Below are 144,179 nucleotides of genomic sequence, written 5' to 3'. Positions count from 1 at the left end.
TCCGATGTCAATGAAATCTATTTAAATCCGGTCACACCACACACGCACAGATACATACACACCTATCGTATTATAAGACCCCCCCCCCCCGCCAACCTTCACCCCTACCCCCAAAGTTCGCTTTAAAAAGAAGGGAAAGTGCGTCTCATAATCCGAAGCACTCGTTATATTGCAGGGGGATAAATATCTCTGAAGTACGTGGGTGACATTTGCCCGTATTAGGACCAATTCAAGGGTGACAGCCCCCAGTGAAAATTCACCGGCGGCGAGGGCCAATAGAGAAACATCTGTGCAGGGATGAGTCACCATTGTCTGTCCCCCACTGCAGGTCAAAGGGTTGAGAACCGCTTCCATAATAATTATTATAGCTAAAGAAACAAAACAGACTGACGGAAATGTCATCAGTCTCCCGAGGCCACCGGGTATTTTAATCCTTTTGTGAGGTCGCGTGTGCGTGCGTGGGTCCGGGTGCCTGTGGTTGTGTGTGTGTGTGTGCTCGCTAACGTCACCTCGCTGTTAACTACCTCGCCTGATATACAGGAGGCCGTCGGTTCGATCCCGACTCTGCCGCATGTATATTTGGAGTGTGCCTGTTCTCCCCATGGTCGCGTGGATCTTTCTCCGAATCATCCGGGTTTTTCCTCCACATTTAAAAACATACGTTTAATTTTTTGGCTGCTACAACTTTCCACATACGCCAATTAGCTGAGCTATTCTTTGTGCCCAGGTCGCTTCTGAAAAAGAGCTACGTAGCTCAGTGGACCTTACCTGGTAAAATAAAACATCGTTTAGTTTAGTTTAGCCCTTGTCCCAACAGTCTGTTAAGGCTATGTGGAGGATCTGTGTCTTTGCGTTTCTTGTGTGCAGTCTTGGGCCTCTCCTAGGTCGACTCATCCTCGAAATGAGTACCTGGTACGATGTGTAATCATCACCATGGGGGAGACAAAGGCAGCCGGGCATGGTGCTGGCCACCCACCCCCTCGTGTGCCATGCCCGCTTAAATAGGTGCTCGCTAACAGCACTTGCCCCAACAGCCTGTTAAGGCTATACGGGGATCTTTCTCTTTGTTGTGTGTGTGTGCGCGCGCGCGTGTGTCGACACCGGTGTGATCGGCTCTGCGGCTGGAAATGAATGAGCTACAAAAATAGCAACACTTGAAACGAGTGAAAAAAAGCGCTGAGCGGGTTTTGTCTGTGTGTACGTGCGGAGATATCTTTTTTGTAAATGCTAATAGCACCTGAGTCCATCCTCGGAGGAAATGTAATTAGGTTGGGGTGGCGCTGAAATGCAGATCGCGTTCCCATTGATACTGCAGTGCTCCCGTTCAGTCGTTTTGTCGTGTGGGACGAGAGTAGTCAATCATTGGCTAATGATGCGGCGAGGTGTGTGTATGTGTGTTTTTTACGAGAAGATGTGCATCCTGGAATAAATAAATAAAGAACTGCGCTCACGACACAGGCGAGAATAAATGGAGACAAAAATGACACGGGACAATAATACAAACAATAATGAGCACGAAGCCATCACGATGGTTGCGACAGTTCCTGTTTGATAAGCCTTTCGAGCCATTATCTCTCACTCATAATTAAGAAAAGGAAATGAAACTGGGTTTCCAGTCAATCCAATCGGCGCTACCATGGAGGCTGCCTGTTTTACACAATCTTGCTGCTTTTGCTACCTTTTGTAACCAACGGCAATGCTTATGTTTTATCCCCACAGTGTTTAAAAGTACCTTTCATTCGGCGCTGCCACTTTCCAAGGCCAGAATTGCCAATTTGTAATATTTGTCAATCCACTGCTAGATGAAAGCCTCCCAACGTGCCAGCTTTAAATCAAAGCAGGATCGTAGCTCAATGTGCTAACCAATGCGCCACTGCTCCCCCACAATCATCTAATTGCTATTCGCAACATCTAAATTATTTCTTTTTCAAGCTATATCAAATAAGCCACACGTTACGTCACCGTGTCTTCCTAAATACGAAGGTGCTACAACAAGTTCTGACCCATACTATATTTACACAAAGTACATACACCAGTGCTAACCAGGTTATTTTTCAACATAGCCACCCTCAACATGGTCGCAATCGATTTGTCAAATCGCTCGCAAAGCTTTCAGATTTCCTCCAGAGACGACTTCTCTCTACCCCAATCAGGTTCCCTTCCTTCAGCTCCTCGGTATTCTCAAAACATTCTCCGCACAGATCCTCAGTCTTTTAGGAAAACACGGCAGAGCTGCTGGGTGACCGGTCCGGAGGAGAGGCAAGATATGCCAGAGCTTCTCAAAGTGGCATTCACCATTGGAACCTCATTTGCCAGTAAAAATATGATAATTGGTTTTTTACCCTTCTATCTGGCAACAAAACTGACACCTTTTTACAAGGAGTCATTTTTGCATAGACCACAATACCTGCAGTCATAATGCAAACAAAAAACATAACTCTGATAATGTGCACTGTCCTTGAAGTTGATTGGTCCACACCCGAGACAGCTTTCCTTAGAGCCTAGTCTCACATGGGTTGGACCAGATGACGCCAAAAGTTATGTTTTTGTTTGCATTATGACTGCAGGTATTGTGGTCTATGCAAACATGACTCCTTGTAAAAAGGTGTCAGTTTTGTTGCCAGATAGAAGGGTAAAAAAACAATTATCAAAGTGGTATTCCTCGCCTATATGGGCCTCTCATCATGACGGTGGTGGCTATGCACGCCTGTAATCCAGCACTGTGGAGGCGAGATTTGTTGTAAATTTCCCTTCCCGTGGGCGTCAAGGTACCTTGCCCTGGTTTGCCAGGAGCAGGCAGTGCAGCAAGTGGACTAATTGCCATCCGTTTTCATCTGTACAGAGGTTTAGTGTTGCCCCCGCACGTGGGCTTTCTTCTCCGGGGGCTCTGGTTTCCTCCCACACTTATAAACACTCATCATTAATTGGCTGAAAATAACTTAAAAATAAAACCAAATGCAAGACCCTCCTGAAAATATCCTACGAGTCGGTGTGATTTTTCCTGGATAATTAAGTAACATCTTTTCAAGGGGCTTTCTTTGATTCACTCGAGCAGTCAGTGGAGCAAATCTGCATAATATTGACCTGTGGTTGTCTCCTTGTTAGGCATGAAATGTCAATCACCGCCAAACAATTGTGTACATGATCTTGCCTGCAGAGCACTCTGGCTTGAGTGTATTGGATGATTTGAGAAGTCGTATGCTTCTACCGCATGTACTGCTGTTTGAACTCGAGGGTCAGAATGGTAAAATCCGGGTATTCTCACTGGGAATTAATCACCTAATTAACGTTGTCTCCACTCTCCTTTATTACGTTAACATCATCATGAGAAGTCATCTGACGGCCCCCTCTTAATGTTGCATGTTGGCAATCTGGGGACCCAAATAATCACGCAGAATATATATACCGACCCCAACACGAATGCCTCGCGGTAACACCGCTGTCTTCCAAAACCACGTGTCGCAAAATCTGGATTTCAGTCTCAATCATCGGAGTTGAAAGCCTCCCTGACATGGGGTCATCTTCAATAGTCTTTCTGCCACAACAAAAGGTCGTAGCCCACCCAACTATCGCACGCAGTGGTGCATCGCCACTTTATGCTTTCAACGAGCATCTTCCATCCGTTTCTTGCGATTCACTGTTCTGTAGCGCACATTTCCCCTTGACAGTGCGATACTGGTACGTGCAGCAGATGACGCTTAATTGAGAAACAGAGCAATCTGGAACATCTTGTCCAGGCTCTTTGATTGAGAACACGCAGTGTGGACCATAAGTAGCTACGACATTCATGGGCTCCGATATCTCCTTCTATGTTAGGCTCAGAATGTTTAAGACCCCTCTCGTCGCATTTCACTCTAAAAACTGACAAAATCTGACCTCCCCAACCGCCACTGCTAATTATCATACATATAGTGCAGCTCTCATCATCTCCTTCATCAGCCATGAACTATCACCTGCTGGGTGAAGGCCTCTCAGAGTCATAAGCACCCCTCACGGTCATAAAGATGAAATTACCTGGCGCCTGCACACGAGCTCGTGTTATTGCTACATGTCCTCAGTCGACATCCTCTTGGCCGTATTCTCCTTATTCAAAACAATTACACCAGGTGTGGTCCACTGAGCCAGAAATATATTTTTCAGAAGCGACCTGGCCACAAATGATAGCTCAAAGAAGTGGCTTATCATGTGTAAATGTATAGCTGCCACTCCATTGTTTGTTTTGAAAATCAAGCCCCCATTCCTCCTGGTGAAGTGTCATGCCCAGGCCCATTTATTTAACAGTCAATATTGTGTCTCGACCTTGCTTGTATTCTTTGATCCACATGTTCCACGTTCCGTCGCTCTGTGTGCATCAGCCATGTTCCGTTTCTCTGTGTACAGCAAATCGCCTACACCTCTCCAAAGCTTCGTTGCTCGATTTTCAGCCTTTGTTACATTTTATTTTATTTAATAAATTTTCAAATTTTGATTCATATTACACAGCAGGTAACATACGCTGATTGTAAACATTATACCTGGCGTGGTTGTTGAAGGTGGACCGGAATCCAAATGATGGATGAAATAAATAGATGCGGCCGAAGAGTAGGTCAGAGTCTTTTTGGAAAACTGAACATAGGAACGAAAAGTAACGAACGTGACCGAAGAACACAAACACGAGCGTGCTGATTTAAATGTTAGAATGTGTGGTAAACAAGGCCCCTAGTTCTAAAAGAGGCAGCATAAAATACCATTGCGATGATCACACCGACCAAAATGCTTCCGTGATGAAACCCAACGGAACTCTGAGTAAGAAAACATGGTATCGGCACCACGCAATTCCACACAGTCGCCCTTTGTACTGAGTCAGATTTTCCACATTTTCTTTCCGTGACTTAACGTCGTGTTGGTCAACACTCGGGCCATTTTATTGGAAACTTAGAAGCCACCGATGAAGCGCTTTTGCTTTAAAAGGGAACTGCTTCTGTGGCTGCCCCGTCGAAGAAAAGATTTTAATTCGGCCGAACGGCCAAAATGGTTGAAACGGTTTTGTGTGTTTTTCTCCGCTCACAATTGCCAGGGGTCGGGCAACCACAATAACAAGAGCCATTTTTTTCGAATTCAGTAACAACAACAAAAACAACTCTAAATCGAGAGCCGCAATGCACGTGAATACGAGACGGTGGTGCTTAATAAATGAACGTCACGAAGCAGTCCTTAGAGAGCCGTGGGTTGCCAATCCCTGGCCACGTATACCGCTGGCGCGCCAACCGCATTTAATTTACCCAACAAGTGCAGTTGTTTGCCATCTGTGAGCCTGTTGTTGCATTCCGCAAGCAAATACCACCCGATTATAATTATCCGTTTCTTTGACCATAGAATGTGTATGCTCGACTCATCTTAATTCTCTCCGGGTCATCCGGTTTTTTCCCTCCACGTTTAGATTCAACATGCGTTTAGAGTATTTGGCTTCTTTAAATTTCCACACGATAAGCCACTTCGTTGAGCTATCATATGTGGCCAGGTCGCTTCTGAAAAAGATCAGTGGGTTTTACCTGGTATAATTAAATAGTAATTCTAAGCTAATTTGTGCCACGTTTTGTAACCGCAGCAACAACAACAGCATAATCATTATAACATGTGGCATATTCTTTGGTCTTTCGGTAAAGTCACGAAAGCTTTAAGTCAAACATTTCGACGTAGATTCAAAGAAAATAACAAAAAAATAACAACATGTAGCACTTAGATACTCGGGAAAGTAAAGCTTTGGACTAAAACAATTCAAGTAAATCTGTCCATCCTAAACAAATGTAGACTTTACATCCCTGCCTTCGGGGAGAGAAGGGTGTGATACTCGCAGAACAACGTTGGTAGTACGTGTTCCACCCAGGGAAATACTGCACCACTACCTCGTCAGAGGAAGGGCCACAATGGTGATACAGCTGTGCAGCCATTTGATGATTCCACATTCACCGATTTGCTACAAGCACTCTCAACGGTGATATGTTGTCTCCCTATCACTGTTATTCTGCTACTATCACACTCGTTGATCTCCCTCGGTAATGAAATTATTTCCAGCAATATAATACATGAATAGACAATACGCCTCCTGTCCATACCTGACTTTCCACATGAAAATAAATACTTTTTTTAACAACCCATCGGCCGCACAGCCTTCTGGGAGTGCCTCATTTCTGAAGCACACTCCAAACTGGTTTAAAAAAATGTGGTATCTCATTGGCAGAGTAAGGCTCGCTTGAAACAATGCTGCTGAAATGAAGTCTAGGATGCGGCCTGCTTCTGTGCTCGGTTGCTTTTAATACTCACTGTGCACAGCACCTTTGCTTCAACATCGTCCATAATCAATACAAATGAGCACGTGACCAAATCACCCCAGAATGTGCACAATCTCATTAGACCTCAGAAACCAAGCAGAGCTGAGACTGGAGAGTGTTTGGATGAAGCGACCAAAATGCATGCCATGTTATCGTCGGCTGCTGCGGAGCTACGTGATGGACAGAAGGCAGTTCAGAAAAAATGTAATGTTGTACCCAGATAATATTCTCCCACACCTCGACTCCCCACCTTCAAGAACCCACACTGACCAGCATGGGCAAGGCTAGTTAAATGACCCCCATGACCCACACGGCACGGAGAGGCCTCCATCAAGTAGTGGATTGGCAAAAGCGCTGTACATACATTATTAATTTGTGTATCCTTTCAAGGACCCAGTATTGATGACTGCAGGTCACTGAAAATAGGGGATCTATGAACCCCTGTTTGAGACCTCCCTCCCATCGCCCCCCTGTGATGTATCAGGCTACAAGTGTAGAAACTGACATTTGTGGTCATGTTAAAAGGAGCGGAGCCACGTTTTTCCAGTCGCTTATTTTCGACAGTGTGGGCGGAGACATATTGCGCTGCTGAAGGCTGTGTTTTATTTTTGTATGGTCGTTCCAATGTTTTTCATAATTAAAGTGTTTCACTGTTACGAGATCGTCATCCTCGGTGTGATCGTCTTAGTGAGGTGCTGAATAAGGAGCCAGACTGCACACGTTTCTCACAATGTTGCTGCTGCAGGGGGGGGGGGGGGTCACGTTAGCTTGCCTATTGTGTTCCGTACAGGTGCAATTGCGTGATTTTATAAACAACTCTTCCGTCGGCTGTGCCTCCAGCTCCATTCGTATCGATGCGATTAGGTCGGGTTTCAAAGGAATGATCGCCCAAACTGATCCGCTTGCCAGCAGCCGATGGCTCAGAGGTTGGGTGGCGTGTGTGATGGCGTGGTCGTCGTAAGTGACCGTGATCCTATTTTCAACGAACGTCCATGCTGATCTGAATCACCATTGCTGTTCTCGACAAAACGATCTTGCGATGTAATATTCCACCTAGCACCCCAATCGTATCCCGATTGCACTATTGGCGTCACGTCATTAGACAAAGTGGGGGGGGGTAGCACTTTCCCACCCGCCATTCCAACAAGAGTAATGTTTGTCGCATGACAGTAAAACTCAGATTTTTAATACGCAGAGCTGGAATTTTGACAAAACGTAGTGCGTAACCAAATTGAATGCGGTTTTTTTTGTGTGTGGGCAGTCGTTGGTGACTGGGTTGAGACCATCGAACCCAGGATTTCAGTTGTGCCAGCTCAATGCTCTGACCTGTGAGCCACCTGGCCAGCTGTCTGATGTGAATACTAAACTAAAAAAAATGTATTTTACCAGGTAAGGCCCACTGAGCTACATAGCTTTTTTTCAGAAGTGACCTGCCCACAAAACCATAGCCCAACGAAGTGGCTCATTACGTGGAAATTTATAGCAGCCAAATACTCTAAACGCATGTTTTTTTATGTGGACAAAATCCACACGACCACAGGGAGAGAGACACCGCAAACTCCAAATGTACAGGCGTTAGAGTCGGAAACGAACCCACGCTCCTCCTGTATACCCCGCGAGGTAGTGAACATCTCACCATTGTCTGGAGGATTCCCCAGACTTTCCAAGGTGTCCCCTGAGCACGGTACAATCTTACCTCTCTCCGTCAGTCGAAGAGACTCTCTTTCCTGAAACCCAATGCCCTGACGAGGTGTCCGCATGCTCTACTCCAAGACTTTAACATAACAGCCAGGAAGATTTCGATTTAAAGCTTTCGTGACTGCAGGGATTCATCTTCTTGGTTCTTCCGGTAAAGTCACGTAGAAGGGAAGTAATAAAATAATAAAAATAAAACATAATACAATAATTCTCACGACGTTTCGGCCACAACGCAAGCAGCCGTCTTCGGTGGAGAACAGGTCTGTCAAGTAGACAGAGACGGCTGCTTGCGTTTGTGGCCGAAACGTCGTGAGAATTATTTTATGTTTTATTTTTATTATTTTATTACTTCCCTTCTACGTGACTTTACCGAAAGAACCAAGAAAAAGCCAGGAAGATGATTCTGGTTAACTGGAAACAGTGGCATAATACCCTTCTAGCTGAGGCGGGCTTGGAGCACTTAAGGCAAAAGCTTACAGGGACGAAATGGGAGTTCGAGGCCAGGTAGTCTCCTGTCCTACAGAGTCTTAAGTGAGCAGGCTGGACGAGCAGGTCGGGAGATAGGGATGAGAAAATGAGGGGGCGAAGAGCCCCTCGGTGGTGAGCGAGAGCAGAATTAGGAGCGATGGAGGGCCGGCTCGTAAGCCCTTTAGCCCCACGTAGGTTAATTAGATTTTTGAGGGTTTTTTGTGTTCCCCCTTCTACCCCCCTTTCCCCCCACCCCACCCCAACCATCACCGGTTTTTCCTTAACATGATGGTTATCCTTCTCCTCCTCCCCCTCCCCGTTTCCCCTCCCCATTTCAATATTCATCTCCCCCCCCCCCCCTTACACGAAGTTCCCCGCGCGGTTGGGGGGCAGCGGGGAGCCTACTTTGCCTTCCGCGTGGTTCCTTTGCGCCCAAATTGGATGTTTTTTCGCATCCTGTTACTGAAACTGTTTCCGCGTGGTACGTCGGGCCCGCATTCTATTGGAATACATTAGTTTTTTTTATATGTCTCGCCACTGTCGATACCGTGTTACGTATTTGAGAAAGATGAGGCTAGTCTGTGTCTGTGCTCTGTTGGTGTAGTTACTGGCCTCCGATATGTCCCGTCAATCAAAAGGACAATTAAATGTAACATTGGGCCGAAACACAACGACTCCTCGACTGCACGCGCTGTGAGAGAGCAGAGACCAGCAGCTAAGACCAGCAACAGTCTCAAAACTCTAACAGCTTTGAGACGAGCGGGGTGTGCACTCCGGTATTTGTAAGACACACTGTGGTTCGTACCGGGCACTGTAATCCTCATCCGTATAAATGTTGCTGTTTAAAAAAAAAACGCAAATAGTAAATGAAGTACATTTACCAGCAATAATTCTACCAGCAATAATTCTACCAGCTACGTTCAAACACATTTTACCAGATGAACAAACATTATTGACCATCTAAAACCAAAAGTATCTAACCAGATAAGCCAGGACTAATTTTTTTTCGCCATTTGATTTATTTTTTCCGGGCCGCTACATTCATTCTCCCGGTCTTCCCTGCCCTCCCTCAAGAATACATCTCTTGACGCGCGCTCTCTCTCTCTCTCAGCTCTCTCTATCACAGCCGTCAGCTGCTCCCCTCCTCACTCGAGCCTCCTTCTCAGCTGCTCTCCACAACACCGAGTGGTGAGCCCACCAGAGGGCGTCACCGTGAGACCACGTCTGCTTGCCCTTGCTCGTGACCGGGCGAAGCGGCTGTGCACGTTTCACATGGGTGGGGGGGGGGGATTCTCCCTTAACGCATTGCGGATTATTATCGTTTATTTGCGATGGAGGGCACTTGCGATAGAGGTGTAAAATTATGTATTGTTTCATATTAAGGCGTTATCAATCCACTCCTGGATGATGGCCTGCCCAAGCCGTCGCTCTATCTCACGCTCCTTACGACGCAATAATCCACCGAGCGTCTGCGCGCGAGCTGATTTCATCACTCCATCTCCCACCGTGTTGGACGGCCTCCGGCGAATTCCCTAGGCCGGCTTTCCAGCAAAACGTGTGCTGCCCGATCCCACTTACTTTCGTAGCAGTTCGAATGATCTCTTAAACCTGTGTTGCGTTTTTTCTCTAATCCACATGTTTTACGGGGCGTATCAGTTTTTTGTTTCATGTTTTCTCTCGTCAACGTCCCAAGTGTCAGAACCGTACCCTCGTTAGTAGCGGTTCGTGCGCATTCATCAAAACGCACGTTTTGGCCAAGCGTTACAGACTCCATGCATGCGCGTGGTTTTTCTTCCTTGTTTTTTTTACAAAAATCCACTCCGAAACAATCGGGTAGCTGCGAGTATTTGTTGTCGCGCGCGTAGAGAAGCGAATGAACGCGACAGGCAACGCATTCCCTCCACTCACCCACCAACCCACCCTCCTCTGTCGCTAACGGGGGGGGGGGGCACTCGAGATTGTGGACGTAACGTGAGCACGAGAAGCGAGGTTTAGTCAGTCCCTCCAGAAAAACGCGATTATGCGATCGCAAGTTTCCACGCAAAATCAGCCAAAGTCCGCATATTTATGCGGGGGGCGCGTTTTTTCAAATACGCCGCACTTTCGCCGCATAAATTGCAGATTTCCGCGCGCAAAATATGCGGGCTTGCATGATTTCATAATCCCCGCATTTTCGTTGCAAAAAGTCACATATATCTTAGCAGAAAGTTGAAAAATGTTGCGTTTACTTCACACAAGCGCAGACATTTCCCCTGTTGCCATGGGAACGTTATGAAGTGACGTCACTCATTACAGTTGTAAGATTGCACTTTTTTGTTAGTAGTATGTACATTTACATTACTGTAAGACTGTACTGTTACTGTATTGCTTACGTTACTGTGCACTGAAAACACTTATTTTAACAGAAGATGTCTGTTTTGTATAGCTACCTCTGTAAAACAGGAAGCACACATTTTATTTTTTATATTTTATTTATTCGTTTTTACAGAAGTTGTAGCATATTCATTTTGTAAAGCTACAGAACTTGTTCGACTCAATGTTTTGTAAGTTTGAGCCATCTGTTTGTTAAGGTCTGAAATAAAACAAGATGAGAACTTAAATATTCCCAGCACTTTCTGTGATGTAGTATGCTTGCTTATCATAGGAAGTAATAAGAAATGACTCTTTACATTAAAGTAGTAGCCGAGTGAATAGGGTGTTGGGGGAATCACTTTTTTTTCTCTTTTTCATCAAACCGCAATTTTTGCAAGTTCCCGCAATTTTTGCAAGTTCCCGCAATTTAATCGCATAAAATTGCATAAATATCCCGCATATTCCATCGCATTTTTTAAGAAAACGTGCCGCATAATCAACGATTTTTGCCCGCAACAATCACCAAAAAACTCCGCGTTTTTCTGGAGGGACTGTTTAGTGGACGGAGCGGGTAGAGTGCCGCCCTTTCCAGAGGGGCCCCTCTCGTGTCGTGACTGCATCCCCTCCCCCTCCCGCCGTGGAAACCGGGGTAACGTCAGGCTATCGACCTTCTCACTCACTGTCTTGCCGGCGGTGAAAGTGAGCGCAAGCGGACGCGCGGAGTTGAGACTGTTTAGCGGCAGCCACAATATCTGGTGCTGGGGTTTTCTCTGTAATGGCCCTTAGCCGTGTATGTCACCAACACTGTATCGAAAGGGAAATATACAACGGGCGACGTTTCGGACAATGGCCCTTTATTGCAAATAAGAAGGGAACATTGCCTGAAATGCCACCGAATTTATGAAAGAGAAATTCTGATTGCCAAAAATCAGGCAATCGGAGCCGTTAGATATATATTCAAGTCTGCTTTGAATGCCCATCTCTTTAAACCGAGCCTTCCCTCTTTCGTTTGATCGGTTGCCCTGTCTCTGGTTTTGTTTCCTGCTTTTCATGCATTGCGAATTGAGATCCTAGGATGGAATGCGCATGAATACATTTGAATTATTATTTATTAATGCCCAGTGTGGTGACTTTTTGTCGTGGCGAATTGTGCTCGTGCGCCACTGCCAATGCAGCAGCTGCAGCAGAAGCATCACCAAATAATTTGTATTTGGATACGACTCACGCAGCATGGGCAAGCTAACATACAGCGGGTCTTTTCAAAGCAAAGGGCTGTAACTTACTATTGTGTTGTCATTGTATCTTCCGGAAAGAGAAATATGTAATGCATCTGCTTAACCTATATCCTAGTTAAATATGCGAATTAGTTACATTGTACGTGTATTATACATGTAATGCGGGCGTGAACGACCTCCCGGAGGTGACGTCATGATGGGAGGAGTTAGGTCACGTGGGGGAGAGGGGTCAGGTCTATAGGGAGAGAAACCGGAAGAGGAAGGGGAGTGACGGGAGACTAGGAACGAGGTAGGCCACGTAGGGCGAGAGCGGGAGAGTGGCGAGATCGCCACGTATGCGGGGAACGAGGTTCGGCACCGTCGGCCAACGGTGACCGACCCGGAGCAGCGAGGAGGCTGCAGGTGGCAGCGGGAGTCTGCACACGGAGTTGGCAGCGGGGGTCTGCACACGGAGTTGGCAGCGGGGGTCTGCATACGGAGTTGGCAGCGGGAGTCTGCACACGGAGTTAGCAGCGAGTCTGCAAGGAGAGGAAGGAGGCTACAATAGTGATAGCAGCCGGGGGCTGCAAGCAGAGTATCTCTAAGAGAGTGCCGTGAGGGTAAAGACAAGAACCCAAATAAAGGACACGGAGTCAGAGAGAAGCGTCCGAGTCTTTTATTACACTGGAGTCAGAAGTGAAACGGCATGGCGAAACAACTCAGAAAAAAGAATATTCCGTCTCCGGCATCGGCTTCATCTTCCGACGACGAAGATCTTCCTCCTGAAGTCGGCCTGACTCTGGCAGAAGAAGAGATCCGTGCTGGGACGAGTGCGGGTCCGGGGGTCCAAGAGGTCGTCGTGTCGGCGGACCCGTCTGCTCCAAAGGACGCGGATTCAAGATGGAGCCAGATGGCGGAGCAACTTGTAACTCTCAAGAATGTCATTACTCAGTTGTGTGAGCTTGTCACGCCGAGGGCGGCGTCGGATGGAGATGTTGGTGGTCCGCAGGAGTCCGGGTTGTCTTCGATGTCGCCGCCATCGGCTACGCGGCACGACGACGCCATCTTGGGCGTGGCGCACGACGAAAAGCGGGAAGCCGCCATTTTGGGACCTCCACGATTGCCAGCCGCCATCTTGTCGACACCGCATTGCGACGCCATGTTAAATTTGCCACCGGAGGAGCCAGCGGCCGGAGGGAGCAAGCCAAGGAGTCGCAGTCGTCACTTAACAACTGTCAAGGAATTCTCCATCGGGGGCGATTGGAGTGCGTTCGCCTGTAGATTTCTGGCAGCGGTACGCTCAGCGAGGTGGACGGACGCCGAGGCACTGGAGGTTCTTCCGACCCTTCTCGATGATGAGTCCGTCCGTTTTTTTCGCTCTATAAAAGCCGCGAAGAAGAAGACTCTGCGAGGGGTGTTCGACGAAATGGCGGACGCGTACGAGCCGCCGGATGATGCCCATCGCCGGTTTGTGCAACGACAACGCGCACCCGAGGAGTCACCGGTTGCGTATAGGGGCGCGGTGTTGGAGCTAGCTATGGCCGCTTACCCGGAGACGGAGCCTGACCTGCTGGAACCTCTCATCCTGGGGAAGATGTTGGAGTTGTCCCGGGATCTCGGCATTCCTATGCCGGTGTGCGGTCATGAAAAGCTCACGTCCCGGGCTGCGGCGAAGTGTCTGGACGCCCAGTTTAACCTTCGCCACTGGAAACAAGTTACGGCGTGGACAGGTGGTCCTGTCGTCGAGGGGGGTGCCTTAGGGTGGGACCCTAAAACGGCCGTGTACGTGCCGGATGGAATCAGCCAGCAGGAGCTGTCAGCTGCCTCCGCTCCGTGGCCGGCCCGGGGTGGGCCGGGGCCGCGGGCTGCGCCGCCGATATGGCCGCGTCGGGACGGGGTGCCCGCTGCGCGCCGCAGCGACATCGAGTGCTTCCGCTGCGGCCGTCGGGGCCATTATGCCAGGGACTGCTGGGCCCGCGTTCCGGGTCCGCCCCAGCAGGAGGCCTCGACAGCGGACGCTCCCAAGAAAGATTCTACAGCACAGACAAGCCGGCCGTGACGCCGCAGGAGGGAGGACGCTCCGCTCGCGGGGTGCCGACCGGGGCCGCGGAATCTCCGGGACCTGCAGCCCTTCCTGCCCCGCCACGGAGGAGATTACGGGACGCCTCTGAACGGGACCGGGACGGTGGCAGGCCTCCAATGGCGACGGACGAACTTGCTCCTGTCGCCCTTAAAACCCTGCCACGCTCCCGCTCGGCGGGAGGGCCGCCGACCGTCCGGGACGGTCCGGCTACCCGTACTCGCTCGAAATCCCTCACATTTCGTTAACTTGTGTTGTGTTCTTGTTATATTGTTGTTGTATGCTTCGTGTCCTTTAATGTATCGGTCTTTTACGCTCGCATTACTTGTTAAGTTGTTGTTCAGCCGAGGTCGGCTGGATTTTCTCTACGGGGGAGGGTGATGTAATGCGGGCGTGAACGACCTCCCGGAGGTGACGTCATGAGGGGAGGAGTTAGGTCACGTGGGGGAGAGGGGTCAGGTCTATAGGGAGAGAAACCGGAAGAGGAAGGGGAGTGACGGGAGACTAGGAACGAGGTAGGCCACGTAGGGCGAGAGCGGGAGAGTGGCGAGATCGCCACGTATGCGGGGAACGAGGTTCGGCACCGTCGGCCAACGGTGACCGACCCGGAGCAGCGAGGAGGCTGCAGGTGGCAGCGGGAGTCTGCACACGGAGTTGGCAGCGGGGGTCTGCACACGGAGTTGGCAGCGGGGGTCTGCACACGGAGTTGGCAGCGGGGGTCTGCACACGGAGTTGGCAGCGGGGGTCTGCACACGGAGTTGGCAGCGGGGGTCTGCATACGGAGTTGGCAGCGGGAGTCTGCACACGGAGTTAGCAGCGAGTCTGCAAGGAGAGGAAGGAGGCTACAATAGTGATAGCAGCCGGGGGCTGCAAGCAGAGTATCTCTAAGAGAGTGCCGTGAGGGTAAAGACAAGAACCCAAATAAAGGACACGGAGTCAGAGAGAAGCGTCCGAGTCTTTTATTACATACATAGTATATGACGGTTTTTTTGTAGACTATGCTTGTGGTGTTCGTGACACGATGTCTATAAACATTAGCGGGTTTTCAATTTCATCACCATTAGACAATGGTACCGATTAATCCGGTGACACGGCCCTATTAACATCTGATTCCAAAATAGTATTCTTGTTGCGTGTGGCTGTTGGATAAGGGACGACTATAGATCAGAATGTAAGTTATGCAGCCTCGACGCAGCTTCTGGTGACAATAATACCGAATGTTTATTTATTTATTTATTAGTGTCTACGTGTAATTCTAGATTTGAAGCTTTCGTGACTGCAAGGATTCATACTCTTGGGTTTTTTCGGTAAAGTCACGTAGGTAAAAAATAAAATTATAATTAATAAAGGTAATAATAGAAATAAAATAAAAAAATCACGACGTTTCGGAGGCAACACACGTGTCCGTCATCAGGTGGGACCGTCACAGCTAGATTTACTGTATCAAGTGAGGCAAAAAATTCCAAGATCCAAGAAACGTCGTGATTTATTATTTTATTTTATTTCTATTATTACTTTAATTAATTTGTATTTTATTTTTTATCTACGTGTAATGCCATTTTTGTCATGCAGCAAAAATGTTTAATTAAATAACAATGTTCATCTCTTTGTCAATTCACTGCTGGACGAAGGCCTCCCCATGCCGTGTTGTTTATAGGCAGTGCCGGATGATTTTTTATTATGTTTTATTTTTATTATTTTATTACTTCCCTTCTACGTGACTTTCCCGAAAGAACCAAGAAGATGAATCCCTGCAGTCACGAAAGCTTTAAATCGAAATACCACATATGATTGACATGTTTGTAAATATCGTCATGGCACAATTTTTTTTATGTGCAGATATTGTGGTGTGCTCGCTCAAAAAATAATAACGTATCATTTTTAGGACAGCGTCACTGAACCTCAAGACGAATGTTGTTGGAATGTCCTACTGCGGGATGTTTGCCCAATGCCCTTACTTGAGCGCCGTATTTTCTGCGCCCAGTATTACTTATTCATTCATTCAGTGTTATCCCCATGATCATCACCTGCGCGTGAGCAATCCACCCCTGGATAAAGATCTATCTGCAAGACACCGCAATCTCTCATGGCTTGCGATACAACGATCCAAATATTTGGTTTTAATCACTCAATTTCCCTCCTCGCCGCGGTGGGTGTCTGCTCGGGCACAGTATCGCTTGCAACTGATGTTAGCCATGGCTGGCAATCTGGCTCGGGTCCCTGGGTTCAAAGCACACTACTGCGCCATCGTTCCACTAATTTGTTGCTGTTATTATAATACACCCTCTCTTTATTGTTCCGTATGTGTCCGAATCACCAGGGGCGAGGAACCTTTACATGAAGGAGGGACGAATAAGACCGAATAACAACTTTACCGTCACCACATTATAAAGTCAAGAATGATGAGCACTTACGCGTACAAGTGAGTGACTATGCTAGGATTCGAACCACAGGTTTACCATGTCAAGAATCCGTCCCCTCCACTACCCCCCAATTTGTGCGGCTGAGATGCTTACAGAACGGACAAATAGTGGCTGTGCGCCATCTCGTGCTGCAAGGGCTCGTGTGAGCGTGGCCCGTGTGAAATAAATTCGTGGGCCCATGGGCCCCCTTGGTCTCGGTGCTGGAGGTGCCGTGGTCACGCGAAGGAGTGGAGACAGGATGAGAGGGAAGACGAGGAGAGTGAATGAGGGGCAATTGTGGGGGGGGGGAGGGAAGGATGGGGTGGATATGAGGGAATGAGAGGTGAGGGGACACGGGTCAGGGAGGGGATGAGAGGGAATGAGAGGAGAGGGGACCACGTGCCCGAGAGAGGATGAGAGGAGTATAGGAGCCAGAGAGGGGATGAAAGGAGAGTGGATGAGGGCATGGAAGCCAGTGAGGGGATGAGAGGAGAGGGGATGGGAGCCAGCGAGGGAAGGGGGAGTGGCAGAATGAATCCATCAATGATGAACGAGGGTGTCGTGTTGTACCTGAGGTCAGCGCTCCTCTGTAAAAGCTATCCCTGAGTGAACTCGCTGTGGTCGATGCCTCCCTCTCGCCATAATGGTGCCGGGGGATTTAAGCGAGGGGTTTGCACGTGTAATCCAATACGCCCGGTGCTCGCCCGAGAGAGTGGGAGGTGTGGACCCGAGGGGTCCGGCCTCCGCTCTCATAATGCGATATCGAGAACTGCAGCGAGCCCCACAGAGAGAGAGGCCGTGTAGCGTGTGCAGTAACAGCTATCACTCCACTGCTGGATGAGGACTGTGATTGGTGGTCGTTGGGGGTTACTTGACCGTGCTTTCACCACGCTGGGGTGGTGAAGGCGGGGAAAGCATGGAGCAGTGGCTCGCAAACCTTCATTTTTTTTTTGCGGCAACTGTACCCCAAGTTGAATTTTGTTTCAACCGAGTTACCCCCCTTGCGTGATCCAACAATCTTCTGAGAAACGATCGTATGCATAATGCGCGTCAATATTTTCACCAGTTTGTCCAATTTGTGAGGGTGTCCTAACTCGCGAGTAACTGCAAGCGAATTAAAACAAAATGAAAATCATCGGACGCGCTGCGTGCGTGAAGTAAATTGGTTCGCGCTCGCTGGTTACTTACCGGCATTGTTTATTATGATCAATGAGTTTGGAAAGGCCTTTCATATATTTATAGGTTACCGTATGGATTTAAACCTTATCGTAGTTATTTTATATTGGCAGATTCATCCATGAATATTCACCAGTGACTTCTCATGCATCACGGTATCATTTCACACACACATCACCTCACGTGCCCCCTGGGACATCGCCACGTCCCCCCCCCCCCCCCCCCCAGGGGTCTGCGTACCCCCGGTTGAGATCAACTGCCATGGCCATGTGGGAGCATAGAAGCACAGTACAACGATTCATGTCCCCCCCCCCCCACGCTAACCTCTGCTCACCCACCACGCATCGCATGCCAACGTGGGCCTGCCGCATGGTGGTGGCCCATCCAAGCACTATCCAGGCTGAAACCCGCTTAACTTACTCGATTGAAAGCGTTGGTCAAGGACTCTCTGTACTGTACAAGGTATGCAGAATTGTACAGTTTCAGTGGGGCATGGGTGAACGCCTCCTTACTCTCTTTCCTTACTCGACCTCGACAGCCCTTTGGGGCCGTCCATAAATGACGTCACGCACCTGGGGGGGGGGGGGGGTCAGACATTTGTGACGATCTGTGACGAGGGGGGGGGGGTGTGAGAAATGTGACGTGACATCAAAATGCGCAACTTTAAATAAATATAGAATTGTTATAACACTAATTGTTATAACAACACTCCTACAACATCAGAGTGCAGCGCCACATGAAATACGCACTACAATGAGAATAGTTTAAAGCGATTTGAATCATGTTTTATGGTTTTTTTTGGGGGGGGGGGACAGAGCTTTGTGACGTCATATTTTAGGGGAGGGGTCTGACTTTTTGTGACGCCGTGTGACGAGGGGGGGGGGGGTCAAAAATCGTCCAAAATCGCGTGACGTCATTTATGGACGGCCACTTTGCAAATCCGCTGCTGGATGAAGACCTCACCCATGCCGCGCCAAGTCATAGCGGGACGGGGGGGGGGGGTGTTTGACCATACTTCACCACTCTGGTGGGTCCGGCGTGGTGAATGAAGTGTGGTGTGCAGGACCGGTCCCAAACATCGCTCGCCACTGCTGTTAGTCGCCAAATCAAGCTCAAGGTCGTCGAGTTTAATCGCATAGCATATTGCGCTAACCACTGCGCCACCGCTCAATGCTTAGCGCATGCGACTTGTGTGGATAAGGTTTATAATAAGTCGGATTAAATTACAAAACGGGTATCATTGCGGTGATAATGCGGCGAGCCCAAGTGTCTGTGTGCGTTGGTGTGTGGCGCATGTATGTAAGTGGAGGAGTGAGTGTGTGGTGTGTCTAATGTCGTGCGTAAGGTGGTTAGTGCCCTGCTGCTCTACGAACCCGGCGGCATAATAATTTCGATTCCTGCTGAAGTTGGGGGGGGGGGGCATTTGAACCGGTCCTGTACCTCCCCTAGAGTTACTTAGCCTCAAGTGAGTGACTGGTGCGGCGTGTGAACATCAGCATTGGGGAGACAAAGGCGGCCGGACGTGGTACTGGCCACATCACCCCGTCATGCACCTTACCGGCTTTACGTAGGTCGCTACCAACATTTACCCCCAAACGGTTTGCAGCGCTACAGGGTGAAATCTTTGTATATGTGTGTGATCACGTGTGCGTCTACACGTTTGTGTTTTATTAGCTGATTTAATGTCCGTACTTAAAATGACACGTTGCAATCTCTGTAAAGCGCCTTGGTCAATGCGCTATATAATTTACGTTGAGATTAGGCGGTGTGCTCGCTTGAGTGTTATACGCATTGCCAAAGGTCAGCAGCTATTGACAAAACCTGCTCTGTATCGCTGTAGGGAGGAGATCAAACCGCAGCAATTACATCGGGGCGAGCGTACATTTGGACAGTTAATGCCGTGTTACCGGCATCTAAATTCTGTGAAGACAACCGCATCTGAAGACGGATCATGGGGCGGTGGCGGGGGGGGAGCATGTTTACGCCGATATTCTGTTTAAGAGTGGCAGGTCTTGAGTCTGGTCTTGAACAGGGGCAGGGAGTCAACAGCACGGATCGTGGCTGGGGTAGAGAGCTTAGACTGGGGGCTTTGACATATACAACTTAAACAGTGCATACAATTATAGTACAAGTACAGGATGGCGTTTTCATAGTCTACCTTAAGATGACTTTCGGATTTGTAATGATAGTTTTGGCTCTTTTTTTGGATCATTTACGCAATGTAGCACTTTAACGTGTTCGCGTTAATCAAAGTGACGCCCCGGGCCCCTTTGGTGGGGGGGGGGGGAGGGAGGGCGCGCTTCTACGCCACGGTGCCAGATGTAATACCTTCGGTTTGTCTTGAAGGCGTCGGGGGGCCCCACACGGTGCGATTCCCCCCTGGCCCCCCCGCACTCGTCAAAGGACGACCCTGATGCCACGTGTAGTGTTCTGTAAAGTTCCACTCTCTTACACAACGTCGTGTCTCTTTGCCTGCAATACATTTCAGACATGTTAAGCCATTTCGTCGAGCTCTCATTTGTGGCCAGGTCGCTTCTGAAAACGAGTCTAATAGCTCAGTAGGCTTTACCTGGTAAAATAAAAATAAACATCTTTATTTTTTGTATTTTCTCCTGTGATTTGCTTACCTTTACTATACTTTGCAGACCTATCTTGTGTTTGTATTGTTTGTTGTATCGTTCTGACCCGCCCCTACTGGACATCTGTGAAAAAAAGCTCATCGGCTTCCTCCAGTATAAATATAAATTCTGATTATCTTATTCTATCTTTTCTTCCTCTTGTCCCCATCTTTCCTTGGATCAATATGCATATACAGCATTACAAATATTATTTGGTTCTTTCGGTAAAGTCACGTAGGTAGAAAAAAAAACGTATTATATATATTTTTTTATTTTTTGGTTTTATTTTTTAAAAATACCTATGTGGCTTTACCGAAAGAACCAAAGAGTATGAATTCCTGCAGTCACGAAAGCTTCAAATCAAGCTTTACAAATGTAAATAACTGTATACGACTTGGGTTTTCTTCTTCTTCTCTCAAATAGAAAAAAAATGTGTTTCGGCTGCTTCTTCGGTGCGGGGAGCCCAGGCGGAGTGCTGTTGCATCATCACCACCACCACCCCACGCAGGCCTGTGACAGGAGCCTCATTGTGCCCCGTGTTTATCCTCCCGTGGCGCCCCACCCAGCGAGGAAGCCTGGCGGTGACCGGTCGCGCGAGTCACCCTGTGTGTGTGTCTTTGTGGCAGTGTGAGTGTCTTTGTATTTGTCAATGTGTGTGTGTCAGTGTGTGTGTAAGCGTGGTGTGTGCATCAACGTGTGTGTCGGTGTGCATCCGTGTGTGTCTGTGTGTGTGTGTCGGTGTGTCACTGTGTGTGTCCGTGCTTGTCAGCGTGTGTACCGGCCCTCTTGGTGTGCGTATGTTAAATGGTAACTATGCGCGTGTCAGTGTCTGTATGAATCGTAGAAATGTCATGGTGGTTCGCCACTGCATTGTGATCTCGGCAACCTGGGTTCAACTCTTGGCCAGTTCTCGTCGACAAAACATCGTGGTTCAACATGATGCTCCTCCTCCACGTTAAAGTCAGAAAGTGTCTCCATATCCAAAGTGCATCGGGGCAGTAGCCTGGAGGCAGCAGTGAAAAGATTCCACGTTGTAATGTTGAGGCCAGTTCATTTAGCTACTTACAAAGTTCTGCTCATTTTTTATAGAACCTCAAGGGATGATGAGCTGAGGCACCCTCCGGCCAGGATTTTAATTCTTGACATTCCTATTATGAATTTTGACTTAAAACTTTCGTGACTGCAGGAATCCATATTTTTTGGTTCTTTCGGTAAATTCACGTAGATAGAAAAAATAATAATGAAAGTAAATAAAATAAAAACTACGACGTTTCGATCATAACACAAGCGATCGTCTTCAGGACCAGTTTCTCGCTCTGCAAACAGAACCACTCCGTGGCACATTTAGTTATGACCTTGTTTTAAATGTTCACACCAATGTGTCTGAAAATGACATTTTTAATCGTGACAAATTTACAGCAATGACGTAAGGATTCAGAATCAAGGACACTGTCGATTTAAAATGGAGCAAAAGCTGAAAGAAGCACAGATGACGTATGCATACTTGGAATTATGCTGAGAGACTGGAGAATAACCCCATGGATCAGGGAACAAATTAAAATTAGAGATGTCATATTGACGGTGAATAATAGTGAGTGGGCTTGTATGTATGTATGTAGAACTTGGGCAGGATACATCTCAAGAAGGGATGGTGGCTGATGGACAAGGCTGGTAACAGAATATCAGCCAAAGGAGGGAAAGCATCCGCGGAGATGGAGTGACGAGATCAACTTCATGTTCAGGATCAAAATGGATTGTGACTTTCATGGGCTTGTTATGGATGGTAATGGCGTATGGAAGCCTTCATATGGCAGTGGTTTGACCATTGGTTAAAATGATGATGTGACTGTCTGTCTCGTACAAAACTATCACTCATTTTTCCTCCCTCGGCGAATGAAGTGCAAAATAATTTCGTCGGAAGAACGTTTTTTTAAAGCCCGCAGATGATGAAATAAAATCATATACAGCACCGTCACTTTCTCCATGGAGAAATTTGAGACGGACGCCATCCAGACTGCCACTCTACGCCCGACCTTATGGAAGAGGTACGTAGACGACACTTTTGTCATCTGGCCACATGGCCGGCCTGCTCTAGACCAATTTCTCGACCACATCAATTCCATACACCCAGCCATCAGATTCACCATGGAAGTCGAAAATGATGGCAAGCTACCCTTTTTGGATGTCCTAATCAAAAGGAGACTTGATGGTTCAATGAGCCACTCTGTCTACAGGAAAGCCACCCACACGGATGCTTATCTAAAACCGGATTCCCACCACCATCCATCTCAGAAGAATTCCCTCATCAAGACTCTATATCATAGAGCCCAATGCATCTCCGACCATGAACACATTTCCAGTGAACTCAAACACGTACGCCAAGCTCTTAAGGCAAATGGTTACTCCGACTATACAATCCGCAAAGCCATCACTCCAACCATCAAGAAGGATCCTGTTGAGGAGCCTTTCAAGACCATCACCTTACCCTACATTGCTGGGGTCACAAAAAAGATCTCCAAAATCCTGATTAAACACAAGATCCAGGTCCGATTCAACACAGTACATAAAATCCGTGATCTGGTACCGTCTGAAAAAGATGTGGTTCCAGACATACAGTACCCTGGCGTCTACAAACTAAGTTGCCTCTGTGGTAGCAGTTACATTGGGGAAACCAAACGACATGTCTCGGACCGCATCCGTGAACATAAAGCTGACCTGAAACACGGTAGGACTAACACCTCAGCCGTGGCAGATCACTGTTACAACTCAGTGGGCTCACATGATATTGACTTCTCCAAGACAGAGGTTCTCTGCAAGCCATCTGGCTATCATGAGAGATTCGTTCATGAGGCGATCCACATATACAAACACAGAGACAACTTTAACCGAGAAGATGGATTCTGGCTCAGCAATCATTGGAAGGACGTAATAAACCATTTCGATACACATTAGGGTGTGTAGAATAATACATAGTGTGATATTAAATGTATAAGATATAGGTTGGTTTACAGCAATACAGTATATAATTTAATGTTGGGTTTATTTATGGCAGTATATAGTACGGTATATGCTCGTGTGATGTAAGAGAATAAGGTTTAGATGGAAGCATATTATAGAATTTTTACGAGGTAAAATTGTAATGTATTACTTGCTGTTAGTAACTCAGCTTATTATAGAGTATAGTAAGTATACTGATGGTGCGATGCAGTTTATACTTTAGTTTTTTATGTAGTTTATACTTTAGTTTTCTACGTGGTTGTTGAGTAACTGCAGCTACATATCATTAACATTCCTTTCCTTTGTTACTGCTAATCCCTGCACCCCCCTTGGTTGCTGCTGATCCTGCATAATGCATGGGCATAATATGACTTTGACACCCCCCCGCCCAACGCCTACGCATTTTCCATGAATATGCTAAATCCCTCTTCACATGCACATTCTTTTTGTTAAGGCGCTCTTCAACCCCCAATGCAGCTTATATATAAGCTCCTAGTTTGGTAGTGTCTCATTCTTCACCTGAAGACGGCTGCTTGCGTTGTAGCCGAAACGTCGTGAGAATTGTTTTATTATGTTTTATTTTTATTATTTTATTACTTCCCTTCTACGTGACTTTACCGAAAGAAACAAGAAGAAAAAGTGGAGCAATTGTGGCGATATTGCCGTGAACTCCTCCACGGCTCCTACTGCACGCGTGAGGGCATGTGCCGGCAGGTTTGATTGCGCTGCTCAGGACTTTGACGTGAGCTGTCATCGCCCGGAGCATTTGTGCCATAAGATTGCTGCACTGAGCTGTCGCCAAAGTTGTGACCTCGTGTCAAGGGCGGTCACCGATGACACGGTGGCAGATCTGTCGGGGATGTTTGGACAGGAATTGGTCGAATGTCCCCCACGTTGGAATGTTTGGCCAATTCCTTATTAGCATACTCGCCGGAATGTAAGATAGACAAATACCCCACCCCCTCCTCCCCTCTACAGTATTTTAAAGCAACAGTTGTGGGTGCATTTTAGAACACGGTAGCTGTGTGTGTGACCAGATTGAACTAACTTTATTAACACCGTGCACAAGCTTCTTACTTTTCAGAGTGTCTTCTAATCCAAAGGATATGGTATTTTCGTCCAGCGGGACGGTGTTCATCATTTGTATTGTCAGAGCCGTCCCCATGGTACGGCGAATCAGGGCGACTGCCCCGGGGGGCCTCACTTTGGGGGGCCCCGCGCTTTGATGTCACGGCATAGATGGAACACCTCCGGTTTAGTTTGAAGGCGTGGGGGGGGGGGGCACAGCAGTGTGATTTTCCCCGGGCCCCAGACCCCCCTATGAACGGCCTTGGATATCGTCGTTATCAGAAGCCACAATCCAGAAGTCTTCGCTATCTCTCGCGGGTCTTGCGATTTGAAAATCTGGCAAACTTCTTTTTAAAAAAATAAAACCTTTGCATAGCAACATTGCCCCCCTACTGGCAGAGTATGCCCGTATCTAGGCCCGGGACTGTGTATCCCTTGTGTCACGTAGGGATGGTTGCCACTGGGAGTCCCCGAGGCGAGACTGTGCAAGGCACTGGAATGGTTGAGATGAGATGGGTAGGAAGATGCATTGAGATGCTGAGGCATTAGAGCGAGCACTCTACACATTCAAACCCTTATCATTATTTGGAAGAAATTATGTCACTTTCATGTGACGCCTCTTATCTGCAAATAACTGTGGTTAACAGGAAGAACTGATCTACAAATAGTAGGATATTTCACTATTCGAGTCGGTGCCACAGTTTATTAAGCGTGTTGTATAATAGGGGCAAGAGGCGGTCGGCTGTTGTTTAAAATGGCGGTAACATCCATTGCGATGTGTCATGGAGCGCCGTCTGGTGACGGGTAAAAGTGTTATTGAAGCGACTCAAAGGGGTCATCCATTGAGTAGGTACGCAACAATCAGTCAAAACTTGACCCCTCCCTGTACGCACGCAAACTTTTCACACCCCCCCCCCCCACCTGCGTACGTACGCCTGACGCCCCCCCCCCCCCGAATCCTATAGAACGGCCGATATTTAATCCACGCAGAAACGATCAAGGATTAATAATATTCACGTGTTTAAGCAAACAGATAGTCCACCGCCGGACTATCTAACTCATTTGAAGGCCAATGTAGACAAATTATTATCGAGGCATCACCACCGTTTCCTATGCGTACATACATTGTCAGCAGACGCAAGCGTATGTGTTTGGGTTAACCCCCCCCCCCCCCTCCTCCATGCACGCGTACCAAATGGTTGGCCCCGAATCACAGCTCTAACGTTGCATCTTCCCAGGGCCGTTCCTCTACACACTCTGCTCGTTCTAAGAATTCCGGTGAAGATAAATTCTTCATCTCATGACCTGATGCCAATGGTACGACTGGGCTACAATTGACGATAAAATAAAACTGTAGTAGCTGGCAGAAAACCCATCCCCAATGCAGCAATGCAATGCCGTACTAATATATCATGGCCCATATGGTATTCAGCCTGCAATCAGCTGTCTCTCGTACGACGATTTGTTTAGCTGCCCTCATCATGAATGCAGGACATCGCTCTTCAACCTCTCCATCGTGCCACTTCTCAAAGAACACATTGATGCACTTCTTGTTAGTCGAAACCCAACGCCCAGAGTGCTACATTTCAATCACTTGCATCCACCCCCACCCCCATTACAACAGACACACAATCGCAGCCCCGTATAGATCTTCAGCTTGAGTTATTATATGCAGGGCGGTGGAAACCCCGTGATCCCCACCCAGTCTCAAGGGGATAAGTAACAAATGCCGCAAAGGAATTGTACGTGTCTGAGAGGTGCGCCCGCCCTGGAGATGGAGCGACGAATTTGGCTCACATAACAGTTGCTTGGTAGACGTATATTTTCAGGATTGCGAGAGAAGGCGTTGGATTGGGGATACCTTTATCCAGCGGTGGATTGACCATGGCTGGTGATGACTGTGGCGGCGCGGACGTGCAGACGTAAAGACCACTCGTTGAAGTCTCCGTCCGCACGGCTCATGGGGACACGAGCTCTCGTTTTTATTGTGGGTTTTTTTAAGTGCCACGATCGCCTACGTTTCACACACCTAATTCAATCAGTTCGAGGTTATTGCCAGAGCACAGGCAATTTGTTCCTGCAGTCAAACGAGGTTAGGCTTCCATCAGTGGCGTCGCGTGTTCAGCAAAGGCCCTGGTGCAAGGAATGAAATAGGGGCTACCCCCTGTCACATTCCCCACACCCCTCTCTTCATAGCACGGTGCCTCGCCCCTCCGGCAGCCTATGGGCCCCTGTTGCAGTGGCACCGCCTGCGCACTTAATAGTTTCTTAACTGGTTGGCATAGCCCACTTTGCAGGCACAGCTGAATTAGCGCCAGACGGTCTATGCCGGCGATGATACTGACGTCCTTGTGGGTGGACACACGTTCAAAATAACTCAGTCCCCCACAGAGTTGTATGCATGTACTGTATGTTGAACTTATTTTGCACCGTACGAAGCCGACTGTGCTAATCGGAGGTGCGGGGGAAGGACAATAAACTAAACGCAAAAAGGAGTTCTGAAGAAATGTAGATGATTTAAAAGGGCATAGCTCCGGTAGCTTCCTAATATCGGAAGGAATTGTGTTCCAGACGGCCGGATAGGAGCATCTGAAAGGGCGTTTCTACAGAGTGGATGCACTGACGAGGGTCAGCTTTGGCCATCATCCCGGATTCCTCTGGGGCTGATCAAATAAATAATTTGTGGAAACCCAACAATGGGAGTCGTATTTTGATTTTCATGAAAGCAATTGTTATTATAATTGACCGTAATAATGTATCTTAATTGGAAACTCATACAATTGCAAAAAGGGCAGCGAATTTATTAAATTGCATTGTAGAAATGAGGAATTGATGGTATACATTATGTCAATTTATTTCGGCACGTCAGAGGATACTGGAAAATGTATCACATGCAATAGCAGTGACCAACAAAAGCTACAAAATATGGAAGAAATTATATTATTTGTAATATTTGCCTCCCTTCACACGTTTTTCATCCAAGTATTTTACTTTAATAATCCCTGTATATGGAATAGCCGGCAATTCTTGTTTTTCTGAGAACACCTTTGCAAAAAAAAAAAGGGCTTAGCTACTAAATAATTTAGCACACTCCCTGAATAATGTCGGCTTACAGTACGGGCATACAGCTGAGCAGTGTTATTCCAAGATACTGTGTTGGTGTGTAATAATGTTTTTTTTTCTTCATAATTTGTGTCAATCTACTGCTGAATGAAGGCCTCTCCATGCATTGTTTTCGCTGACATTACAATTCACAATTCTAATCATATTACTTCCAACCACTTTCATTTACTAGTAATGTACGACCCTCTCTACCCATGTCGGTCATGCAGGGTTATTTAACCATACTTCACCACACTGATCAGTGTGGGTTGCTGAAAGAGAAACCCAGGATTGAGTTCAGGTATGACACGCCACTGCCGTCAGCCTCGGCCCAGAACCGAACTCGGTTGGTGTGTTAATGTGCAGCCCTGCAATCGCTTCCTCGTGCCCCTGCCGGCGGAAGGACCACCATCAGAGGGATGAACACGGTTGGCTACGTGCGGTGCAAAAAAAGTTCAACATGCATACATATGGTGTGACTAACTCGGAGACGATCAGACTTGGAGGCACTTCTTTATTAACAAGCGCCATCGGGGCTAACACTTTTAATAATATAATTAGTCCGGCTATTGTCGGGGACGCTGTTCAGCCAGGAGAGTTGGTAGGCTGCCTTAATGGATGACGCCCTCGGATGGTAGAGACGCAGACGACGACGAGACGAATGGCGAAGACGACGAGACGAATGGCGACGATGAACTTGAGCAGCACGACGGGGGAACCCACTCCAACAACAGCCCCGAGGTCCCTCACAGGGGCCCCTCTTAGGGGCCGTCCATAAATGACGTCACGCACCTAGGGGGGGGGGGTCAGACATTTGTGACGATCTGTGACGAGGTGGGGGGGGGTTGAGAAATGTGACGTCACATCAAAATGCGCAACATTAAATAAATATAGACACCACGTTCTACGTAATTAAATCAACTTCTTGATAAATGATTTCTCCTACAACATCAGAGTGCAGCGGCCCATTAAATACGCACTACAGTGACAATAGTTTAAAGCGATTTGAAGCATGTGTTATTTATTTTTTGGGAGGGGGCAGAGCTTTGTGACTTAATATTTGAGGGGGGGTCTGACTTTTTGTGACGCCGTGTGACAATGGGGGGGGGGGGGGGGTCAAAAATCGTCCAAAATCGCGTGACGTCATTTATGGACGGCCCCTTATATACTGTCAGCGTGGCCTCGCTCCGCCACGTCCCCTTTCTGGAACCTACCAGCAAGTTTCTGGTGGGCCCCTTCTGTGACCTTTCCCCGAGATCCCCCGTCTCGTGTAAATCCTCGCCTGCTCACGTCAGGACTGCCGTACGCCGAAGATCCCCTTTTCTGCCAGCAGCCAGCGCTATGCCACTACACATGCATCACTTGAGGGAGGTTATGTTGGCATACCCTTCACACACTGGTCAAGGCGTCTTGGAATACGTTGGAGTGCCCACACCTTACCCCCCTACAGGCGACCTGCCGATCGACTGAGGCCGGCGTGGGTTGCCGTGTAAGATCGCAAACACGGAATAGAAAAATCTACATTTTTGTCCAACGAACCTTTATTAGAAAAAAATTGTAAAGTGACGCATTCCAATAATGCGAATTGCATTTTTGATTTTTCTCAAGAGTGTAATAATTGTTTTACAATGCACAGACTGATGTCACGCACTATAAACGTAGGTAATGTGTGTTTTATTACACGCACAGTGAGCAGCGCCGCAGTTTGTGCCTACACACAAGATGTATTATTTATACACCGTATTCTCCAGATTATAAGATGCTCCACAAAGTAAGACGCGACTCCTAGCTTGTGCCTGATGTCAATAATAAAGTTGTACAAATCTAGTCACACGTACACACACACAGACACACCTATCGCGTTACAAGACTCACTCCAAACCTTTGCTTAAAAATAGATTTTTAAAAACACGGCGCATCTTAAAATCATGAAAATATGGTGCATACATCGACACATATATAATGAAACAAGTGCTGTCGGCTGCGCTAATTAAAACGTGTAAGGGAACGTGATTAATTAGAACCGCACAACACGCGCTCAGTCTGCATAACCAGTTCAACGCGGCTGAAATTGAATTACACCAGACACCATCACGGTCTAATGACCTTTGCCCCTCACCCCCAACCGTAAGATTATATCCAGGGCTTAATTTCATCTGAATCAAAGACGTGGAACGTATTTCATCACTCGGCACTCCACATCCAGTATATCCTCTCGCTTAGGATGGTGGCTACTCATCGGCGTGCGTGCCAAATTGATCAAGCAGCGATCCCTGAAAATATTGAGTGAGAAAATCAGTCGCGATTATACTGCGTCTACATTCTGGTCCAGGTGGCTCAGCGGTAGCTGAGGGTTGACTCGTCCCATCATCGTTTTGTGACGAGTAAAAACATATTCCTCCTGCGGAGGGAGCTGGTAGGAACGTTGGGTTGCTCGGTCAATGGCCAGGGTCAACGGCGGCGTGGTGTATTCCGCAAATATGCCCGACTGTGAGGCCGAGCACAAGCCTGCGTGAGTAGGTTAAACGTTGAGTTTTTATTAGGGCACCACGGGGTGACCAGCCCCTCCCTACCCAGCCCCACCCCTCCCACCCCCACCCATCCCCACCCTCCCCACCCAGCCCCTCCCCACCCTCCCCACCCACCCCCTCCCCACCATCCCCACCCAGCCCCTCCCCACCCTCCCCACCCAGCCCCTCCCCACCCACCTCTCCCCACCCAGCCCCTCCCTCCCCACGCAGCCCCTCCCCACCCTCCCCACCCACCCCTCCCCACCCTCCCCTCCCCACCCATCCCCACCCTCCACCCAGCCCCTCCCCACCCTCCCCACCCAGCCCCTCCCCACCCTCCCCACCCAGCCCCTCCCCACCCTCCCCACCCAGCCCCTCCCTCCCCACGCAGCCCCTCCCTACAAGACGGACACAATAATCCCCTGTGGGTTGGTGTAACCAGTATGAGGTTTGTCAAGTTCCAATTTTTGTTGTCTATATGTCCATTTTCTCTCCTCATGCCGCTCTCATTGACATGCTAATTTCTCTGCCTCAACCCCCTCTCTGCCCCCCCCCTCTCTCTCTCCATATAAGGCCTCGACACAGAGTCATTGTCTCTCTGCTTGTGTGTCTCTCTGTGTGTCTCCGTGTCTGTGTTTGTCTCTCTCTCTCTCTCAAATGTAGCAATCTTTCGAAGAACGTAATCAACCAGGTGGGGTGTTGACTGTTATGTTAGCCGACTCTCTGTGTTGTATTGCATTGCATTTCTAAGTTTACTAGGTTTATTTTATCATTCATTCATACCTGATGACGGTTGCTTGTGTTGCAATCAAAAAATCGTATTCTATTATTTCATTTATTTTCTTTCTACGTTACTTTACCGAAAGAACCAAAGAGTAGTAAGAATGAGTCCCGTTTTATGGGAAAGTCAACAGTGGTTGTTCTATGGATAGACTCGCCCCCGCCATAGGAATGAAGAGGTTCCGCCAGTGGCTCGTGGCTGCAAACATAGGAGATGAACACAGCCCAGAATGCTCATTTGAGCTGGAAAATACCTTTGACTTATTAATGTTATGGGCACGTACCCAGCGATAGGGTGGCACTGCGGGTGGCAGAGCACTGGACTCGCGGTTGGGAGAGGGTAGATAAAATTAGGTACCAATTTGAGACTGCTTATTGACACGGCCAGGGGGAGTGGGGGCGCGGTGTGGCGGTGACAGTGCGGCAATCTCCGTTGTTGTACTGTACTTCTATGCAGTGGCGGAGCGAAGGTTGGCAAGGGTTATGGTGCAAGGGATGACGTCATATAGGACCCCCCCCCCCCCCTCCCCCGTGTCCTGGCGCACCTGGGGCTCCACTGGCCGTGTGGTCTCCGCTGCAATTTCACCGCCTGCGCACTCAACAGCTACGCCACTCACTCTCTCGCCTCTCACGCGGCGATCAGCAGCAGCAACAACAAGCAGCGAACAAGTGGCGCTGAAGCAGCCACACAGCTCCACGTGGTCTTACGCTGTGAGAGCCGTGCTCGGAGAATTAGTCCTTCATACGTGCGCACTATATTTAGCCAGTCGCCGACCTAGTTTGTGCGAAGCCATTCTGCGAGGAATGATGAACGTTATGAATTCAGGTGGAGTATTTGATACTGTGTATATTGCATCGAGGGCTACGCTACAATGAACCGCTTTCGTTTTTATTTTGTTTCTACCATTCGTGTGTTGCCAAGGTTTTTTTTTTATCTAATGCTGGGTGAAGGCCACGCCGTGTCTATAATAAAATGGGGGTTGTTTGTCCATATTTCACCTCGCTCGTTAGTGCGGATTGATTAAGTGGGGGGGTAGGGAGTCAAACTCGGGTTTCCATGTTCCGAGCCGCAGTACACTAACATCTGTGCCACCGCATCATAGAATTGCCTAATTCGACTAAATATGTTCGATCAATTACCGCCTCCTACCTCTGTATCTTGCTTTCTATGAGAGCCTCATGGGAAATAATTCCACTCTAAAATAAAATATTTCAGGAAGGTAATGCCTCCACATATGCGTCTCTGTACAGGAAAAAACAAATGTATTTCTCACCCAACCCATCAGCCACAATGCAGAATTTGGGATGCAGAATTTCGGCAGCATTGTTTCAAGACAGGTAAACTCCGGACTGGTTTTGACCCTCAGCGTCTGAGTCGGGCTTGCTTGACATAAATCAATGTTGGCGAACTGCCTGATGAATCGTCGAATAGGCGAGTTCTTTCCCTTTAAATTGATTAACTCGTTTCGGATGCAGTACTGAAAGGGGTGTAATTTCGATGTTGATATTATTTGTATGATCTTCTTGGTAATAAAAATTAAACATAATATGTTTAATTTTTTATTATTTTATTACTTCCCTTCTATGTGACTTTACCGAAAGAACCAATAAGATGAATCCCTGCAGTCACGAAAGCTTTAAATCGATATTTGTATGATGTATCGTGTAACTTAATTTTGCATGCTTATCAGCTTTTGAATATGGTTTTGTAACCCAGGTGTCCCTTGCCAAAAAAATATATTTGGAGTCGCAATGGGAATCTGAACTGGTTATACATAATTCCGATTTGTTTTCAAGACAAATAAATGGCAATTAAATGTATTGAAGATTCTCTCCAGCCATTTATACAGAGCTGCCTAAACAATATCTGAACAGTGGTTGTTTCTTCTAGCCCTCCGCCTCTGTCTTACCCAGCAGTATGAATGGATACACCACCGTCGATCGGTACAGGTTGACTGCGGTGGTGGGGTAAAGTGGAGGTACTCTTTCTTCCGCGATGATTGGTCGGCGTGAAAGATTAAGCCAAATACACCAGAGAGGGGTGCTCTCTCTAGAGCTCCCCCCGAATGAAACCCCTTTCGCCAGCAGTTGCGCGAGTAAGCGGTTGAAGGGTGGGGCTGCTCATTTACATTTGACCATTTTGTTACCTGCCCAATTCGATGCTATGCATCTATGGCAGTTACGCAAACAAATCACACGACGCTTTAAGTTTGGCAGATGGCGTGTGTGGGTGGGGGTGGTGGGCAACAGCGCGCTGCGCCACCAACTCAACGACCCGAGTTCAATTACCGCTCACGGCCAACGCCGGTGACGATTATCCGAACCGGTCCTGGTCTTCCCCGTAGGTCGACTCGGCCTCAAACGAGCATCTGGTGCCATTTGTAAACATTGCCACGCGGGAGAGACAAAGGCGGTCGGGCGTGGTGCTCACCACCCACCCGCTCGCCGTGCCGTGCCGGCCTTCATGGGTGCTACTCGCCAACAGCACTCGCCCCAACAATCTGTCAAGGGTACACGGGGGTCTTTGTGTGCCTGTGAAACATTGCGCGTGTGCGTCTTGTGGTTGCCCGCGTGTGCATGCGTGTGCGACTGTGCGCGCGTGCATGCAATGGTTTTTTTTCCTGCAAACATCTTCAGCTCTGCACTTTCCGAGCAGCTAATGGCTGTGGCCAACGAGGTGAAGGGATTGTGCATTGAGGCAACTGTGTGTGCTTTGCGCAACGTCGCCTGGTTTGTGGCTTGTATCTTCGCTGTCGTGTTCAGGCAGCCATCACCAGGGTTTCATTCCTCGCTCGACATTCTCCACAATATTGATGCTATCCTGGCTTGAAGTAGGGATTATCCACGTAAGGCACTACCACTACAGTTATAAGGTTGTGCCTATCCATAAGATATTATTGTACCCTATATAACCGTAATTCTATGAACAGGTCAAACTCGGGGGGGTTGACTCGTCTCATCATCCTTCCATGGTGGGTAAAATACATACAACTTTGTGGGAAAGTTGAGAGTGGATTTTCTGTGGATAAACTCACCCCGAGACATGGGGATGAGGAATTTCCACCACTGGCTTAGGGCAAAGAAGAAATGACCACCGCCTCAGTGGCTTCAGTTGTGGAATAATACATCGCTCGAGTTTGGGACAAAATGAGGCTAGATGGATGTGGCGTGCTAAAATGATTCGGGTTCAAATTAAGCGCTGGTCAGAGGGCTTTGCCATTGCGCTTGCAGGAAGGTGCCCAAAAAAAATCTGTTCTCATCACGCAGGGTCACGTACCGAGCGAGGTGGCACAGGCGGATGATAAGACCGCTCGACTGGCGGTCACGAAAGGGTTGATAACTTTGAGCCAGAAATCTTTCCTAGTACAAAGAATATACAAAACATCATGTATTAGAAATTATTTATTTTACGTTTAGGGCGATGTTCCAATAATGTTTATAGCATGAAGAAGAGCCATTGCCCAAAACGTCATTTGTTTAATATATACAGCAAGGCCGTAATTATAAAATATATTGGGGGGGGGGGAGGGACACATCTCTCCCCCCCCCCCCCCCCCAATATTCAAATATGCTCAAAATGTCCCCTCCCAATAAATATATTGCTATAAAATAGATTTCTGTTTATATGATTGTGGTTATGGTTGTACTTTATTAATCCCTAATCTCTGCCATTACATACAATGAAACAAGAAAAGGTAAAAAATAAACAACAGAGCAATGTAATACAATACACTATTAGACATTATTGTATAAAAGAAATAAAAAGTCCATCCTATGTGTTAGTGATTTTTTTTATATTTTAGGCAGGAAATGGCAGGAAATTACTTTCAAATTTAGAATTTTTTTCTGGGGGGGGGGGATCCCCAGACCCCCTGGAAGATAAGATTTAGTCCCTCCCAATGTTGACTCCATGGCTACGGCCTTGATTTCCAGTATTCACTTTTAGGGCCACAGTGTTATTACTGACGAATGCGCTGAACGATGTAGTAATCTGCACTTTTATGCCCAACTGCCAATGCAGTATCACGTAAACAATGTTCTATTGGAACATGTTGTAAAACATATCACCGTATTAAATTCCTTAAATATTTGTTTTTATCAGATGACTAAAAAATCACGTCGTTCAACAAATCTGTATCGTGTTCAGGGCACCGAGCTGCGACTGCAGATGTTCCTGCATTCAAATCCGGGTTTCATCAAACCCGTGGTTACCGATGATTGTGCACCAGAAAAAAATACCTTGTTATATAATCTGGGTTTTTTTAAACTTAATTTGTATACATTCCAGCTCGTGAGAATTTGCTGTTATGTAATGGACCTGTGTCTGTAAGACAGCATATGGGAAAGTGTGGATGGGAGGCCACTTGAAGTGGTCTCAGAGATTACTGTAGTCATGTTCATATCGTCTTCCACCGGCTGTTCTCTAGCAAGGGGTGATTAACTGTTCTGTGATAATGCAGAGTGAAGTCATTGTCACTTGCCACGGTACTAGTATCACAACATACTTTCCATGGAAACTTCATTTCGGACAAAAATAATTACCGCCACCATCATCAGCCATCCACTGCTGGACGAAGACCTCACAAAGCCATTGCCACCTCTTACAACGCAACAATCAGTCTCGCCTCTGCACACAAGCAGCTTTCATCGCTCCATCTCTCCCCGTTGAAGTCCCCTCGGACTACCATTCCAGCGTTAGTCTTGGCCAACGACCATCATCCTATCGAGCGATGTGTCCTGCCCAAGCCTACTTGTCTTACCTTCCTTAACAGACGATGTCAGTGTAATTCTAAGTGTGTACCTCTCCACGCTTCTTTGTGCGAACAATTACCAAAACGTTCATAACATTCGGAGAGGTATGAGTTAAATTACTTAAGTGTTCGACGTCTCTCAAACCATCACCCTCGTGCCGACCCCCACCGCCATCCGAAATTTTCTATAGACGTGAAACATTTCGATTTTAAGCTTCTTTCGTGACTGCAGGGATTCATCTCATTGTTTCTTTCGGTAAAGTCACGTAGAATGGAAGTAATAAAATAATAAAAATAAAACATAATAAAATAATTCTCACGACGTTTCGGCCACAACGCAAGCGGCCGTCCTCAGGTGAAGACCAGACGCTGTCTCCCCGACAGACCTGGTCTTCACCTGAGGACGGCTGCTTGCGTTGTGGCCGAAACGTCATGAGAATTATTTTATGTTTTATTTTTATTATTTTATTACTTCCCTTCTACGTGACTTTACCGAAAGAACCAAGAAGATGAGACGTGAAACATTTCACATCTCACGCGAACATACTGGTGCCGTGCTATTTATAGCGTTCAAAATTTCATATTTCCTTGGGGCTTGCCTACAGTGGTGCTTGCCACTAACGTTTGCTCTTTGCCTCCCTCCCTCCTGCTGCTCATCACAGGAGCCTTGGCTCAACACGCTTGCTATACAAGGCGCATTTGTACCTGAGTACAGTACATTTAAAGCCCCCTCTTGTCAGTCGTTTTGCTGGATGAGGGCCTCGTCCAGCACCTGAGCGGGACGTGGAGGTTATTGGACGCGGCTTGTGCCACCGCTGGACGAGTTGTGAGTTGTGCGAAGGCAGGAAGTATCGATGTGGGAGTATAGAATTTGATCTTAATTTTGGAGCTTTCGTGACTGCAGGAATTATTCTTTGGTTCTTTCGGTTAAGTCACGTCTAAAGATAAAATAATAAATTAAATAATAGCATATTACGACGTTTCGATTGCAACACACGCAATCATCATCAGGCATAAAAGAAATAGCAACAAAAATCTAACTAGAAAAACTATAGACAGACATACAAGCAGACAGACATCACAAGGATACAAAGAGTTAGATTTTTGTTGCTATTTCTTTTATGCCTGATGATGATTGCTTGGGTTGCAATCGAAACGTCGTAATATGCTATTATTTAATTTATTATTTTATCTTTAGACGTGACTTAACCGAAAGAACCAAAGAAAATAGAATTTGAGTACAACAGTGGGTTTCAGCCGGGTCTGTGCGGGTCACCGACCCAGAAAATGTATCCGCACATGGCACACCACATCCAGTATATGCCTCGCTGTGGCTATTAGTTGCACACCGTTTCAATTCTACTAGGGACACAGACAGCATTCACTGAGAAATTGACTCATGCTTGCATCGAATAGTGCACATGAGAATCTGTTTGTCAAAACGTGTACCTTGTGTGTAATGGGTTCACGTGACCCCTCCAGCCATTAGAGTTCATTATATATTCACCGCAGTGTTAAAATAAGAATACGTTCTTGAATGTATTTGTGATCATGGATTGCCATGATATGTTTAATCAATAGCACCAGCACTTTAATGCAAGTCCTGTAATAAAATAAACGACAGATTTTCAATTGGCGATCTATTTTTGACCTAGAAAGTGCAAACTTCTAATCGACATATGGGCTTCTTCTCGTCTCAAATCTGACAAAGTGGCATTTACAGCAAATAGGCAATATTCTTGTCTGGTAACAATTATTGCATGCCAGATTGATTAAGTAATCAAATCTTCGTAATAAATTTGTCCTGAGTAATTCAGATAACTTAAAAGAATGGTTGAATGTTTGTGTCTGAGCCAACAGTTTGTTTATTGTTTTACTGCCAGCCACGTACATACATCTCATTTTACATAATGGATCGCTTTTGGACGCCATGGTGTATCTTACGTAGTGCAAAGAGAATGCAAGCGTTTAAATCACATCACTTTCATGAAACATATTGCTGGATATTTTTTCCGGTTTCCATCCCCCAACATTTGTGAATCTGCCAAACTGTGGTGCTGAAGAGAACCTTGGTAATAATTGTAATATTAAGGCTTCTGTCAATAAGCCGCTTGCTAAAGGCCTCCCGGCACCATGTTGGTCGTGCGGGTTGGTGATGAGGGCGGCGGAACCCAGGACTGGTTCAGATATCATTCGCCAATTATGTTATCCTTGGCCAGCAATAAAAGTCTGGTCTCTGGGCTCATAGAGTAGTGCACTAACCACTATTTGGCATAAAATAAACGAGGAAAATACCAACTCGTTTTTAGCAGTTATGGACATTCTTCCACCGAAACTTAAATATAACATTAAATATCGAGAGAGAGAGGGGGGGAAAACCTAGCATCGGCCACCATGCTAGGGGCCCACGATGTCTTGATAGGCTCTAATTTACATGTACAGTCATTTTGTTAATCCACTGCTGGATGAGGGCCTCACTGTTCCCCTCGGGGGTTATTCATCCATTACTTTGTCACGACGGCGAAGCCGGGAAATAGACATTGAAGCACTGAATTACAAGTCTAATGGACCCTTGCCTGTTATAATCTTGGTTCTTTCGGTAAAGTCACGGAGAAGATAAATAATAAAATAATAAAAATAAAACATCAAAATTCTCACGACGTTTCGGACGCTATCTTTCCAAGCAGCTCTGTTCTTCACCTGAGGACGGCTGCTTGCATTGTGGCCGAAACGTCGTGACAATTTTTATTATGTTGTTATTATTATTTTATTATTTCCCTTCTACGTGACTTTACCGAAAGAACCAAGTATATGAATCCCTGCAGTCCGGAAAGCTTTAAATCGAAATTTAACGGACCCTTGCCTGTTACGAAACAAAATACTTCAATGATTTTCTCAATTTGTGCAGCTGTCGCATCAGCCCATGTTTTGCACGGAGCGTTTCACCGATATTCGCTCGTTAACGTGCCTCTCTTTGTAACGTGGCTGTAATGACGAGCGGATGGTTGAACTTTGTTTGTTATGTTTTAAAACACATTCCTGCGGAGGGAGCTTGTAGGAACGTTGGGTTGCTCGGTCAATGGCCAGGGTCAACGGCGGCGTGGTGTATTCCGCAAATATGCCCGACTGTGAGAGCGGGCACAAGCCGGCGTGAGTAGGTTAAACGTTGAGTTTTATAAGGGCACCACGGGGTGACCAGCCCCTCCCCACCCAGCCCCACCCCTCCCACCCACCCCCCACCCAGCCCCACCCTCCCCACCCAGCCCCTCCCCACCCTCCCCACCCAGCCCCTCCCCACCCTCCCCTCCCCACCCAGCCCCACCCTCCCCTCCCCACCCAGCCCCTCCCTCCCCCACCCAGCCCCTCCCTGCACGACAGACGGACGGACACAATAATCCCCTGTGGGATGGTGTAACCAGGAGGTTCCTACCAGTATGTATTTTTGCAGCAATCACAACGCGTTTTGCGTTGCCACTCCCGGAGAAAAAAAACACATCTGTGGGCCTCCTCTTTACTGTGCAACCTCAGCCTCACCCTCTTCCCTAAAAATAACAAAAATAACTTGGGGTCGAGAGGACAGAAGCGAAGGCGGTCGGAGGCATTGTGGTTGAACGCTTTGCAACGCAGGTTGCATGTTGTTCATGCATTAGCTCTGTCTGTCGGTCCATAACAGCGCAAGTTTGCGTCTCCCAAGTTCTGGGTAGCTTTTCAACAGGGAGCAACTCTACGAGCAAACACGAGTCCACACTACAAGTATGTGCACATTTGATCAACTTTTCAAGCGCTACCTGTTTTTGAAAAAAAAAACAGATAAAAAACAGATAGCGCTTGTAAAGTTGATCAAATGTGAACGTAAATGTAGTGTGGGCTCGTGTTTGCTCCTAGAGTTGCTACCTGTTGAAAATCTACCCAGAACTTGGGAGACACAAACTTGCATTAAAAGGACTCTTGCAAAAAGTACACAAATATGTTTAGGCTGAATGACCACGCATCGGCTACCATACAGCTAATTAAATACTTCCGATGACAAACGCTTGTTGGAAAGCATTACATAATCCATATGTTTGCATGATTGTTGCTAAGTATTTTACTTGTTTTTGTATTTGCTGTTGTGTGTCAGAAACCGAGTGTGGTCGTTTAGAGACAGCGGTGTTCTGTGGATTGTACAGATTTTACGTGAGTGTGTTTGAGGTTGTTTGGTGATGTCCGGGGAGAGGGGGGGGGGGCAAACAAGATACCGAATAGGGAACAGCACAGCAAGTAGGTTGCTATCAAATTTAATGTATGGACACATACAGATTGCTCTTACATACCGGCCAGCAGGGCGAAATTACTCACCGAATATGTTCTGGGTCACGAATATGAGTCAAATACTAATTGAATAAATGATAAGCATACACAGACGTAGCAAAAAGTGTACTGGATGCGGTGTTCTGGGCATGGAAATATTGTCCGGATCACCAAACCTGGATTAACATGGCTGAAATTAAGACTTGCAGATTGCCCAATGCAGGCAATGTTAGCGAGCACCTATTAACGCCGGCACGGGTGCAAACAGATGGACGTGGCCAGCAATATTTGGGCTCGTTCGCCTTTGTCCCCCGGGTGTTGATGTTCACACACAGCTCCGCCTGCTGTTTTGCAGGCTAAGTCAACCTAGTGGAGGCCCGGAATAAAATATGGATACCAATTTCCAACTGGTGACGCGGCATCATGGTGGAACTGCTTTGATTGTAACACAATCTGAACGCGAACCATTGTTAAGTACTATACACAAAAAATATTGTGCATAGTACTTAACTCGATCGGTTGTTTATTTTACTTAGTAAACGGGGTGCGTACGTACACAAATCAGACCCGTCTAGGTCTCTTGATTTATCACCTGGTGAAACAAAATAACGCGGAACACACGGAGACAAACAGAAACAAATGGAACACAAATGGACGCGTGCCAGTCCTTTTTGGTGAAACTGAATTGGAGCAGCGCCGTAGTTTAATCTATGCAGAGGCTGACCTCCGTGGGACGTGTTATGTAAGTGTGTTTTTTGCTGTTTGCGGTTTTTACCATAACAACTTGAAAGCAAATACTGAAACAAATTGTTTGCACTTCATACCAATACAGTAATTACCAAAGAATACAGGACTGCTCCTATCCGTTTTGATATGGGGACCAATATCCTGTTGTCCTTGGGGCTACCAGTGAGTTACTCAGTTATCATTGTCGGTCATTATCATTAATGAATCATAAACATCAGTTATCAATCTTCAGTCATCATTCGTCATCACAAAAACAAGTATAACCCGTAAAAACAAAGTTTTTCACTATAAATCCTTTATATGCGTGGCGGCTAGAGTCCTCTCGTCCTCTGGCTTGAGATGGCTGCCACCTATGGGTCAGATGATTGTCTGCCAGTATTAAGCAATTGGTAATTAAATATTTAATTTGTTTTCCCTAAACAGTGTAACATTTTGGAAAAAAAATTTTCACGAACATTAATTGTCTCGCACAACGAGTCTGTGTGCTAAATGTCAGCTCGATTGGATCACGGGAAGTGGGTTAAAAAACGACCGAAAGATTTGCACGGTCGTAAGCAAGCACGCAAGCACGCAAGCAAGCAATCGAACTTAATATAAAGGATTTAATAATTATACTCCTCTCCCTTCTCTGGGATATGTATGTATCTATCTTACATGTGTCCGTTTCTTTCTCTCCACGTTGCTCAAAATTTGTTCCATGTATCTCACCCATCGTGTCTGCATCTAGTACCTCCGAAATGTGGTCGTCCATCCACTCCCTCTCCAAGCTCAGCCCTGCTGAGCTTTCGAGATCAGACGAGACCAGGTGCATTCTGGGTTATTTGGTCATGGGAATTGTCTCAAGTATAATCAATACCATTGTCAATGACACAGGCGTCGATCTGTCAACTAAGTACACAATGGCGCAGGCGTAGTGCTGGGATATCCTGTTCTTAAAGTAATCAATGACTCTAACAGTTATCGGTTCGATTCCTCAACTAAGCGGATAACACCTCCGATTAGCGTGTTGGCTATGTACAGTGGAAAAAGAAGTTCAACATGCATACATTGTTGGGGGGTAAAAGTCTCGCCGTTGTTTCCCACTGATATGCTTGGCAATGTAGGGGGTGGCCTGCATTCAGGAGGTAAGATCTGGGGGCAGCCAGTGTTTATTGGTGCCCGAGTCAACGAACACAAAACACATATTTTTTGTTGATCCATCCAAAATGTTTAGTGAGTGCAATGACTGCTTGACCACCCACCCACCTGCCCAAGCTTTCAGCCTCGTGTTGTCTGAAAACCTAGATATCCGGGGTTAGATCGTCACCATTAGTTAATGGGCTCTCGTTTGTTATCCTTTGCGTGACTTGTGAACTACTGGACATCTGTGAACTATTTGATATCTGTGAAAAAGAGCAAAATATCTGTGACAGTTTCACCTGAAGACGGAAGCTTGTGTTGCCTCCGAAACGTCGTGATTTTATTGTTTTTATTTTTTATTAATTTTAATTTCATTTTTTACCTACGTGACTTTACCGAAAGAACTAAGAGTATGAATCCTTGCAGTCACGAAAGCTTCAAATCTAGAATGTTCCGTGTGGACTTCTGGCTGTCATTGTGCACGCAGTCCGTAGGCAAATTCTAATAAAATATTTCTGGCTCCCTTGATTGACTGGTATTGTCAGCGTGTTATATTTTCCCACAGCTTTAGTACTCATTTCCCAGAGCAATCGCGGCTTTATCACCTTTGCTCAGGACATGTCAATGAAGCATTTCGCACGATAGAGATCATTTTTTTCCTCCAAGGTGAGTGTGCTATTGTTGTGCACTGTAATTGGGTGTTAAAAAGAAAAAGAAAAAACACAAAAAGTAAAAAGGGTGAAGAACCATGAGAGGGCAGTGTGAACACTCGTAACGATTGCAGCTCTAAAAGTGTATCCAGGAAAGCCCCCTTAAGTCTCTATAACCCGGTGAGAGCTTATTGAGACACAAGTGTATTTTCCAAGGATGCTCTGAGAAAATACAATAGATATAACAATGTATAATGCAGTTTTCAGTGCAGAAAACTATTTTTACTGTATCCAGTGGGGTTTGTTTGGCACCTCAGGCAAATTCCGAAAAGACACTGTGTTGCCACCAACGAATTGATTCGGGAGCAGACAGCCTTCTAAAACGAGTCCACACCTGAGCAATGGGTTGCTCATCCAAATCGCTCACGAAATCACGCAACGTTATCTCCTGCAGTTGGTTGCTTTGTCCACATCTGAGCGAGTGGTTGCGAAACAATGAAATTAATCGGCGTATTCAGGAATGTAACGACCAATCAGAGGTTTGGGAATGTGTCCTTTCATGGAATACATGGCTTCAAATCGCTGAGCAGATTGCTGCATGAAAGTAGAACCTGTCTCTTCACTGGAAGCAACCCTGTTGTGCAACTTCCTGCAACCATAATAACGTTTTTTTTGGGTTAGATCGCGTAAATATAAATGTGTCGTTAAACCCGCCACCACCCTACATAGCCAATTCGTAAGGTTTGTCACGTAAACAGAAGGTGTCAATTAGTTACGACTTCAGCACACCGAGTGTGTTGGAGAGTAAACCTACAACATTGACAATTCGAGTACGACGTTTTGCTGGTGATTACAACCAGCTTCATCAGGCGATTAGCCCGAAATGTGAAGAAGTCCTACTGTTTCGGTCTTAAGTGGAGCAATGGTGATGGCATCACTGTGAGCCTGTTGATGTTTCTCCAAAAACACTCTTGTTTTCACAAAAACTACAAAACCCCTACCTAGAATCCTGCACAGCCCAGATATGTACAATTTTTGGCCAATATACACAATTATATAATACAGTATATCTTTTTTTTTAAATTATATCTCATGCTGAGTACCATTGAGCTTAACACGTATGTTGGTACGTCCGCGAGTGTGAATGTATGAGCGCAGGTGCCTTAATGTGTGCTCACTTGTATATACATTTCAATGTTTGCATGTGAACATAACTAACCGAATCGCTCAACTCTCAACCAGAGTTTGGAGGGGTTAGATTTAAGATAGACCACCCTTCGGCATGGATGAGAGGAATTCTCTCCCGCACTGTAACGATGTTAAATTCCACGCAGCTCTTAGCTACCAACTCAGCTCTGGCACCGCTCAGCTCGTGAGTTTAAAGGTTCCCTCGTCAGCATAATCGATATTCATGAGAAATTATTTAAGGGGCCGTCCATAAATTACGTCACGCGATTTGGTACAATTTTTGACCCCCCCCCCCCCTCGTCGCACGGCGTCACAAAAAGTCAGACCCCCCCCCCTCAAATATGACGTCACACAGCTCTGCCCCCCCCCCCAAAAAAAACATTTACATTTTGAAAATAAAACATGCTTCAAATCGCTTTAAACTATTGTAGTGCGTATTTAATGTGGCGCTGCACTGTGATGTTGTAGGAGAAAACACGTATTACAAATGCGTTGGAAAGCTTAAATTTATCATAAAATTCACTTGAAAATATTCAACGTCTAACTAAAACTGCAGATGTTCAGAATATTATATTGAAATTATCTTATAATTATAAAATATTAAAAGTAATAATAACTATAAAAAAATACTTGAAACTTTGTAGTAGAACGAAGCAAAATGGAGAGTACAATTATAACAATCACATATTCATTCCACAGAATGAAAAGCCCTTGTAGAATAATTAGAATCAAAATGTGTAATAACAATCATTCAAAAATGTACAAAATTTATGCTTCTCCATTCTCCCATGGAGAAGCAAAATGCTCCTTCATGGAATAAAGAAATAAAAGGTGACCTTAGTAAATGTAAATAATGAAATAGTTAATAATGCAAATTGATCAAAATTAGTGTTGTTATAACAATTCTATATTTATTTAAAGTTGCGTATTTTGATGTGACGTCACATTTCTCAACCCCCCCCCCCTCGTTACACATCGTTACAAATGTCTAACCCCCCCCCCCTAGGTGCGTGACGTCATTTATGGACGGCCCCTAAGGGGGGAAATAAAACACAAGATGTGAACTGGTTGTCCGAACATTCCCTGCGCGTCTCATAGCCACATTTAAACATGTCGCAAGCTTTATAAGATGTACAGCTTCATGACGGTTGAAACCCAATCCTGGTAAATCTGACAGTGTAATTTGATCATTAAAATCCAAATCACAACAGCGTGATTTGGATTCCATTACCGAGTGCTACCGAATGTAATTACGAAATGTAAATTCGTCTTGTTCGTTGCACGCTCATTTAGCTCTACAATTTGTATTCCGAGTTAAAAAAAAAAGCAGAACTGAAATAAACATGGTAAATAACATTGTAGCATTTCGTGTCGGGCAAGGGTGGGTTGGCAGTGGTGGTGATGAAACTTTCGTAATACACCGCGTGTTTTGTAGGCTGCTTCATGCATTCGTTGTCAGCAGGGAGCAGTGCATACAAATCCATTGTTGTACTGCACTACGACTCAATGTCAAGGCGCCCCCCCCCCCACCTCTCCTACCCGCCTTCACCAATTGCCTGTCAGCAGCGTGGTGAAAGAATCACCAAACATCACCCCACTCATCTTCTTGGTTCTTTCGGTAAAGTCACGTCCTCTGAGGACGGCTGCTTGCGTTGTGGCCGAAACGTCGTGAGAATTGTATTTTATTATGTTTTATTTTTTTTATTTTATTATTTCCCTTCTACGTGACTTTACCGAAAGAACCAAGAAGATGAATCCCTGCAGTCACGAAAGCTTTACATCGAAAATCACCCCACTCCACGGGACCGCTGCGCTCGCGAGCGCAAAGACACGTGGTGGGCGGTGGGGGGGGGGGGCTCATCCAGCAGCGGATTTGCCAGCGCAGCCGTGACACCTCGAGGCGCTTCGGGTGGAGGTGGTGGTAACTGAAGTAGGGTAACGTGGAGGGGGGTGGTGGAACCGTGGAAGGGAGGGGGGGTAAGGAATCGATTATACAGCACAAGGAAGAGCCCTCCCCCCCCCCCCCTCTCAAAGCCATAACAGCTCCACCACCACTACCACCACCACCAACTAACCACCCTCCCTGGCCCGCCACCATCAATCTTAACGAGGGGCCGGCGACAGCCACCGGTGGTTCCCCGCTGGTGAGCTGGAGATGGGGCAGAAGTTGGGGACAGCCCTTCCTCCCCCACTTCTTCTTGATGGTGATGCTGATGATGATGCTAGGCGAGTAGGAGGGGAGCTAGGGAGGAGACTCCCCTTGCGGGTGACGCTGGGCCACCACCACCATCATCATCACCACCCACCCCCCTCTCTCTCTCTCTCCCCCCGGTGGGTTTGCGCCACGATGAGCTATTTTTGTGGAGCTCGCTGCGTCTCTTCTTGGTCAGCAAAACGAAAGCGGAAAAAAAAAATGCGTCTGGTTTTAATCCGACACCCCCCGTGAGTTCTCCTTCAGCCTTCGCCCGGCTCCGTTTTGCCTGACGCGAGACAGAGAGACAGAGACATAGACAGAGACACAAAGAGAGACACACAGAGAGACAGAGAGACACAAAAACCTCGCCGACTCTTTTGCTTGACCGTTGCCGTTTTGTCATCGTCGTTGCTATCATCATCATCGTCGTCGTTGTTAGTCGCGGTTCGGGGATTTTTTTTTTCTTTCTTCCGTCTAAAATGCCGTCAGGCTACGAGGACAATATTAATAATGTCAACTCCGTTCTGTCGGTGTGTGCCAGTGGCGCGCTGGGCGAGTTGGTGAGTCTGGGATGAAAGAGTGCCCTGAGCTTCCCCCTACCGTGAGTATGAGTGGCATCACTGTACACGCTGTGGGTGGGGGGGGTTACAGTGAGCACGTTGCGGCTGACAGCTTCGCCAGACTCCCTCCCTCAATCCCCCGATCCCTCCCATCCCTTCCTCCTCACTCCTTTCATCCGTCAATCCTTTTCTCCGCCGCCTCTCCCTAGCCCCAATCACCTCCTTCCAACCCTTACTCCATCACCCGCTTCATCGTTTGGTCCGTCACTCCTTCCCTCAATGCCTCCCTCTCTCCATCCTACCTCCCTCACTTAATCGCCGTCTTCTTCACTCCCTCCGTCACTCCATCCCTCCCTGCTTCCAACATACGCTCCATCCCTCCCTCACGTGTCATCCCTGTCTCTCCTCACTCCGCCCGTCATTCCCTTGGCACCATCCATCACTGCATCTCTTCCTCGCTACGCGCTCATCCGTCACTCACATCTCTTACCTCACTCCCCCCTCTTTCAATCCCACCCTCCATCCCTCCGTCCACACTCCCAGATTCAATCCACCTCTCCCATCACGTCACCTCTCATCCTCCCCCACCCTCCTTCTCTCCTCCCTCACCCATACCCCGCCCCCTCCATCACTCCATCCCTCCGCTCCCTTCGCTCCCTTCATCATCCCTGTACCTCCACACCCTCCATCACTCCATCCCTCCCTGATTCCAACATATGCTCCATCCCTCCCTCACCTGTCATCCCCGTCTCACTCCTTGCCACACTATCCTCCGTCGCTCCCACACGCACCGTCCATCACTCCATCCCTTCCTCGCTACGCGTTCATCGCCATCACTCCCATCTCTTCCCTCATTCCCCCCTCTTTCAATCCCACCCTCCATCCCTCCGTCCACACTCCCAGATTCAATCCACCTCTCCCATCACGTCACCTCTCATCCTCCCCCACCCTCCTTCTCTCCTCCCTCACCCATACCCCGCCCCCTCCATCACTCCATCCCTCCGCTCCCTTCGCTCCCTTCATCATCCCTGTACCTCCACACCCTCCATCACTCCATCCCTCCCTGATTCCAACATATGCTCCATCCCTCCCTCACCTGTCATCCCCGTCTCACTCCTTGCCACACTATCCTCCGTCGCTCCCACACGCACCGTCCATCACTCCATCCCTTCCTCGCTACGCGTTCATCGCCATCACTCCCATCTCTTCCCTCATTCCCCCCTCTTTCCATCCCACCATCCATCCCTCCGCCCACACTCCCAGATTAAATCCACCTCTCCCATCACGCCAACTCTCATCCTCCCCCACCCCCCTTTATCTCTCCTCCCCTCTCTCACCCGTGCCCCTCTTAACATCACTCCATCCCTCCGCTCCCTTCATCATCCCTCAACCTCCCCCCCTCCCTCTGTCTGCTGCACTCGAATCGCGTGCAGTCCGTGCTGCTGATTTAAAAAAAAAAAATTCCGTGTGGCACAGCACATGGCGCTTTGAGAGTGCTCGTCTCGTTGTCGTCCTGTCTTCACGGCGATGCTGATGGTGGTGGTGATGATGGGGGTGGTTGGGGGGTCTTCTTTGCACTTCCAATGTTTCACGATCAACGCGCCGTGCTGTACCCTAAATGCCGCGTGCATCGATGCGTTCGCCCACTTGAGCCAGACGTCGTCTCCGTTGGATCCCCGCCGCAAACGCTGGCCGATGCCCGTTATTGTTGCCCGAAGTTATTTCTATTCACCACATAATCTGCCGCAGGAGCGCGCGTTAAAATTGCCCGTGCAGCGTGAGCATTCGTTAACAAACAAAACAAACAGCAAGCCCATTGTGTGCCGGTGTCACGGCACGAATCAAAAGTAGAAAAGTGATCCATGAACGAAATGTTCTGCCGCTCTTTAGTTACTGCATGTGAGTGTCTAGAAGTCTGGGGGTGGGGTGGGGGTCTCCTCCTCGGAATGGTTCTGAATCTCGGCGGGCTCTCACCTGACATTCAAAGAAATTCATGATTTCAAGGACATTGTATTTCAGACAGACTCGACGTCGCGTGTAATCACGCACTTCGCAGCGCCTGTAAAATCATCCGTTGCACCAGAGACTACAACACAAAAGCAAAAGTTGATTGTCTTGCGCGGTGAATGCCGCCCTCGATGCTGTTTACTCCCGAATCCATTTGAGTGGCATTTAATGGTTCATAGCGTCTATGCAATGCAGTACAATGTGCGTTTTTGCGGCGTCTAAATGTCTTCGTGTGTCGATGCGCTGTGTACAGGAACAGTGGCTGTATTTATTTTACAGAGAGCGACGGTCAAAGGGGGGAATGCAAGCAAGGTGACGAGCTTAAACTTATTGAACAGGAGCAGGGAGCCGAGAGCACGATTGCTGGGGGGGAGGGAGTTCCAAACAGGATGAGCAGCCCAATATTGGGGCTTTGACAGACATCCTCGCAATCCTACGATTGTACTTGGGTGCGACATTCTTTCCAGGGATTTGAACAGGACCGTCTTTTGAGCATCCACCGAAAACATCATTGGTTCGTGAGCAAACCTGTTTCTGAGCGGAGGCATCGTTGCCCGGTGTTGTTGTTGCTGTTGTTGTTGTTGTTGAACGCAGGCCGTGTCTGCAAGCTCGCAGAGGCTGGCAGGGCTTGACATCACGGCCCAGCGACCCTGAGCGGCCCAGTTGTGTGGCCCGGCCGGTCAAGAGCTCTTGAGAGAGCGGGGTGTTAGAATTCACAAGCTGGCTCCGCACTTTCAAATTCATTCCCCATCGCCGTTGTCCTTTGTGGTCTCTCGACCCGTGACATCTACGTGCATGCTATTACCCTGCTCCTGTGCGGCATTTGCCGTACCGACATAGCAGAGATGGGGTAAAAGATTAACATAAAGGTTGACATGTCAGGTATATACTTTTTTTCCAGGACCGCGTTCCATTCTTAAACGTTGTTGCTGGACTGTGATTAGGCTGTCATGCTTGCCTGTGCTCGCGTGCGCGCCTGCAGCACGGTGTCAGTACGGTGTCCGTGTGAAGACTACGATGTGATACGATTTGTATATACAGTACGGACATGTAGACGGCCTTTTTGTCAATCCACTGCTGGATGAGGGCCTCGGCATGCCTGTGCGGGTCGTACTATGGGCTCTTTGATGAGCCATCACCATACCGGTCAGTACGGGTTGGTGAAGGCGGGCAGCATAGATATGGGAGCATAGAGGCACAGTACAACAGTGGATTTTGCTGCACTGCCGTTTGCTTGTAACATAGACCCGCATGTGCCTACAACAGAGATTCTACGCATGGTGGTCGCTCATTAAAGCGATGTCCAGGCTCAACGCCTGCTTACCTTTCAAGTTCTGATGCAATCAGGGGCATTCTGCATGATTTAATTGTGGGAAATATAGCTTTATATATAGTCTCCAGGAAACGCGACTGCGTCTGTGGCTCACATGGGCACTGTATGTAGTCATTTCATAAACTGCTGCCAAAAGTTTCAGGACGTCCAATGCTTCCGCGTTGGTATTTGTCGCCACGGGTAGACATTCCTTGCCGACGTGCATGCTCCTCTGCATACATGTGCCCTGCTTGCCACGATCGGTGCTCATGAACAGCACTTCCTACACGCTGTCGTATGTAAGGTAAAACATATCATGCGCAGAGCGTATGCTGCGTGTTTCAGCACCGTATCATACTCCACGTGGTGCGTGTACACGGGGTCACAAGAAGGCGGTTTTACTGAGATCGGTTCGGTACTTCGCTGTTGGACATAGGAGCGTGTCGCCTGCTGAACATCGCTGTTATCACAGGGTGGGGGGGGAGGGTTGTTCTTGTTGTTGTTGTAAGGTGTTCGTGTACCAATTTAAGAGATGTGAATAGCTCCGGGCAAATGTGTCGCACGTTTTAAGTAACGCGTGGTCGTTTTGGAATTGGCAGTTTAATTCATTTTGCCCAACTACACGGGAGCCGGTGGGAGCGAGCAACAGACTGGCTCTTCTCTGACACGGTTTTCTTCCGACATATGCCCAGCAATTCACGGCAGACGCCAGCCGAAATGTGCTTTTGCTATTAAGTGGGCTTTTAAAGATCCGGTGTTACCATTTGCGCCAGTGGAACATTGTGTATTGGTGTTACGGCCCAAATTCAAATTACTGTACTGAGTGAAAATCGGCCACAACTAAACTGTGAAATCCGACCTGTTGGGTAGAGCGATTTGCGTGTGTTCGTTGTTGCCACTGCATAATCACGTTAAACTTGTCCCTTCAGTTGTCCGGCGAGAGCCTTGAGACGTTAAGTTTGAGTCACAACAGAAATGTCGGTGATGATGAGGAGTCCTGTATAGGGGAGTCAGGGACTGGTTTACATATTTTAAACACAAAAACAACATTTTGCATGCTAGTTTAACATGCTCTCAAACAATTGTGCAAACACCAGGATCTGTCTCAACTATTATTTACATTTTGAAAAAAATTCACATCGAATGTCTGAAAATGTCAAATTCAGACAGTAGCCATTCAGATTGGCTAAAAACTGGAGACATCTTTCTATATGTTTGTACTGCCTCTCAACATCCCGAATTTCTTAGAGGCCATTATTATCTAAAGTAAATAATTTTACAGGTGGGGGTTGAGTGGCGCTTCAGCGGTTGGCACACTGCGCTATGAATCCAGCGACTTGAGTTCCCTTCCCGGCTGCGAATACGTTCAGTGGCGAGTGGTATCTGGATCGGTCCTGGACTCCCTCCCTGTATTAAGATCCACTGCCCAGCTTGGTGAAGTACAGCCAAACAACCCCCCAACGACCAACACAGTGGGGGCAGCCCTTATTCTAGCAATAGATTGACAAGGAGCAGTAACTTTGTACTTAGTTAATCCAAACGAGGAGCATTCTGACGGCGCCCTTATCACGGCACTTTACAATATCTGGGGTCTCCCAAAATCCCTTGACAGCTGTTATAGACGACGACTCATAAATGGTCCACGACCGGTAGAGACTATCATTGAGTGTCTATTTCACGTGAGCTTAGGCTACAGTCGCGAATCAATCGTCTTATCTCGAGCTTAGCGCTGCCCCATGTGCGTCGCGCATCCTCGTGTGCTGTCCACGTCGTTCTTCTACCTCCATTGGCTGAGCTCTCTGGACTAGTGTTGCCACATGTCCTGGATCACACAGGACCATCTTCTCTTCTTGAGGAGGTAGCTGGAATGGGATATCTGTAAGTCTTTCTGGGTCATTAAAAGCCCTGATTTTCGTCGGTTGCAGAATAATACACCTACTCAAGAAAATGCATTTCCACGTACTTATCTCTTACCGTAGGTATTGTGTTATATACTCCTTTCCCTATGATATGTACTAATGTATTGCACGTTAGAGGTGGCAACGTATGATAATAAAAATAAAAGAAAAACACATGTGCAGGGAGAAAGCCAGTGGATTTACTTGGTGAATGAAGGTCCTGGCGGACCTGGTAGGTCATAGACCTCCCATCATGTGTTTTAAGAGTCACCATATACAACAGCTTGCAAGGGGATTTCGCGTGATTCCAGATTTTGCTCAGTGCTGCAATAATAGCGCCGCGGAACCCAGTGGTGGATATGGCTGAAGAATAGGCCAATCGAAGAATCCTGACAGAGATGAGGTTGATGCCGTTCCCCTGCCGCGAATTAGCGATGCCTGTGCATGGGGTTCCCTCACAGGGGGACGCTCACAGGCTTATCCGTGTTTGCGCTGCACAGGGCTCATCCGTGTTTGCACGCGCACACGTGCAGGGGGGTAATATCTGGGTCGATTTCTCTCGCCAACCCCGCCCGCTATGAAATGTCACATTCCGTGGGCAAGGCCAATGTCACAGCCGAGCGCTTGTTCACAAAGACAGCGAGGGTGTGACAGTCGCCCGCTTAATGACTCGCCCCCTTCCGCGCACCCCTCACCCACCCCCCACCTTCTGTGTGATTCAATGCGGTTTCCCCAATATTCTTCTTTATTTCGTACGGCCGATTTAGACGCAGAGCAACAACTACTATTTCACATTCAGGTTGTCAAACCACCTGAAAGTGCGGAGTTTATCGCTGTGATGTCTCCTCCATATTTGTGGATCGGGTATTGCATCGTTCGTTATATGTTGTACGGTCTATTCTGGAGGACTACACCCTTACGCTGGTTCGTTTAAAAATCTCCATTTGTGCATCAGGTATCCGCATCTGCCATGGTTTGTGCGAATGCAGTTTAGGGTGGACCGTGAGTTTTCTTCCCAATTCGGAGTAACAATTCAAGGAAAAACAAATCTGTTCTCTATCTTGTCTTGTTTCATTCTGGTATTGTCTCCGCAGGCGTCTTCTTTCCATTAAACTCATTCAGGATAAAGTTTCCTTATAATTTTCATCAAGCATAATTTATGTTTTTACACAAAAAATTACCATGAGCACTGTGGGGATTGACTTTTGCAAGGCACCTGTCATCAGCCATGGTAAATCCACTACTGGATGAAGACCTCCCTAATCCTCCAACATCAATGTTCTGCGATGTAAAAATGCACAAAACCTGCACACAAGCTGATTTTATCACTCCATCTCCTAATTTACTAGCAATCTTGAATGCGCTAGGGCACCAATATTGTATCATACAATATTAGAAACAAGTTTTACTGGCTTATTGGCTGGATTCCTGGCTAGATTCCTGTCTGGATTCCTGGCTGGATTCCTGGCTGGATTCCTGGATAGATTCCTGGCTGGATTCCTGGCTGGATTCCTGGCTAGATTCCTGGCTGGCTGTCTGATACCCAAGTGCATGTGCGCCTTAGGGACGTAATTTTGCACATCTGCGTGATGACGTCACCTGCATTCCACAGGGTTGCTCTTCTGAACATTGGTATGACTCGCGTCTCCTTGAAAACATGGTGGGCATTCCACATTCCTATGCCACGAAGTAGTCTCATAGGAGGACAGTCAACCAAGCGGAAGCTCATTAGAACGGCTCGCAAATTGTATGAACATTGACTGGGGTTTGAACTCTCGATCCTACGATGGGGTAGCCTGAACTCTCAGAGCCACATATGCTGATGAGAGGTAGGCATCATCCAGCTGTGGCTTATTAAGACCATAATACACAATAATTGCTGCGGCTGACCTGCTGTCGTTTTGTTGCTTGGTACCGAATGTACGCTGGATTTAGCGAAAGAACATTCGGTACTAAAATTGGACGGGGATAAAGCATCGTAATCAGCGATACATTTGCATGGGGACAATATGTGCGGTGCTACGAATATCACGCCGCAGTGGCCAGGATGTGAAAGAAAACAAATAGGACCATTATATTCACTACAAAACATGGCACAATTACTTATCACTGGCAAATTTGAGCATCACTGATGGACTATCCACTGCTGGATGAAATGCTTCCCCCATCGCCACTTCTCATTGTCTTACGATCCAACGATCAATATAGCACCTAGACACGAGCTGATTTCATCGCGCTGTCTCCACGGTGGACGTACACCCCCCACCACCCACCGCGTCGGCTACTGGACACCTGTGAAAACGAATGTACATCTGTGAAAAGATCTTCATAGCTCATCGGATTCCTTCAGTATAAATACATATTCTGATCTTTCTGTCTTTCACGGGAGAGGAATTTAAACTTGCAAATGTACCACTTTGTTGCAGTTTTGCCATGTGCGATACAAAATATCCCACCATGAATGCTAAATGCACACTACTGTTCCAGACTGTTCACACAGACAGACTCTATCTAGCAGTACGGCGGCTTTGGGACGTTACAAAGAAAGATGAGGGGTATGCATGCCATCATTGACCTCTTCCAGCAATTCGATCAGTTGTCATGAATTGGGGTCTCGATTCAATTCAAGAATACATTTTTACAGTATTAGCTTTTTTACCGTCTCATTTTTACCGTTTATATCCTATCAAATTTGCTCAGTCTTGTTCCTTCTGTTAGTCGAAATGTTACATTTTCATGTACGATTTCCGTAATATTTCCATAAATCCTACATGATTAATTCCCATACGGACAGTGCAATGGGTGTGTTGTGACCATAAGAATTGCCTGGAATCTATGAAACGACACATCTTGCATCATGTTAGCCACTGTGTGACAGTGTTGTAGCTCAACGTCAGAAGCTTCACATTTTCTCACATTAAAATAAATTAACATTACCTCCAACAGCCCATTTGCAAGTTGGCAAAACATTTTTTACAACATACATAGTGGACCTCAATAGTCCCTCTTCTGGTCAAATATTGTAGAGTAAAGGACATTGTCTTAGGGATGTAAAGCAGGATTGGGGAACATTTTCCTTTACAGAGGGCCAAATGTGACTTTGAAATACCTTCAACATATCCTTTAGCATTACTTTGCCATTCAATAACATATACTTCAGCACTATCCAATGCAGCACTGTAATAATGGGACGAATAACTAATGGCTCACGTTTAAAAAAAATGCAATATTGCCAGGTAGACAAATATGACCCTTAAGTACCCAATTAGTGCGTCTTGGAGGCTTACTGTAAAGGATAAATATAATTTGAAGGCCCTATTGAAGTTTTAGGCTGCATGTGGCCATGGGCCGTGCAAAATTGTGCGAGCCTTAGTCGCCTGGTCCTCAGCCATCGAGTTGTGTTATCGGAAAGTTACCTGGCCTCTCCTTCAGCGCGTTAACAAGCATGGGTTTGGAGCTAGATGTCACAGTTCGTCTCAGTGGACAGGAATGCTCGGCGGAGAAGTGCGATGATCAAAGAAGCGTGCTGGCAGTAGCTGTCACCTTTGATATTTTGTTGAGGAGTGCCGCTCATTTGGTGTGAGAGCAGGTAAACGCACGGGGAGGAGAGAGGGCTATGTCAATCCACTGCTGGATGAGGACTTCATACTGTATAGGATGTGGCAGTTATTTAACCATGCTTCACCATGCAGGACTATAAATTTTGCTGCACTGGCCTCTGCTGATACCACGTAGCAAATGACAACCTTCTATGGATGTTGTAGCCACCCATCCAAACACTTTGCATCCTCAATCCTGCTCATATTCCGGGATGCGACAAAATCTGGGGCTTTCTAGGTGGATTGATCATGGGCTATTTGGATTCATATGGAGTCTTAAGTAAATTCAACTCCGTCAGCCAAATGAATAATAATTCTGTACCAAATGTCATCTCCAGCGTCTGCCGCCACATCACGCTGGGCGTAGCTTGTGGGGGTTTTCGCACCTTCGGGAGGCAGATTGTGGGGGTGGCCGCCAATTATAAAGGAGTCCAAATAAATGGCCTCAAAATAAGTAGAGTCATCGATTATAATATTAGTCAATTAATTGGCTTAATAGACTCGCCCGACTAATCGTCCCAGCTAAAATGCTGCAGTGTAATAACTGTTTTGTATTTATCCAGGACAGACTAAACTCAGTTGAGTCCCTTTAATCAAGTGCGATCTTCTGTTTGAAACTTGGACACTGTACAGTACTATGTTTTGTCATTTCTTTAATGAGTATTTTTGCCTGTCGGAGGAAACTGGAGTGCCTGGGAAAAAACCCACACCCATCAGGGGATGATGATACTCCAAAATTCATACAACTTGCTTTACTGGCATCTCTGTGCGACCTCACTGGGTGTGTTACGTGCATGATCCGGCAATATCGATCGCTTTTTGTGGAAATGACTTCCTGTTTTTTCACGTGTACTTTCAGAAAACTCCATTTTAAGCGACGGCCTTATTATGTTTAGCATATGTAGTCTTCCCCTTTGGAGGTGTGCCTTAATGCATGTCTGGGGCCCTAACGAGACAAGTCATAATAACATTTGGGGAACAATGTCCGCTGCGGCGGTTGCATTGCACAGTGCGGTATTTGAGCCGGAATGCCTTGCTGCGCCGTTCGGTATCAAGTGAGCGGTGACTGAAATTCGCGCACTGTTCTCTGGACCTGGCGACCCGGGTTCGATTCCCCACCACGGCGAAGGTCAGTGGCGAATCATATCTGAACCGGTCTTGGCCCCCTGCACCCCAACCCTTTACCAACTCACCCTGACAAGTGTTGTGAATTCTAGATTTGAAGCTTTCGTGACTGCAAGGATTCATACTCTTAGGTTTTTTTGGTAAAAATACAATAACACATTTCTAAAAGTAATAATAGAAATACATTTTTTATTTTATTTCTATTATTACTTTTAGTAATTTTTAATAAAAAAAAATGTCTTTTATTTCTATGATTACTTTTAGTAATTATTAATTTTATTTTTTACCTACGTCACTTTACCGAAAAAACCTAAGAGTAAGTGTTGTGAAGTATGGTAGAAAACATCCCCATGACTAGCACGGTGTGGGGAGGCATTCATCCAGCAGTGGATGGGTAAATGGCTGTAAATTCTCACAATTGTCGTTATTATCCAACTCTGTACTTGAAGGATCCCTCAAAATGCCTTCTGAGACGTAACTTTGAACAAAGATTTATGTCTGTGTTGCCAAGAGACACAAACCTGTTATTCTTGTTGAAGTGTGAATGGAAATGAATGTACTGTACTTTACTGATAATAACCGTACTGTATATTACATCAAACCAGTACAACGAAGTACAGATCATCCAAGCCTCTGTGCAAGGCCTCCAAGTGAATTCACTGTGTACTGTGCCAGCCCTTATATGAAGGGAAAGAGTGTCTGCACAAGCCTTGGGTCTGGACGGTTTCCCGTATACTGCTGTAATATATTGTATGTCGTCCCCAAATTGTGTGCGCATTCCGAACAAATTCCCCACACGTCTCGAATGAGTGACTGTACGCGTACTGGGCTGAGTTGAACTTGGCGGCCATATCTACTCAGCGGAAACTTTGAGCCTTAATACGGGGAAATTCCTGCTATGCGAGACCGTAACTAACATCTGATATTCTTATTACCCATGGCTCAAATTGATCTATGGAAAATCCTATCATCCGTGGATTGAGAAACAAGGCTTTCTATATAAGTCCCCAGTTTCACCGTCATTCAGGGGGAGGTCACTTATTCTCTTCTGCCGCCCCAATTCTGGATTGCCCTTCCCTTAAGAATTAATTCCCTGTCCAAGTCAAGAGTCGTAATATATTTTGTTAACATGGTTGCATTAAATCCTACATTAATACAAATTGTATTGCATTGAATGATTATATCATTAGAGAAAGCTGCTAAAGACCGTCCGGCGTGGCGTGGGCTTGTTGTGACCTTATGCTCCACAGGGAGCGAAGAGTAAGTAATGATTCTATTAAGGGTTTCCTCTGGATAATAGAAATCGCTCAGAAGTGTCAGCCAATTCATCGAATTATCTGTTTATGGCTCCAGAAAACCATACCGATAGTAAAACAATTCCATGGATCATCCATCCATCTCTCATGACCGCTCAAACAAAGAGGTCATTGGAGCACCACTAAGGTAGCTATGTTCGTGAACTCCCTCCACCTTTCACTGTACTTGCCCTGGCTGTGGTTTAAGCCCGTCAAGTGTGCCTTGATTTGAATCGCGCCTCTATTGTGTGTGGCATCAGTCAATACGCAACTGAAATTCTGCATCAGCTGCACATTATATCTCGACTCGTGTGTTGTGCGTGACGTCGGCATCACGCCTTGGTTTCTGCAGTGTATTAAAATAACTTGGCGCCTCCTGAGTCACACACGGCTGGCACGGCACGAACCCTGCGTGGCTTTGTTGTTTAGTGGAAAAGATGTCCAAGTCGTAATTAAGTCGTGATTAGTTGTAATTGCCAGGCAGGTTGCACTCATTGGTAAAAAGATTAATCCGGCCATCCCAGAGAGGAGACTGATTACCACCGGCATTACTTTTGCCGAGGACAAATGGGATCTGCCAATTTGCTCCCCTAAGGGCAGCATGACGGCAGGGTGGTACAGTGGTAACACTCGTGCCTCACAACAAGAACGGCTTTGGTCGAATTTCTGGCTTGGGTGCCATTCTGTGCGTTGATTTATGTTATCCCCCGATTCTGTATGGGTTTCCTCCAGATTCTCCTGTTTACTCTCATTGCGAAAAAAACCAACCCAAGCCCATCTAACTGGTATTTGATAAACATCCCAATGCTGAATAATTGCCTGCAAGTTACTCAATTGGGATTATACATCACAACATCGCCTCCTACTGCGAAAACTTGTCACGACCCTCCTGAATAATCATTCCTGAGACTCAAGAGATGCATTCCTGCTTTTCATTATAACCTTTTTGCAAATAAGACGAGTTTCAACATATTCCCAAAAACGTTGAGAAAACGTTATTGCTCAGTTCCTCTCCATGAATGCACCATCCCATCGGAGTCTGAGGCTGATGCTGTGCCCATATCAGAGCAGTGAGTCAGCACTACTAAGATCCTGGGTTTGAATTCCAGGCTCCCACTTGAGAATAAATGTGCTAATGAATAGTGTATGTGTGTGTGATGATGATGATGATGATGATGACATCACTCCAGTTATTGGTGACCGCACCAAGAATCCTTATCAAACCTATCGTGTCACTTCCATACGACCATTCGATATGAAAACGTGGCTGCGGATGTCTGTAGGTGTTATCGGAATAATAACTAATGCCCCTCTGAAAAACAATGTTTATAATTACACAGACCTTTACAGCGGTATTTGGCACTGCACGGGAATAGCCGGGGAAGAACGTATCCATGCTCGCCGGCTTCTTTAGGGGTGACGTCGCGAGGCGAGGGACATCCTGACGCGCGTGATGCTGCCTCTCGAGTTGCCTCCAGTTTGGATTCGCGTGGCCGTCAAGCTCTGGGCACTCCCCGACTGAGCGGCAGTGCCGGACCTGCACGTACGACATGTCAACGCGCGATAAAAATAGAACGCTCGCACGGAGGTGGCCGGGTTGCTCGGCGCGGAGGGCGCGAGGAATGGTGGGGGGGATGGAGTTCTAACACCCGTGTTAGCGACACTCAGCAGATGCCGCTGAGATCATGGGTTGAGTATAGGCTGCCTCCTCCTTTGATTTGTACACCAGTGCAGCAGGGGAGGTGAGACACCGGTGTAGCAATATGGCCAGGTGTTCTTTTTTTATTGGGTGAAATTGTGAAAAATAGCCATATCAGACATTCGTACATCGAATCGGCATAATCATTTGTTCACGGAGTGAGCGGCTCGCAATCGGAAAGGTCCCAAGATCAAATCCTGGTTTGGGGTTGACGCAGCCCATCATCTCTCCAGGGTCGATCAAATGAGTGCAAATGCGTTTGTGGTGAAGTGAACAGTGATTGTGTCCTGTGGAGAGATTCACCTCCCACACCACAGAAATGTGTAATTTCCACCACTGGCTCAGGGCTGTAAACAGGAGATGAGCACTGCCTTGATGCTAAATTGAGCAGGGAATCGCTCCGACTTCGGTGTAGCATCCACTGCGAGACATGGCCAGGACACAGCACTGGTGAGCATCACCCCCACGTGTGTATCGTGGGGTTTCTCCAGGTTCTCCAGTTGCCACCCAAGTGTCAAACAATCTTGTGTTGATCAATCACCCCATTGCAGGACCCACCTGAAAGAAACTCTTGAAACTCAGTGAGACATAGGTAAATAATTTGCATGAACGTGAAATGCATTTATTGTTTGAAAGGGTGTTACTAAAATGTAAGGAAATTGCTATGTACAGGTTGGAATCATTTTGGGAAACTGGATTTGACAAAGATAATAAACATTCGATTCTGCCTAAAGAGGATGGTGTTGGATCCGAATACTGTATATTACCGACTATGGACATTGATCAAGAAAATAGAACGAAGCTTAACAGAAGGCAAACGAGCATAGAGAGTTTGCAGTCTTGTGTGTGCACTGGGAGCCGGGGGGGGGGATTAGGGCACAAGGAACACGTGGACTAGAGAACGCGTGCAAGAGATATCGCATTGACTGTTAAAGAACCTGGGCGAGCTCGGACGGGAGGCGTCGCTAGACGGGACAACGGCCGGTGGTCAAGGGAGCGGTAGTCAGGCTGAGGGCCCATCCGTCGCAGAGATGGAGCGATGAAATCGGCTTGAGTGCAGACGTTAGCTGGCAGCTGCTAAGGTGTGGTGGGTGGTGGGAGAGTGTTCTTCATTCAGCAGTGAATAGATAACGATGTTGAAAGCATCGGGACATGACCGCATGGCAAGATGCTGTGTACCCAGAGTGGGGACACGATGTCCCCACTCAGGACGGGGATTTAAGGATTTATACAGAACAGGGAAAGAGGATGGGTAAGAATACTGCTACGGTCGAAGTGCAAATAAATTCAACGCATAGGGAGTGACACGGTCAGTTGTAGGCATGAGAAGGGAAGAGGAAGTATTGTTCCCCCCCCCCCCCCCCCCCCAGTGGAATGTATAGCACGTCACACCTATCGCATCACACGTTCGCTTTTAACTTTTTCTTCGCCGTGCTTTTTTTTACTCTCCGGAGCCCCAAACACCCTCCGCCGGCCCATAACAGTGCGCCAATTGGTGATGAAGGGCCCCCCTCCCTCCCTCCCAACGGGGCGTGGTGCACTGCCCGTTGAGATGGTTCCACCACAAGGGCTCCCTTGCCCTCTCATTACGTACAACGAAAGCAATAATACATTCATTATTACTATGTGCTAGGCAGCATGCATGTATGTTGAACTTCCTTAGCACCATACAGCAGCCAACTGCGCTAACCGTAGGTGGTACCACGCACGATGAGCCTGGTCGCCTGAGTTCGATTCCATGCAATGGCTAGCATCAAAGGCGAATGACATCTCAACCATTCCTGCCTCCCCACTTCCCCAACAAGCCAATAATACTCTCTAAGTGCTCCCCAGATCTCCCTCGAGTGGAGGGCCCTACAGCTGGCAGTGGCATGAGCAAGCAAATTTAGGGTTATTTGTGCGCCAGCGAAACCTAGCTGAGCACTGTGGGTATTCTCCATGATGCTGTGCAACCTTGCACTGCGTTCTCCTTGTGCTGTACACGTACGGCTCCCCTTTTTTCCCCAAATCCACTGCTGGATAAGGGCCTTCCCACGCTGGTCAGAACGGGTTGGTGGATTTGGCTGCACTGCCCTCTGCTGCCCACCACGCAGACTCGCAGCCACCTATGTCGACCAGGCGCATGTGCAGGCGTCACCTAACCAAGCAACTATATCCAGGCTCAAAGCTGCTTGGCTTCTGACGAGATGAGGCACATTCGGGATAGATGATTTGGTCTCCTTGTTCTAATGTGGAACAGTATTGATACCGTATGTGGCATTACGTCCTAGCATGTGTCATTTTTTTCCCACAGCTGATTGCGGGAGGAGGGTGGTTGTGAAGGCATTTGAGGGTAAAGAACTTAACAGCTTTTTTGTTGTTGGGGAAAATGTAGTGAAGGGCGTACCACGTCATCTCTTGCGTTTGCGCGGCTGAGTGGTAATAACAATCACGCGTGTTATATATAGAGAGATTTTCAACTATTACGCTTGTTTACCCAGGAGAGCTTCAACTGATTCTCAAGATTATTTTTTCAGGATGGTCCTGCCAGGTAGAAGGCGGCGATGTTGCTGTGGGTAATCCCAGTTGATTAATTTGCAGGTACATTTTCCAGATTTAGATTCTGTGGGGGGGAGGGGTTTGTTTTACCTATGGGAGAACACTGGAGAACCTGGAGTCAACTCGTGCACAACGATGATGGGGTGGGGGAGGGGGGGGACATGCACACACCACACAGAGAGTCGCCCCAGTCGGGAACACACACCAGAGGTCGCAACCGGGTACCCGATACCCATACCCTACCCGATACCCGGCTACCCGTACCCGGCCGGGTACGGGTACCCGTTTGCGACCCTGGTGCGGCTGGGTACGGGTACGGGTAGACCGTGAGTCACTGGTGAGTAACCGTTTGTCACTCATTTCCCAACGTCTTGTCTCTTCTCACAATTCAAGTTCCTAGAATCAACCCACCCGCGCCTGCAACATGGCTTCATCCCAGAGGTCGCAATCGGGTACCCGTACCCTACCCGATACCCGGCCGGGTACGGGTAGCCGGATATCGGGTGGGGTACGGGTACGGGTACCCGTTTGCGACCCTGGTGCGGCCGGGTACAGGTAAGGAATCAAAACCCGTTTGCGACTTCTGACACACACCCAGGCGCGTCTTGCTGTGAGGCACGAGTATCACCACTGCGCCACCCTGCCGCCCAGAGCATGGCACCGAGTACTCGGTAGGATACGCATGCGTGGGATGCCCTGCATGACCCCAGCTGATAAGTGTCGCCGATACGGCCGCACTTCAATGAACCCTGCATGAGAAATATTTGGACAATTTTTCACACATATCACCCAGAATGTGCCTGATCTCATTTACTCTGCGTATGCAGAATGTCACCGGGCATGTGCGTGTGTGTGTGGGCAGCTACGAGGGCTTTAATTCCTCACTAATTATTTCCCTGGGTCTCTTGTAGACGTTAGTAGGCGAGTAGTCACAGCTAAACAGCATTGTTCTCCGTGTCACCATCATCATTATTACAATGATTGGTCTAAATCGTACTAAGAGTTTATTGAAAAGAATATGTCTTTATTTTGTTATTTAAAGCTTTCGTGACTGCAGGGATTCATATTCTTGGTTCTTTGGGTAAAGTCACGTAGAAGGGAAATAATAAAATAATACATATTATATTATTATAATAAATATTATTTTATTATTTCCCTTCTATTATATTATTTGAATAATATATATTATATTATTTTATGATTTCCCTTCTATGTGACTTTACCGAAAGAACCAAGAATATGAATAAGTCTTTTTTTCAGATTTTTTCTGCCTTTGCTGTATGTCTATTAACTGATATTTGCTCTGATATCTATTTGCTTCATTGTTGTACTTTGTTTTTGCGTTATTGCCTTTGTCATGTTGATGACCCTGGGGTCACTTTTGCAAATGGTTTCTTGAGTTCTCACCTGTTTAAACAAAGTCAACTTATAACCTCAGCTTCTTAATTAGTCATCTTAATATGGCATTTGTATCAGGTGTCATGCATTATTAAGGAATAATCCTCGGGCGGTAGTCTGGGCTAAATCTATTAAACTACATGCACACTCCTGGTAGTGGGAATGTTACATTGTGCGAGTCTCATCCATCTCTGACCCTATGACACGTTCGCTAACGTCTTTTAGAATGCGTCTGTCGTGTGCTGTGGAAATTAACTCACGATGTACTATGAAAAAACCCACGCATATACGAGGAACATGTTGCCAACATCTCAACTACACAGTTCAAGCTTCTGTCGAGTGTAATTAGAATTCCTTGATAATGGATGAAACGTTTTTGGACCACGTGCTGTACACCTACCTTCCTTGGACCTCGGGTACATTTTTTGAAGACACGAAAGAAATTATTTGACTGCAAACATTCTTGGTACGGCCGCGCCACACAGAGCAAGCCTTGAAAAAACATTCTCACCCAGCTCTCCGGAGAAAGCTCCAGTCATGCCTTCGTTATGTGCAGTGGGTTTGCTTTACTCTGAAGAAGGGCATTGGCGTATACAATCCATCTGGCTCCTGCACACGAGCTGATGTCATCGGTCCACCTTTGCGATGGACGGAACCGTGTTCCCTAAGTTGGCCGCCACTGTCATTAGTCTCCACCACTGGCCATCATCCCCCTCTTGTCCTGCCCAAGCCACTTACATTTCGTAGCAGTCAATAGAATGTCTCTAACTTGTCTAGTTTGTGTGCTCCTCTTACCTCGGGTGCACTCTAATTCCAAGCATGCAGATCTCCAAATCTCTGTGCGTGCCTTTCAGCATGTTACTCTGTTATATTCGTTTTTCTAGTGTCAATCCACTGTTTGACAATGTCCTGGGGGTTATTTCACAACACACTGCATGGGGTTGATGAAGGCTGAGAGGTGTAGGTGTGAAGACACGCAAGTACAATACAACAACACGTTTTACTGCAGCTGTCTGCTGCCAACAATGCAGCAGCTTATAATACCAGGTGGTCACCCATCCAAGCACTATCCAAGCTCAACCCCTGCTGAGCTTTCGAGATCTGATAGGGCAAATACATCTCTTTGCTCTCTGGTTCTTTCGGTAAAGTCACGTATATATATATAACATGAATAGATCACGACGTTTCGAACTGCTGACGTGGGAGAAAGAGCAGTCCTCCTGCTGTGTTTGTTTAGCACCTGATGACGGTTGTTTGAGTTGCGATCGAAACGTCGCGATCTATAAATGTTCTACCCACGTGACTTTACCGAAAGAACCGAAGAGTATAAATTCCTGCAGTCACTGAAGCTTCAAATCAAGATTAAATCTCTTTGATTTGGTCAGAGCTACACTGACAGCACAGGACAGTACGACATGTCTTTCTGCTCCCTCTGTAATCGCTTGGTCTTGTCCGCCATTTGTGGCAGTGTTTCTTCTGCATTGGTCTCTTCATTTACGTCTTAGAGTCTGCTCGATCGCACGTGTGATCACAACAACTGCTGCTGCGTTGTTGTTTATGGGGAATAAATTAAGCCCCCGGCTCTCGCATAAACATATTATAATGTAAACAAAACTTTGCTCTTTTTCACCAATGGGTTTGAAGGATGGTGGCAAGTGTTGTCTAGTCAAACTATGCCTTTAAAACTGAAAACTACTTACCTGCAGTACCTCTATTTAAAAACACTATCGAAAAAAATGTTTACACCCCTCTGTCAATCATCGTGTTTCTCAGTGTGGATTTGTGAACACGCTTTGTAAACAGTACATAAAATAGTGCGCGTTTCAATGCGCTGATCATATTGTAGCAAGCGTTTATACCAATGTTACCAATGTTACTCTACAGAGTAGTGGGTCGCCGCTCCTCTTCTCCGTATGTGGGGACTGTGGCTTAACCACAAAAAAAAAACTATCTGCACAGATGCATACATGAGGAATGAACGGTGCAACGCATCTGATCTGTTAAATATCTGCAGGTAATAGGATTGTCATGGATTGATCCTGGCTGCAGACATTGGTAGGTCACAAATAATAATGAAGATAAGAGTGCAGTTTCATTGTATTGTGCATCCCGCTATGACAAATAAAGGACTTAAGTCGTGTAGGCAGTTTGAGCAGCTTTGGATAAGACTTATGATCCTGCCCATATCCGAGCATGGAGTGCATTCGTCTTCGCTGCTGCGCTTGGACATGACATAACAACAGAATGATCCGTGCCAGGTGGGTCACAGCGTTTATGTGCAACGGTGGGATGGAGTCGCCAAAAATAAATGAATTAATTACGATTTTGACTTCCGTTTATTCGGGACCCCGAGGTCCCGCCATGAGGTTAAAATGTTCCACGCACACGCTCTCGCAGCAAAAACACCCTTGACTCGGAGCAATCTCGCGTCTCCACAGCAATGTCAAGTGAAGACGTGGGAGGGTGGGGGGGGCATTTACGTTGCGTCGAGCTACGGGAAATGGGCAGCTGATTGAAGGGCGTCGTAGTTCGGCGATATAACAATTTTGCCATAATTAAGCCACTCCAATGCCGAGATGATGCTATTCAGAAAGAACACAAACACACACATCCTTGTTCAAGGTGAGTCGTGTGGAGAGTGCTCCAAGAACGGCTCTTCAGGCTTCAACATCGTCCAGTGTGATGACAACCAACCAATCAGCTCCGCACTCGCTCGCCATGACTCATGGGTCACTTCCACGAGGTCATGCGAGCGGCACTGGCAGAGCCAGTGGGGGGGTGGGGTGGTACGTGCCCCCTAATGATCCGATGGAAATCCTTAATTTCGATCGGATCAATGGGGGTTATTAGCAATAAATCGGCATTTTGCGACCCCAACTGCCACTGTGTAGCATATTATTACGTGCCAGGGACTCTGTGAGATGATAGGACAATAGTCTGAGTCCATAATTGGCAAGAAGTAACGGCAAAGCAGTTTTCAGTGACTCAGAGAATTGTGCGCAGTTGCGTAAACAGTAGACGACTTCCCTGAAGGCATTCACCTTCAGCGAGCGTGATGCCGATCACACACGGTTCGAATTCGCCCCTCGATCGATGGCTGCGCCATCGCCGCACACGCATTGAATAAAAAGCAAGGAACAAGTCCTGACTTAGTAACTACTCCCATCATTCTTCATTGATGGAGGGGTTGCCCCCCCCCCCCTACGTGAAAATCCTGGCTCTGCCATTGGCCAGCGGGCGACTGCTTTCCTCCGTGGAGGTGATCTCGGCTACGTAATTGGGTCTTTCAGCATTTTTGTTGAATCCTAAAAATCCCAAGCATGCCTCCATACTTTGGTGCTTGGACTTGTGATTGATTAGAATCCTAAGCATACTAAATGCTTGCACTGTACGCCGTAGTTTTGGGTAGTATGCAGCGTGTGGTTACCCACAGCTCTAAAAAACACAATTTCTTTTACTTCCTCTTACATTTAGCCTCATACTATCTCAGTGTTTTCACTTTTACTGTCTTTGTGTTGTTATTAACTGACTGTTCGTTTCACACTTCTCTGCAAACAATTGTAAGGTGTATATAACCGGCCACTTTGCTGAAAGCTGTCTGTGAAAGCAGTTCGATTTCCCGAGAGGTGTTGCACTACTGCAGGGTCGTCGCATGATTTTGGATGTACTTTTCAGGCACTCTTAAAGATGCAGGTAAGCATTTTCTTACTGTATCATGATGTGTCGTTTTGCTTGGGGGTACCATGTCCACCAACGAGGACTGTCATTCAGAGAGACATCATTTGTTCGTCTCTTGATGCTCATAGAATACCGCTGTGTCGGATGCCTACGGACGAATTGACCTTTTCATCCACGCTGGGATGGTGATGGTGAATTTAGTTTTGTGTGCGTGCCAAACCATTGGTAGACATTCCATTAGCACTGGCATGCACATTTTGTCGCACACTGGGCAATAAAGAGGTTGGCCGTTTGATCTCGTGGCGTAGCAGTTAAAACAATGGGGCAACTTTCTTGAATCCTCCACGCCTCTGTCGACCCAGCGATACAGATGGGTACGACCACAGGCGATCGACCGGTTGAGTGTGGTGTGGTAAAGTGTACGTACTCCCACCTCTACAATGATGTCTGGCCAGCATGGAAGAGTAGTCAAAAATACCTTCTGGGGTAGCTCTCGAGAGCTTCATCCTAGCGTTATCTGTCATAATGGAGGCCCTTCTGCTAGAAGGGGTGTGGGCAGGCCCTTTCATGGCTGCACCTTGTACCTAAGAAAAGACGAACGGTGCCAATACACGACCCCGCGTGTTAACGAGCCACGAAGCGACGAGACGCCGCTTAATTGAGAAGCAGAAGGACGTGCATTCTTTTAAGTGTGTATGGCAACACGCTGCACAATTAACCGGGAACAGAATGTGTGAATTGAGAGTGGCGAAAGTCCTTCCCCCGAAGGAGAAGCTCGGAATTAAGTGCATAAACACTTCCCAGGGTGTGCATCCAGCACGTGAAGATAATTGCACATTCCATTTACAGCCCAAACTACAACCTTGACATATCTACTTAGTTTGTTGTTACAGGCTGTGGTGTCGTGTGCATGGTTTGGTCTTTCTTATCCATCCATTGCTGGATGAGGGCCTCCCTACACCATTTGAATATTTACAGGGGAGGGGTGGGGCGTTATTTAACAACACGTGAACACGCTGGTCACTCCGGGTCGCTGAAAGCGGGAGGCAGAGACATTGGAGCAGAGTTAAAGGACAACAATGAATTCTGCGAGCACCGTCCTCTGCTGGCAACGTAGTCTCACAGCAGCCTGTGACACTCGGTGACCCAGGACACTTGCCAATGAGGCCATCCCTGGCCACTTGAGTTCTCACCTGGTTCAACAAAGTAAACTGCATCGTGCAGTACTTTCATAACAAGCTGCCAAGTTAACAGGACGCCCAGTCCTCCTGCAGTGAGATTTGGTCGTAGACATTTCAAATTTTTCTACAAACTCATCGTCAAATTGAAGTATTGTTTTAAAGTCTGCAAAATCTCCTCGTAAATTATAAAACTATCATCGCGTCATGCCAAGCCTGGCTCCAATAAATTGTGTACTTTTGGATAATGCCCTAATTTTCATGTTCATACCAAATTAGAGAACATAAAGTGAACACTGCCTTAAGAAGCATTGAGAGACGCATGCTTGGCATTACATTGAGAGACAGAGAGAGGTGCACACGTGTTCGAGAACACACGCAGGCTCATGTCAGGATCAAAACCATCGAGAGAGAGTAAGTGGGCTCGGGTGGGATATGCCATGGCTAGAAGGGATGGTGGTCGATGGTCAATAATAACAACGGGAGTGGAAGCCAAGTAACAGAGTGGGTCCGATAAGACGTCCTCCGAGGAGATTGAGCAATGAGATCATTCACGTGCTGGATGGATTGTCACATTGCAGGACCGTGGGAGGTGGTGGTTACTTGGGGAGGCATTCATCTGGCAGTGAATTGATGACTGATGATGATTCATAATGGCGAAAACAATACAGTTCCTGGATAATAACACGGTCGACACGTGCAGTGTTGGTTTACGTCACGCATCAGGATAGAGGTACTGTGCTCGTAGACGCTGCGCGCTTGCATATATCAATACACAGCAAAGGGGGTGGGGAGGTTGTGGTAAAGACCAAACAGAAGTTGTATTGGCCATTGACGTGTACTAACATGGTACGACCATGCCACATGCTGTGCAGGGGAAGGACTTTATATTTCTCACAATTGCGAATGTGCCATTGTTAGCGGCATGCCCACCCCCCTCCCCCACATCATCTTCACCAATTAGATACATTTTTGTTCGCAAGTTTGTTATGTTTTTTTGTTTAAACATTGCGTGGTGGAGGGAGTTCCTCCAGTGGCTGTCGTGGTGATGTCAATCCCTTAAAAAAGATTGACAGCCCATTTTTATCAGTCCACGGGTTATTTGACCATACTTCACCATGCTGCTTAACGCATCGGCTTTCGCGACTATTATTCATAATAAAGGTTTTTTTGGGTTAGATCGCGGAAGTATAAATCTGGCGTAACCCTCCACCACCCAACACAGCCAGTAAGGTTTGTCATGTAAACAACACGCCAATTAGTTACTACTTCAGCCCAGCGGTGTGTAGGAGAGTAAATCCACAACATGCTGGTCCGTCTGGGTTGGTGAACAGAGAGGGTAAAGGATAACTCATTTGTATGTATTATGCATTAATGCGCTATGCTGGACCCTATGACCGATTTAATCTAATGAATTATTCTCATAGCAACAGTGGAAAATATTGTAGAATGGTCAAAAAGATGGTTTTAATGTCGACGTGTTTTGTTTGGCGGGAGTGTGCCTGTAACGCCGAGAAAGCCCATCAATAACCTTTCTGGGAGATGTGCCGGCAAGTGTGAAGATGTGCAAACGCTTTCCCGTCCTAGCCCTTGAGAAACAATACCTTTCGTTTTTATTCGTTCCCATTTCATCTGAGTAGATAAAGTGCTTGGGTGTGTTTACGTATCAGCATTAATGCGGTTGCTGTATTATGTTTTAACAGACAAAAACTAGTTAGCAGTTTAGTGTTTGCTTTATGAATGCTTAGTAAAAACACTACAGTAGAACCCCTCTTAACGGCGGTAAGAGGGGTTCTACAAAACCGGTCGTTAATTGATTTGGTCGGTTAGCGAACATAAGAAATACATGTTGAAGGCTTAATTCGTTCCGACGGCATCGAAAGTTATCCTTTTTCACCCAGAAAACGTACTTTATAACATTGAAACAATGGATATTAATACATAAAGTTACTAACCACATTATAAACACATAATATTAAAATAAACATGGTTAATCGATGCATTAATTATTATTTACTGTGCCTACAACAGCCCGTCGTTAACAGGGGAGTGGTCGCTAAACGAACACATTTGGTTTATATGGAGGCACTACACGACTATACACTACACTATGCACTACACTATACACTACACTATACACTACACTATACACTACACATTGGGTCTCTATGGAGACACTACACTACTATATACTACACTATACACTACACTACTATACACACTACACGACTATACACACTACACTACTATACACCACACGACTATAAACTACACATTGGGCCTCTATAGAGGCCCGTCGTTAAGCGATTAGTCATTAACAGGGGTTCTATTGTACTCGTACTGAGTACAACCTAGCACCGTGAGTTTGATACCGGGCCAACGTCAGCGGTGAGTGGCACTCGAGTCATGGGTCATCCCCGCACCCCCTTCACCAACAAAACTGACACCTTTTTTTTTTGTAAATGCTTACCCCGAGCTCTCATACTCTGATGGTGCATTGTCTTTGAATTGTGCACCTTTTGGCGTCATCTGGTCCAACACCATGTGAGACGAGGCTCTAAGAAAAGCTGTCTCGGGTGTGGACCAATCAATTTCAAGGACAGTGCATACATTATTAGAGTTGTGGTTTTTTGTTTGCATTCCGACCGCAGGTATTGTGGTCAGTGCAAACATGACTCCTTGTAAAAAAATGTGTCAGTTTTGTTGCCAGATAAAAGGGTAAAAAAACTATTATCAAAGAGCAGTAACATTTGATTGTGATTTTACTCGCAGCAGTTGTGAGTCATCTAATTGGACAGCGGCAGTATACACACTTAATGTCCATCATTACGTTGCGGTCCTCTGAACAAGTGCCATTGACATGAGCCTATTATAACATTTTCCATTTCAAGCCCACGCTCGACAGCGGCATGGTCACAGTCAACCCGCATCAGAGGTGATGATGCAGCCAGATGGTTCAGAGGCCAGAGTGCTGAGCTCCTGGGTTCAAATCCAGGCAGAGGGTCTGTGATTTAACCGGGTTCTCAAGTGTAGCGTGTAGATGTCCTGAATCCATTCACCAATTATTTCACGCAAGAATAAACAATCACGTAAAATTCGGTTCTGCACATCATTTGGATGAATTCCACGTCTGAAAATGTCAAATATCAGTTTGATTGTCATGCAATGGACATTACTCTCCGTAGCTGGCTGGGTGGGTGGGAAAGTACTTCTCCCTGCTGTGTGGACCAGAGGTTACTTTTTTCTATCACAAATGAATACTTTGTCTCGTACATAACACATATAACAGAATTTGGTTACAATTGGAGAAAAAGACAATCTTTTTTTTATTGCATTTGAGACTGGGGCAGGCAGCATGGGGTTTAGAGCCCAAGCAGACCACAGACAAGGTCAGATTTGCAGACAGATTGGCATTAATGGAGCTTCTGTAAAACGCACATGGCCCTGCCTTTCTGGCTGTGCCCATGTAAGGGGCCATCCATTTAGTACGTACGCATGGAGGGGGGAGGGGGGGTTAACCCAAATGCGTACTCTTGCGTATGATGGGTCTACTGACAATGTATGTACGCATAGGAAACGGGGGGGGCGGAGCGGGGGTGAAGCCTCGATAATAATTTGTCTACATTGGCCTTCAAATGAGTTTGATAGTCCGGCGGTGGACTATTTGTTTGCTTAAACACGTTTATATTTGTAATCTTTGATCGTTTCTGCGTGGATTAAATATTGGCCGTTCTATAGGATTCGGGGCAGGGGGAGGGGGGCGTCAGGCGTACGTACGCAGGTGGGGGGAGGGGGGGTGTAAAAAGTACGCGTGCGTACAGGGAGGGGTCAAGTTTTGACAGATTTTTGCCTACGTACTAAATGGATGGCCCCTAACAGAGCAGCGCTCCAACGCTGCTGGGGTTAGAGCCCCGCGCTAATGCACGGCGATTGCAGGAAACGAGGAGGCGTGGGGCTTTAATTGTGTTAACGAGCTGTGGCTTTGGCGGAATAATCCGATGGTCTTTCCAGGAAGCACTTATTCCGGGAGCACCACTAAGACCCTGCGCACGCGCACACACGCACACGATGCGCAAGCATAACGCGCGTGCACACACAAGATAAAACGTGGATGCAATACGCAGGCATTTGTGCGTGCTTGCAGAAACATGTTTACGAACATTGGTGTCGTTTGTTTAGGTCATCAAAGTCCTTGTGGTCGCTGAGCACGATTTCACTCGCCAACTTCTCACCTCTTCACCCCAGCGAGTTCATGAATTGTCACAGTTTGGGGTCATGACCTGTTTGTCTTTTTGCAGGAGTGTCACTTTTGTTCGGTTGTATGTGCTCCGTTAGCCTCAATGTAACATCCGTGCATGTTTTGCTTCAACAATTGCAACGTTGTAAATCGTTCGGTTCGCAGGCTCATGATTCAGCGCACGTATAAAGAGTTTAAGAATAAATATTGATGAATTGATGCGTTCATTCCTGATCATCAGCGCTCTTATTAAATATTATATGAGGGAGTGAGACGGGGGAGGGGGGGCAACAGTGATTTCCACTCTGTGCTCTGATCCATTGCCGAGAATCGAACTCGCGTCAGTGGCGAGTCATATCTAAACCAGTCCTGGTCCACACCACTTCACCAACTGCACTGATGAGCGTGCAGTATGGTGAAACACACCCCATGGCCAACGCGACATGGGCAGGTCGTTATCCAGCAGTGGTTTGACGTATGACTCCAAAGCAATAGAATCATTGTTCTTATACGGTCCTGTAGTAACAACCCAGCAGTGGTCGGGGTGTTGCTTTCGTCTATGTAAACAATCCACGGTTTTGAAATATTCGGAACGGAATAAACCTGATCACGGCTAAATGCCGTATTGCTACAGCAGGCGTGCTCATTTGTGCGTGCTCTAAAGAGCGGTTTGCACAATTGGAGAGGAGGCGTTCTACCCTGAAAACCGAGGCTTGAATACACACAGCCAACTCGTGCTTATCAGGGGTGATAATGTGGGGGCGGGCGGGAGAGCGGGGGTATCTCAGATTTAACAGAAACACGGCAAACGCAAAACACGCGTAAATTAGGCTACATAATCGGGCGTTCAACTATGTCAAACGATGTGGGGGGGGGGGGGGCGTGAAGACGTCTGTTGTTGTTGCTTCTGAATTTGCTGACCTTTGTTTGCGGTGACGTGGTTACTGGAATCACTGACCCTTCGGCGAGTGAGGAGTATCGAATTATTAAACCAACGTGCACATGAAAATATGCCGTGGATAGTCGAGGGTTAACAGTTTATACAATTTCGTAGCCTGGACTTTACTCCGTTACATCAATCGGTTGGCATCAAGGCAAGATATATCAGCAGCCAGTCCAGTGTTGCCAATGACTAAGGTGCTCCAATGTGGAACGTGTTGAGGCTGCATGAGTACTTGATTAAGTAGGATGGCATTTTATTTCAAGTTCTGGATTCAATGTTAGTTTTTACTTGAAATGTTTGTTTGGATAAATAGGTCCATGTGCTTCGTGAGCTGTGATCCACACTGAGAGATGTGCATTGTAAGCGAAAATGACTTTTTTTTTATCCTGGGATTTTCTGAAGGGTTTGTCTGCGTGTGTGCTTGTGTATATAGCGGGATGATATTGTAGCAGTTAGCGTGCTGCGCTGCGGATCCGGCGACCCGAGTTCGATTATCGCTCACGGCCAACACAAGTGACAATTATCTGAACTGGTCCTGGGCCTCCCCTAGATCGACTCGAATGAGTTCCGAGTGCAGTGTGTAAACATCGCCACTCGGGAGACAAAGGCGGTCGGGTGTGGTGCTGCCACCCCCACCCCCTCGTGTACCGTTCCTGCCTTCACAGGTGCTCGCTAATAGCTCTTGCCCCAAAAGTCTGTTAAGGCAACACGGGGGATGATTTGTCTCTTTTTGTCTTTGTATAATATCCGCACATATAATATTAACTACGTATAATATACACACATTGTATTACGTTAAAGATTCAGGGCGAGAGGGGGGGGTGCATTTAACACATTATTATATTCTTAGGTTCTTTAAAATGTACTTGCGATGGCCGAAATATCACTTTAGAAAATTTCCCGTGGTATAAATACATGAAAAATCTACTTGTGCCGTTGCTGTTTCTCCTCTGTTGCTCATGAGATCTGTAAATCCCCAGCCACCCAGGCTGTCTGCTCCCTGCTGTTCAAGTCCAGGCTCAAGGGCCTTTCTCTTGTCCTCTGCCTATCACTGACCGACAATTGTCTCAATGAAATAGTGCAGACCCATCTCCTCTTTGCCTGTGATGCGTATTCCACTGTGTTGCACGGCACTTTGTGCTTGCATTTAGACTGCACTGTATGTAAATCCAAATAGTAATTTTAATGCGTACAGAACGAGAGACCAGTGGCAAAGTGGTTAGCGCACTGCGCAACAAACCTGGCAACCTGAGTTCGATTGTCGGCGATGGTTTCACGTCGGTGTCGGGTGAAATCTAAACCGGTTCTGCCTCACTCTCACCCCTTCCTTGACCCACACTGGCAGTGTGGTGAAGTATGGTCAAATATCCTCCACAATCAACATAGCTTTGGGAGGACTTCATAGCAGTGGTTTGACAATGGCTGTAAATTATTGTTATTATTATTTCCTCTGCAGTATTTATTACAGTGCATGCATATATATTATACAATGGCCCTTACGTGTACCATAAGCGCAGTTTTCAAGTCTCTTGAAACACGCGAATGAATGTCGATGGGCTCTCGCCTGCTTCGACACACAGGGGCCGTTATTGCATTGACATTAATGACGTGTCACGTGGTCTCGAGATCCCTAGTAGAGCCTCTTGAGAGTGTTGAGCAAGAGTTGGTAACGAGCACCTATTCGAGGCTGGGGTGCAACGTGGGGGGATGGCGTGGCCAGAATCACTCCTCGCCGCCTTTGTCTTTCCAGTGCTGATGCTGGACACCTCGCACCGCTTAGAGGCCGAGTCGACCGAGGTGAGAGCTAGGACCAGCTCGGTCGTCGCTTGCCACTGATGTAGTGGTCGCGACAGGGAATCGAACCCGGGTCGTGGAAATGTAGAGCGTAGTGCAAAAAAGAAAAGCGCAGACGTGATGCACCACACCGTTGTGCAGCAGACGCTGCTGAATTTAAACTGGAGCTGTCCGTGGCTGAGCTCCAGAGAATATCTTCCCCGCCCCTGCCCCATCGGATGGGATGTGGGGGGGGGGTCTGGGTCCGGTGTGTTTGGGGGCTCTGGAAAATGTATCATGATAACTTTAGCCCTGGCGCTAATCACTGCACCACCGCTCTTCACAATAATATGTACACAGACACACACACACGCACTCAATCACGCATCCACCCACGCACGCACATACACGTGCACAGCCACATACGCGATGTTTGCCTAACCGGAGCCGTGTAATATATCTGCAGCTATACTTGCATGCTTCCTTCCATGTGATTGTAATCAATAGTGGTGGTGGGGGGGTCAAGGTGTGGTAGTAATTTCACGACTCTGTAAAGTGGTGAGTTTTTCGGCAGCAGCTGTCAGGGATATCCACCGCTCTGGCCGTGCCAAGCGGCTCTCGGGTGACTGTGACCAAGTGAGCAAGGGAGGGTTGGACGGGCGGTGGGGAGCGGTGGGGAGGGGGGGAGATGGGAGATGGGAAAAACCCACGCGATGTTTTTTTTACATATATAAGTCACTGACGCGGCCTCGACCCGCCAGGATTTCCACAATCAAAACGTTTCCTTAGACCCATAATTCCATCCGGCGGTGTTGCATGGCTGGTTACGTGTGATCTCTCCACCACGTTGTGAATCACGTACGGCAAAGCCGATGGCCACATCTTTCTGAATTCTTCTCATCTCGTCAGATTGCAGAAGCTAGTCAGAGTTGAGCCTGGATCGTTGCTTGAATGGGCAGCCACCGTGCACTGACAGGGCAGTGCAGCAAAATCCATTGTTGTCCCATACTTATATGCTCCCGTGTCTATACCCCAAACCTTCCCCAGAGCAGTGCCACTGCTCTCCCTCTGAGGCATGACAATACGGTCAAGTTTATCCAATCGCTAGGCAATACCAGGGTATCTGGTACGGGCGCCGTGGTGGCGGGATGTTAAATATCTCACCGGATATACAGGAGGTCGTTGGTTTGATCCCGCACCCTGACGCCTGTACATTTGGAGTGTGCGGTGTCTCTCTCCCCATGGTCGTGTGGAATTTTGTCCAGGTCCTCACGTTTTCCCCTCCACATGAAGAATCAACATGTGTTTAGAGTATTTGGCCGCTACACATTTCCACATGATAAAACACTTCGTTTGAACTCTCATTTGTGGTCAGGTCACTTCAGACAAAGAGCTGTATAGCTCAGTAGTGGACCTGACCTGGTAAAATAAAAACAAATGTTGTTTTATCTTGTGGTGCTGCTTTCTGTACTAGCAGATATCAATAACCGTGGTGTATTCAATATTCATCATTGCAAGCATTTAATCCACACTAATTGGGTGCTAGAGGGGGACATTGACATACACGTCTGCGTGTGTGGAAAACGAATGCAGGCATCGCATTAGTGTGTTAATGGTGTGTCTAATGATATTTTGCATTAACATTGGATTTTGCTAAGGTGTTTGTAAATGTGTGGGCCCACCAAAGAGATCTTATTCGGCCCTCGGTGAATGAACGAAAGCACAAGCCACGTGTTACGAGTGAAGGAGGAGAGTGAGAGAGACTGTTTTACTCTGACACAAGGCCGTCCCAGAGGACGGGGGTGGTAGGGAGGGGCAAAAGGGGCAATTTGCGCTGAATCTCACACAAAAGACGGCCCCACAACAAACCTCACATGGGACGAGTGGGTGCTGAAATAAAAGGGTCCCCACGTGCTATTCTGCCCATGGCCTCCAGGAACCTCTGGGCGGCCCTGCTCTGGCATACAGATGCGAGTTGATGCCTTTTTAGCTTATTACCCCCGAGGTTTTGAAATGGAATTAAATATATCCCTTGGTGAGCTAACCGGTAATCCAGAATGTCCTCCAATTACACTTTATACGATCGTTTAATAAACAGTTGTGCTTAACAGTCGAGGGGCTGCTTTGTGGGGTTGTACAGTAGCATGTTGTGTTCGATCCCAAATGCCAACACCTTGTTTTTTCAGCTGTCAGGGCACAGAGCCTACGGGGATTTTTTTATTTCTGTAGTGTGGTGTGAATGTGTGTGTGTGTGCGCACATCTGTGAGTATGACCGTGGAGAGCGGTAGATTAGTGGTGAGCGCGTCGTGCTACAATCCCAGTGACCCGAGTTTGACGCATGCCCATGGCTAACACCAGCGGTGAATATCTGAACTGGTCAGATGCACGAAGACATATGCAGAAACAGAGATGCCGAAACAGGCAAAGACATGGATATAAAGAGACATACACTGACACAGGAACCGACACATTGGCGCAAAGAGACGGACACACAGAGACACCGACACAGAAATAGGTCGAAAGGAGACGGACACATAAAGGCAGACAGACACTCGGACAATGACAGGTACATCAACATAGACGGGCACATAAATACTTGGAGGGCAGATGCGCAGAGACACAAAGATACACGTGGACACAAACGGGTATACAGGGTAGGGGGGATGCAAAGACATGGACAAACATCACCTGTGTAGCCTGTTGGGGCAAAGGCTGTTAGTGAGCACCTATGGAGGCTAGCACAGGGTGGGTGACCAACACCACGCCCGGCCGCTTTTATAGAGAGGGACACACGGAGAAACTCAGACATGCGAACACAGAACACATGCCGCCCGTGGAACATTGCTCCATACCACGACTTCTCCCTTGAGGCCAAGGCCCGATTTAGGGGGAGCGAGAGGCCAATAGGATATACTGTATGTCCAGCGGCTAAAATTGCAAAGGCACCTACGAAAATATACGTAACATTTTTTTGTGATTAACAGAAATTATTACTTTGTTCATATAATTGAATATGAATTTTAAAAAAAGTATGTTAATTGCTGTTTTATTAGGTTGTTTTGATATCCCCATTGGACACATGAGCTTCAAATTATACTGAGAGACAAAAAGAGGAGCACAGATTAGGCAACGTACACAGGTTATTAGCATCGTTCAGACTAAACTCAACTATTTATATCGCACCAGGTGAAGCCCACTGAGCTAAATAGCCCTTTGTGAGAAGCTACCTACCCACAAATAATAATCCAACGAAATGGCTTATCATGTGTAAATTTATAGCAGCCAAATAATCTAAACACATGTTTCTAAATGTGGAGGGGAAAAATCGGAGGACCTGGAGAAAAATCCACACGACCACGGGGAGAGAGACACGCAAACTCCAAATATACAACAGGCGTCAGGGTCAGGATTGAACCCACGACCTCCTGTATACCAGGCGAGGGAGTTAACATCTCGCCACTGCGGCGACCCTGTAGCACACATCATGGCTCGGGATGGTGGCCGATTGTCAAGAACAGTGAGACACGAGGGGCAGCCAAGCAAAAGGAGTGCGCCCGAGAGCACGTCCACCAAGGAGATGGAGTGACGAAACCAGCTCTTATGCGAATGCTTTGTCAATAATTATTACATCACAGTGATCGTGAGGAGTGGCGGCAACTTGGGGAGGCCTTCATCCAGCAGTCGACTGATCATGGCTGATGATGGTGATATATAATTAACCTTCTTGGCAGGGGCGGTTTCTTCATTTTGGGCGATTGGGCGACACACCACCAATCTCAGCCGTTACTGTGCCTCTGGATATAGTCCAATCAGCGTCGTGTCACGTTCTGTGGAGTACCGCCTCTTTTTGGGCGATTTCACTCTGGCTGAGAATCGCCCAGAGTGTTCCCATAGACTTACATTCAAAGATGTTTTTTTTCGAACGGCGGGCGCTGCAATGCATTCTCTATGGCTTCCGGGAGGGCTCGCACTAACGTGGTTACGTCATCATGCGTAAGCACGTTTCAGTCAACAATATTATTTGTCGCTACCTAGTGGAATCTTTAATAAAAGAAACTGAGTGGATTGTAATAATAGTGAGTATAGAAACAAACAATATGTATTGTAAGAGTCACTTTATTTTTCATTAATATTAAAGAAGTGAAGTTGCCTTTACATGCTTAAGCTGTTAATTTATCCATTGCATGGGTGGACCTTATCCTTATCAATCATCCAGACATTTGCCCCCCCTGAGAGATTTTGCAGGAGCCGCCACTGCTTCTTGGGTAGGGGACAGGGTCAAATCCCCACGAGGAAGAATCTCTCCTTGCAGGCCCATCTCCTCCAGCAGTTGCACAGCTGCTTATTTATTTATTTCCCCGCAGGCCACCACCGCCACGTTACGTAACGCTCTCGTGCACCGCCGGCCCAGCTGCTGTGCTTGGCTGAGCCCTTCTGCCCCGAAATGCCTCCTCGAGCTCGGCAGAGATGGGGAATACGGGTGAAAAGGAGTCAGCGGGGACTGTCCTAGCATTCCACATGGCTGGGCTCCGACAGCAGGAAACGATAGCACATGGAGAATTGAACATTGAAAAAAAAATGTACAACAGATTTTCGAATGTAATTTTTTTTATGTTCTGCTATTACTGGCGGAACAGCCTCCACTTAGAGAGAGCTTTACAGAGCCCCTCCAGGAAAGGATATTTTGGCCTACTTTCTACGCAGGCCAAACATCTTGGAAGAGATTGGAGTACCCATGCTTTACACTGGAGGTGGGGGGGGGGTGGACAGTGTAGGACTTAATTTCTCATGGAATATTTTCCGGGTCGCTTGCAGACCAGAGTAGGCGCACGTCAAGTTACCGCAGCGATAACGAGAATGGACGTGGTGTGCCGGGAGTTGAAATATTTGTCGGGTCACTGACCCGGACATGACTCGGCTGAAATTGAAACCTGGGTTTAAACGACGCGCCGACACGTCGATTCGCGTCTCGTCTTCGACTCGCGGCGACATGCGTCCGAGGCATTCGCCTGCAGGAATAGAACGTCCGTTCAGTTGCTGCATTTTGTGAGTGCTGCTGTGCAACACGCCCGTGGCTATTCGATAACATTTCACTGCAACCGAATTTCAAGATGCCATACAAATCGAGTATGGCTTGAGCTTGGTAGAGAAGGGAAGTCGGTCATAGGCAGAGGAAAAGAGGAAGGTTTTCAGCCGGTAGTCATCAGCACGGATGACTGAGCAGAAGAGTTTGAGACTAGGGAGGGGGGGAGTTTGGTTTGGGTGACATGAGGATTTGAAGGGCAGTCAGTGAGGCCAATCCAGAATCCCAAAAGCGTAATATCGGTATCGCACCTCGTCTCCAGGCTCAAACAAGCTTTGGGAAGCACTGCCCTTCCATTGGCAGCCATAATCCAGTGGTAGAAACTCCATATTACCATGGTGGGTTCAGTCTCCCATAGGGCGGGAAACCCTTACCGATGTCCCGCAAAGTGGTACTTTGCGGGACATCGGATGGTGAGCTGAGCTGACCCCTGACCGTGATTTGAACTCACGATCTTCTAAGGGCGAGCCAAGTTCCTTGGATTATAGGATCAGCTGGGTGCGGTGGCGTCCGGGTGTACAAACACACATCACAGTGGTTTATACAAACACTAATAGTGAAGTCAGGTTAGAATAGCCCCAACGACCCACAAGGAGTGGGGAGGTGCTCGTGCAGCAGTGGATAGACAAAGATATGTACATTGACACAGTTACAGACATAATTTTGCAATGGTCACCTTGCAAATTGTGATATGCACAAGACAGTTGCTTACATGATCCGTTCCAGTAATAGTGTAATTGTACTGGAGGTTTTGTGTTTAAATACAAAAGATGTGGGACGCTGCTGTGGTGTAATGCTTGGCTCACTGCGATTGCAGTGGCCAGTTGGGTTAAATAATCCCTGCGTGGTAGTTGAAATGATGACGTAAGTTTATTTTAAACCACCTATCTCTGGCCAACCAGCAATACACTGTGAGTGGGTACACCGTGGTTAGTCGATCACAGGTCATGTGTGGTGGGGCAAAGTGTGGGCGCTTCCACCTTTGTTTACAATACGCCTGGCCAGTGCACTGGAAGAGGAGGTAAAAAAGGGTAGCAGCTCTCGAGAGCAGCCTCTGGTGGAGGACGTTTGGCCAGAAGTGGCGTGAGCAGGCAATTGCAGGGGCTGAACCTTTGCTGTCCTTACACTTTATGAAAAGGAACGCTTTGCATGTGCTAGAACGCTTCTTTGTCGTGTCGGCTGGAGGCTCCGCGATGTCTCGCTTGCCTTTTTACAAATGACGAATAACCCGGCGCTGTCAATTTCACTGCCTCAGTTCACGCCGCACATTTCTGTTTGTCAGCGAGGTGCCACTCACCACTAAATAGGGCCCTTTTAAAATGCGGTGAATGCGTGCGTTTGTAATTTTTTCTTCACTCTCTTCAAAAAAATCTACCTGAAATGTGCAATGTAATGAATGGTTGAATAGTATAGAATAACAATCGTTTCTTTATGCATGACCTGTTGGGAGAACACTGAGACAAGTCTCTTTTGCAAGGGGAACTTGATAATTAAAAAATACTTTGGGGAATACATCAACAACAACAACAACCGAAATTAACAATTCCAATTATTTACCCGGAAAAAAACTCAGCGAGTCTCAAGACTCCCTTTCAGGTGGCTCCTGCGTTGGGATGTTTGGCCAGTTCCCTGAATGAGTAGTTCGCTTCATGTCGGAGGAAACTGGAAAATGTGGACAACAACCCGCAACGCCGTGTACGAAAAGGTGACACTCTGCACTGCCATCGCCTGGTCGCTGTGCAGCCCAATGCCCACAACATCTGGCAAGCCCTTGTGTTCATCCATTTCAACTGTTTAACCAGGCTTTGCTCTGTTAGGCTTCTAAGATCTGACAAGGTCGGGCACAATGGTGATTTGGTTGTAAGTCAATCATCGATACAACTATTGACGTTAATAATAATTACGCAACCTTCTCAGTATAAACAAAACAAGTGTGAAAAATAGGGTAATTATGTTCTGTGAATTAATGTGTTTTGCCATTTGTTGTTTCAGGTGAATGAGTGAGTGGATATGAACGTGGCACTTTCACAAGGCTTTACAACGCAATAGACGGAGCTTCAAACACGTCCCTAAAAACAAGAAAACCAGCTTCTCCGAACGCCAGTTACACATCCAGATTGATGGATCTGTTGAATGGACGCGCGCTTCTGTGGCTCTGCTCGGTCGAAAGCACAAAATACGAATCTGGGGGCTGCTTTTAAGAATAGGGCAGCTGCATGGAAACACGAGAAGGCTCGATGGTGCAAATTACTCTTTTCATTTTTTGATGTATTCCTGGAGCAGAACCGGAGCTAAATGTGGCACGCGGCAAAACGCGGGGTTCTCACAGGGCGATGTTTTCCTTGGGCACGCCTAGATGTTGAGCGGAAAGAATCCGAAATCTCCGCAGCCCAAAAGTGATTCAAGGATCGGTCCAGATGTCGCCGGACAAGCTCGAGTTGCCGCTGTCTCGTGTGCGGATGATTCTGCGGGGGGTTGGGTGTCCGACTGCACCCTGGCAGGCTCGCTGAGAGCCATGGAGCCGGGACAAAATCTTGTGCACAGCAAGCCCGCTGCAGCCGCCGACGCAGACAGCGCCCTTTCCGAATCGCAGGCGCGAGCTACTTTTTCGCACGAGAGTGCCAGCCCACACGACGAGAGTCGGCAGCCTCGAGCCACGGCCCCCACATCGCCCAGCCACCTCCGTCGACATCTCAAAGCCGCAGAGCCTGGAGGGCGAACGGTGGCCGGGATCTCACGGCGATCTGGATCGCGCTTCCGGCCGCGAACTTCACGCCATCTCTCCACCGGCGCTCTCGCAGCAGCTGCTGCCCCTTCAGCCTCAGCCACCGCCGCACCCGGCGCCATACATCTACAGCGTGACACTCCCGCCCAGCTGCGGGGCAGAGCAGGCAGGCTACTACCGGCGGCCCGCCGCATCCCGCGATGCCGCACCGTCGACGGAGGTGGCCGCGGCGGCACAGGCATACGTCTTGCACCCCGGAGGGTCCGCTGTCCGGCCCGTGTGCGAGCAGGTCACCGACTTGCTGCGCAAGGAGAGGAGGCCTAAGAAGCCAGGCAAGTACATCTGCTCATACTGCGGGCGGGCGTGCGCCAAGCCGAGCGTCCTTCAGAAGCACATCCGCTCCCACACCGGCGAGCGGCCGTACCCCTGCGCCCCCTGCGGCTTCTCCTTCAAGACGAAAAGCAACCTGTACAAGCATCGCAAGTCGCACGCGCACGCTATGAAGGCCGGGGCAGGGCCCAGCGGGGACGAGGGGGAGGGGTCCTTCCTCGAGTCGGGCAGCGTGGACGAGCAGGAGGGCCGCTCCGAGGGGGACGAGACCACGGACAGCGAGGACGAGAGCGGCCTCGAGGAAATGGCCCAAGCGAGCTCATCAATGGGCCCCGAGCCTCCGACGATGACGAGCAAAAACGTGGCGGTGCCTCCGACTCATCCCGCAGAAGCAGAGGCAAAGTGGGTCGGCTCCTTGGCGACAGCCACCTGCTTGCAGCCCGCGGGAATGGTCCCGGAGCGTGGAATGGTGGTGCCGTCGCAGCCACCCGCGCTGCGCAGCAGGAGCCCCAAGCTGTACGAGGCGACGAGGGAGCGGCCGACCACGTGCCACCCCGGAGAGCACCAGGCGGTGCGGCAGAAGTTGGCGTGGACGCTGAAGCTGGCCGAGCGGAAGAGGCTCGAGAGTGACCAAGCGCAGGGCCTCCAGAGGCAGCCCAGGTGTCCGCCGCACCCCTCGCTGGAGCTGCTGAGCCCGATGAGCAAAAGCAGCACGGACTCGGGCTACTTCTCTCGTTCGGAGAGCGCCGAGCACCAGGGCAGCCCGCCCAGCGCGGCGCCCGCCATGACGTACAGGGAGATGGTGCTGGGGAAGAACGTGCCTCCCGGTCTGAGAGGGACCGACGCATACGTTTCCGCCGCCGTCGCGGAGACCGTCGCGAGGCCCGGGCAGGGGAAGCTGCCGTTGGAGAAGAAGCTCATAGAGGAGCACATCTCCAGGCTGATTTTGCACAACGAGGCAGTGATGGACGACAAGGAGCTGGACAGCGTGAAGCCGCGCCGCATGTCGTGGTCGCGGAGGGGCAGCTTCGACTTCTCGAAGCAGCACCCGGAGTGCGACCCCGACGCGTCGAGGGGCGCGACCCCGCGGCACCACCTCGCCGAGCATCACAGGCCGCCGCACAGCCACGCCTTCTCGATCCGCCCCGAGGCAGCCCGGCGGAGCGCGGAAGCGGCGCCGCTCAACCGGAGCAACTCGACGCCGGTGACCCCCGGCTATGCGGGGCGGGCCGAGGCCACCTGGGCGCTTGCCAGGCTCGTCACGCTCCAGCCGCTCCTTCGACGAGGCGACGCCACCGCGCGGGAAGGCGCAGCCGTACCCGGGGCACCAGCGCACCCTCGTGAGGCAGAAGGCCATCGAGGTGCCCCTGGCCGGCGAGAGCCATGCGGCGCCGCCGCCAGAATTTTCCGAGCTCAAGTCCGTGTCGATGGACGAAGGGAAGAGGGGCTGCTCCTTGGGGGAGACCCTAACAAGGCGCTATCGAAGCTTGGAGGAGAGCTACTCTCAGGAGGAGAGCGCGGAGAATGATGCCTTCTTGCAGGTGAGGATACGGAAAGGGTCGATGTACGAATGCGAAATCTGCGGCGTCCGCTACAGGAAGGCGGAGAACTTTGCGGTGCACAAGAAGTTTTATTGTTCGGAGCTGTATGCCCCCAAGCTCAAGCAGATGGCCCCCAAGGTGCCGCTCGAGTCGGAGACACCGCAGCAGGACATGCAGCCGCAGATGGTGCACTTCAAGGTGTCCGCGGCGGCTTCGGAGGGCGCTGTGGGCGTACGGAAACGCAGGAAGGAGAAGACGGCTGGAGAAGAAGAGGAGTTTCCACCGGAAAAGCCCACGGCGCCGCTGCACGGACACTTTCTGACATCGTGGCAACAAACTGTTACTGCATCATCGTCTGCGCCTGCACACCTCCAACGGGAACATTATGCTTCCGCGAGCCTCAGTAGCGCCCCTGCAGAGAGCGAACCGGCTGCGACCTTCCGCCCGGCCACGACGTACACGGTAGCGGCGGCGGAAGGGCACCCTTCTCAGAGAGGCGATCGCATTTCCTCAGTTTCACGCTCCTCATAGCAGAGGAGGGGAGGACATTCACTCGGCCGTCGAGAGGGCACTCAAGGCGGCGCCGGCCGTGACGCGGACCGGCAGCAAGGAGATTTCTGTGATTCAGCATACAAAGTCTCTGAGCCGACCCAGCTCCTTCGAGAGGGCGGAGTCGGTGGAAGCGACGCAAGGCGAGGGGGAGCCGACGACACAATCGAGTGGCGTGTCTTTACTCAAGGAAAGTGCGACGGGCCAGTATGAGAGGGCGGAGGGCGCAGAAACACAGGGTATTACATTTTCAGTGCCTTATCAGCAGCAACAGCAGCAGCAGCCAGTACGGCAGACCACCCTCCTGGTGCCAGAGATACTCGTGACGGAGGACACGGACAAAGACCCGACAGAGGTCGCGAGGAAGGAGCAGGAGAAGGCGGCCCAGGAGTTCCAGTGGCCGCAGAGGAGCGAGACGCTGTCGAAGCTCCCCGCCGAGAAGCTGCCCCCGAAGAAGAAGCGCCTGCGCCTGGCCGACCTGCAGCACTCCTCCAACGAGTCGAGCACCGAGTCATCGTCGCTGTCGCGCAGCATGAGCGGCGAGTCGAGCAGCATCTCGCGCGGCTCCAGCTTCTCCGCATCCTTCGAGCGAGACGACACGGCCACCAAAGCACAAAGCGCCGTTGCTGCCAACGTCGCTGCCGGTGCCACCGTCGCCGCCGCCAGCAAACCATCCGAGTTCCTCACCGTGCCCAGCGCGCACCACCGCCGTGAAGTCAAGGAGATGTGCCGCTCATCCTCGGAGCAAGGGCCCGCCCCGGAGAAGCCGGTGCAGCTGTCCGAAACCCGTAGCAAGTCGCTGGACTACGGCAGCGGAACGCAGCATCCTGCGCCGACGGCGCCAGTGGTCACGTCGACAGCGGCGATTGGCACGTCAAGGCGAAGAGGAATCTTGGTCCGTCAGGCGTCTTTAAGCGGAAGCCCGGACAGCCCTGAACCGGCCCCGCCTCAGGGCGAGACGTCTTCTCGGCCGTCGTGGCTAAGCGAAGCTTCGGACACAAAGCAGCAGCACGTGCAGAGAACGTCTTCGACCGGGATGTCTCCCCGGACACCCGAGCAGAGTGCGTCTCCAAAGCCCTCGGCGTCTCGTCGAGACGCACAGTCGCCGCCTGCGCAGCGGATGTTTGTTCCACCTCCACCGGCTCCTATATTGATCAGCGGCGCCCTGGGCCACCTACCCGCCGTGGGTACGCTGCAGCCCGTCTACTCCCTTTCCCACCTGCACATACCACTCTCCCTTCCGGCTATGCCGCTGCACCGACACCAACTGCCGCTGCATTTCCAGATCCCGCAGGCGCCGAGCCCGCCGCCGCTTCAGCGAGTCTACGGCTGCCCGCTGAAAATCCCCGTCGTGCAGGGCCTGAGCACGTTGCCTCACCTCCAGCTGCCCTTCCAGCAGCTCGGCGTGCCCCGGTTCCACGTGCCGCAAATAGCGGTGCAGACGAACGTGCCATTCATCATCCCTGCACCGCCGCCATTCGCGCAGCACGCGTTAGTTCCGCGAGAGCTCTCGGACACCAAGGGGAGCGGAGGCCCACTCTTCCGGGCCGCTTTGGGGCGCGGCTTCACACCCCTGCACCCGCTGCACCTACCGCGGATGTCACAAACGATAGTCGCAACCGAACATCCGAGACTTCTGACGCCAGTAACTTCCCTCATGGTTCCGGTGAAGATCCAGACTCCGTTTCCTTCGTACAGCTACAGCATGTACACCACCCTCTCACAGATGCTGGTCACCCAAGCCCAAAGCAGACCTCAGCCAGTCGTCATCTGCCAGTGGAACAATAGACAGCTCGTGTTGGGTGCCTTGGGCCCTCGACCCAGAACCGGCCGTGCGACAGCAAGCCCTCACGTGTCTCCCATCACGCCAGCTTCACCCGCCTCACCGTCGCACCAGCTTTTGAGTGAGAAGATGCAGCTGTCATCGCTGCCGGTGTCCGGGCTGGAGGGCGTGTCCGAAATGCCTCTGCCCGTGGCTGGCAAGCGCATGCTGTCACCCGCGAGCAGCTTTGAAATCGCCATGGAAATCCGTGGACAAAACCAGAAGCGGGCCAAGGAAGAAGACCATTCCGTCGGCTCGGAGGAGGGCATTGAGCGGGCATCCGAGCCAGAGAGGGTCAAAGCATCTTCACCCGTCAGGTCAAGGCCGCCCACGTTGTTGAGACAGCACTGCACCACCGAGACTTTGGAGAGCAGGTCCACCACTCCCGTGAGCTCCACCCGCAGTTTAGCATCCACCGACTCCTTTTCCAAACTAGAAGTCACTGTCGTGCTGGAGCAGGTGACTCAAGGAGAGGAAGTGGACAAGGAGTACAAGCCGAGCATTTCAACGCAAGTTCTGCCATCCGTGCGCTTCACGAGCAACATGCCACCTGCCCCAGACCCTGCCTATGACGACCTCCTCCCTGGAAAGTGTTCCCCTCCAAAGTCCACGCCGCCGATAGAAATTGTCATCTCGGACTTGGCCGGCACCGCAACTGAGGTGTCGACGAGTCTGTGCATGCAGGAGATTGGCCGAGAGCAGGCAGTCTCAGCGGAAGCACGGGATGTTCCAAATCTCCAGCCCACCACGACCGTCACCTGGTGCTTCTTGGTGAACTGCCGGCCGAGCCCCGTGCCGCAGGATAAGAACACGGAGTCGGTCTACGCCTCCTGGGGGCGTGACTTGGACCACAGAGGCAGCTGCAATCCCCTAGGCCTGTCCACCAAGGCCGCGCTGGGCCTCCTGTGTTCACGGCAGAGGACCACCTATGTCCATCTACACGAGCACGATGATTACCCCTGCACGGGATGACCAGATGGTGCAGTCCAGCCAGTGGAAGCCAAGGTTGGCTAAGGTACTTGCCCTTCACTGCCAGCAGCACATGTTTCCGTATTTATTTTTCAACTTTCATCTTTCATTTTTAGCACTGAAAGAATGTTAAATTCCCGTATTATTTTCAATTTCAAGAGCCTGGCACAAAGCGACCCAATGCCAGACCACGTTGCACTAATTTTAAATTTCTGTGATGTATTAGCTGGGATTAAGTGAATGATTAAACGTGTGGGGAAGCTAGCATTAAGTGGAGTATATTTAATTTAAGGTAACATTCCTGCCAACATTGTAAAAATGCATCGTGCGTTATTAGCTCTCTGCCAATGATTCCTGGAATTGTAAGATTGGATGTTTTGACGTCTTATCTGCATAATATGGCGGCTAACACTGCAGAGAGGAGAATGTAAATGCAGCCAGCCTTGTACTGGCACATAAAGTCACCACCTCATGTTCTTTAATCTGCTTCCACAACATAAAAAATAAACAGCAGTCTATTTTCATGCCATTTCATTTCTTGAACGCAGCGCAAATTTCAGAAATAGCCCCAACCAATATGTGCGCATCGCGTACAATTCGTTGTACCTGAGCAGTGTTACTTGCGGTAGCGCAGTGGTTGGGGACACCATGCTATTAACCTGGTGGCCGGTGTTTTATTACCGGCCACGGCTAATATCAGCAGCGAGCGACATCCTAGCCGGTCCTGACCCTCCCAGCATAAGTATGGCTAAACAGCCCCGTGATGACGTGGCTTGGAGGGGGGTGGGGTTTCCTCATCCAACAGTGGATTGATAAAGGGCAGTAAAATTTAGAGTTTTTCTTTGGATTATTCCGTTTTGGCTTATGGGGAGAAAACATCGGAGTTTGAAGGGCACATCAGATGGGAGAGCGAAGCTACTTTGCTCTGATGTCATTTGTGGTCAGCGCATGCTTCTGGCTCAGCAGTGGAAATTTGACAGTGAAAAATCCATGAGTGGACCAGGAGGGGCCCAGCACTTGGTAAGCTGAGATGTGTTCGTGTAAAAGGAGTATAAGAATCCTAAGGGAGCCCAAGCCTTGCCTTAATCTTGAGCATCGATACTGAACCCTTATACTTTTTTTTTCCACTGTACAGCCCAGCACAGTTCAAGAGGCACAAGGTTATTTTTTTTCCGCTGCAGAAGCCGAGCCGTGCCACGGACACCACACGTAATGAATGGTGGAGACGTGTGTAGATGATGCGGTAACACTGTGTCCTCAGTGTGTACCGACTGACATCACGCACAGTTATAGCGTAATTAGCCCTGCCCCTTGGCCCTGCCCCCTGGCCCTGCTTGGCCCTAATCCAAATTTGTAGTTCCCTGCAGACTTGCGTGTATCGACCACAGTGGTCTCTACGCACACCACTAGCTCTCCCTCGAAATGCTTCTTTACAGTCCAAGTGATTACCATGTTAAAGATATCGTACATGTTAAATGCTATTATGCACCAGAGCAAATCTAGGGTGGTTGCCACCAGCAAAGCATTGTTGAGGAACGATTTTGGCAACTTGGTCCGTCAGTCGTGTAGAGTGGTGGATTTGTGCCCAGCCAATGAAAATAACATTTTTTGAAAGGTCAGTGAGGATTACAGAGATGGGGCCACAGAGCGCACAACTCTGGGTAGTTATTTGACCTCTGTATATGATCTGATTGCAATTCACCATCCCAGTTGCCCACTGTCGGCAAGCAGCAGTCAGATTTATCCAGACTTTGGGGAATATATTTTATTTACAATTGACAACGGTGCGGCAACTATTGCCAGTTACATTTGCTGGCAAACACTGCCCTGAATTTATCCCGTGGTGTATTGTGGCCTTGAGGCTCAACGTCTCAAACCATGTTGACGATGGAGACAATGGCGGTGACGCATTCAGTCGCCACCCTCGTTTTCCAGGTTGACTCCCGGGAAAGCGGGGTCGGCGGGGTCAGCGGGGTCGGCGGGGTCGGCAGGGGTCGACGGGGTCGGCGGGGTCGGCGGGGTCGGCGAAGTCGAGATCCCGGCTGCCCCCGAGGGCCCTGTGGAACCGGTGGCGGCGGCGACAACGCCTGGCGGTGCGCGGGAGGCTGGAGATGCCGCCGCGGAGGCCTGCGACCCCACGAGACCCAGGCCTAAGCCCAACCGCATCCGCATATTCAAGGGAGGGTAAGGACGCTGCGTTCAGCACGTTGGCTAGGTTGACTTTGGAACGTGCTTCTTTTACTCGACAACTCATCCGTCATCATGTTCATCGTCATCACATTCATCATCGGCAATGGTCAATCGACTGCTGATTGAAGGCCTCCCCCAAGCCACCGCCCTCTCGTACAGTCCTGCGATTTAACAGTCCATTTAGAGACTTGCACACGAGCCGATTCCATTGCTCCACGGTGGACGTGCGGTCATGCGAGTTCCTTCCTTTGTCGCGTAACGTCAGCGTACGGTACACGCGCCCGTCAATTGAGGGATGTCCTGGATAAGCCTCATAATATACTTATAAGGTAACCCATGCCAGCTTCCTTCGAACACTTCACAATCCAATTTTGATTGACATCTCCTCACAGATGGACGCACAATGATTTTACCGATTTACCTTTCGTCATCCCCTCCGTCAATGAGATCGTGTGTGGGGTTATCAGGAGAGCTGGGGCGACTTGTCGATTACTCGACTTAAAACGATTATCGGCTACTTTTTGTGGTCAATTACTCAGTCACTTTGTAAATGGTAGCTGCCCGGACATCTTCCGCGAAAAGCACGAAATCCCTCTCAGCCACGTGATGCGCTAATGATTATGTCACCAAGGCCTGCCCACCAACTCCCCTCCAGCAGCAACGCATGTTATGGATTTCATTTTTACGTCATCCAGTTGGGCTGAGTCATCAAAGCGACAGTCGGGAGAGAATAGCCCAGCTCTGGCGAACAAGTTTTTTTTATCCCAGGACCCCTCTGATTTTCTTCTCTCACGTGTATCCGCCTGTCCGGCACCCCACGCACCCCACCACTGTAGGTACAAGTCAAACGAGGAGTATGTGTACGTGCGCGGCCGCGGGCGAGGCAAGTACGTGTGCGAGGAGTGCGGCATCCGCTGCAAGAAGCCCAGCATGCTGCGCAAGCACATCCGCACGCACACGGACCTGCGGCCCTACTCCTGCCGCGTCTGCTGTTTCGCCTTCAAGACCAAAGGTACGCAGCACGCAGCACGCAGCACGCAGCAAGCAGCACGCAGCACGCAGCACGCAGCACGCAGCACGCAGCACGCAGCACGCAGCACGCAGCACGCAGCACGCAGCACGCAGCACGCAGCACGCAGCACGCAGCACGCAGCACGCAGCAAGCAGCACGCAGCACGCAGCAAGCAGGGCCCGGCCGCGGCCTTCTGGTGGCAGAGTGCCCGTTGCCACGAATGTGTCAGTGATAATTAAGTGATAATTAAAAATAACAAGAATACGATGTAAATGGAGTGGCAGCCAAAGGAAGGAACTTGCCTGAAAGTATTTCCACCGCAGAGATGGGATGATGATATAATCGGCTCACTTGCAGGTTTCCAGGTGGGTTGAGTCGGAATTTAATTTGGGTGAGGCCACGTAGTGATCTGGCCAAATTTGTGTCTTGAAACCCCCCTGCCCTAGTGAAAGAAAAACGTGGTGTATCTTAATTGCTAAATTTGGTTGTGAGGATTGTTCTTCAATGTTCCTGTGAACTGAAACTATAATACATTCTCGTACATAACGTGACAATGTTATTTGCCAATATCGGGTGGAGGAGCGTTACAATATATCAATTTGGCTAGAAGGATTTCGTGGCCCAATCCAAAAATGAATCATTGTGTAGGCTGCGTAAATCTACGCTTTTGAGTGCTCTCGAAGGATTGTTACATCGCAGGGGTTGGTGGCTGGTGGTCGAGACTAATGATGGAGTGGCAGTCAAAGGAGGGAACACACCAGAGAGGATTTCTGCTGCGTAGATGGAACGATGAAATGAACTAATTTGCAGGATCTAGATGGATTGTTGCATCGAGTCCTTCATTCAGGTCAATGGCTTATCATGATGATGATGATTAGGGCTGGCACCACACTCATGGGGTTGGCACTCGGCCGCTTACGTCTCCACGGTGCTGATGTTGGTCTGAGTTGACGTCGGTGAGACCCAGACTAAATTCCACATTCCATTTGCCACTGCTGTTGTGCATCAAGATCAGGAATTGAACTTTGCCCGCTGGGGGGTGGTTACACATCGCACTCACTCACCGCACGTGTGTGAGTACGCACACATGCACGCATGTTATACACACCCTAACCCACAGCATCCGATTTCCAGCCAAACTCCTTTTTAAAAGCCTGCATTCAGTGAGCCCCAAATGCGGTGCATGCCGCGATTCGAATGTTGGCTCGTGCAGGCCGCTCTGCTTTCCGTCAGCCATGCTGCCACGCCAGCAGCTCCCCCCACCCCCCTTCCCCGTGCCACGTTCCACGCTCACACCTGCAACCCTCACCCGGCTGGCACCAGGCCACCCGAGCAAAGCCGTCTCTTCCAACCGCTCGCCAAATCATTTTTTTGACGGCCGCTTTAGCGCCAGGTTCGACGGTTCGATTCCTGCCACCACCTGCGACATTTCCGCAGGCGTTCGCTATTGACGTCGATATCGGAGGACCCCAGACCGTGGTGGATTCCTGTAGCTCAACGGGCCAATGCAAACCTCTCAATCTCATTCATCAATCTTACTAACGGGTCTGCTAGGCAGCATGCTGGTGATTTGCATTGAGTTTAGTTATTTTATGACCAATGGCCAGTGGCTTAATTTCAGCCAGGTCTGTCCAGGTCACCGACCCAGAAAGAGTTTCTGTGCCTGGTGTACACACAACGCACGGTACGTCTCTCTCTCTCTCTGGCTGTGGATACTCATCACATGCCACCTGCTGATCTTCCAGTAGCCTGGAAAATATGCATTGAGAAATCAAGCCTTGCTGCATAACATATGACCAAATGACCCATAATGTGCCCGATCTGGTCAGAGCTCAGAAGCGAATGCAGGTATTGAGCCTGGACAATTATGGAATGGGCCACCACCGTTTATGACCTGGCTACTCTGGGACTACGCTGTGGGCAGCAGAGGGCGGTGTGGCAATATCCATTGTTGTTCTGTGCGTATACGCTCCCACACCTACGCTGCCCACCTTGACGAATCCACGCTGACCAGCGTGGTGACATTTGGTAAAATAACCCCCACGACCCGCACGGCGGGGGGGGGGGGGGGTGGCCCTCATCCAGCAGCGGATTGACACCATCACACAGCAGCCTACACCTACACACACACATTCCATTCTCCCGGGATGGGAGCTGTGCCCCACGGAACTGACTGGGTGGCGGACGTTTTTTCCCCTCGGATTGAAGCCTCCGATTCTATTTTGGTCGCGACGAGCGCGGCGAGTCGGATTTACTCTAAAATAATCGCACGGCTGCGAGGCGCCTATTGTGTTTTACGTCTGCAGCCTTAAATATCATCGCTCGTGAGTCAAAGGTTCAAGTGCACAATAGTCCATCGCGTTAAGCAGACACCGCGTTTCAAGTACAGTTCTGTCTCTACGCATGTATGTTGAACTTCTTCCGCACCGTACGTAGCCAACCGTGCTAATCGTAGGTGCGGGGAAGGACAACTTACTGAACACAAAAACAGCAGTTCCAAAGAAATTATAGTTTTCAATCCAGAGTCAAATGTGCACAGCCCCAGTGGCTTCCTAATAGCGGAAGGAGGAGCGTTCCAGACGGCCACAGACGCGCGTCTAAAAGCACGCGATGCAGTGACCGTCTTTGTTCCATGGCTAGCCAAAAGCCTGTGCTGGGGTGCGTGTGTGTACATATATAGATACAAGTTGACCGACGGCGCTCAGCAACTCGCTACACTGAGGGCTCGTGGAGACAATCCAGCTCTGTAAAGAAACCGGTGGTTTTTCTACTGAGTTCAGCTGGAATGTTGCTCATCTCCTGTCCACAGCCCTGAGCCAGTGGTGAAAATGACACTCCAAAGGCTGGGTGCAAAGCCTATCCGGGGCAATCCATAAAACAACTATAACAGTTATCTTTCCAAAAAAGCGGCACTTATTTCATTCACCCCAAAGGGGATTATGAGCTGAGTCCCACCCCGACCGGGATTTGAACTTCCAACCTTGCGACGCATGCCGCTCGCTGTACCCCTGAGCCTCCCCAGGCAGACCCGGGGGGAAAAGCAAACAGATTTTGATCATCTAAAGCATGCACATGCATTTGCATGCGAGTTCATGCTGTTGTTTGTTTTATCTGGCTGAGTGGCACTTCTGGCAGTTTCCAATTCGCAAAGCATGTTGAAGTAGAACGGGGGGTGGTCGTTCGATTCGGCATTCATCCAACAGATCTACTATCCCCTGCCATAGCAATGCGGATTTGCCACTGCTTGCTGAGGATTGCCAATTGAATGGAGGCGAGTGCTACTCCACCGCTCGTTATCGCAGAGAGACAATTCGAGTTTGGCTTTCATGTATATTGAATTTTCTTGTCGCATTGGCGGCGTTTCTAGTGCCTGACTCTCTCCTCCCTCTCACGTTGGGTCGGTTTTTCTCTTCCCCTCCGGCTGGGAAACCACCAGCACAGAGCGTCACCCTTCCCTCAGCATGTATCTCTCACGATTAACCAAAACCTGACTTGCCTCCTCTGCAAATAAATCCATACAAAATAATAAGAAGTAAAATTGCTGTCTCGCCAGTGCTAAATGAAGGACTCCCTATTCGGTGTCACTCATAGGAGTTGCTTGACCATACTTCACCATGCTGCTCATTGTAAGTTGGTAAAGCCGGGCGTGTAAGCCATCGATGGAAGTGAGCACCACGTCCCCCAATCCTCACTCACGCGAGCACTGAGACCCATTTGCGTCTTGACTCTGGCAGCGTTGACTAGAGGAGTTATAGGTTGAGTCTCAAAACGTAGAAAAATTAATTTGGAATTTAAATTCACGTACAGTAAGTTATTATTTTACAGCCCCATGTAAATATATTGCTGGATGATTTCGGGCTTCCCCATGTGGCATGTTGGTCGTGGGGGTTGTGTGTCGAGACTTGGCCAGTGCTGGGGGTTGGTAATGACGCGGGAAAGCCCAGGACCAGTTCAGATATCACTCGCCACTGGCCTGGAATTGAACTCGGGTCACCCAGTTGAGAGCGTAGTGTATTCTAGATTTGAAGCTTTCGTGACTGCAAGGATTCATATTCTTGGGTTTTTTCGGTAAAGCCACGCAGGTAAAAAATTTTAATTAATAAAAGTAAAATAAAATAAAATAAAAATCACGACGTTTCGGAGGCAACGCAAGCTTCCATCTTCAGGTGGAACCGTCACAGCACGCTTGCTGTATCAAGTAAATGAGAAATTCCAAGAGATCCTACCCCGTATATATATACTGGTTGAGGGGGGGGAGGAGCCAGGACAGGCCCCCTTTTTATTATTATGGTGAGGTTGGTGCGGCTGAAACTACGGCTAGTCTACATAACAAAGGACTGAGCCTTCCATTACCACTAATACCAGCGCAGTGTATACAAACCATTGCGCCACCACTCCCCAAACACATGCACTGGGTTAGCGAAAGGAGATGTGTGACAATCCAGAGCATGTCTACTCCTACGACTATAATCCCGCACTGTGGAGTCGGGTTATCTGGAACTGAGTGAGAGTGCAGTGACACAAAGTCCACTCGTGGCAAAGGGGACCTGGGGTATCATGAATAAAGTACATTGCAGTGATGTACAAACTCGTTATGAAAAACAAACAATGGGAACAAAAAGAAAACTCAGCAATCCTGGGCAACACTTGCAATAATGATGACTGGCACCACCTGGCCACTAAACTTACTGCACAATCTTGACTTAAAGCTTTCGCGACTGCAGGAGTTCATATCCTTTGGGTCTTTCGGTAAAGTCACGTGGAACACATTTTTGTTTTACGAAAAACTACGACGTTTCGATCGCAACACAAGCAATCGTCATCAGGAGAAAAAAAGAGTGGGAAAGCTGCTGAGGCAGGCTGTTTTAGAGGTTTCAAATGGGTGTAGCCCAAGGGTCATAAACGAAGTGGGCGGGGCTAGTGATGTTAAAGTGAGAAATTTGCATCTAAACAACACAACATATCCCCAGGCAGTTTTCCATTACCACTAATACCATTATTGAGTTGTTTAGCTTAATTTGGCTGCATTTGGGAGTGCCCGGAAAAACCACGCTGTGCGTGTACGAGGGGGTGAGGTTCAGCACTGCCATCTGCTGGACACACCTCGCAGCCCCACACCTAGGACACCTGCTAAGCCCTGGTGGTCGTCCATCCTGGCTGGATCTGAGATCTCGTGAGATTGGGCAAATTCGGGCTCATTTGGTCATAGGCGAGATAGCTGCTTAGATTAAATCTCTCCTTCGAGAATACACGATGTACTTTGGAAATGGGAAATGCTGCAACGTGCAGCTGGGTAACATGCTTCTGGCTGCATATACATGCCAACTGTCGCCCCAGCATTCTGATGCACGTGTATGGCGTGCGCGAGGAACGACGCTTCGTCTTGTAAGTCGCGATCACTTAACAGAGACTCGCACGACGCAAGAACAATTTGCTAACGAGGCCACGTCCGCTTTGTGCCAAAGCCGTTTAACGCCGCAAACCTGCGCTGTTTATCGCAGCCCCCGCAGGTGAGGCTACACAACAGTGTGGGGGGAAAAAAAGGGGAAACGGCGTGCCATGCCCTTGCACCGTTTCAATTGGCACCGTGCCGTCCGCTCTCCTTAACAACCGCCGAGGAGGGTGTGAAGAAAAACACGGTGTAGGTACAACGAGTTCTTGGCCGCACCGTTTCGAAATTCCGTCGCAGGTCTTAGAATCGGAGTAAATCATTCATACTTGCTGAACGCCGCATTTGCTGACCGCGGTGCGTGCCAAAACAATCCCAGCGATTGCGCCTCTTCCCCCGGCGGTTTATTTCGCAGCAACAAGTGAAGGGTGACGGGCGAGTTGCCGCGTGGCGGACGCGAGGCCAAATTGAAATTGACGATGGCGCACGCTGACAGCGCATTAATAATGGACGGCATTTATGAATGAAAGCGCCGACGCAACGTTGTAAATAATCGGTCCGTGTTGGCGTGGCGCGTAGGTTTCTGACTTTTAAATCTTCATCTCATGACATCGGTTGCACAATTGGAATGTGTTGTGGAGTGGGGGGGGGGGATATACTTAAACATAAGAAATACAGTCCCGATGCACATGCCAGTACACGATTAATGCATCGCTTCCCGCAGTTTACACAGCCACTTGGACGTGGGATGTGAGCTCGCCACAGAAATATCAGTGACGATGACGTGGGTTTGCTATGCTTGTGAAATTCTGATATGCTGAGCGCACTTTTAAAAACTAAAACTAAACTACTTTTTATTTTACCAGGTAAGGCCCACTGAGCTGTATGGCTCTTTTTCAGAGATCTCCTGTATACCAGGCAAGGTATTTAACATCTCACCACCGTGGCACCTCAGACGAGACTGGCTTTTGGCTCAGCAGACGAGAGAGACAGAAGAGATGGGTGCTTGCCCGGTCGCCTCCTGTGTGTGCAAAGCACCGTGAGCAATCCCTTACGGAGTCGCGGTGCCTCGTGTGCTTCTCCCACTTGTGCGACAGGGAATCTCACGAAGCACATGAAGTCCAAAGCTCACAGCAAGAAGTGTCTGGAGGTCGGGGTCAACCCAACCTTGCTGGAGGACCAGCTCGAGGAGGACGACCCAGGTCGGGTTTGTTTCCTGTGCCCGCCGCTCTGTTCAATACGCTCTCCCCGCAGTGTTTACGCGAGGCTGGTGGGATGGTGAGATCGGGGAGTGGGGAGCATCGTCGCGGGAGCTTGTGTCAAGAGTGAAAGTGCTGGCACGCATTTACCATCGAACCTCCAAACTCGGAGCTGACACCGATGGATGGATATACGGCCTACGACCGAATCACGTGCACTGCGCCCGATCTCATCAGATTTTGGAAGCGAAGCGGCGTTGAGCCTGCATCGTGCTTGACTGGGCTGCCGCGCGACTCAGTTGTCAGCAGAGGGCAGTGTAGCAACATCCATTGTTTTACTGTGATTCTGTCTTGTCTACGCTCCCCGCCTTCACCCACCCACACCGACACGAGCGGTGAAGTATGGCCATAAAATCCCCACTGCCTGCACGGAATTTGGAGATCATCGCCCAGCAGTTGATTTACAAAAGGGCTGCATGTGTATTTGTATAAGGGGCAGTCGATACTATCCTCACTGGAGGGCTGCATGAACAAAACAACATCACTCCCCTTTCCGAGTTATGCTCCACTCCTGGGCTGTGTCGATCGGCCCCGATGCGGGTTTCGGTGATCGATGGTAATTGGTTATCGCTGCGTCCCATCGATTGGTGGGAGACCTTCATAGCAGAGGCCAGGAACGGATTTCGGCTCATGGCCACGGAACGCCGTAACCTCGCCAGAACCTCACCAGAATTACCCACGCTTGTTTGGCAACTGCACCGAGAATTTGCCTCACAGGGTAAAAGGCGATGATTGCAGTTGGAAATTTAAACTTTGACTTGCACTCGCGTTTTAAGTGCAGCGCATGGCAAATTAAGTGAGAGAGCTGATCAAATCGATACATTTCGAATTGACTGTTATTTCCATCAATCCGAAGAATCTTCTTGGTGTCCGCGTAGCCAGCAGAAACATGGGGCTGCCCTGACGTATGACGCACCAGTAGCCAATACGAATTCAGCGATTGACATTGTCAAATGTTCACATTTGGCACACAGTGAAAATCCTTTTCTCAGATTTTATGTGGGAGGGTTCAAGGGCGGATCTTATAATCCGTGTTTATCAGTGATAAATAACTCATTTTGTCGATGTGGTAACAAGCAGATGAACATGGATATTACAATGAAATTTCCATCACTCCTGGGGTAACTATTTTCCGCGCTGAGGCTCGGGTCATCGTAAGAATCGTCGCGTGGGCTGTAATGTTTTAGGAGGATCGATGCAGGGGCACATATAATAGCAACAGCGAATATTAGGCTCACGAGTGATTTTCACTGCCTGGAACATTCCCTTCCGCCAGTCTTTCCTTGGCTCGGTGGAACAATTGTATGCGCGCGGTTACTTATGTGTAATGGGAGATGTAGAGGCGCAGTGAAGCGCAGTTACTGTGGGGAGGTGGGATCCTGGGGGGAGGAGGGGGAAGAGCCAAATCACAGAGGCAGTGTGTCCGGCACATTATGTTCTGCGGTGGAGGACGTGTTTCATTTGAATCATTTTATTTAATACGAGTGTGAACTGTTGTCGCGCAGGTTCACAGAATGTCTTTTTGGTCTTTCCCCCCCCCCCCCCCCCCAATGCTATTCCAGATGTACTCTTGGTGTTATGAATACAACAATCTATTCAGCACATAAGCACGTGTGTTAAAGAGCGTGGATAAATGAGGTAGAATATCAGTAGTAGTTCTTTGATATCTCCTCCTGACATTTAACCTCATCCACACACTATGGGGCACTGCACTTTACGAAAAACCCTGCTACAGGCAGAAACCCGGATTAAAATCCAGGATTTTTCAAAATTGCTGGCTAAGTGTTGTCCGAGTCACTCGGTTACCTCAAGAACCCAAAATTGTAACCACTCTCTCGTCTTGAACCTGAATTCCAACCAGCACACACATTACTACTTAAATTTCACCATTAAATATACATGTAAAAAGCAATACATTTCACCATTAAACATACATGTTAAAAGCAATATTATCTTTCCGCTAGCATCAGTCATGAGGGTGATCATTATCAACCATGATCGATCCACTGCTGGATGAAGGGCTCACGAAGCCTTTGCCATCACTCACGGTTTTGCGATGCAACAATGCGTCTGGCACCTGCACACGAGTTGATTTAATCGCTCCATATCTAGTGGCGTTGGGCGCGTTCTCTCCCTTGGCTGCTACTCAGTCATGTGTCTCGACGACCGGCCATTATCATCTCTTCTCATAACGTGTTGTACCCAAGCCCCTAGTGACTGTTAAAACAAGAGAGTGCCTGGGTTTAGGCAATAAATGTAAACCGTGGAGTGAAAGGCAGCAATCCCCCACGTTCTGTAATGTGTAACGATTGCTCAGTGTGGACGTTTGAGGCCCTCTGCTGGCCCTTGTTAAATATACCCCATAATTCACGTTAAAACCTTTGTGCTTACATTTTTTGAGAATGTTTAGCCAAGCAAAAGCCACCGGTAAGACACCAGTAATGTATTTGCCTAACTGGAGATTTAAAAAAAAGATTTAGTCTCAAGACTCATTCAGGAGGGTTTTTCGAGGAGTGTTAGGCCAGATTATGAGCAATTTTACACGTGATAGGAAATCAGAGTGTCTGCAGGAAACCCATGCTTGCGAAGAAAAAATTAACCCATAAAAACAAAAGTTTTTCACTATAAATCCTTTATATGCGTGGCGGCTAGAGTCCTCTCGTCCTCTGGCTTGAGATGGCTGCCACCTATGGGTCAGATGATTGCCTACCACCATTAAGCAATTGGTAATTAAATATAATTTATTTTTTCCTAAAAAGTGTAAAATTTTGGAGAAAAAAAATTCACAAAAATAAATTGTCACGCACAACGAGTCTGTGTGCAAAATGTCAGCTCGATTGGATCACGGGAAGTGGGTTAAAAAACGACCGAAAGATTTGCACGGTCGTAAGCGCGCAAGCAAGTGAACTTAATTTAAAGGATTTAAAAAGCAATCAGACTACGGTTACCTACTCATGTCCCGGTGGCTAGGAGTCTCACACCTTATAGCTACATATTTGCTCCACCAATCCTGCCTCCTAGTCTCTGGATTGCAGTGTCACCGCCATACCAGGCTATAAGTCAGTCAACTGTTTACGCTATTTGTTGGTCTTTTTTCCAAGTTTCAACTGTGCTATTGTGTCACGTCAGGAGATGAAGGATAATTTCGGAACTGTGTCATATAGCCTACCCTATGTATCCGAAAACAGTCCGCAAAAAAAGATTTTTCACAGGAATTTCAGAAAAATCCTTCGTGTCTTTTTTTAGCATTTGCACAGTAGGGGGCGCACTTTCACACCCATTCTCATCAAATATTGTCACATGACGGTCTAACCAATATCATATTTTTGCTTCTCAGAGTTGGAATTTAGCCATATCAAAGGCAAACCTTGAAGTAGTTATCGGCGACCAGGCTGTGACCGTAAACTCACTGCATTTGGGAATCTTACTTAATCTCGTGGTGGTGAGGTCGTGAGTTCGATCCCGATCCCGACCCTGACGTGTGTATTTTTAGAGTTTCCATGTTCCCCCTGTGGTCGTGTGGATTTTTCTCCGGGTACTCCGGTTTTTCCCGCCACATTTAGAATTATGCGTTTGGAGTATTTGGCCGCTCTACATTCCCACGTGATTAGCCACTTCGTTGAGCTATAATTTGTGACCAGGTCATTCCTGAAAAAGAGCTATATAGATTAGGGGGTTTTACCTGGTAAATATAAAAAAAAATTGAAGTTAATTTAGTTAATTATTTCCGGATTAGAAGCCAAGTTCCAGCGATACTCGCTCAGATCTCCGACTTCTGAGGCACCCGTCCAACTCAAGTCGGTGGACCTTTAAGTGCGAAGAAGCGGTTTGAAACAGCTCAGTAACGAGTATGCGCTTGTCACCCTGTGCCCTGCGGATGGTGCTGCTGAGCCAGCGTTAATGAGGGCTTTCACCACTGAGCATGGATGATGCGTCTATTCAGGCTGGACTGGTTTCTGCTGATGAGACGCTGTATGTGGATGTCGAGTTTGTGCTGTATCAGTCCCGCTGATAATATTTGCTCCTACAGCTACGATTAGACCGATGGGTTGTGTCAGAAATGACGTTTACTTTTTTTGCGTGGAAAGACAGATCGATATACGAGTGAGATGACGCGTCTGCGCCTCTGTTTGGTCATCGAATGATAAATTGTTATTGATTCCCACACGGCCAACAATTTGTGCGTGCGAGGATCGACTATTTACAATTTCAGCAAATTATATGCGAGTTATTGAGATGGCCTAGTGTAGCGGTGAGCACGCCGGACTTGCAATCCAAAGGTCGCCGGTTCGAACCCATCTCCCCAGAGCTGGCCCAGCCACTAAGCGACCCTTGCAATTGCAAAGGGCCCCGTGGCCAGCAGAGGGCCCCCCTAGAGTCACTGCGAGCTAGTGGGTGAAAAAAATCATACATCAAAGGGGCCTCCAACCAAATTTTGCTTAGGGCCCCCAAAGGTCTAGGGCCGGTTCTGCATGTCCCTGTGCGGCAGGTGAAAGGGTGGGGAAAGTTTATATATTCCACCTCTTCCGCCACACCTCCGATGAGCACGGTTGGCTCCGTACGATGTGAAAGCAGTTCAACATACATACGTGGGAGACAGACCAAAACAAACTAATTACCGCCGTTTTACGAGTTATGCTACTTTTGGGGTGAAATCCAACCACAGTGTGGCTCATCAATCACTAGGGCCACTCGCTTCAATCCCTATCACTGGCAAATTGGAGATGAATCGTGGACCAGTGCCTGTGAGCAAATCACGCGGAACGAGCCCGATCTCATCAGATCTCGGAAGCCAAGTAAGAGTCGAACTTGTATAGCCTTGGATAGGTGACCACCACCGAGAGCAGAATGTTCTAGATTGCGGGGTTACGTTGTGGGCACAAGACAGCCATGCAGCAATATGCATTTGCTGGCGTGTGCTTCTATGCTCCCACCTCTATGCTCTCCGCCCTTGTCAACCTGCCCTGATCTCGCGTGGTGAAGTATGGTCAATTATCCTCCCCACTGCACACACGGCATGGCGCGGCCCTCATCCAGCAGTCTATCTGGCATCATCCTCGTAACCGAAGACTGATGCCCATGACAGATGCTCTCCAACTTTCGCAAATCTACAGCGCCTCCCATGGAGAACCCATCCCAACTTGCTCACATTTGTCCCACCAACTTGATCCGTTCGTCCAGCAGTAGATTGCCATAAAAAATGGGGCCACGCACACGGACAAGTGGAACAGCCTGGGCTCTCGCACACATAGACACGCATGCACGCACACAAACACAATGATAAATTATGTAAGAAGGCACAGGGGGATCCCAAGCACAATATTGTTGATTGACCAAACCCCCCTCAGCGTAAACCTGCCAAAACCCCCCGCGATCGTATTTTCGTTCTTCCTCCCGGTGACCGCTTCGCTAGATAAACAGGCAGATGACCCAGTCGTCGCATTCTGCTCCGATCGCTGTCAAGATTGTGGGCGCGTCGAGGGCACGGGCGCTCTCGCGGGGTCCCGTCACACCTGACCCGGCGGCACCCGTGAGTTACGGAGCAGGGGTGCCGAGCGGAAGCGCAGATGGAAGTGAGATTATTTCTCTGAGGTGGGGTGGGGGGGGGAGATGGTGGGGGGCAAGCATCTCCGTGGCGACCAAGGGTTAGGCAGGCGCCGCCGTGTGAGTAGGAGCTGTCGCTAAAGCCATTTATTAACGCTTGCCAGCTGAGGTTGAAAGCGTGTATGCATTAGCTCTGTCTGCTCGTCACCGCTTGAAAATAACGCAAAACGACTTTTGTGTTGACGGCTGCCCGTCCGATCCCATGTGTCCTCTCGGTCCTCCGAAGATGAACGCCACTTGTTGGCAACCATTACATAATCTCAAGCATGACTTTTTTGCGAACTTGGTAAACTCGTCAATAAAGTTTATATCTCGAGTACTCGTAATAAATTGCAGCCCCATTCTCAATCCACTGCTGGATTAGAAGGCTTGCCTATGCCTTGTCAGTCATGGGGATTGTTTAAACGTACTTCGCCACACCGCTCAGAGTAGGTAGACGAAGCTGGGGGTAGCAGGGGGGGGGGGGCGAGGAGTGTGGGGGGTGGCCCAAAATTGGGTTTGATCACTCGCCACTGATGTTAGCCGAGCTCGGGTTGCCGGGTTCAGAGCTCAAGTCCACAAGCTACTGTGCCATTGCTCCATCCTTGAGATCTAGAGTTGAGCGTTAGAATTTTTAAACCATTTTTTCCTGTTGTTTTTTCCCAAAATATTTTGTTTTGCCTCCTTGATGACGACCGCTTGTGTTGTGATCGAAACGTCGTAGTTTTTATTTATTATTTTTTTTGTTATTTTCTTTGAACCTGTCTACTTGACTTATCCCGAAAGACCCAAAGAATATGAATTCCTGCAGTCACGAAAGCTTTAAGTCACGATTTAATATATTTTTTATTATGCTATTGGCATTAATAGCATCGATAAACTTCTCCACCTGCACTGCTAAAAATAAGCCCTCGTCAGATGGCAATCAAACTCAAATATTCGTACTCCCAGAGTTGACAATTTTTGGTGACTTAGGTGAAAAACTCAATTTAAATCTCATTGGTTTTTGTGCTGTCATTGGTGCCCAGGCTGAGATCAGCAACTCACGACACTTGAGAACCCAGTTTAATCACACAGGCAGCTGACTCCCACACTCGGACCAGGGATATTCATCAGTGCCAACCACCTCGATTGAAAACCAATCTCAAAATATCTGTCTCCCTGCTCAAGATAGCATTGGGTGGTGCTCATCCGTGTTGCCTGCCCTCTGACAGAAATTGAAATTCCCAATTCCTTTCGTGGGGAATCAGTTATTTGATAAGACGATCACTGTCACGGTCCCACTTAGTGCCCAAGACAAACTGATGTGTGGCTAAATTAACCCCACATACACCTTTGTGTGAAAGCCTTCAATGGTCTAGCTCACAACCACGAGGTTTAGGCTGTACTGGCGAGGATTATTATTTTGCGTTTCGATTTAAATTATCCATCAGATGCAATTGAGTTTCTGTGCAAATATCATATCACATAATATTTTTATGCAGACTTAAGTGACCAGGTTGAGACATCTCCTGCGTTTGCATAATGTCGGGGTTATCGCCAGTGATGCATACTCTCGATCTTAGCAGCAACGCTGGTGGTCATTAGTAACCTCCCGTGCCACCCATCCACCTCTCAAGAGAGTTACGTCTACTCATCTGCATTCCAGAAAACGTCGGTAAGAGTTTAAATATATATACGCTTAACATTTTAAATAAAGTAAAAACTATCAAAGGCCTGTTTTGAACGCGGCGTACCCATGTGTACATTTTTGAGATTCGCGAGCGTGCTATGTTGTCGACGTTACGATGTTGATGAAGCCGCTACGGGAAATTTTGAGCGCTGTGTACAAAACAACACGGCGTTCCGCTTTGTAGTCATTACACCTTCAAAAGGGACCGCTCGTTCACTTGAAAGAAAACAAAGAGCCCTCTACCCTGTGACATTACATTTCTTTACTCGGCTAACCAAAAAAAAACACGCCTTGCCAAATGTGGAGGCGACGTAGTGAGTCAAGCATATGTTTTTTTGCACATCCCCACATTGGCTCTGCACCCTTTCCTCCCTGCGAAACACGTGAGTGTGTTTTTACCACGCGCGCAAGCCCGCTCGCACCGCTTCACATTGAAGTAATCGAAATGATTTTCTGTAAATTGTTTTGACGCCGCGCTGTTTTGTCTCGGGAAGGCGGCGCCGAATGCCTCGTTCCATTCACCGCGCGCGAGGAGTTGTGTTTTGAGAAAATGTTTTAATGTCTCCTGCTCTCGTGATGCGCGACGTTGCACAGCCCCAAGACCCGTCGACAATGTGATGACTTCCAGCGTTCGTAAAAACCAAACCGCAAAGTTAAATTAGTCCATTTTCTTTGCTATGTTTTTCCAGTTTCCCAGCTGATTGCAGTTGCTCTTATTGATGCCACGTCGTGTGATGAAGTATTTAGTCTTATATCTCGCTGAGCAGTGCGACCCATGTGTGTCAGATAATTGCCGCAGAAGTGTAAAATATATCCTTCAAGTGCTTATTTTATCCTTTAAAGTAGAGTTTGCGCTTTCACACACACTATTCTACGAGATTGTTGTACTGTGGTTGAACCGATATAAATTTTTTTATTCTCAGAGATGTAATTTTGGACCAATTTCTGTGGAAAACCGAATTTATTATCGTGTTGTACACTAATTAGTAACCAGTCTTGAGACCATCAGTTGCTATGCTTGAGAACCCAGTTTAATCACGGGTGGCTGGAACCAGGATTCAAACCCAGGATCTCAGTGGTGCCAGCTCAGTGCCGGCTCAGTGCTCTGACCTCTGAACTGTCTGGCCAGACGTTTTCGTAGAAAGCCAAGTTGGGTAAACATTTGTTCAAGTGACTTGCTTAGCATCGTGGGTCCTGAATGTACACGTTCAGGATATCACGTTTGAGGATCATCAGTGCGACACATTAACTGTTCGGCAAAAACTAAATGCACAGCTTATTTGTCAATTCACTATTGGATGAGAGGCCTCCCGGTGCCGTGTCATTTGTGAGAGTTATTTGACTATATGTATACTTCACCACGCTGGTGAGTGTGGCTTTGGGAAGGTCTCGAACACAGGGAGCATACAATTACAACACAACAATGGATTCTGGCACACTGCCTTCTGTCATGTGATACTGGGGCCACTCAATCGGTAAATCCCATCCATGGGTGCCCCCTGTCTCAAATTGCGGGCAGCAGGGGACGGTGCAGAAAATATATATTGTTGTACCGTTCTACTACGATCCCACATCTGCCTTCAGTAGCAGGCTGGTTTGCATGTGACCGAGTTGCCCTTGCATGTGCTCGTGCGCACATCGGCCTGTCCCGTAAGCTCCTGCCAGCGAACTTCTGGCACTTCCCGTGGCCTCAAAGAGCACCTAGCTTGGCATAAGCTCCACGGTGACATCACAGACACTTGAAGCCACGACGTGGGATTACTAGCGTTGTACTGTATACAAAATAACACGGCGAGTGGCAGTTGTTGTTTTGTGTATTTGCGTGTTGTTTTCGTGTACATCTGTTGAAGGGAGGGAGTGGGCTTCTCGTGGGCAATGTGCACACGAGGGTTTTGTGAGAAGTTATTGGTCGCTGGAGTGGTGAGCACACCAGAGGGAGTAAAACACGTTGAGGGTGTGGTCGAGGTAGACAGGGGTGAGTACATGGAGGATTGGATTGTAAACCAGCGTCGGGATCTCTCCTGTGAAGATTTCCTGGCTCGGCTGGGAAGTTGAGATTGTGGTCTGGGATGTGACCTAAAGGACTACATTCTTTGTTTTAATAACTTGTTTTTCTTTGTTCTTTATCTTTTGGTACGATTTCTTAATTTATTTATACATTTTTCATTTTGCTTTGTCGTAGGGGTTTAGTTTGCTTCATATGTATGTGTGTGTTGGGCTTATTTCGTGCCGTGCGTAACCAACCCCCGTGTATGGGATTTGGTTCTTATGGGATTTGTGGAATGCTGTTGGCATAAATGACACAATATATAATGAAGGTGTTATTGTTATATTATCATCCGAGCACTGGAGCGAAGCGGTCTTATTTACCGTGCGGGTGACTCTTAGAGCCAAACTAAGGTTCCTGGGGGAAAAACCTAAGGGCCGTCGATATACACGTGCTCTCATGCAAGCCAACTCGTGTTCCCATCCTCCCAAACGCACCCACTCCCCATGCAGGAGCCGAGGAGGAGCGGCTGCAGTGCTGGGAGGAGGTGCACCAGTTCTCCGACGTGGAGGAATCGGAGGGGGCAGAAGACGACGACGTTGACAACGAAGACGACGACGAGGAGGAGGACGAGGAGGGAGGAGGCGGCGGCGTCGTCGTCGAGCTCGTGGGCGCGGACGCCCGCGCCCTCCGCTCGGCCGGAACGAGCCGTTCCGTTTCCGGAGAGCGGATGGGTCCGGGCGACGAGAGGCTCCGCTCCGCTCCCGCTCGGCGCGGGGGACGGCTCGCGCGTGTGGAATCGGAGGATAGCGTGCGAGCCCACGGGCAGGAGGAGGACGAGGAGGAGGATGAAGACGAGGAGGACGAGGAGGAAGAGGAGGCGACGCGGCGGTTTTCACATGGCGGGGCGAGCGAGGGCCTGCAGTTCTCGCTGAGGACGTTCGGAGACTTTGGCGGGAGGGCGGCGAGCGTCATCGCGCTCACCCTGCCCACGCGGGTGCCGTCCCGTGGTCCCGAGCTGGGCGCGAGAGACGACACGGAGGAACCCATGGTGAGCGTTGTCTCAATCCCATTCCTGTGCTTTGTGATGAGATGTTATCTCCCTCGCCTGGTATGCAGGAGGTCATAGATTCGGTCCCGATTCCTGACGCCAGTTGGGTATTTGGAATTTTGCGTGTTCTTTCTCTCTCCGGGTCCTAATAAGCCACTTCGTTGAGCATTCATTTGTGGCCAAAACACAAGCGGTCGTGTTGCGATCGAAACGTCGTAGCTTTTTGTAACATTTTTTGAACCTATGTACGTGACTTTACCGAAAGACCCAAAGAACATGAATTCCTGCAGTCACGAAAGCTTTAAGTCAAAAAAAATTTAATTCATCGACTCTTGCAGGTGATGACTCCTGACTGGAACATCAAAGGATTGGAGGAGTTGATGCCACAGCTCCTGGTGACATCAACGGCAGCAACGGCATCAACCGCGCCTCTGCAGAACTTCCTCAGCCACCTCCCCCTACACTCGCAGGGCCTGGCCTGGGCCCCGTGCCGCACAGTTTCCGTGGGCGGGATCCACATGGTCCACACGGGTGTGGCGGGGCCCCCTGCTCGCGGCGCCGCGTGCGGAATGGGCGGCGAGGCCCCGCAGAGCGGAGTACCCAGCACAGGCCTCCCGCGTGCGCAGCTCGCCGGTGCCGAGGAGTCACCGCCGCCGCCGCCGTCGCAGCAAGCCGAGGCGTTGGCGCGGAGCCGCGCGGCGGGGGAGCAGCCGGCGAGCGGTCCGCCCCCTCCTCCTCCACCACCATCACCGGGGGTGGCGACGAGCGTCTTCGCCGGTCTTTGTTCGACGGCGGGATTTCTGCCGGCGCAGTCCACGCCCGGACAGACTCATCAGCATCACGAATCCCATCTACATCATCATCATCATCTTCGGCATCTTTATCGGCATCAGCAGCAGCAGCAGCAGGATACCGGGATCGCGGCGGAAAACTCGACGGAGCCGTCCCCGAATCAGCACTTAGAAACGTTGCACTACGGCCGTGCCGCATGCACGGAAGAGGAGACGCAATCGGCGGCGAGCGACCAGGCCGGGCCAACCGGCACTTGGGCAGAAGAGAGGCCGGAGCCGGCGGCAGTGGTGGCAGCGACAGTGAATGCGGCGAGCAAGAGCCGTGCCGGCGACGGTGCTGCCGACGCCAGCCGAGATGAAACTCGTGACGTGCGAGAGGAAGGGGCGCCCTGACAGGAGGGGTTATCGTCGTTGCGTTTCTTTTTTAAAAATCTCGTATCGTTATGAAAAATCTCAGCACCCGGCGCTCTTCTTTCAGCTCGCTTGCACGAAATCGATACTAAGTGGCCGCGTTAAAGTGGTACGTTTTGTTATTTTCGTTCTCCCCAACGAAAGGCATTTATCCTGCAAGAGTCACTTTTTGTTTTGTCGTCGTCGTTATTGTTGTCGTCGGGAAATATTTGTATAAATGACCAAGTACAATCATGCGTCCGTTGTAAAATATTGTACATACCTTTTTAGGGTGCACAGACCCCAACGTTCTCTCTGCGCATTTCTCGTCAGTGCGGTTTCTCTGCTGCAGGCAGGGCATACAAAGTTTAATACAGCAGGAGAAGCAGGAAGTGCACCGCTTTTTGGTAACCGTTTTGGAAATCAAGTTTGGGTCTATATATGAAAAATGCTAAAAAAGAAAAGAAAATGTTTTGCATCTTATCTGTGATGTTGCACTGAGATGTATTTTTTTAAAGGCTATAAAACTGTTAATGTATATAAAGCTAACTTACATACTTAAAGTATTTATTGTATTCAGTATTTGTTTTTGTAAACCATGTCTTTGAGCTGTGATTAATGCTTATTTATAAACAATAAGCAAAATGTTTCCTTTAAAAACTAAAATATAATTATATTTGTCTTTGAAGAGCGCGATAAGTGTCCGTGTGTTTATTTCAACAGCACGCTAAACCTGCAGCGATAGTAAAATTATCATTGTTGGTTAGCCCCCCACGTGGTTTGCAGGCACTGCATCCATGTTTACTCTCCGACGATGTCCCAGAGACCTCGGTATCGCCTTAGTCTAAGTACTCCGAGATCAAGGCTCTGTTCCTGGGATGATCGGCCTTTTTTGCAGTGCAGCTCCCAGGCTGTGGAACGCTTTGTCTTTGGTATAAGACAGAGTCGTTAGAGCTATTTAAGCCCATCTTGAAAACTCACCTCATTAAATTCGCCTTCACCCCCGAGTTTTGGCCGTTTACCCTGGGTCCGTTTATTTCCGGATAACCATAAACGCCGCATTGGGATCTATGGATGAAGTGTACTTTAGCAATGTGAATAATTAATTCCAGACCATTCTTCGCTGCTCTTATCCGTGTGAAGGTGGGTGGGGGGGGAGCCCAAAGTGGCATAGATACCCCTAACCATTAATGTTAATCATGGACGGGAATTGAACTCGGGTGAACGGGTTCATAGTGCACTGAGCTAACCGCTGCTCGACCACTCTACCAGCACTAATAATGCATTTGATTATCTCAGGATGCCACGCTGAGCCTTCAGAATACTTTTCAGGAGAATGCTCTGCATTGGGTTGTTTGACCAATTCCATGAATTTTCGATTTAAAGCTTTCGTGACTGCAGGGATTCATCTTCTTGGTTCTTTCGGTAAAGTCACGTAGAAGAGAAGTAATAAAATAATAAAAATAAAACAATAAAATAATTCTCACGACGTTTCGGCCACAACGCAAGCAGACGTCCTCAGGTGAAGAATGAAACACCACCAAGCTTGGAGCGACCCAGCTTAAATATACGCTCCAAGCTTGGTGGTGTTTCATTCTTCACCTGAGGACGGCTGCTTGCGTTGTGGCCGAAACGTCGTGAGAATTATTTTGTTATGTTTTATTTTTATTATTTTATTACTTCCCTTCTACGTGACTTTACCGAAAGAACCAAGAAGATGAATTCCATTAATGTTTAGCACGTGGGAAGAAACCGGAGAGCCCGTACAGGCTAACCATGACACACACAGTCAAATCTCCACACAGATGGCTTCAATCCACAGATAGATTCAATCCTTTGAATCATATTTTTGGACTAAACCCATTGCTGTACTATCACCTCCTTGCCACCTCTCAGCCACATGCATGCTTTTGCCTACTGATAAAGCTCTGAACCACCTTGCTTGCCCTAGCGTACACCCGGATAATGCTGCACCCATATATGCCCTCAAGGTCTCTGAGATCTGAGGATGCAGGTCGCCTCTGCGTTCCCAGGTCCAAGCTTCGGTCGATGGGTGACCCGAGCTTTTTCCCAGAAAATAGCTTTCAGCATTTCTTTCATTGTGATATTTTTCCGATGAGTTATTTTGATGCTGCTTTGTCTTGTGCAGCGCTTTGAGATCATCGATGAAAGGCGCTATATTGAATGTAACCATTCCAGTATTATTAACACCCGGCACGCTCTGGTGGTCTCCCATGCAAAGCACTCGCCAAGTTCAAACCCTGCTGAGGTCGGGCGTCGTTGGCCGATGATTTGATCGTGGGATGCGAAAAGCAACGGAAAACCATGTTGTAATTGAAGACGGAGTTGGCAATCTGCTGATTGACTGAGCGCCGTGGCGCTGTGAGGCACAAAGGGCTTTGTGGTGAATTCTGAAGTTGGTTAACTCTGCGCGCGCGTTTTCATGCAAAGTTTTTATTTCCCCCAAGGTCAAAGGTTGACCAACCCATGTCATTGAACTCTAACCTTTTGACGGTCGCTCTGCCCTATTGCGTCAGTGTCATATCACTCCCCCCGCCATCCATATAGGTTTTTCTAAATCTGTATTTTTGGCTAAATAATATTGATGAGGATTATACTTTTATTGATGGATTTCCCTTATCAAAAGACAACGGCCCATTAATAAAATTCGTCTCTTGTGACAGAGACGTGGTTAAACTCCAGGTAAACACAGTACATTTAAAGCTTTCGTGACTGCAGGGATTCATATTCTTGGTTCTTTCGGTAAAGTCACACAGAAAGAAAATAATAAAATAAAATAAAAATAAAACAATACAATTCTCACGACGTTTCGATTGCAACACAAGCAATCATCATCGGGTGTGAAACCCACGGCAAGAAAATTTGAAAAAAGTGGCGGTTTTTTCTTCAGATAGAATGGTACTGAGATGGAACGTCATGCGTAGTGATGCGCATTGCACGAAGGTTCAAGGCACACAGAACTCTCGTCTCATCCGACTCAGAACATTCGCCACATTCAACACTGAAACATTTTCTCATCGAATACGGAAACCCTTGCCTCATCCAATACCACATCCCTATCTCATTCAATATGAACTGGTTAACGCTCATCAGTTACGCGGAGACGCGAATACTCGGGATGAGCTGCGCTTAAGTTGGGGGGGCGGTGGTGGTGGTGGGTGAGAGAGGGGGGCATCGGCTGAAGCGGTCGTCTTGGTGGCGAGCAGGGCTCGGAGCTCGTGGGTGAGGGGTAGCTTGTACTGCGGTTCGCAGGGCGAGGGTGCGGGGTGCAGGCCGGATCCTCTGCGCTGCACGTGGGGGTGGTGGATGGCTTCGTGAGCGGTCCTCCTCGTGGCCGTGATTAACATGACGAGGTGCTCGAAGGCCAGCGTGTCCCCCTGCAAGAGTCGACACGCGATTGGGGATCGCGAGGGCGGCCTGGCTCGGAGAGGGCCGCAGCCGGCTCGGGGTCACTGTGGCCGGGTCATTGATACATCGGATCGACGGGTTTGCTGGGAACGATGCGTCGACTGATTTCATGCCATCAGAATGTTCACATTTTCATTACAAATGTATTCTGTTGCGATACGAACTTCGTTTTTACGTGAGCAGTTAACACGCATTGCCTCTGAGCTTTGGAATGAATCAAACCTCCTCAGAATGGTAATGCAAGGCCATTGGTCAATCCACTGCTGGATGAAGGCGTGCTCATGCCATATTAGTTATTGGTGAGTTTTTTTGACCGATCCGCTAATGACCGATGGTCCAATGCTGCCATAGCGGTGGCGTGAACACAAACTAAGCAAGAGCCTTGGAATACCCCACACACTCAAGGGGTCGTAGGTTCGTGGCAAAGAAAAAAGATACATTTACAAAATGTCATCGAATTCAGCTTCTAAAAATATAAAAGGTAAATAAAAAAAGGTGAATTAATCTTTCGCATCTCCATTTTGTCTGTCTCCATCTTCTCTGTCTCTTGCATCGATCTCTCTCGTTTCACGACAGTTCTGTCTCATCTGTATCTCTCTCTCTATTCTCATCTTATTCCACCTATATCTTTTTATCCGAACTTTCTCTCATATCACTGCATCTCTCTCTCTCTCGTCATCCTGTACATTTCTCCCCTCGTCTCACTCGGGAGTTTATGAATCGAAAGGAAAGGCGCCGCAAAGCAATTTCCGTCGTGGGGCGGGGGGGGAGAGGCCCCAGCGGGCCATCGCCACCACTGAAGCCGAGCCGCCGCGTCTTACCAAGGGACTTGGATGAAGACGGCCGGAGGTGGCACGGATGGACCGTGTCCCTTGGCGGTAGCGATGAAGGGAGCGGCCCTTTGTGAGGAAGCTGTCCGCGAGTGATGCATGGCTTTCGTGACCTGTGACCGCCCCCCCCTCTCCCCACCCCCCCTCCCCCCAAACTCAGGAATCCTAATCTTTGTCCCCGCAAGCCTGATTTACACATTCCCACTTACAATTTACTGCGGGTATTTTTATTTGTTCGTGTCGTCATTCTCAGCCGCTCTCCCGTGGAATGTCACGCTTCATTCCCTCCCCCGCGCCCGATGAATCTTGCCCGATCTCCCTTCTCTTATCGGCGTCTGCAAAATCAACACCTCGTCGTTTCCGTTGCCGTCGTTAACGTCGTTAGTGCTATTATAAAATCGCCTTTTACCACCCAATTCCATCCTCCCATGAGATTCCAGCTCTCAATGTATGTAAAGGCGCAGTTGCAGCAATTGCTGAACTGCACCTGTAATTGCATGGCCCCATCTGTAGCGAGCTCCCACAGATGGTACTTGGCCTACTTCTTCCTTGCTGGCCAGGTGTCTTGAAAGAGGTAGGAATACCCACGTTTTGCCGCACCACACGTGACCTACCGATAGACTAATTTCGTGAAAAAGCATCTTCATATATAAATTATTTAACTTTTTTATATTAAGTTGTTCCCAGGGGACAGACTGCCATGTTCAAGGTGTCGTTTTGAAGGGCTTTCATTATGAAGGTGTGCAGTTGCTGGATCGCATAAAGATGGATCCATGCTTTGAGATGCCCCAGGTACCCATTTAAGGCTGAGCTGGCCTCGAGAAGTCCCACAGCTGATTCGGATGTCACTAACCACTAATGTTAGCCGATGCCAGGAATCAAACTCAAGTTGTGAGATTCACAGTGCAGTGTCCTATCCACTGCGCCACCACTTACCCTGGTCGGGCATCCGTCAAGTTTTCTGCCCAAGTGCAGATTCATGGCTCAAACTTCTTCCAACCCCCCCCCCCCCACTCCTCTTCACCCACACTTTGTACGAGGGTTCTCGAGTCATGACGAGGGAAGGACAGTTGGGGAGGTGACACTATCACCGCACGCAGTTTAACGGCATGCCCAGCATTGTACAGAGGGGGCCTCGTTTAATTCCTTGCACCTGCGCCCATGCTGACCACGCTGTGCACCACTGATGTCCTCGGAGTGGTCCTGATTTGTGTGTGTTTGGGTGTGGACACCACTTCCGTGTACATGGCAAAAAAACAGGGCGAGGTTTACAGGAATTGTATTGGGATAGAAATATGCCCGTGACATTGAAAGGGGAAATACAGAGGACCGTGATGCGACCAGAGCGCGGTTACGTTGGGCAGAGGCGTGGGCATGGCGGAGGAGAGGTGACAATGGAAGAGGCCTTTAAAGGACAGAGATGAGAATTCCGAGATGGCTGTTGGGAATATCTCTTGAGGGAACTTTGGAAGGCGTTACTGATATTCTCGAGAAGAGAGAACGGATATGGATGCATGTTGAACCTCTTTCGGCACCGCACGTAGCCAACCGTGCTAATCGAAGATGCAATAAGAAGGGCTATGGAGATGCCACCGGGTACAGGCCAGAAGGCGTAGGGAGGAGAGTGAGGGGGGGATGGACGGATGCGGTGGATCGAGGTGTGAGGGACAGCGGATGCGACGAGAGAAGAGGCACGGAGTAGAAGCGCATGGAGAGAGCAAATCCGAGCAGCTGACCCCGTGCAAATGTGAGACTTTAAGCTCGAAATAATACACAAGTCTCTGCCTACGTGGCTCTATGTATGTCTTTTGAGTTCATGTGTCTCTTTCGAAGTATATGGTTCTCCGTGCATGTATTTCGATCGTGCAGTGTATGCGAGTCTATGGCTCTGTATGCATGCCAATGCGTCTCTGTGTATAAGGGCAGTCGATGTCACTGGGGAAGAGACAGAACAGAAGTGGATGGATGGAGACGGAAACTGCGAGAAGTCGACCCCGTGCACTCACGGGGTTGGGGGCCATCCATTAAGGTGCGTCCGCAAAAATCTGTCAAAACTTGACCCCTCCCTGTACGCACGCGGACTTTTTACACCCCCCCCCCCCCACCTGCGTAAATTCGCCTGACGCACCCCCCCCCCGAATCCTATAGAACAGACGATATTTAATCCACGCAGAAACGATCAAGGATTAATACTATTTTACGTGCTTAAGAAAACAGTCCACCGCCGGACTATCAAACTCATTTGAAGGCCAATGTAGACAAATTATGATCGAGGCTTCATCCCCCCCCCCCAGTTTCCTATGCGTACATCGTCAGTAGACCCCCCATACGCAAGCGTACGCATTTGGGTTAACCCCCCCTCCCCCCTCCATGCGTACGCACGAAATGGATGTCCCCCTTGGGGAGTGGAGTGGAGGGGGGGGGGCTTCTGGCTTCGATGAAGAATGAGCAGACACACTCGTGCGCACATCTGCTGGTGCCACACGCTCGGCTGGGTGCTGCCAGGTGCCGCGAGGCGCCCTGCGGCGATGTTTTCCTGCCAGCAGCTGTGATGCATGCCGGTCAGTGCACACAGGTGAGATGCCAAACACCTGTGGTTCTTCCTCGCCTGGACTTTATCATCCTTGCGAGGAGGGAGGCAAATTCCAAACACCTGTCTGGCATGTCGCTTACCTCCCTCTCGCCATCTCACTCGCTCTCTCCTGCAAGTGTTGCCCATTCGTCCTCCCATACGAAAGCGGCGTCTCGTTCGCTCGCCCTGTTACACTCCCCTCGACTACCTCGTGCTCCATTCACTATGGGAATCCGTTTTACCCCACTACACATTGGTGATTAAAAGTAATTCTGCACGCACAGAAGGTGATGTCGAGCCAGCAAAAGATGCTCTTTTCACCGTAGCCTCGATCCTGCCAGGATGCCTTGCACACATGCATTACATCAACATGCCGTGTATGTCATGCGTCCGACCCGCTAAGATTCAACGCTGTGGCCATATCAATTAAGGCGCCAATTAGCCAAAGTGATTACTCTCTACCGGTGTCATCATCATCATCAGTTCAGTGCAGCCATTATTGCCTAATTGTGTGTGGCTTATGCCCCTGGGGAGTCACGTGGATACGCCCTCCCCTACTCGCCGTGTTGACTTTGCTCACGTGTCATGATTGTTGTGGAATTCATAGAAGTTTTTTTTTTCAAGTGAATTGAACTCTCAATTGAACTCTGCGAGTCTTCTCGCACGAATAATGGCGCAACGGCCGAGCGCTTGCAAGGATTGCGGTCAAGATGACCGCTGGACTCTGCGGCAACCAAAAAACGATGTCGCATTTCAAAAGCGCCGTTCTTTTTTTTAAATTCCCTACGACTCATGAATCCAACCGCAGTTTTGCCTCCGGGGTCATCAGAGCTCACGCTAACTAACGATGTGGAGGAATTTACCGTGGGACCACTGTTTGTTTGACATTACATGTAATATGATGCCGTATTCTACGGATTATTGTGCAAATGTCTACTCCTGTATTTTAAAGCAGTGTTTGGGAGCGCGTCTGAATATCCGGTAGGTGCGTGTGTGTGTGTTGAGTGTGTGTGTTGAGTGTGTGTGTGTTGAGTGTGTGTGTGTTGAGTGTGTGTGCGTGTGTGTTGAGTGTGTGTGTTGAGTGTGTGTGTGTTGAGTGTGTGTGTGTTGAGTGTGTGTGTGTTGAGTGTGTGTGTGTTGAGTGTGTGTGCGTTGAGTGTGTGTGCGTTGAGTGTGTGTGCGTTGAGTGTGTGTGCGTTGAGTGTGTGTGTGTTGAGTGTGTGTGTGTTGAGTGTGTGTGTGTTGAGTGTGTGTGTTGAGTATGACTAGTCTCGTTTCACTTCATGGACACCAGACAGAAGATTGGATGCGTCTTATTTTCCACAGTGTCCTCAAATCGAGCAAATACGGCAATAGTCTTTTACTTCCATTCGTCAATCCCCGGCAGGATGAAGAAGACGCCCCCCCCCCCCACACGTGTGTATGTATGTTAAACTTCGTTCACACCATACGTAGCCAATCGTGCTAACCGGAGGTGCGGGGGAAGGACAACAAACTAGACACGAAAGCAAACACAAAGATAAGTGCTAAAGAAATACGTTTTCAATCTAAATATTGAAGTGCATAGCTCCCAGTTGCTTTCTAATATCGGATGGAAGAGTGTTCCAGACGGCCGTAAACGGGCATCTTAAAGCGCGCGATGCGGTGACCACACACGATGCAATGTGCTGGGGAACCCTTTCATCCACACAGCGTCGGTTTTGTTTTGTTTTAAGAATTTAGATGGAGGGAGGAGGGGGGCTGAATCCTCAGCAGTGGGGGGGGGGGGGGGGGGCAGGGGGGTCCTCATCCTCCTGCAGCCCGCACCAGTCGCCCCCCACACACAGACGATCTCCGACTCCACGGTCGCCTTATCAGATCATCGGTGCATTGGAATACGCGCCATTCCGATGGCACAAGGCCATCACGAGGGCGCTACTTTCCACAGACATCGTCTGCGTGTAGTTTCGGACGAGCGGGTGGATGTTGCTATTGATTCCCAGTCGAGTAGTTTGCGGGTAATTTGTTTTCTCCAAATTTCGCAAATGTGAATTGTGACGCTGCGAACGCACGGCCTACTCATTTTCAAAGAACACCATTGGCACTTTAACGTACACTGTATAAGCAGTTTTCATGGCCAATACACTTTCGGCAAGGACCAGGGCGGCCTAGGGGTTCGAACCGCGTCCCCCCCCCAACCAGCAACACAAAGTGGCACACGTGTTGGCGACAAGTCGTCACCCTCTTCGCCCGGAGACGGTGAGTCACGTTGTCACCGGGCAGTGACGGACGTGTAATTTTATAGTGTTACCCTCTTCACCCTGGCTGGGAGACGCAGAGACGCTGCTGCCCTCGGAGACCAACAATGGATTTGGAAAGGGGGGAGGGGGGTGGAGTTCTCTCCCAAAAAAAAGACACGTCGAGCCACATATACCAATTTCTTCCATCGTTCCAAATGTTACATCTGTCGAAACGGCCACGCTGGAGGGCCCCATTGTTTTCCCAATTTAACTTTGATTGCATGATTACCAAAAAAAAAAACCTCTTCTTTATTAAGTTCTCGCATCATTTCCCGTGGTTCGTTTCCATCGGTTGTTACAACGGCCGCCTGTTATCGGCACGTAACGTTACTTTTGTGTTTAAATCAAGAGTGTGACTCAAGATGAATACGAGCGAGACTAAAGTCACGTACAATACGGTCGCTAAACAAATTTAAGATATTTTTTCGAGGGTTTTTTCGACGGGGTAGGAGGGGATCACGATTGGAAAACACGGCAGGGTGTGTTTAGCACGTAGGCTTTCGCGAGCAATATTATCCATAATGGAGGGGGGTTTTTTCGGGTGAGATCGTGTAAATACACGGTGCTTCAAAAAAACGTGAACACTTCCGCTGATAATTTGCAACAACACCACAAGTAATGCTGCCTCCGGGCTCTGGAGACCACCCGGAGAAGATTCCAGGCACGCGTTGACAACGATGACGAACAAGTGGAGACTCTTTGACTTTTTGAAGCTATTAACATCACATTTGTTATCATGTTACAGTTTATTATCCGTTATTTTTCCATGAAAAACGATCGTCCCCTAAACATGTTAACCTTTTTTTGAAGCACGCTGTATAAATGTGTCGTTAAACCCGCCACCACCTGATACAGCCAATTAGTAATGGTTGTCGCGTAAACAAAAAGTGCCAATTCGTTACTAGTTGAGTACATTGGAGAGTAAACCCCACAACAAAATTTACCATTCGAGTACCGTGACGTTTCGCCGGTAATGACAACCAGCTTCATCAGGTCACAGCCAGAGTTGTGGAGAAATCCTCCCGTTTCGGTTGTGTCGGCTGGTGTCGGGTGGCGGCGGGTTTTTAACGACATCTTCATATTTATGTTGAAATGTAGACGCGGGCGAGTGCAGGCTGGAGTGTACATTGGGATAACGGAGCTCGGTGAACTAAACAACTTGGTTGTGATAGGTGTAAGTACTGCCTGCCATACCGCACGGATCGTACACGTGGGCAACTTGAAAGGGAGTGGAACAAAAAGCAGAAGAGCGTGCAAAGAATCATGGAGAGGTGCGTCCTCGGAATTACATTGAGAGACAGAAAGAGAATGACACGTGGTTTTTGGCATGAACGCAAGCTAAAGACGCGATTTTATTTGGCAATAAAAGTATTTGACTTGATCGGCCTGTTAGATGACCCTGAAGCGATGATGGGTGGAATTTAACGTCACCCCCAACCCACCTCCCTGCCGCGTGATAAAGAGTCTTTACGTATACAGTCCTTTCGATTTCGTTCTCTCGTCGTGATCGCCATCCTTGATCAATCCACTCCTGGTTGAGATGCCTATCCAAGCTGGTGCCATCTCTCTTCTGCGATGCAACAATCCGCCTTGCCACCTGCACACGAGCCGATTTCATTACTCCAACTCCGCAGTTTGCCGGCCCTCTCGTTCCCCATCTCCACGCGTCAATTACATTAATTTAAGCCCATCGGCTAGTCGGAGTTTCCCTACCGGACTCGTACTGATCGGCAGCATTTTGTTCGGACGCGTAAACTCTGGACCGGTTTTCCTCTGATTTTGCCGGGTGCAGTGGGAGCACATTTTGTTGGCACACACTGCCCTATAGACACGGCAAGCCGAGTTCGATTCTGGGCCACGGCCGACGGTATTGACATGCGACGTGAACCGGTCCTGGACCGCCGAAACATTCACCGACGCGCACGCCACGCTCACCAGCGTGGTGAGGAAACGTCAATCAAACCCCCCACGACCACCGTGGCACATGTGGGGGGAGTCGGGGGGGGGGGGCCTTCATCCAGCAATTGATTGACAAAGCGGCTGTAAACTAATTAATGTGTGAGCTCCACCGTGCTGAATTGAATGCGTGCATCACTCTTCAAACAGCGCGGTCTAGTTTATTTAAAGTCAAGCCCCAAGTGCAGTCCCAGCAGCTGTTTGAACAGCCACCCCCGCGGGCGCTGTCGGTTTGTTTGCTGCCTGGGTGGATGTGAGCGACCGAGCGAGTGATGCCCTCATCAGGTCGCAGCCAGCCGTGTCCACACCACCACCCGAACCATTGCGTCATGTTTGCCTTGGCCTGGTCTCCATGCCGTCTGAAAAAATTCAAACACTGGCGCGCACCTCCCACCCACACTGCGTGACAACACAATGTCCATTCTCCTCTGCTGTCCCCCCCCCCCCCCCCCCCCCATAGTCTGGAACTCCCTTCCCACCAGCCATTCGTGTTGTCAACTCCCTGTCCCTGATCAAGACCCGGCTCAGAACCTCCTCCACTTTTATTTCCCTTCTGTCTACAACTGACTGTCTCTTTCTCTGTGCAAAATAAATACTCCCCGCTGTTTCTGTGCAGCAAATTGCGATTATGCGGTCACATTTAGATGCTGTATAACAAGCCAAATTGTGCTGTGTTCATCATAATTATCTTCCTTGATCTATCCGCTGCTGGATTGTATTCTGCCTTCCTGGATCTGGTCCTGCCAGATCAGCATGTGGCCTAACCCAAAAAGAAATTATGAATCGTAATTTTGGCCTGCGAAAAGCACCGTTTTAAGAAAAGATTTACGCTTCGGTTCACATCGACTCGGTTGTAAATAAAACCCAGGCTTCCCGATGAGGAACGACCGGAGACGCCCAGCATATTCTCGCACGGTTAAAACAAACGACCTTTATTTAATAAAGCTAATTTACCAATCGAACGACGATTTCTGAACTGGCCTCCTGCCGTTGCACCAATTACTCAACAACGCCCAGAACTAAGTGGTTGAGGGTTTTTTGACACAAAATGTCAATAGCCCAACGCGAGTCAAGGCCCCACCTGAACACACACTCTTTAGCAAGCAAGTGGCAAAACCCAGAGAGCGCCCACTCGCTCACTCACATGCTCTCGCTCGCTCGCTCGATTCACATACACGGGTTGCCTGGCTACTCACGCCAATCTTACACATTTGTGTGCCGGAATCCAAAGGTGCGTCTGTGCTGGGTTCAATTACAGGTACGAAGGCCTGGGACATTAGAACAAGACGCCTGTGTTTGTGTGTATTTTATTCGTGTGTCCGTGATAAGATGGTGTTTTCTAGTTTTTTGCTATTTATGTTTAATTGGTAGTCTCTGCTGCCATCAAGACATTAGTACTAGATGTCTTCAGACAAGAGGCACACTGTAACAATGAATATATTCAGTCGGGAATTGGCCAAACATTTTACAATGTTTGATGTTTATCTTCCTTCTTGAGAATCAATAATATTTCGCTGGACTGGTAGTGTAACGATATAATAATAGTAATGTGTTACAGCCTTTGTCAATCCACCGCTGGATGAAGGCCTCCTTTCACCCTGCGTCGGTCGAAGTATTCATTTAACAATACTTAACCACGTTGGTTCGTGCTGGCTCTAGAAGTGGGTCAAGATGTGGTTCAGGAGCGGTTCTGATAAACACTCGACACTGACGTTTACTCGCGGCCTGAAATCATCCCAGGTCGCCGGGTTCACAGCTCAGGGCATTATGAACCACGGGGTCACCGCGATCAACTGTTGCTATTGTCAGCGTGGTGAAGTATGGTCAAGTTGTTTCCCACGACCGAGATGGCGTGGGGGAGACCTTCATCTAGCAACGGACTGACAATGGAGGGCTTGTACATGTTCACAAGTACCTTTGTCGTGATCATGTTAGGTTGACGAGGAGCTCACTTCTCGAGCAGGCAGTATGAACTACCTTTGGGCTAAACCAATCAAGCGAGAACAAAGCCCCTGTCGAGTTGGATAACTAATTAATGACGACCACGCAGTCGTCTCCGGTGACAGGGGATGCCGCTGCCACGCGCTCCATGCTGAGCGGCGTCGAGGAGGAGGAGCCCGCGTCTGTGTCTCAAGGAGGAGCCCGTGTCTGTGTCTCAAGGAGGAGCCCGTGTCTGTGTCTCAAGAAGGAGGAGGAGGCCGCGTCTGTGTCTCGAGGAGGAGGAGGAGCCCGTGTCTGTGTCTCAAGGAGGAGCCCGTGTCTGTGTCTCAAGGAGGAGGAGGAGGCCGCGTCTGTGTCTCAAGGAAGAGGAGGCCGTGTCTGTGTCTCAAGGAGGAGCCCGTGTCTGTGTCTCAAGGAGGAGGAGGAGGCCGTGTCTGTGTCTCTAGGAGGCCGCGTCTGTGTCCCGTACCCCATGGACGGTGCAGCCGCCCCCACGGAGGGGAAGGGTCATCACGCATTCGGCGACGCGTACCTCGACAGGTATGTTCCTCGCCGTCATTATTATTATTTTGTTCAGAATTCCCCGATGCCACAGCCTAGATAGATCGATTGATTGATCCTGCACACCTGCTCAGAGATCCATAGAGTCCACGCACGCGAGACGATATCATAGCTCTCACCTCCGCAGTGGAGGTCCTCTCGGATGGCTTTCACATCCTTTGGGGCTACCACTTCATTTTTGGTCTCGACCACCGGCCATCATCCCTTGTAGCGACGCGTCCTACGCGAGCGTGTTTCAATGTTTCAATGTTTCACAGTAGCTCTGATGACCCTGGAGCGCCGAGCCTAGACTCTTGTCCGTGGAGTTTCTGAGTTGTAATAAGATGCACATATTCACGCTTCGTCTTCACTCTTCATCATTTGTTCCATTTTATTTATTCAATATTTGATTTAACATGCTGTGATATATGGATCAGACATATGGACATTGAGAAAGAAAATCTAAAAGCTGAAAATATGCAAGGATATATAGGGCGATGCGTGCTTGGAATTACAGAGACAGACGTGGAAACGCGTGGATTATATAACGCAAGCAAGATATGGGACATACTTTTGACCGTGAATTAAAGTAAGTGAGCTTGCGCATGACAATCACGGCTAGAATGGTTTGAATGGCCAGTGGTCGACACTAACAAACGGAGTAGCAGCTAAAGGTTCGAAACTTCCACCGCGGATATCGACCGACGACGACATCATCCATTTCGTGCGCAGAAGCACGATGGCTTGATTTTCCGCCAGACCATGCTCGATCTCGGCTGACAGTGACGATGACAATGACGACGACGTCGACGACGCTGTCGATGGCGCGGACAGGCTGGTGGAGATCATCGCGAGGCACCTGGAGGTGGAGCCGCACCACGGGGTGCTCTGCGAGCCGTACGAGCCGCATGTGGCTCGGGCCCTCGTCGGACTCGGCTGCCTGCACTCCCCGCCGCGGCCCTGGGGCCCCGGGGAGACGGGGGCAGCCCGCGGCGCGATGCGAGGCCCCGACCGCGCGCTCGTCATGATGCTGGACACGGGGGGAGGGGAGGAGGAGGGAAGCCTGCAGGTGAGGGGAAGGGTCGAGAGGTGAGGGTTGAGGCCACTGGGTGGTGTGGCTGGGAAAGGGCCCTGGCGCAAGGGAGCCGATGGGCCCTCTCCTCCCCCCCCCCTTATCTCGGCGCGCACGGCCCCTCCAGCTCGATTGGCCCCGGTGCAGCTTGATCGCCTGCACACTCGCCAGCTGCGCCACTGGTTAGGGTACAGAGGTGATCAGAGATGATGCTACTGCAGACGATGGTCCTGTCGCTGCTGCCGCTGCAGATGATGATGATGATGATTTTGGTGCTCCTGATAATCATGATCAGGGGTCGGCAACCTGCGCCTCCGGATGCGGCTCTTTGCGGACTGCGTCGTCACGTGGTGTATGTACGAATGTACTCACGTGCATTGCGGCTCTTGAAGGATTGAGTTTGTTCCGAATTCGACAAAAATGGCTCATTGTTATATTGGTTTGCTGACTCCTGATTATGATCATGATGATAATACCACTGATCACGATGGCGGCAATTCTGCTACTGATAATCACAATTATCATGAGGATGATGGTGATGCTGTTTTCTGCAGGTTATGACGCTACTACTACCGCTGATAATGATGATGATGATGATCATGACGATGGGTCTGCTGATGATTCTAATACCGCTGATCACGACGATGATGATGATAACGATGATGCTGCCGCTGATCACGATGATGATGGTGACAATGCTAATGATGATGATGATGAAAACAATGATGCTGCTAATCACGACGACGATGATGATGATGGTAACGATGATGCCCGCTGCTGCTGATCACGATGATGGTGACGATGATGATAACAATGATGCCCGCTGATGCGGATCACGATGATGGTGACGATGATGATAACAATGATGCCCGCTGCTGCGGATCACGATGATGGTGACCATGATGATGAAGGCGTCAATGGTGATGATGGTAAAGCGGCCGTGCTCGCTTCGCCCCCACAGAGCCCCTCGGAGGCGACTCTAGCCCGCGTGTTGTCCTCGCTGCCCGCCGGCGGGAGGCTGCTGGTGGTGCGGCGCCCCCACGGGGTCTGCTCTCTGCCGCTGTTCAGCGCCGCGCGCCGCCGCCTTCACGCCCCGGAGGAGGCCTCCTGCACCGTGAGCCCTCGCGTCTCACGGAATTTGTATTATGATTATCGTGTTGATGTCTATGATTATTCATGACGCTTTCATACCCGGCAAAATGCCTCGCCGAGTCTCAAGACAATAGGAGGGTCCTGATACGTTTTTTCGCAGGTGAGGGGGGGGGGGGCGACGATTGTGATGCGTTTACAAATTAAGTCATTTTTAAAAAAATGTCAAATTTGGACCGTGACTTCAGCACACGAGGGCCGACTCTGTTTCGAATGACATCCCGGGATCTTTAACGTCCACTGTGAAGCTGACGGTGCGTGTTTCTTTTTTGCAATGGTTAACACACCCGCAGCATTATCCAGGGCTGCCTGGTGGATACTTTTAGCGCCGCCAGTGCACTCGCATGGGCACCGTGACTAGTAGCCACGGTCACAGCAGGAGTGATACCGGGCGTGGTGTCCAGGGTGCGCCGACCCGGAGAGACCCGTCAGTGAATCGCTGGTGAGGACCCACACGACGAACGCACCACCAAGGCCCTCCAGCACGAGCATTGGCCACGGCGATTGGGGGAAATGGTAGACGGGGAAGGCCGAGATCAAGATGGATACAAAGGTGCGAGTGGCAAGAGGCAGCAAGTCGCCAGCACACACGCGGCAGATAATAAGTGAAGAGCAATTGACCAATAAGCCATGGACTCTGGTGGATTGTTACCGTGAGGCATGACGAGGCCTTGGGGAGGCCTTTAACGAGAAGTGGAATGATCGAGGCTGACTGTGGCGACGACGATGATAAGGTGTCATTTATCTTCGCGTCTGTTTTGATGTTCACCTTTTTTCCGCTCTTTACAGAAAATAATCAGCTGCCTGAAAGACGTGGGGGCCGATGTTGAGTGGGACGTGGCGCGAATTCCCATCACGGTCTCAAAGGTGACCTCTGCGTCTGATCCAGGGGTTCTTCAAGTCCCGGCTCGAAGCCTTTTATTTTTCATCTGCCCATGACTGCTTCTTGCTATTGGATAACTATGCCGACTGTTGCTCTACAGCATCTTTAAGACGCAGTCGCATTTCGACCCTGTACAAATCCACATTGCACTTAATGTGCGTGTATGGATCTCTTAAGTCTCTAAGGCAATGGGTCTCTATGTAAGTCTGTGGGTCTCTATGTAAGTCTGTGGGTCTCTATGTAAGTCTGTGGGTCTCTATGTAAGTCTGTGGGTCTCTATGTGAGTCTGTGCGTCTCTATGTAAGTATGTGGGTCTCTATGTAAGTCTGTGGGTCTCTATGTAAGTCTGTGGGTCGCTATGTAAGTCTGTGGATATCTATGTAAATCTGTGGGTCTCTATGTAAGTCTATGGGTCTCTATGTGAGTCTGTGGGTCTCTATGTAAGTCTGTGGGTCTCTATGTGATTCTACGGGTCTCTATGTAATTCTGCGGGTCTCTATGTAAGTCTGTGGGTCTCTATGTAAGTCTGTGGGTCTCTATGTAAGTCTGTGGGTCTCTATGTAAGTCTGTGGGTCTCTATGTAAGTCTGTGGGTCTCTATGTGATTCTACGGGTCTCTATGTAAGTCTGTGGGTCTCTATGTAAGTCTGTGGGTCTCTATGTAAGTCTGTGGGTCTCTATGTAATTCTGCGGGTCTCTATGTAAGTCTGTGGGTCTCTATGTAAGTCTGTGGGTCTCTATGTAAGTCTGTGGGTCTCTATGTAAGTCTGTGGGTCTCTATGTAAGTCTGTGGGTCTCTATGTATGTATGTGGGTCTCTATGTAAGCCTGTGGGTCTCTATGTAAGTCTGTGGGTCTCTATGTAAGTCTGTGGGTCTCTATGTAAGTCTGTGGGTCTCTATGTAAGTCTCTCTATGTATGTATGTGGGTCTCTATGTGAGTCTGTGGGTCTCTATGTAAGTCTGTGGGTCTCTATGTGATTCTATGGGTCTCTATGTAATTCTGCGGGTCTCTATGTAAGTCTGTGGGTCTCTATGTAAGTCTGTGGGTCTCTATGTAAGTCTGTGGGTCTCTATGTTAGTCTGTGGGTCTCTATGTAAGTATGTGGGTCTCTGTGTAAGTCTGTGCGTCTCTATGTAAGTCTGTGGGTCTCTATGGTGTGTGGGTCTCTATGTAAGTCTGTGCGTCTCTATGTATGTATGTGGGTCTCTATGTGAGTCTGTGGGTCTCTATGTAAGTCTGTGGGTCTCTATGTGATTCTATGGGTCTCTATGTAATTCTGCGGGTCTCTATGTAAGTCTGTGGGTCTCTATGTAAGTCTGTGGGTCTCTATGTAAGTCTGTGGGTCTCTATGTAAGTCTGTGGGTCTCTATGTAATTCTGCGGGTCTCTATGTAGTCTGCGGGTCTCTATGTAAGCCTGTGGGTCTCTATGTAAGTCTGTGGGTCTCTATGTAAGTCTGTGGGTCTCTATGTAAGTCTGTGGGTCTCTATGTAAGTCTGTGGGTCTCTGTGTAAGTATGTGGGTCTCTGTGTAAGTCTGTGGGTCTCTATGTAAGTCTGTGGGTCTCTATGTAAGTATGTGGGTCTCTATGTAAGTCTGTGGGTCTCTATGTAAGTCTGTGGGTCTCTATGTAAGTCTGTGGGTCTCTATGTAAGTCTGTGGGTCTCTATGTAATTCTGCGGGTCTCTATGTAAGTCTGTGGGTCTCTATGTAAGCCTGTGGGTCTCTATGTAAGTCTGTTGATCTCTATGTAAGTCTGTTGGTCTATATGTAAGTCTGTGGGTCTCTATGTAAGTCTGTGGGTCTCTATGTAAGTCTGTGGGTCTCTATGTAATTATGCGGGTCTCTATGTAAGTCTGTGGGTCTGTATGTAAGCCTGTGGGTCTCTATGTAATTCTGCGGGTCTCTATGTAAGTTTGTGGGTCTCTATGTAAGTCTGTGGGTTTCTATGTAAGTCTGTGGGTCTCTATGGTCTGTGGGTCTCTATGTAAGTCTGTTGGTCTCTATGTAAGTCTGTGGGTCTCTATGTAAGTCTGAGGGTCTCTATGTAAGTCTGTGGGTCTCTATGTAAGTCTGTGGGTCTCTATGTAAGTCTGTGGGTCTCTATGTAAGTATGTGGGTCTCTATGTAAGTATGTGGGTCTCTGTGTAAGTCTGTGGGTCTCTATGTAAGTCTGTGGGTCTCTATGGTCTGTGGGTCTCTATGTAAGTCTGTGCATCTCTATGTATGTATGTGGGTCTCTATGTGAGTCTGTGGGTCTCTATGTAAATCTGTGGGTCTCTATGTGATTCTATGGGTCTCTATGTAATTCTGCGGGTCTCTATGTAAGTCTGTGGGTCTCTATGTAAGTCTGTGGGTCTCTATGTAAGTATGTGGGTCTCTGTGTAAGTCTGTGGGTCTCTATGTAAGTATGTGGGTCTCTGTGTAAGTCTGTGGGTCTCTGTGTAAGTCTGTGGGTCTCTATATAAGTCTGTGGGTCTCTATGTGAGTCTGTGGGTTTCTATGTAAGTCTGTGGGTCTCTATGTAAGTCTGTGGGTCTCTATGTAAGTCTGTGGGTCTCTATGTATGTCTGTGGGTCTCTGTGTAAGTCTGTGGGTCTCTATGTAAGTCTGTGGGTCTCTATGTAAGTCTGTGGGTCTCTATGTAAGTCTGTGGGTCTCTATGTATGTCTGTGGGTCTCTGTGTAAGTCTGTGGGTCTCTATGTAAGTCTGTGGGTCTCTGTGTATGCCTGGGCTCTCTGTCGAGCGGCGTGCGGTCTAATTCCGACGCTCTGTCGCGGATTCTCGTCGTGGCCGCGGTCCCTTGCAGAGCGGCTGGCTCGGCGTGCTGCGAGGGCGCCGCTTGGGGCTGCTGAGCGCGATGAGTGACCGCGACATCCGCGAGGGCATCCGGGAGCTCTGCGAGGGATGCCTCAAGTACTCGGTGAGCTCACGGGAGAAGCGCTGCGCGCACATTCGAACGCGGTGCAAGTTCGCGCAGGTGCACATGCGCAGCCCTATGTGTAACAAGAAGAAACAATCCACTGCTGGATGAGGGCCTCCTGCCCCCCCCCCCCCTACCACCCACCCCCGTGTGAGGGTCATGGAAGGTTATTTGACCGCACTGGGGCACGCTGGCCAGTGCGGGTTCGTGCAGCGTAGATGTGGGAGCAGTACGAGAGTGGATGTTGCTCTACTGTACGGGTAGGGTTCAATGGCACTGCGTATTTGGATGTAGCTGTCATTACATCAAACCAAGAAACGTGTCCCCTGTCAAACCCCAGTAATTAAATTAAATATTTTAAAAAATCGATCTTTCTTTTTTTTATTCTCCGTCTTTTTTCTCTTATTCATCCCGTTTTTCTAACTATTGTGGGTGATTATTTTTGTGTGCACATATAACTTAGATCATTATCACTTAATTTGTAATGATGTGATCCTTACACCCACAATGCGATGCGTGCGCTGTGAGTGTCCGGATCAACAATTGCGGTGCCCACCAATCAGTCGACGCATCGTTCCCAGCAAACCCATCGATCCCGATGTATCAATGACTCAGCCACAGTGACCCCGAGCCGGCCGCCCTTTGCTCGCGATCCCCAAATCGCGTGTCGACTCTTGCAGGGGGACACGCTGGCGTTCGAGGACCTCGTCATGTTCATCACGGCCACGAGGAGGACCGCTCACGAAGCCACCCACCACCCCCACGTGCAGCGCAGAGGATCCGGCCTGCACCCCGCACCCTCGCCCTGCGAACCGCAGTACAAGCTACCCCTCACCCACGAGCTCCGAGCCCTGCTCGCCACCAAGACGACCGCTTCAGCCGATGCCCCCCTCTCTCACCCACCACCACCACCGCCCCCCCAACTTAAGCGCAGCTCATCCCGAGTTTCCGCGTCTCCGCGTAACCGATGAGCGTTAAGGGGCCGTCCATAAATGACGTCACTCACCTGGGGAGGGGGGGGTCAGACATTTGTGACGATGTGTGACGAGGGGGGGGGGGTTTGAGAAATGTGACGCCACGTAAAAATGCGAAACTTTTAATAGATATAGACAACACGTTCTACTTAATTAAATATACTTTTTGATAAATGTTTTCTCCTACAACATCAGAGTGCAGCGCCACATTAAATACGTACTACAATGACAATAGTTTAAAGCGATTTGAAGCATGTTTTTTTTTTTGGGGGGGGCAGAGCTTTGTGACGTCATATTTGAGGGGGGGTCTGACTTTTTGTGACGCCGTGTGACGAGGGGGTCAAAAAATCGTCCAAAATCGCGTGACGTCATTTATGGACGGCCCCTAACAAGATAAGCGGTTCATGTTGAATGAGATAAGGATGTGGTATTGGATGAGTCAAGGGTTTCCGTATTCGATGAGAATACGTTTCAGTGTTGAATGTGGCGAATGTTCTGAGTGGGATGAGACGAGAGTTCTGTGCGCCTTGAACCTTCGTGCAATGCGCATCACTACCACCGGGAATATGAAGCGTTACGTTCCATCTCAGTACCATCGATCTGACGAAAACCCCGTCTCAATATGTTTCGACTCTAATTTGGTGATGTTTTGATACTAATTCAAGCACACTAAGTGTGTGTGTGTGTTTTACATATATACATATTCAACTGTTATACTCTGCTTTACATAAAAAAAAACAATTGAGTTTGCGGGCATCCGTAGTGGACTTGTGAACGGGCAAGCGAAATAAGAAATCGCTTTGCGTTCCTGAGCAACGCAGCCTGGAAGAGCGCGCGCCGAGTCTGATCACAGCGCTGTTGCACGTGGTGGTTTCTCGGGGTCCAAGATGACTCCGGCCATGCAACTTAAACTGTGGCCCGCATAGTAACCCGCTGTAGTCCCTACGATCTTTCAACGGAAGAGGGACAACACAAACTACACTCACTAGATTCGAAGCTTTCGTGACTGCGGTAAAGTCACGTAGAAAATAAAATAATAATAGAATACGACGTTTCGGTCGCAACACAAGCAGCCATCATCAGGTAAGAATGAATGATAAAACACAGACACGGGAACAGCGTTGGCAGACACACATGCAGAGAGAGAGACACACACACAAAGACACGCCGAGCGAGACACACACCAAGCAAACCTCTACTGAAGTCCTCTCCTGGCGAGCAGACCTCGACATTGGCATTTAGCTCGTGAACATATTGCATTGCACAAGAATATAATTGCTTATTTTCTGAGACTACATATTATTCTTTACTACGCTTTATTTTTACCAAGCAAAGCCTCACTCAGTCTCACGAGTCTTTTTCATTTGTCAATCCGCCCACAGTATTAACCACAGCGGCCTTCCGGATTCAAACCACAAAACCTCTGCAACGAACGAACGCGCTACCCACTACTGGGCCGTGCCATCGCCCGATAGCAAGCCCAAACTACAACACTCTTGTAGAAAACAAACACGTTATTTCCACCCAGCACCTGCAATCCACCCAGCACCAACAATCCACCTATCATCAACAATCCACCCAGCCCCTGCACGAACTGATTCTATCGCTTCATCTCCTCGGCGGTCGACTTTTCAGACGTGCGTAACAAATCCTCGGCCGCCACTCCGTGAAAATGAAATGAATTTTGAGTGAGTTCGAAAAAAATATTTTACGTTCACAAAAATAAACAATATTCTCCGGGTGCCATTCCGAAACAGGAGTCACTAATTCCTGGAAACGCGTGTAATTAATAGGGGGTTCGCACAGGCAAATCGCTGCTGCTGCTGCTGTGAATAAGGAGGCAAACACCGGGGGCCATGAATGGGACGTGTTGAGTCGCCACGAGGACGCCCCGCACCGACTCCCAGGCACTCGCGCGCATTCCTCCACGCTCCCTCCGCGCAGGTACAGCACACGCGAGAGACACGTGTGCCCTGGAGGCATATACGGAGGCACATATGTGTACACCCACGGGGCGAACGGACACATCCGTACAAATTCTAGATTTGAAGCTTTCGTGACTGCAAGGATTCATACTCTTAGTTCTTTCGGTAAAGTCACGTAGGTAAAAAATGATTATTTTATTATTATTTTATTTTAATTAATTTTAATTTCATTTTTTACCTACGTGACTTTACCGAAAGAACTAAGAGTATACATCCGTACAAAGACAAGGATCCCCCCGTATAGCCTCTAACATGGACGAGCACCTTACGAAGAAGGCTGACACGGCACACGCTGGGTAGCTATAACACAGCGCCCGGTCCGCCTTTGTCTCCCCAGTGTTGATGCTTACAAACCTCGGGGGACCGGATTAGTTCATCACTCGCCGCTAATGTTGGCCGTGAGCGGGAATCGAACTCAGGAGGCCGGGTATGTGGTTCCGTGCGCGCTAACCATTGCGCCACTGCTTCCCAGCATATATGCACAAACTCTCACACACACACCACAGCCACGCATTCATGCAGCTGTGAAAACATCTCAGATGAAATGTACCTGAGACCTTGTATATGACAGATACGCACGCTCCCTCTCTCCATCGCAGTGTGTGTGTGTAACCTTGGGGAGCGGTAGTGTAACGGTTAGGGCGCTGCGCTGCAGCTGCGAACCTGGCGTCGCGAGTTCGTATTCCCGCTCACGGTCAAAAGCAGTGACGACTATCTGAACCGGTCCTGGGCCTCCCCTAGGTCGACTCAGTCTCATATTAATACCTGGTGCAATGTGTAAACATTGCCACTAGGGAGACAAAGGCGGCCGGGCGTGGTGCTGGCCACCCACCCCTTCGTGTGCCGTTCCGGCCTTCAGAGGTGCTCGCTAACAGCACTTGCCCCTGCAGTCTGTTGCAGGCTCTAAGGGGGGATCTTTGCCTTTTGTCTGTGTGCAATAACGCATGTGATTGCACGTATATGTTCAGTTTAAGTTTAGTTTAATCGACAAAAGAGGAGTCGCTATTTGCTAGAGCGACCCGGGCCATTCGTCTGCCAGTAGGGGGGTGACGATGGCTTTGCGGGTAATCCCAAACTTGAGTCATTTGCGGAGTAATTTTCCAATTTTAACACATTAGAACGCTGATGCCGGCACACAATGGCACACAATGTGCAGCCCAGGGACGCGTGTGTGTGTGCGACATTGTGCCTGTGTGTGTGTGTGTGCGGCGTTGTGCTTGTGTGTGTGTCCGCATGGACGTGGGGAGCGGTGGAGCCAGCGGTTAGCGCTCTGCGCTGCGAACTCGGCGACCCGAGTTCGATTCCCGCTCACGGACAGCATCAGTGACGGAATATCCTGCACCAGTCCTGGAGAGACAAAGGCGGCCGGGTTTAATGCTGCCCACCCACCCCCTCGCATACCATGCCAGCCGTTCATAGGTGCTCGCGAACAGCACTTGCCCTTACAGTCTGTTACGGCTTTGCAGGAGGTCATATAGGACTCATGGGGAGCGGTGGCGCAGTAGTTAGGGAACAGCGCGACTAACTACCGCCCGCAGCTAACATCGGTAGCGAGTGATAACAAAACCGGTCCTGGGCGTCCCCTATGTCAACTGAGCCTTAATTGGGTACCCGGGGTGCGGCATGGAAACCTCAGCACTTGGGAAACGACAGCGGTCGGGCATGACACAACGTGGCGATGATGCGAGTCGTGATGACTTGATGATATATATACACTCACTATGAGAAACTGGTGGGGTGTGGGGGGATCTTTGTCGTTGTGCAAACGTCGTGGTGTTATTTCACACGGACAACTTCTTCTTCTTTTCTCCAATGTCACTTTATTCGTACAGAACTCATCGCGTTCAGCACCACGCGTCTCCGTCGCAACTCCTCCACTCGTACCGGCTCGTCGGCCACGCTCCACTCGCTCTCTTTCTCGCTCCGCTAGCCCCTTACGTTGCCCCTCTCCTGGCTTCTCCACTGCTAGCCTCTCACTATACACTCCGCTAGCTTCTCCACTGCTAGCCTCTCACTAAACACTCCGCTACCTTCTCCACTGCTAGCCTCTCACTATACACTCCGCTAGCTTCTCCACTGCTAGCCTCTCACTATACACTCCGCTAGCTTCTCCACTGCTAGCCTCTCACTATATACACTCTGCTAGCTTCTCCACTGCTAGCCTCTCACTATACACTCTGCTAGCCTCTCACTATACACTCCGCTAGCTTCTCCACTGCTAGCCTCTCACTATGCACTCTGCTAGCTTCTCCACTGCTAGCCTCTCACTATACACTCCGCTAGCTTCTCTACTGCTAGCCTCTCACTATACACTCTGCTAGCCTCTCACTATACACTCTGCTAGCTTCTCTACTGCTAGCCTCTCACTATGCACTCTGCTAGCTTCTCCACTGCTAGCCTCTCACTATACACTCCGCTAGCTTCTCCACTGCTAGCCTCTCACTATATACACTCTGCTAGCTTCTCCACTGCTAGCCTCTCACTATACACTCTGCTAGCCTCTCACTATACACTCTGCTAGCTTCTCTACTGCTAGCCTCTCACTATGCACTCTGCTAGCTTCTCCACTGCTAGCCTCTCACTATACACTCCGCTAGCTTCTCCACTGCTAGCCTCTCACTATATACACTCTGCTAGCTTCTCCACTGCTAGCCTCTCACTATACACTCTGCTAGCCTCTCACTATACACTCTGCTAGCTTCTATACTGCTAGCCTCTCACTATGCACTCTGCTAGCTTCTCCACTGCTAGCCTCTCACTATACACTCTGCTAGCTTCTCCACTGCTAGCCTCTCACTATATACACTCTGCTAGCTTCTCCACTGCTAGCCTCTCACTATACACTCTGCTAGCCTCTCACTATACACTCCGCTAGCTTCTCCACTGCTAGCCTCTCACTATGCACTCCGCTAGCCTCTTACTATACACTCTGCCAGCTTCTCTACTGCTAGCCTCTCACTATACACTCCGCTAGCTTCTCCACTGCTAGCCTCTCACTATACACTCTGCTAGCCTCTCACTATACACTCTGCCAGCTTCTCTACTGCTAGCCTCTCACTATGCACTCCGCTAGCTTCTCCACTGCTAGCCTCTCACTATACACTCCGCTAGCTTCTCCACTGCTAGCCTCTCACTATACACTCTGCTAGCCTCTCACTATACACTCTGCCAGCTTCTCTACTGCTAGCCTCTCACTATGCACTCTGCTAGCTTCTCCACTGCTAGCCTCTCACTATACACTCTGCTAGCCTCTCACTATACACTCTGCCAGCTTCTCTACTGCTAGCCTCTCACTATGCACTCCGCTAGCTTCTCCACTGCTAGCCTCTCACTATACACTCCGCTAGCTTCTCCACTGCTAGCCTCTCACTATACACTCTGCTAGCCTCTCACTATACACTCTGCCAGCTTCTCTACTGCTAGCCTCTCACTATGCACTCTGCTAGCTTCTCCACTGCTAGCCTCTCACTATACACTCTGCTAGCCTCTCACTATACACTCTGCCAGCTTCTCTACTGCTAGCCTCTCACTATGCACTCTGCTAGCTTCTCCACTGCTAGCTTGCCTACCCTCACTCCCCCAACCTCGCCCTTGCCTCCAGCGGGGGATCAGCCAACACCGCTGGTGAGGACGAGGTGTGGAGAGCGGGGTCCCGGGCTTCTCTTGAATTCACTCCAACCAACTCAACTCCTCTTCCTCACACGGTCCTATTTTATCCCCCTGCTCATTCAATGCGTGTTCTCCCCCTTATCGCCACTATCTCTCGCCTCCGTGCCCCCTTCTCTGCGTTTGCATTTGCAAACAGCCAATCACCGCCTCTTGCCCTAATTGCTGGCGTCTCTCCGTCTGCTGTCAGCCAGGCCACCCGCCTGCACCTGCTGATTCTTAGGTGACCTCACTGCCTGCAACCCCGAACATAATGCAACTGCTGTTTGCAAACCCTGCGCGCGTTACGCCACTACGCAAATATGCCTGTATGTACAGGATGTAGAGGTGTGAGCCTTCGTAGTTGATCAATAACAACACTTGGCCCCACGAGTTGACAACACGGCGGGATTTTTGATTGGGTCTAAATGCGACTGTACTTGTGTCCGCTCGATACGGACACGTCAAAATCAGAACCTTTACGTCTTGCGCTTTGGTTCTTTCGGGAAAGTTACGTAGAAATAAAATAAATTAAATAATAGAGTACGACGTTTCGATTGCAACACAAGCAACCGTCATCAGGTAGAACTATATTTGAGAGAGAGACAAAACACAGACACGGAGACACACAGACACACAAGCAGAGAGAGACAACACAGAGACACAGAGAGAGAGAGACAAACAACATAGACACACAGAGAGAGGCAACACAGAGACACAGAGAGAGATACACAACATAGACACAGACAGAGAGATAACACAGAGACACAGAGAGAGAAAGACACAACATAGACACACAGAGAGAGACAACATAGACACACAGAGAGAGACAACACAGAGACACACAGAGAGAGAGAACACAGAAACACAGAGAGAGAGACACACAACAAAGACACACAGAGAGAGACACACAACATAAACACACAGAGAGAGACAACACAGAGCCACACAGAGAGAGAGAGACGCACAACATAGACACACAGAGACCCAATGCCTCTGTGTCGAGGTCTTAAATAGAGAGAGGGGGGGGGGCAGAGAGGGAGGTGGGTCTGCTGGGGCAGCTGCTGGAGCAGAGAAATTAGCATGTCAATGAATCCACCCCGAAGCGACCGAGGGAAATAAGATCGAATGGCCCTATGAGAGCCGGGTAAATTTTAGAGAGAGAAATAGTTTGAGAAAACAAAATTGAGCAAATCTCTTGGAAATGTAATGCAATGCAACACAGAGAGTCGGCTAGAATACAGTTAACGCATAGCCTGGTTGATTATGATCTCCAAAGATTGCTAAAATTAGAAGTCAAGTGAGAAATTTGACAGAGACACACAGAGAGATGTGTGGAAATCCACCCCGAAGCGGCTGGGGGAGGGACAGAGCGAATGGACCTTTCACTTATTCTGGAGGAATCCGATGAGTTGTGAAGCTCTTCTTCACGGATGTCCAGAACACACGTGTGTGTGTGTCATGCAGGGTTGAGCCTGTATAGTGCTTGGATGGGCGATCACATCGCACAAAACAGGCCATGTGGATGAGCAGATAAAAAGCAATTGTGTGTACTGTATTGTCCTTCTGTGCTCCCTGCCTTCAGCAATTCACGCTGACAAGAGTGGGGAAGTATGGTCAAATAACTCCCACAACCGGAACGGGGCGGGGAGTCCCTCATCCATCAGTGGATTGACCATGGCTGATGATTATGAATAATTGTTTAGCTGCCTTTGTTATTTGAGCGCCGCGGTGGCGAGATGTTAACTCCCTCGCCTGGTATGCAGAAGATCGTGAGTTCGATCCCGACCCTAACGCCTGCTGTATATGTGGAGTTTGCGGTGTCTTTCTCCGCGTGGTCGAGTGGATTTCCACATGATAAGCCACTTCGTTGAGCTGTCATTTGTTCTTAAGTCGCTTCTCAAAAATAGATATTGTGTAGCGCTCAGTGGGCCTTACCTGGTAAAATAAAAAGATAGTTTATAGTTTTAAATATGTAGTTTATTATTTGCACTCTGCCTCTTGGCTTCTCTATGTGGTGTGAAGAAGGACCAATGCATCAAACGTCACCTAGTCAATATTTTCTTCTTTTAAGGGTTAGTGGCCGTGTTATTGACGATTGTTGTTGAGTTTTGGTTATTTTTGCTTTCAAGAATGTTAATTAATTATTTACATTTTAATCTGATAATTAATACTCGTGCCAAATGTCAGCTTTCGTCTGCATGTGAATTTGAATGTACTTATGTACAGACAAAGATTCCCTGTATAACCTTTAACAGTCTGTTGGGGCAAGTGCTGTTAGCGAGCACCTATGAAGGCTGGAACTGCACACGAGAGGGTTGTGTGGCCAGGACCACGCTCGGCCGCCTTTGTCTCCCCAGTGCTGATATTTACCCACCGCACCAGGTACTCATTTAAGGCTGAGTCGACCAAGGGGAGGACGAGGACCGACTCCAATATATTTGCCACTCTTATTGGTCATGAATCAAACTCGGGTCGCTGTGTGTTCGTAGCGCAGCACGCTAACCACTGCGCCACCGCTCCCCACGGAACACGCACACACACACACAAACACGTGCTCTCACTCGGGTATATAAACCCAGCCGCGCATCCACATGGCTCAGACCACACTTCCCCTCTCGGCCTCTGAGCTCGCTACGCGTTTGGTGCTGTTCCTGCTGCAGGTGCAGCTCTTCCTAGCTGCTGTTTGTGCCGCTATTAGTGGTGGTGGTGGTGCTGCTACTGCTGGTAGTGATTGTTGTTGGAGCTGATGCTGTTACGGCTGTCAGTGCTAGCGGTGCTGTTGCCTCCGCTGCTGTTGGTGGTGCTGCTACTGCAGGTTCCTAGTCGTGCTGCTGGTGGTTGTGCTGTCACTGCTGGTAGTGCTGCTGCTGCTGCTGCTACTGCCGGTACTGGCGGTGCTGTTGTTGGTGGTGCTGCTGCTGGTGCAGACGTCTCTTCGGAACTGTGGGACTTTGCTGACTGAGCCATGCGCCTGTGTCTGTACGCAGCGCTTGTGTCCACCCTGGTGGCTCAACTCCTCGCTGGGGGTAAGATTCACCCGCTCCGGGCACACGGAAAACCCCTCTGCTCTCACAATCACGCCAGTCCGATAAATGCTGTTCCAGAAATGTTGTTGGCACCCCACCAATTGCACATCGCCTTATTTTGTCCTCCCGATGCGCACTCACGTCGTCCTCATAATTCTCGGAATGTAGGGTACAATCATCATCCTACTGTCTAGAATGATTAAGGATAGGCATACCATGTACTCGAGTGGTAGTAGTGCCTGAGGCTGATCATTCTCAATTCTCATTAAGCCAGCGTTCACACACGCAGCGTCATATTTAACCCCACATCACACTTGGGCGTTGCCTGTTAATTCCAAATCGTTGCATGTGATTGCCTGGGGATAGAGTTGTGGCGCAGTGCTTAGCTCACTGCGCCATGAATGTGACAATCCTGAATTCGATTTCCGGCCACGGCTAACATCAGTGGCGAGCGATATCTGATATATTGGGGTCACGTGAGCGCAATGCATTCAGCGAAGAATGAATGAGTCTGAACCGGTCCTGTGGCCTTCATCCAGCAGTGGACTGACAACGGACTCCGTATATCTTCGTAATCGCCATTTAAAGTGGGTTTAAATGAAAATACTCGTGAGAACGGCACGCACTCCAAACGTGGATAGCAGTCGGAAATGCGATACGAAGGTCGGGTCAGCAACCCGCTTGTTGTACTGCCCCTCCCAGGCACCTGGCACCCTGTGGATGGGAGACTCATCCTCGAGATTCGTCCATGAAGCGCTGCTGTTAACGGCCACAATCGATTAATGTCAACTCTTCAACTCACAGATGCCGCACGTCGATGTTTTTAGATCCGCGCGTGGTCCGCGTTGGGCTCACGTGATCCCTGCAGCCACCAACATGCCGCCACAATCACCCGCAATGTTGATATTAAAGTAATGAGATTTCACACTCTGGTTTTTACACCACGACCTAAAGTAGACGCTGATACCCGCTGTGTGATTATCTCCTTGCTTTTCAACTCTCCGGGGTTACTCCCATGTTAACCACCACGGCATGGGGAGGCCCTCATCCAGCAGTGGATTGGCATACGCATTCGGCGGAGTGAAATCGGAAGGCTCCACTCGGCTCATCTTGCGTCCAGAGTAGATTTAAAACAAAAAGAGCGCGTTGTGTTAAATCAACGGTGGCTGCTATTTTTTAGATGGGGCCCTGCCATAGCAATGTGGAATTTCCACCACCGGAGTAGAGTTGCCAACGGACATGAGCACTGTTCCGTTTGTGGGTGAATGTTATCCCCTTATATCGGTGGCTTTTCTCCAGATACTTCCGGCTCCCTCTCACGCGCAAAATATTTCACGTCTCATTGCACAAATGTTAAGACTCATTCAAGACTGTCTCGGTGAATGTAATGCATGATTATGATTCGTGATTAATTTTTGGACGAGGCCTTACTCAAACATCAATTATCATTATTGGCTTCGAAACCCCAACGTTAGGTTGCAGTCATTGATCACAATTGTGTGCTGTGTTGAATGCAGTGTTCCGTTTGTGACTATGCAAGTGTACACAGAATTACACACACGTACTCGTGACAATCACACACACGGACACAACAATCGCCCCCCCCCCCCTCCCCCCCACATGAGAAAAATATTTTTGGGTGGTGGAGGGTTAAATTATTTTTAAAAATTACCATAAAACTATGCCGTGGCCTAACCCAAAAGCAAATGTGAAAAAACCACAACGCATTCGTCAATAACACTGGCCTGAAAAGAAAAGCATTTATACAATAGGCGACGTTTAGAACGATCGCCCTTCGTAGCGCATAACTGGGAGGCGTGCTGTACAGAAGGGCCATTGCCTGAAACGTCGCCTAATATATATTTCTTTACTTTGCGGGCAGTGTTTTCTGAATGCGAGGTTGTGTTTGTGCATGTGCACCACTGCCAACGCAGCAGCAACAAATACTTTGTTTCGACAAATGTGGATCACAATGTTGGCGACGACTATGCCACGTTTAGCTCGCGACGCACAGGCCGGGAGACACGTGGTGTTTGCGAGCACCCATTTAGGTTTTTACACGGCTCTGTGGCAAGCGCCACGTGAGACCGCGCGTGTCTTGCTCGTGTAGTTTACACGCAGGGTTTGGAACTCGTTTAGGGCAGAGTCGACCTAGGGGAGGATAGGTTTAGACACCACTTGCCACTGATGTTAGTGGCCATTGCCAGGAATCGAACTCGGATGGGCTTGGTTCGTAGAGCGTGGCGCAAATCTTTACGCCACCGCTCCCCACGCAAAAAAATAAATCTCAATGCACACGGGCGCACATAAACACACGTAAATACACACACACACACGTGTCCCCACACTCGCATACATAAACACTAATAGTAAAAAGCCAAAAATACCCATTGCGAAAAGTGTTAGTTATGAGCACTTACCAAGGGCGTAGCAACAAAGACAAAGATCCCCTGTACAGATTTTGACAGACTCGGGGCAAGTGCTGTTCGCAAGCATCTATTAAGGCCAAACACTGCAGGACCGCTCCCCACACACAACACGCATAAACAACACGCAAACACAGAGGCGTTCGTTTCCATACAATCTGCAACATCAGAATTCACTGATGTGCATGCACAGCACAGCGTGGAAGATGTATTCAAGACATGACCCCACATCACGGTCATTTCATAACAATACCGTTAGGGATTCATTTCAGCCGGGACGCTGTTGCAGGAATTGCTTCGACACCCAGACACATCCATGTCCCCTCGTGTTGGCCTCACCGTGCCCTATATTCCTGTAAACCTCTCCTTGAGATTTGCAGAAATTAGGTACAATAATATAGGATCATCATTATTATTAATATTTTTAAGGATCCCTTGCACTCTGGTGGTAGTTCCTTACACCGATATTCCCAAACTCCGAGCCAGCCTTGCAGTCTTCCGGAAAATACCGAGTTTGAAATTCGGCCCCGACAATAGACACGCTCACTGCAAGTCGAAATGTTCGTACGATTTTGTATATATACTTTTTTTTATAATCCCGTGTTAATCGAACGGGCTTAATTGCGCTGTTCACCCATTGTTTAATTGGACTCACCGAGGGTAACTCTCGCGCGCGTCGAATTGTATTGTTGCGCGTCAACTCTTTAATAGAAGCCCAGCTGCAGACATGGGTCGCGGGGGATCATGAGATGTTCTTAAGTGACCGTTCTGCTCCCCGGGGGGGTGGGGGGGGGGCTCTGGATCAGTTGACGGTTTAATTTCAGGGATAATTCGGGTCTTCTTAAGCTAGAAAGACAAAGATCCCCCGTATAGCCCTGCAAGGGACTGTTGAGGCAAGTGTTGTTAGCGAGCACCTACGGAGGCCGGCACAGTACACGAGGAGGTGGGTGGCCAACACAACGCCCGACCGCCTTTGTCTCCCCAGTGGCTATGTATTTTACACACCGGACTAGGTACTCATTTGAGGCTGAGTCGACCTAGGGAAGGCCCAGGGTTAGTTCAGATAATCGGCCTTGAGCGGAATTCGAACTCGGGTCGCGCAGCGCCCTAAACGCACACACGTACACACACAGAGAGCGTTGGTGCACACCAATGCAAAGATCCCCTGTGTAGCCTTGACAGGTTGTGAGGGCGATTGCTGTTAGCGAGTGCCTATTGAGGCCGGCACCGCATACGAGGGGGTGGGTGGCCAGGACCACAACCAGCCGCCTTAATCACCCCTTTACTGACGCTTCACACACCAGGAACTAATTTAAGGCCGAGTCGACCTAGGGGGAAGCCCAGGACCGATGCATATAATTCGTCAACGGTGTCGACAAGGGTTTGGAGCGCAGCACGCTGCCCGCTACGCCGCCGCTCCCCACTCGCAAACAACACAAGAGGCGCGCAGAGGCGCACAGAGGCGTGCACGCACCCGTGTCTAATCTGTCTCCTGTCCCCCGCTAACAATGTCGCTCTCTGCTTGTGGCGGTGCCGGGGGGGGGGGCACAGACGCGGCGGCCGCGGGGGGTCGTGCCGCCGCGCGGACTCGCACCAAGAGATGCTCCTGCGCGTCCTTCCTCGACAGGGAGTGCATCTACTACTGCCACCTCGACATCATCTGGGTCAACTCGCCCGAGTGAGTCCTTCTCTCGGTGGTTTTCATTGTTGTTGTTGTTGGTTATTTTTCCGTAGGACCCTCCTGGAGTTTTAAACACGGGACACATATTCTGGGATTAAGAGGGGGGGGGTGGGGGGGAGAGTGAAGGAGACACAGAGAGGGGTCGGGGAGAGCCAAGGAGAAAGAGGGGATGAAGGAGGGGGGGATGTGATGGAGGGTGACAGGGAATGCGTGAGAGAGAGAAGATGAATGAGTTCGTGGGACTTAATGAGAGGATGAGTGAGTGAGAGAGACAGGATGGATCGTTGCAAGAGAGAGGGATAATGGCTGTCGAATGAAGTATTGTCATTAGGATGAGACTGAACAAATTAATACATTAATGATAGAAAGCATTCGTGAGGATGAATGAATGAAGGAGAGATGAGAAAATAAGTGTATGAATGATAGGGAGTAATAGGGTAGAATGGGGGGGGGGGGGGGGGGGGTTAGTGAGAGTAAATGAGAGAGATAATGACAACAGGAACATGGCAGAATGTGAGAGAGGCGAGAAGATTGAGTTTAATTGAACGACGATGTGAGAGGGTACAGATGAATGAGCGAGAGCTGGGCAATGAGTGAATACATGAGAATGAGGCGATGGGTGGAACGTGTGAGAAAGAGCCTCTATGCATGAGATAGGATTAGTGAACGAGAGGATCGGTGAATGATACAACGAATGAGAATTAATGATTTTTTTTTTAATGAATGAAAGAGAGAAAGGATTGATGAGTTGGATACGTTTAGAGAAGCAGTGAGAGAGGGTGGAGTGTTGGATGAGTGAGTGAAATAAGTAACAATTGACTGAATGGTAGAATGAGATTAAATATATTAATGTGTGAGAGATTAAATTAGAGATGAGAGAGAGAGTTACAGTTTGTGAAAAAGAGAATGAGAAAAGAGAGAAGTTTCGGCAGAGGACTCGTGAGTGACAGACAATGCGAATACTATGAAGGATGAGAGACGATATGAATTCATGAGGAAATAAATAAGTGAGAGATTAGATAAATGAGTTTGAAAGAGGATGCGTAAGTGAGAGACATTGGGGGAGACGAGAGAGAGGGAGAGATACGATGAGAGATTAAGATGAAAAATAAATATCGTAAGGGGAGGGACGAGAGAGAGAGAGGGGGAGGAACGAGAGAGTGCCTCATCGGAGAGGTGAGTCGATGAGTGACTAGAGGAGCGAGTGAGTGGAGGAGTGAGTGGAGGAGTGAGTGAGTGAGTGAGTGGAGGAGTGAGTGAGTGAGTGAGTGGAGGAGTGAGTGGAGGAGTGAGTGGAGGAGGAGTGAGTGGAGTGAGTGGAGGAGTGAGTGGAGGAGTGAGTGAGTGGAGGAGTGAGTGAAGGAGTGAGTGGAGGAGTGAGTGAGTGGAGGAGTGAGTGAGTGAGGGAGTGAGTGAGTGGAGGAGTGAGTGAGTGAGTGGAGTGAGTGAGTGGAGGAGTGAGTGAGTGGAGGAGTGAGTGGAGGAGTGAGTGAGTGACTGAGTGAGTGGAGGAGTGACTGGAGGAGTGAGTGGAGGAGTGAGTGAGTGGAGGAGTGAGTGAGTGA

General features: G+C 48.8%; 3 protein-coding genes across 9 annotated transcripts in view; all 3 read left to right on the top strand.

Moving 5' to 3' along the window:
* Positions 1 to 45,856: 45,856 nt before the first annotated feature.
* On the top strand, positions 45,857 to 109,975 carry LOC133347658 (transcription factor HIVEP3-like). The gene is given in 13 exon segments (XM_061560127.1): positions 45,857 to 45,963; positions 46,257 to 46,316; positions 82,032 to 82,662; positions 82,664 to 84,334; positions 84,336 to 85,151; positions 85,153 to 87,933; positions 87,935 to 88,021; positions 89,911 to 89,973; positions 89,975 to 90,159; positions 91,002 to 91,177; positions 97,664 to 97,768; positions 107,580 to 108,118; positions 108,457 to 109,975. Coding segments are annotated over 11 exon segments (7,536 nt in total). The 5' UTR covers positions 45,857 to 45,963; positions 46,257 to 46,316; positions 82,032 to 82,395; the 3' UTR covers positions 109,303 to 109,975.
* An 11,551-nt stretch (positions 109,976 to 121,526) lies between these two features.
* On the top strand, positions 121,527 to 133,149 carry LOC133347655 (uncharacterized). 6 transcript variants are annotated; one of them, XM_061560122.1, is made up of 8 exons: positions 121,527 to 121,623; positions 122,638 to 122,846; positions 123,681 to 123,915; positions 124,880 to 125,032; positions 125,857 to 125,934; positions 128,761 to 128,874; positions 129,555 to 131,792; positions 133,081 to 133,149. In XM_061560122.1, exons 2-7 carry the CDS (start codon positions 122,779 to 122,781, stop codon positions 129,843 to 129,845), a joined length of 939 nt encoding a protein of 312 aa, XP_061416106.1. In that variant the 5' UTR covers positions 121,527 to 121,623; positions 122,638 to 122,778; the 3' UTR covers positions 129,846 to 131,792; positions 133,081 to 133,149. The 6 variants fall into 6 exon arrangements, with proteins under 6 accessions (XP_061416106.1, XP_061416102.1, XP_061416103.1 ...); XM_061560120.1 differs by having other exon boundaries at positions 121,532 to 121,623; positions 122,551 to 122,846; XM_061560123.1 differs by having other exon boundaries at positions 121,543 to 121,623; positions 122,753 to 122,846.
* Positions 133,150 to 138,130: 4,981 nt separating this feature from the next.
* The window catches only part of LOC133347657 (endothelin-3-like), a 15,825-nt gene continuing 9,776 nt past the window's right edge, over positions 138,131 to 144,179 (top strand). For both annotated transcript variants that reach the window (XM_061560126.1, XM_061560125.1), the window contains exons 1-2: positions 138,131 to 138,507; positions 142,485 to 142,611. In XM_061560126.1, coding sequence (XP_061416110.1) covers positions 138,447 to 138,507; positions 142,485 to 142,611 — 188 coding nt within the window. In that variant the 5' untranslated portion in view covers positions 138,131 to 138,446. The remainder of the gene's footprint in view (positions 138,508 to 142,484; positions 142,612 to 144,179) is intronic.

The sequence above is a fragment of the Lethenteron reissneri genome, chromosome 26 (assembly GCF_015708825.2).
Source record: "Lethenteron reissneri isolate LAM-NWPU_2019-01 chromosome 26, ASM1570882v1, whole genome shotgun sequence".
Taxonomy (NCBI): domain Eukaryota; kingdom Metazoa; phylum Chordata; class Hyperoartia; order Petromyzontiformes; family Petromyzontidae; genus Lethenteron; species Lethenteron reissneri.
Note: the sequence above shows the minus strand (reverse complement) of the source record. Positions and strands in the feature narration are given on the sequence as shown.

What these genes read in the sequence shown, in the direction of transcription:
- LOC133347655 (XM_061560118.1), top strand. Translation starts at nt 122,401, where the DNA reads ATGACGACCACGCAGTCGTCTCCGGTGACAGGGGATGCCGCTGCCACG. An exon ending in GGCGACGCGTACCTCGACAG is followed by an intron (nt 122,847 to 123,680) that starts GTATGTTCCTCG and finishes TGGCGCGGACAG; the next exon opens with GCTGGTGGAGATCATCGCGA. An exon ending in AGGAGGAGGGAAGCCTGCAG is followed by an intron (nt 123,916 to 124,879) that starts GTGAGGGGAAGG and finishes TCGCCCCCACAG; the next exon opens with AGCCCCTCGGAGGCGACTCT.